At 51.9% G+C, this 101,574-nt stretch overlaps 1 protein-coding gene across 1 annotated transcript; it reads left to right on the forward strand.

Moving 5' to 3' along the window:
* The first annotated feature begins 12,062 nt into the window (after window positions 1-12,062).
* On the forward strand, window positions 12,063-81,568 carry LOC144737105 (ethanolamine kinase 1-like). Its single transcript, XM_078619780.1, has 9 exons — window positions 12,063-12,352; window positions 44,657-44,794; window positions 49,346-49,467; window positions 67,931-68,071; window positions 69,419-69,561; window positions 74,250-74,333; window positions 74,927-75,090; window positions 77,122-77,195; window positions 81,103-81,568. The coding sequence occupies exons 1-9, from the start codon at window positions 12,209-12,211 to the stop codon at window positions 81,173-81,175; spliced, it is 1,083 nt and encodes a 360-aa protein (XP_078475906.1). The 5' UTR covers window positions 12,063-12,208; the 3' UTR covers window positions 81,176-81,568.
* Window positions 81,569-101,574: the final 20,006 nt, after the last annotated feature.

Consider the following 101,574-nt stretch of genomic DNA (forward strand, 5'->3'; position numbering starts at 1 on the left):
GATCTCCATCTGACTCTCTCTGCTCTGATCTCCATCTGACTCTCACTGCTGTGATCTCCATCTGACTGTCTCTGCTCTGATCTCCATCTGTCTCTCACTGCTCTGATCTCCATCTGACTCTCTCTGCTCTGATCTCCATCTGACTCTCTCTGCTCTGATCTCCATCTGACTCTCTCTGCTCTGATCTCCATCTGACTCTCTCTGCTCTGATCTCCATCTGTCTCTCTCTGCTCTGATCTCCATCTGACTCTCTCTGCTCTGATCTCCATCTGTCTCTCTCTGCTCTGATCTCCATCTGACTCTCTCTGCTCTGATCTCCATCTGTCTCTCTCTGCTCTTATCTCCATCTGACTCTCTCTGCTCTGATCTCCATCTGACTCTCTCTGCTCTGATCTCCATCTGACTCTCTCTGCTCTGATCTCCATCTGTCTCTCCCTGCTCTGATCTCCATCTGACTCTCTCTGCTCTGATCTCCATCTGTCTCTCCCTGCTCTGATCTCCATCTGACTCTCTCTGCTCTGATCTCCATCTGTCTCTCCCTGCTCTGATCTCCATCTGACTCTCTCTGCTCTGATCTCCATCTGACTCTCACTGCTCTGATCTCCATCTGACGCTCTCTGCTCTGATCTCTGTCTGACTCTCTCTGCTCTGATCTCCATCTGACTCTCTCTGCTATGATCTCCATCTGACTCTCTCTGCTCTGATCTCCATCTGACTCTCTCTTCTCTGATCTCCATCTGACTCTCTCTGCTCTGATCTCCATCTGACTCTCTCTGCTCTGATCTCCATCTGACTCTCTCTGCTCTGATCTCCATCTGACTCTCTCTTCTCTGATCTCCATCTGACTCTCTCTTCTCTGATCTCCATCTGACTCTCTCTGCTCTGATCTCCATCTGACTCTCTCTGCTCTGATCTCCATCTGACTCTCTCTGCTCTGATCTCCATCTGACTCTCTCTTCTCTGATCTCCATCTGACTCTCTCTGCTCTGATCTCCACCTGTCTCTCTCTGCTCTGATCTCCATCTGACTCTCTCTGCTCTGATCTCCATCTGACTCTCTCTGCTGTGATCTCCATCTGACTCTCTCTGATCTAATCTCCATCTGTCTCTCTCTGCTCTGATCTCCATCTGACTCTCTCTGCTCTGATCTCCATCTGTCTCTCTCTGCTCTGATCTCCATCTGTCTCTCTCTGCTCTGATCTCCATCTGACTCTCTCTGCTCTGATCTCCATCTGACTCTCTCTGTTCTGATCTCCATCTGACTCTCACTGCTCTGATCTCCATCTGACTCTCACTGCTCTGATCTCCATCTGACTCTCTCTGCTCTGATCTCCATCTGACTCTCACTGCTCTGATCTCCATCTGACTCTCTCTGCTCTGATCTCCATCTGACTCTCACTGCTCTGATCTCCATCTGACTCTCTCTTCTCTGATCTCCATCTGACTCTCTCTGCTCTGATCTCCATGTGACTCTCTCTGCTCTGATCTCCATCTGACTCTCTCTGCTCTGATTTCCAGTTGCTCAATTGCTGTGCTTTTTCCATCTTCTTCTTCACGCTATTAACGTTGACGCTTGCAAACGACAACTACCAATGCCCTCTTCAGATCTCGCCTGGTTGGATTGGTTTCCACATCCAGTGTCTCGTCAGCAGTGCGTGGGCTGCTGCACGTCACGCTGAGGGGCTCCCGGGCCTGTAACCAGCTGGCAACCCTCCAGCCCTCGTCCCTCTCTTCACGATGTACTCGCATCATCCCTCCCCAGGGCAGGGCCCGTCCAGCAAACCCACCTGGGAGCAGAGGTCGCAAACGGGTTTTGATTCCTTACCCGTACCCGTACCCAGCCGCACCAGGGTCGCAAACGGGTACCCGTACCCTACCCGATACCCGGCTACCCATACCCGGCCGGATATCGGGTAGGGTACGGGTATCGGGTACCCGATTGCGACCTCTGGGATGAAGCCATGTTGCAGGCGCGGGTGGGTTGATTCTAGGAACTTGAATTGTGAGAAGAGACAAGACGTTGGGAAATGAGTGACAAACGGTGACTCACCAGTGACTCACGGCCTACCCGTACCCGGCCGCACCAGGGTCGCAAACGGGTACCCGTACCCGGCCGGGTACGGGTAGCTGGGTATCGGGTAGGGTACGGGTATCGGGTACCCGGTTGCGACCTCTGCCTGGGAGGCACGCCCAGCCTGGCAGCTCGCCTCATCCGGGACCCTCAAGGTCCCTCTCAATGCGTGGCCCCATCCACGGCTTTGGCGTTCAAATCGTGAAGTTAATTACCGGCGAAACGTCACGGTACTGGAATGCGTAAACACTGCTGTGGGGGTTAAATTTAGATTTAAAGTTTTCGTGACTGCAGGGATTCATCTTCTTGGTTCTTTCGGTAAAGTCACGTAGAAGGGAAATAGACAGACCTGGTCTTCACCTGAGGACGGCTGCTTGCGTTGTGGCCGAAACGTCGTGAGAATTATTTTATTATGTTTTATTTTTATTATTTTATTATTTCCATTCTACGTGACTTTACCGAAAGAACCAAGAAGACTGCAGTGGGGTTTGACTCTCCAACGCACATCGTCCGGTGTAGCGCTGAACGAGTCACGAATTGGTCTCGTTCTGTTTACGTGGCAAATTCTCACTGGTTTTGGCTGTGTCGGGTGGCGGCCGGCTTAACGACACACATTGTATATTAAACGCGACCTTATGCCCAACAACCTCTGTTATGGATACATTTGGTCGCGAAAGCCTCCTCCTACTACAAGTGTTGTTATTACTACGTATTATTACTGTTATTGTTTGACTTGCATCCCACTGGGATTTTTGCACAGTGTTGGTGTACGGTGATTTTTTTCTGGAAGACTTTGCAGTTTTTTCCTGGATTTTTCTGTTTGCGCATAGTCACTTCAAGATGTTTCGTTGTTCATGTTTTTGCTTTTTGTTTGTTGCGGTTGCACCCGATTCAAGAGCCGAATTGCTCACAGGGCTACACCTAATAAATGAAACTGAAACTGAACTAATTCTATAAAGTTAACGACGTCGTAACGCCACGGGGGTTCTTTTACTCCAAATATTATACGATTCGTAATGTGCCTTTCGGTTGGGGTCAGGGCTGGGGCCACGAAACGATTTGGATCAAAGTTGTGTCGTAAAACCCTCCACCACCCGGGGCGGTCGGCTGGTCGCGCGCCCGCCCACGTTTTGGTAGATCACGAGGGGGCGACACGGCGCTGTGCCAGAGGTCGCAACCGGGTACCCGATACCCGTACCCTACCCGATACCCGGCTACCCGTACCCGGCCGGGTACGGGTACGGGTACCCGTTACCTACCCGTACCCTACCCGAAATGAGTGACAAACGGTGACTCACCAGTGACTCACGGCCTACCCGTACCCGGCCGCACCAGGGTCGCAAACGGCTACCCGGCTACCCGTACCCGGCCGGGTACGGGTAGCCGGGTATCGGGTAGGGTACGGGTATCGGGTACCCGGTTGCGACCTCTGGTACGTGTGCGGGCGGGCGGGCGGGCGGGCGGGCTGCCCTCCGTCAGACGCCCCACCACGTGGGCTTGTTGAGCGTTCACGTGACCACACACAGACAGCGTCGTGAGAGAGCCCAGGGGATGATCCCCGGGGTTGTTGTTGTTGTTGTTTTATTATTATTTTATTACACAGCTTTTATTAACTCACTCTGTTGTATCCTCAAATCTTACAACTCAATTTTAACCCACTTCCCAATGTGGTATCGACTGCAAACTTGGTATGCTTATGTCATACACATGACAATACTATTTTCAATCATTACAAATAAAAAATTTTTTTAAAGATTATTTTTTATACGTTATGCTTAGGCTTGGGTCTAATTGTCCACGGTAAGCTGACGTTGGCTGTAATTGACCACGGTCCTTTACGTTATGGCAAGCTTCGGGCCACTTCCTGGAGTCGTGGAGTTCTTCCATTACTCGTACGGTACATTTCATTAAAGCGTGTTTTTAAAAAAGTTTTTAAAAATATTACTTATTTTTTTTTATCTCCCACGACGCCCTAAATCGCATCCACCACACCAGACCATGGCAAGCGGTAGCTGCGGGGCACCTGATGCACGAATGGAAGATACTTACTCTTAGTTTTTTCGGTAAAGTCACGTAGGTAAAAAAATGAAATAAAAATTATAAAAATAAAAATTTTAAATGAAATTAAAATTAATAAAAATAAAATTAAAATTAATAAAATTTAAATTAATACTAATACAATTAATAAAAATAAATTTTTAATTCTATTTTTTACCTACGTGACTTTACCGAAAAAACTATGAGTATGAATCCTTGCAGTCACGAAAGCTTCAAATCTAGAATGGAAGATGAATGCGTAAAAGCAAAACAACAACAACAACAACAGCAACTCTCCAGTAGTTGTGTGGCTACTGTGGTCATCCAGAACAGGACGCCCTAGCAACGTACATTGATGCAGTGCCCCCAAATACACAAACACGGAGAGGTAATTGATCACGACGACGATGATTCACTACTCCGCTGCTGCTCTTGACTCGATCGAGTGACTCACGGAGCCAGCTATGGCTGCAGAGTTTGGTAGTACATGTTGTTGACGTCGTTTATTGTGAAGATTCGGTCACAGTTCCTATCATCACTGTTGTTTCATTGCTTTTATGGCTTTATTTTGGTGATTTTCGAAAAGTTGTTTGGTTTGGCCATGTTTGTTTGTGGTAGTACAGAGTTAGACTGATGGCCTTAATCTAAGTTGTCTTGTGGTTGTTGTTGTTTGACTTGCATCCCACTGGGATATTTGCACAGGGTTGGTGTACGGTGATTTTTTCTGCAATATTTTGCTGTCTTTTCTTGGATTTTCTGTTTGCACATAGTCACTTTAAGATGTTTTTTGTTCATGTTATAGTTTTTTGTTTGTTGCGGTTGCACCCGATTCAAGAGCCGAATGGCTCACAGGGCTACACCTAATAAATGAACATTGAACTTTGAACTTTGTTATTCTGGGCTTGTCACTGCATCGACATCACGGCCAACACCAGTGACGACTATTTGAAACCGGTCTTGGGCTTCCCCGAGGTCGACATCGCCACTGGGGAGACAAAGGCGGCCGGGCGCGAGGCTGCCCCCCCCCCCCATCGGGTTGCCGTGCCGGCCTTCATAGGTGCTGCTCGCAAACACCACTTGCCCCAACAGTCTGTTCAAGGCTATACGGGGGACCTTTGTTTTTGTGCTGAACTATGGGGAGCGGGCGTGCAGCGGTTAGCGCCACGCTGCGCTACGAACCCGTCGACCCGAGTTCGATTCCCGCTCACGACCACCAACACCGGGTGACGATTATCTGCACCGGTTCCTGGGTCTCACCTAGGTCGACTCAGCCTCAAATGAGTACCTGGTGCGGTGTGTGGTAAACATCGCCACTGGGGAGACAAAGGCGGCCGGGCGTGGTGCTGGCCACACACCTCCAACAGTAGTGGTCTTCATCTTCGCTGCTGCTCGCTCACAGCACTTGCCCCTACAGTCTCAGGGGTGGGGAACGTCCGGCCCGCGGGCCGTACAAGGCCCTCGGGCCGTACGAGGCCCGCGGGCCGTACGAGGCCCTCGGGCCGTACGAGGCCCGCGGGCCGTACGAGGCCCGCGAAATCATCTGGGTCTGGCCCTGCCAAAGGTAACCGCAGGCGAGACTCCAAATTCAACAAATCTAGGAGCAAACGTGGAAGAGCAGTTGCGAGTAGCAGCAGCAACATCATCAATTACTCTTTGGTTATTTCGGTAAAGTCACGTATGAAGAGAAAGTAATACATTAAATACTAGCATACGACGTTTCGATTGCAACACAAGCAATCATCATCATCAGGTATAAATGAAATAGAAACACAAATCTAGTATACTTAGACATGTAATGTAATGCAACAGAGATTCGGATAACATAACAGTCAACACCCTACCTATACACCACTACACTACACTATACACTACGACACTACACCACTACACTACACACTACACTATACACTACTACACTACACTACACACTACAATACACTACTACACTATACACTACACTATACACTACTACACTACACTACAAACTACAATACACTACTACACTATACACTACTACACTACACTACACACTACAATACACTACTACACTACACTATACACTACTATACTACACTATACACTACTATACACTACACACTACTACAACAGAGAGTCGGATAACATAACAGTCAACAACCTACCTGGTTGATTACGTTCTTCCTGAGAATGCTAAATTTGAAAGAGAAATAAAACACAGAACCAGAGACATACAGACAGACATATAAGCAGACAGATATCACAGAGATACATAGAGAGAGACAAAGATAGGCACACAGAGAACAGCATCAACACCAGCTAACATCACCACACGCCTCGCCAGAGAGAAGCGGTTCCAGCTCATCGCATTAGGGGTGAGTTCATTAAATGTTTGACCAAATATAACAAGGCAAACTTTTAAGTTGATAACTTTGTATGGCGCGCAAATGATGTTGTAAATATCCAAATGGCCCTTGGCAGAAAAAAGGTTCCCCACCCCTGAAAGTTTAAAAGCTACATGGGGGACAACAATACATCTCAACACAATCGTAATAAACACCCGTGGGCTTTGGAAGGAGACAACATAAATGTGTGTGTGTGACGTTTCGGGCAACGACCCTACCACCGCGGCACATGGAACATTCATTCTAGAAGGGAAATAATAAAATAATAAAAATAACACATAATAAAATAATTCTCACGACGTTTCGACCTGTTCTTCACCTGAGGACGGCTGCTTGCGTTGTGGCCGAAACGTCGTGAGAATTATTAGATGATATTTAATTTTTTATTATTTTTTATTTCCCTTCTACGTGACTTTACCGAAAGAACCAAGAAGATGAATCATTGCAGTCACGAAAGCGTTAAATCGAAATTCATTCTAGATTTGAAGTTTTCGTGACGGCAAGGATTCGTACTCTTTGTTTTTTTCGGTAAAGTCACGTAGATGAAAAGTTAAAATAAATTAAATCACGACGTTTCGGAGGCAACACAAGCTTCCGTCTTCAGGTGGAACCGTCACAGCAAAATCACTGTATCATTCGTTGCACGGTCTGCTTTTTTTTGTTGTTGTGGTAACTAATCACCAAATCCTGCTCCAGTATTTTTTGTTAGTTTATTACCTTTGGAATTCTAAGAATGTCGCTCAAAGCTACGAGCGTTCCGCTTTCGTGTTAATCAAATCCCGAAAGCCCTTAGGAGGATTTTCTAATACAAACACGCTTCCATAATAGAGCTATCTTTAAGGGTTATAAATGTGTCGTTAAACCCGCCACCACCCGACGCAGCAAACGAACAAGAGGTTTGCCACGTAAACAAAACCGTGCCCATCGGTGACTCGTTCAGCACTACACCGAATGTTGTGCGTTGGAGAGTCAAACCCACAACAACATTTACACATTCCAGCACCGTGACGTTTCGCCGGTAATTAACTTCACGATTTGAACGCCAAAGCATCGAAAGAGGCCCTAGGGGGTCCCGGGATGAGGCCAGTTGCCAGGCCGGCGTGCCTCCCAGACGGAGGTCGCAACCGGGCACCCGATACCCGTACCCTACCCGATACCCCGCTACCCGTACCCGGCCGGGTACGGGTACCCGTTTGCGACCCTGGTGCGACCAGGTACGGGTACGGGTAGGCCGTGAGTCACTGGTGAGTCACCGTTTGTCACTCATTTCTCAACGTCTTGTCTCTTCTCACAATTCAAGCTCCTAGAATCAACCCACCCGCGCCTGCAACGTGGCTTCATCCCAGAGGTCGCAACCGGGTTTCCCGACACCCGTACCCTACCTGATACCCGGCTACCCGTACCCGGCCAGGATACGGGTACGGGTACCCGTTTGCGACCCTGGTGCGACCGGGTACGGATACGGGTAGGCCGTGAGTCACTGGCGAGTCACCGTTTGTCACTCATTTCCCAACGTCTTGTCTCTTCTCACATTTCAAGTTCCTAGAATCAACCCACCCGCGCCTGCAACGTGGCTTCATCCCAGAGGTCGCAATCGGGTACTCGTACCCTACCCGATACCCGGCCGGGTACGGCTAGCCGGGCATCGGGTTGGGTACGGGTACCCGTTTGCGACCCTGGTGCGGCCGGGTACGGGTACGGGTAAGGAATCAAAACCCATTTGCGACCTCTGCTCCCAGGTTGGTTTGCTGGACGGGCCCTGCCCTGGGGAGGGATTTTCAAGTTCAAGTTTAAGTTTATTTATTAGGTATAGCCCTGTGAGCCATTCGGCTCTTGAATCGGGTGCAACCGCAACAAACAAAAAACAAAAACAAGAACAAAAAAACATCTTAATGTGCTTTCATGGCTTTATTTTGGTGATTTCGAAAAGTGTATGGGTTTGGCCATGTTTGTTTGTTGTAGTACGGAGTTAAACTGATGGCCTTAATCTAAGTTGTCTTGTGGTTGTTGCTGTTGTTTGACTTTCGTGGCTTTATTTTGGCGATTTCGAAAAGTGTATGAGTTTAGCCATGTTTGTGTTGTTGTAGTACGGAGTTAGACTGATGGCCTTAATCTAAGTTGTCTTGTGGTTGTTGTTGTTGTTTGACTTGCATCCCACTGGGATTGTTGCACACAGCGTTGGTGTACACGGTGCTTTTTTCTGCAATATTTTGCCTCTTTTCTTGGATTTTCTGTTTGCACTCGGTCACATATTCACTTTAAGATGTGTTTTTGTTCATGTTTTAGTTTTTTGTTTGTTGCGGTTGCACCCGATTCAAGAGCCGAATGGCTCACAGGGCTATACCTAATAAATGAACTTGAACTTGACTAAGTGCAAACAGAAAATCCAAGAAAAGACAGCAAAATATTGCAGGAAAATCACCGGACACCAACGCTGTGTGCAAATTTCCCAGTGGGATGCAAGTCAAATAACAACAACAACAACAACCACAAGACAACTTAGATTCAAGCCATCAGTCTAACTCTGTACTACAACAAACAAACGTGGCCAAACCAATACACTTTTCGAGAATCACCAAAATAAAGCCATGAACGCGATCTAACCCGAACGAACACCTGTTTCATTTATAATATCGGGCGCGAAAGACTAACTCTGCCAGAGATGTGTTTTTTGACCGGTCCAAAGCCAGGATAAAGGTGGAGGGTTTGGCGTCTGTTGGCAACTGGACGTGAAACTCTGAAGCCCAGAACATGAAAAGTCCGATGCTCTTTGTGTCTTTCGGTAAAGTCACGTTGGTATCAAATAAAATCAATCACGACGTTTTATGGATGGCCCCATATGCCTACAAAAGGCATTTATTTTTGGAACCTGTTGGATCAACTTTATATAACTTGTTGATAAATGACGTCACGCGATTTTGGACGATTTTTGACCCCTCCCCCCACCCCCCCCCCCCCCCCCTGGTCACACGGCGTCACAAAAAGTCAGACCCCCCTCAAATATGACGTCACAAAGCTCTGCCCCACCCCCCCCAAAACAATAAAAAATGCTTCAAATCTCGATTTAAAGCTTTCGTGACTGCAGGGATTCATCTTCTTGGTTCTTTCGGTAAAGTCACGTAGAAGGGAAATAATAAAATAATAAAAATAAAACATAAAACAACTCAGACTCTGTCTTCTCGACAGACCTGTTCTTCACCTGAGGACGGCTGCTTGCGTTGTGGCCGAAACGTCGTGAGAATTATTTTATTATGTTTTATTTTTATTATTTTATTATTTCCCTTCTACGTGACTTTACCGAAAGAACCAAGAATATGCTTCAAATCGCTTTAAACTATTGTCATTGTAGTGCGTATTTAATGTGGCGCTGCACTCTGATGTTGTAGAAGAAAACATTTATTAAAAAGTCTATTTCATTAAGAAGAACTATATTTATTTAAAGTTGCGCATTTTGATGTGACGTCACATTTCTCACCCCCCCCCCCTCGTCACACATCGTCACAAATGTCAGAACCCCCCCCCCCCCCCTTTAGGTGCGTGACGTCATTTATGGACGGCCCCTAATGTAATTTAGTTGACGGGACCAACGGGACGCCGGGCTTTTATAATAGATTTTAAAAGTTCAGCCCCCCCCCCAACCCTCACGCTCATCAAATCTCACTCCTCCTGACGAAGGCCCATTGTCTGAAACGTCGGCAGACCTGTAATTCCTGCGAGAGAGTTGCAGCTGATGATTGTGACGTCACCGCGCAGCGCAAGCTCGGTGCAAAGTGGTGCGTGGTGACGTCACCACGCCTCACGGGACCCGATTTCAATGGTGCGCGATGACGTCACCACGTCGCACGGGACCTGATTTCAATGGTGCGCAATGACGTCACCACGTCGCACGGGATCCGGTGCAAGTGGTGCGCGCTGACGTCACCACGTCGCACGGGACCCGATTTAAATGGTGCGCGCTGACGTCACCACGTCGCACGGGATCCGATTTAAATGGTGCGCGCTGACGTCACCACGTCGCACGGGACCCGATTTCAATGATGCGCGCTGACGTCACCACGTCGCACGGATCCGATTTAAATGATGCGCGCTGACGTCACCACGTCGCACTGGATCCGATTTAAATCGTCCGCGGTGACGTCACCACGTCGCACGGGCGCGTTTGAAATTGTGCGCGATGACGTCACCACGTCGCACGGGACCGGTCAAATGGTGCGTGGTGACGTCACCACGCCGCACGGGACCCCGGTCGGGACGAAAACGTCACCCGACCTTTACACGGACCACTTTGAAACGTGTGTTGTGACGTCACCGCAAACGCACGACGACTAATTACGCTCCCGCGCGATGACGTCACCACGCTCAAGGTGAATCGGGCCACCGTGCGTGATGACGTCAGAACACCGCCCAAGGGGGTCACGTTGTGCGTGATATCACGAGACGCGCGCTAATGTGCGCGATGACGTCACGACGCACGGGGGGGGGGGGTTGAGCATCGTGACGTCACGACGCAACGACCCGAAGACGCGAACAGACAGAGCGCGATGACGTCCGAAGAAGGAAGTTGGGGTGGGGGCTTTGCGCGATGACGTCACGACGCACGGGAGGGGGGGGAGGGGTACGAGCCTCGTGACGTCACGACGCAACGATCCGAAGAGACAGCGCGCGATGACGTCCTGAGATTGAAGTGTGGGGGGGGGGTGTATGTATGCGGGGGGAGGAGCTGGCTATGCGTGATGACGTCACGACGCACAGAGTGTGTGTGTGGAGTGTGTGTGTATGCGGGGGGAGGAGCTGGCTATGCGTGATGACGTCACGACGCACAGAGTGTGTGTGTGTGGAGTGTGTGTGTATGCGGGGGGAGGGGATGGCTTTGCGTGATGACGTCACGACGCACAGAGTGTGTGTGTGGGGTGTGTGTGTGCGGAGGGAGGGGCTGGCTCTGCGTGATGACGTCACGACGCACAAAGTGTGTGTGTGGGGTGTGTGTGTGTATGAGGGGGGAGGGGCTGGCTCTGCGTGATGATGTCACGACGCACACAGTGTGTGTGTGTGTGCGGGGGGAGGGGCTGGCTCTGCGTGATGACGTCACGACGCACACAGTGTGTGTGTGCCGGGGGAGGGACTGGTTATGCGTGATGACGTCACGACGCACACAGTGTGCCGGGGGAGGGACTGGTTATGCGTGATGACGTCACGACGCACACAGTGTGTGGGGGGGAGGGGCTGGCTATGCGTGATGACGTCACGACGCACACATTGTGTGTGCCGGGGGAGGGACTGGTTATGCGTGATGACGTCACGACGCACACAGTGTGTGGGGGGGAGGGGCTGGCTATGCGTGATGACGTCACGACGCACACATTGTGTGTGCGGGGGGAGGGGCTGGCTATGCGTGATGACGTCACGACGCACACAGTGTGAGTGGGTGGGAGGGGCTGGCTCTGCGTGATGACGTCACGACGCACACAGTGTATGTGTGTGTGGGGTGTGTGGGGGGTGTGTGTGTGTCGTGGGTGTTCGAGCCGAGTGACGTACACCGCGATGACGTCACCGAGCCTCTATAAATATCGCGGCGCGCGCGTCTCGCGGCGGTAGTCGAGCGAGCGACGAGCGAGGAAGGAAAGAAAGGAAGGAAGGAAAGGAAGGAAGGAGGCGAGTAGGAGAGAGCGAGAGAGGGGAGGCGTCACCACCACCACCAGCAGCAGCACCACAAGGGCGGAATGGCGACTCGTATCCACGTACCCGGCTCGCCCACCGTGCCCAAGCTGCCCGTGTTCGTGCACGAGCACGACTTGGAGGCGGGAGCCCTGCAGCTGCTCAAACACGTGAGGCCCGAGTGGAAACCGGCGGACGTGAACATGAAGGTATTGTTTATATACATTATAGATACATTATATATATTATTATGTTTTATTTTTATTATTTTATTACTTCCCTTCTATGTGACTTTACCGAAATAACCAAGAAGATGAATCCCTGCAGTCACGAAAGCTTTAAATCGAAACATTATATATACATTATATATTATATATACATTATATAAAGATCCCCCGTATAGCCTTAACAGACTGTAGGGGCAAGTGCTGTTAGCGAGCACCTATGAAGGCCGGAACGGTACACGAGGGGGTGGGTGGCCAGCACCACGCCCGACCGCCTTTGTCTCCCCAGTGGCGATGTTTACTACACACCGCACCAGGTACTCATTTGAGGCTGAGTCGACCTAGGGGAGGCCCAGGACCGGTTCAGATAATCGTCACCGGTGTTGGCCGTGAGCGGGAATCGAACCCGGGTCGCCAGGTTCATAGCGCAGCGCGCTAACCGCTGCACCACCGCTCCCCACATACATTATATATACACTATATATACATTATATATACATTATATACACACACGCTTATCCTTCTCTTCACCTCGCCACCCGTCAACGGGTCGTCTCGTCGTCGTCCTTAAAACACATTTTTTATTTTTTCGCGTCTGTGATGTAGCTGTCACCACTACCGCCGATGTCGTTTCTACGTTTCTAGCCGCAGCCGCCACTCGCCGTTCCCAGCTACACTCGCGCCTCGGTTAGCCGGGGAAGGGAGCGAGTACCACCATCACCACCATCACCACCATCACCACCATCATCATCACCATCATCATCATCATCACCACCACCATCATCATCATCATCACCACCACCATCATCATCATCACCATCATCATCATCATCACCATCATCATCATCATCACCACCATCATCATCATCATCACCACCATCATCATCATCATCACCACCATCATCATCATCATCACCACCATCATCATCATCATCACCACCATCATCATCATCACCACCATCATCATCACCACCACCACCACCATCATCATCACCACCACTACCACCATCACCACCACCATCACCACCACCCCCCAGAGTCTCGGCCTCCTCCCCACGTCAACCACCCCACCCCTATGCGGGGGATGTTTTACAAACCCACGGTCCCCCCCCCAACCCACCGTCACCACTCTCCCTATCCGCGCTACGATATCTACCGGCTCTGTCGGTCACGTGGCGTCGGGGCAGACCACCCTCTCCCCCCCGCCCCCCGCGTGATCGCGGCTCAGCCAATGGGAGGTGAGCGGGGGCGGTGGTGGGGGGGGGGCTGTGACGTCACCCCATTCCCCCCCCCCTAAGGTCTCGTCCGTTGCCATGGGAACGGACTTGAACTTGAGGCCTATGCGAACCATTTTAACGTTTGTTGTGAACTAAAACCGAAACTAAATGTGTAAAACATTACATTTAATTACCAGGGTAAGGGTCTCGAACCCAGATGAACTACGCAGCTGTTTGACAGAGGCGATGGCGCGTCTTGTGGAACATTTCTAGCAGCCGAATGGCCCCCAAACAGATAAACTCATGAATTTAACACGTGTAAGGCTTTCGCGACCGATATTATTCATAATAAAGGTGTTTTGGGTCGGATCGCGTTATTTATAAATGTGTCGTAACCCTCCACCACCCGACACGGCCAAGCTGTTGTTGATTCTCTCTTCAGCACACCACCGGTGGGCTAAAGAAGTCCATTAATTTGTCCTTTGAAAAACGTGACACATTGTTTTACTGTTTGGCCGTTTCGGGTGGTGGAGGGTTACGACACATTTATAAATAACGCGATCTGACCCAAAACACCTTGATTATGATAGGAACCCATCATAACAATTGTGCACGGCCCACTGGTCTCGTACGTGCATAACAATATATGTATCTAAACGCACACACACTCGCAGACGACATCATTATACTAGCACCACACGCAAACAGGAAATCTCGTTGCTTTACGATGTTCTGTGCTCATATTTAGTTTGTTGCGGTTGCAACCTGAACCTTAAGAGCCGCATGGCTCACAGGGATATACCTCATGAATGAACTTGAACTTGACTCCACGAGCACAACCACTAGCAAGGCCACTGTGTCTCCACTAGCACAACCACTAGCAAGGCCACTGTCTCCACTTGCACAACCACTAGCAAGGCCACTGTGTCTCTACTAGCACAACCACTAGCAAGGCCACTGTCTCCACTAGCACAACCACTAGCAAGGCCACTGTGTCTCCACTAGCACAACCACTAGCAAGGCCACTGTCTCCACTAGCACAACCACTAGCAAGGCCACTGTGTCTCCACTAGCACAACCACTAGCAAGGCCACTGTCTCCACTAGCACAACCACTAGCAAGGCCACTGTGTCTCCACTAGCACAACCACAAGCAAGGCCACTGTGTCTCCACTAGCACAACCACTAGCAAGGCCACTGTGTCTCCACTAGCACAACCACTAGCAAGGCCACTGTGTCTCCACTAGCACAACCACTAGCAAGGCCACTGTGTCTCTACTAGCACAACCACTAGCAAGGCCACTGTCTCCACTAGCACAACCTCTAGCAAGGCCACTGTCTCCACTAGCACAACCACTAGCAAGGCCACTGTGTCTCCACTAGCACAACCACTAGCAAGGCCACTGTGTCTCCACTAGCACAACCACTAGCAAGGCCACTGTCTCCACGAGCACAACCACTAGCAAGGCCACTGTGTCTCCACTAGCACAACCACTAGCAAGGCCACTGTCTCCACTAGCACAACCACTAGCAAGGCCACTGTGTCTCTACTAGCACAACCACTAGCAAGGCTACTGTGTCTCCACTAGCACAACCACTAGCAAGGCCACTGTGTCTCCACTAGCACAACCACTAGCAAGGCCACTGTGTCTCCACTACCACAACCACTAGCAAGGCCTCTGTGTCTCCACTGTGTCTCTACTAGCACAACCACTAGCAAGGCCACTGTGTCTCTACTTGCACAACCACTAGCAAGGCCACTGTGTCTCCACTAGCACAACCACTAGCAAGGCCACTGTGTCTCCACTAGCACAACCACTACCAAGGCCACTGTGTCTCTACTAGCACAACCACTAGCAAGGCCACTGTCTCCACTAGCACAACCACTAGCAAGGCCACTGTGTCTCCACTAGCACAACCACTAGCAAGGCCACTGTCTCCACTAGCACAACCACTAGCAAGGCCACTGTGTCTCCACTAGCACAACCACTAGCAAGGCCACTGTGTCTCCACTAGCACAACCACTAGCAAGGCCACTGTGTCTCCACTAGCACAACCACAAGCAAGGCCACTGTGTCTCCACTAGCACAACCACTAGCAAGGCCACTGTGTCTCCACTAGCACAACCACTAGCAAGGCCACTGTGTCTCTACTAGCACAACCACTAGCAAGGCCACTGTCTCTACTAGCACAACCACTAGCAAGGCCACTGTGTCTCTACTAGCACAACCACTGGCAAGGCCACTGTGTCTCCACTAGCACAACCACTAACAAGGCGACTGTGTCTCCACTAGCACAACCACTAGCAAGGCCACTGTGTCTCCACTAGCACAACCACTAGCAAGGCCACTGTGTCTCCTAGCACAACCACTAGCAAGGCCACTGTGTCTCCACTAGCACAACCACTAGCAAGGCCTCTGTGTCTCCACTAGCACAACCACTAGCAAGGCCACTGTGTCTCTACTAGCACAACCTCTAGCAATGCCACTGTGTCTCTACTAGCACAACCACTAGCAAGGCCACTGTCTCCACTACCACAACCACTAGCAAGGCCACTGTGTCTCCACTAGCACAACCACTAGCAAGGCCACTGTGTCTCCACTACCACAACCACTAGCAAGGCCTCTGTGTCTCCACTAGAACAACCACTAGCAAGGCCACTGTGTCTCTACTAGCACAACCACTAGCAAGGCCACTGTGTCTCCACTAGCACAACCACTAACAAGGCCACTGTGTCTCCACTAGCACAACCACTAACAAGGCCACTGTGTCTCCACTAGCACAACCACTAGCAAGGCCACTATGTCTCCACCAGCACAACCACTAGCAAGGCCACTGTGTCTCCACCAGCACAACCACTAGCAAGGCCACTGTCTCTACTAGCACAACCACTAGCAAGGCCACTGTGTCTCCACTAGCACAACCACTAGCAAGGCCACTGTGTCTCCACTAGCACAACCACTAGCAAGGCCACTGTGTCTCCACTAGCACAACCACTAGCAAGGCCACTGTGTCTCCACTAGCACAACCACTAACAAGGCCACTGTGTCTCCACTAGCACAACCACTAGCAAGGCCACTGTGTCTCCACCAGCACAACCTCTAGCAAGGCCACTGTGTCTCCACTAGCACAACCACTAGCAAGGCCACTGTGTCTCCACCAGCACAACCACTAGCAAGGCCACTGTGTCTCCACCAGCACAACCACTAGCAAGGCCACTGTGTCTCCACCAGCACAACCACTAGCAAGGCCACTGTCTCTACTAGCACAACCACTAGCAAGGCCACTGTGTCTCCACTAGCACAACCACTAGCAAGGCCACTGTGTCTCCACTAGCACAACCACTAGCAAGGCCACTGTGTCTCTACTAGCACAACCACTAGCAAGGCCACTGTGTCTCCACTAGCACAACCACTAGCAAGGCCACTGTGTCTCTACTAACTAGCACAACCACTAGCAAGGCCACTGTGTCTCCACTAGCACAACCACTAGCAAGGCCACTGTGTCTCCACTAGCACAACCACTAGCAAGGCCACTGTGTCTCTACTAGCACAACCACTAGCAAGGCCACTGTGTCTCCACTAGCACAACCACTAGCAAGGCCACTGTGTCTCCACTACCACAACTACTAGCAAAGCCACTGTGTCTCTACTTGCACAACCACTAGCAAGGCCACTGTGTCTCCACTAGCACAACCACTAGCAAGGCCACTGTGTCTCTACTAGCACAACCACTAGCAAGGCCACTGTCTCCACTAGCACAACCACTAGTAAGGCCACTGTCTCCACTAGCACAACCACTAGCAAGGCCACTGTCTCCACTAGCACAACCACTAGCAAGGCCACTGTCTCTCCACTAGCACAACCACTAGCAAGGCCACTGTGTCTCCACTAGCACAACCACTAGCAAGGCCACTGTGTCTCCACTAGCACAACCACTAGCAAGGCCACTGTGTCTCCACTAGCACAACCACTAGCAAGGCCACTGTGTCTCCACTAGCCCAACCACTAGCAAGGCCACTGTGTCTCCACTAGCACAACCACTAGCAAGGCCACTGTGTCTCCACTTGCACAACCACTAGCAAGGCCACTGTGTCTCCACTAGCACAACCACTAGCAAGGCCACTGTCTCCACTAGCACAACCACTAGCAAGGCCACTGTGTCTCCACTAGCACAACCACTAGCAAGGCCACTGTCTCCACTAGCACAACCACTAGCAAGGCCACTGTGTCTCCACTAGCACAACCACTAGCAAGGCCACTGTGTCTCCACTAGCACAACCACTAGCAAGGCCACTGTGTCTCCACTAGCAAGGGCACTGTCTACACTGTGTCTCCACTGGCACGGCCACCGTGTCTACACGTGTCTACACTATCACGGCCACACTGGCACGGCCACCGTGTCTACACGTGTCTACACTATCACGGCCACACTGGCACGGCCACCATGTCTACACGTGTCTACACTATCACGGCCACACTGGCACGGCCACCGTGTCTACACGTGTCTACACTATCACGGCCACACTGGCACGGCCACCGTGTCTACACGTGTCTACACTATCACGGCCACACTGGCACGGCCACCGTGTCTACACGTGTCTACACTATCACGGCCACACTGGCACGGCCACCGTGTCTACACGTGTCTACACTATCACGGCCACACTGGCACGGCCACCGTGTCTACACGTGTCTACACTATCACGGCCACACTGGCACGGCCACCGTGTCTACACCGTATCTCCACTATCACGGCAACCGTGTCTCCACTATCACGGCCACTGTGTCTCCACTGGCACGGCCACCGTGTCTGTGTCGGTCTCCCTTAATCGACAAGTAATTTGACCTGAAGTTGCGGCTCTCGTAGATGTTGTTATGTTCGCGCAGAAACCCGTTTCCATCGCAGCTGCGTGCATGAATACGTAACGATGCACGTGGGACCGTGTTTGGACGTCCACGATCAATGTTTATGATCGTGCAAAGTAAAAAAAATTCGCACAGCGAACGCATGTCAATTAAGCCCCTTTCCATCACGCTTGTCTAACCCGGTTATCTGGGTTAACATTTCGTGCCATTCGGACGGAGGGCGCCACGCACGCACGCACGCGCAGGATGGAAATGGCACGCTGCCCCTAGTTCCAGTGCTTCGCAGTGTTCGCGTCACCACGGTGCAACCAGTCTGCTGCAGAAAACCGACTGGAAAGCGGTGGGACCCCTCTGCCGTTCGCCCTCTCCGTCTGTCGCGAAACGCTCGGTGCCGTGAGGTGCACGTCGCCCTCCACCCCCGGCCCTACTGGCACGGCCACTGCGTGCGCGCAGTCGGGTAAACGGTGCGCTGTGGCGAGCGAGACGCCGTGGAATGAGCACGATTGAGACGCACGGGTCTGGCCGAGGTTGTGCATGTACGTTGGAACTTCTTCCGCGCCACCGTACGGAGCTCATCCGGAGGTGCCGAGATGCTTTCGTCGATTGCGCGGCTCGCGAAACGGGGGAGATGCTGCCCACGATGGACTTCCCGCCCCCTCCCCTCCGCCGTGGGGAGAGTCGTGTCTGGGCCGTGCATTCCAGGCGATGAGTCTCGCAACGAGCTCGGAGCGACTTTGAAATCTCTCAAGCGATCAACCCTCGGGCGTGAGACACCACTACCCCCCCCCACCCGGCCATGTCAAATGAAACTGCGGTTTCGCTAACCTTAACCAATTCTGCCGAACGGCCTGGATGGGTTGATGTGCCCCCCCCTCCCCCTTATCGCCGCTTGCCGCAAAGGTTCAGGCCTCGGAATTTAGCTGCCCTCCCTGTTTAATACTGCGGTCTTAACCATAGAACAAGTAAACCCGTGAAAACAAAGTTTTTCACTCTAAATCCTTTATATGCGTGGCATCGGGGCGGCTAGAGTCCTCTCGTCCTCTGGCTTGAGATGGCTGCCACCTATGGGTCAGATGATTGTCTGGCACCATTAAGCAATTGGTAATTAAATAGAATTATTTTTTTCCTAACAAGTGGAAAATTTTGGAAAAAAATTTTCACGAAAATAATTTGTCACGCACAAAGAGTCTGTGTGCAAAATGTCAGCTCGATTGGATCACGGGAAGTGGGTTAAAAAACGACCGAAAGATTTGCACGGTCCTAAGCAAGCAAGCGAACTTAATATAAAGGATTTAAAAACTGTCGTGCGCCGCGCTCTTCGCTCGGAGGTAGAAGCTAAACATCCCGTGGACGTCGTTCAAGGAATGCTTAGGCCCCCCGTCAGGTGAGCCGGCTTTACGATCGCAATTTGAATGACAACAAAAATGTAACTCGAACTTATTCGACCGGGAGAAACGCCCCTGCCAACATTGCCCACCAAGGATTGAAAAAAAAAAGTAATCCCAAGACTCGGGCCGACCCCTGGACATGCTAATCGGTCGTAGCGATGGCGAGGAATTTCGCACGATCACGGCTTGAGCGTGGGATCACGGGCCCCGGGGTGCATAGCTCTTCCCCGGTGGAGGGGGGGGGGGTAGAATCATCGCTTAGCCTGCTTCGTCGTACTTTTCATTGGCACGTGGCTGACCTTGTGCTTGACCAACAGTGCCTGCCACACAGGTGACTAAACACCTTCTTAAATTTGTGGTTGTGGCCCAATTGACACCCCCTTCCCCACCACCCCCGCCGCGAACTGGCAACACGCACACACGCGGGGAGGTGAGGCTCCACTTTTCGATGTAGAGCACGAAATCGCTTCGAGCGGACGCCGGAGTTTGTGCACAGATGGGTTGAAAAAAAAAATGTCCACCCACTCTTGTGCATCCATCGGCCGAAATGAGCGGTGAGCGGACAATTTCCGCCGGCTCCCCCCACGCCCGATCCTCCGCGTTGAAGGAAAAAAAAAAGCGCTCCTACGCAACCCAATCGGCAGCGTGGCCTTCGGAGAGCGAGCGCGTGTGTGCATCTTGTTAGCAGGATTGGTTCTCAAAGCTGGACCGGTTTCGGCGTGCAGTTTCTCATCGGCGGAGTCGGGGGGGGGGGGTGCTCGCTTGAAACAATGTTGGTGAACTGTCCAGCGGTTTTATCGGCTGGGTTCGGTGTCGACATTTAGTGTCTCAGCAGCAGCAGTGGAGTCGGGCTCGCTTGAACCATTGCTTTGCGTGAACCACCCAGATGTTTTGAGGCAAAGGACCCGTTTCCAGAAGACTTGTTCAAGTTCATTTATTAGGTATAGCCCTGTGAGCCATTCGGCTCTTGAATCGGGTGCAACCGCAACAAACAAAAAACTAAAACATGAACAAAAAAACATCTTAAAGTGACTAAGTGACTGAGTGCAAACAGAAAATCTAAGAAAAGACAGTATAATATTGCAGAAAAAGCACCGTACACAAAAATGTGCAAAAATCCCAGTGGGATGCAAGTCAAACAACAACAACAACAACCACAAGACAACTTAGATTAAGGCCATCAGTCTAACTCTGTACTACAACAAACAAACATGGCCAAACCAAAAAACTTCTCGAAAATCGCCAAAATAAAGCCATAAAAGCAATGAAACAACAGTGGTCATAGGAACTGTGACCGAATTTTCACAATAAACTACGTAAACAACATGTACCACCAAACGCTGCAGCCATAGCTGGCTGCATGAGTCACACCACAACAGCAGGAACATCAGTCGGAGTATCAACATTTTTCAATGCACCTTTAAGATCAGCACACTAAATCAAAACACAGATCATACTTTGCAGCGATCATCCGGAGCGAAACATTGTATTTTAGGCCACTAAATTGCAGTGGCAGCTAGGGATGTACAACTCCTCTAGAGCAGTTTTGAGTGAAGATCTCATAGGTAGTGATTGTGTGTGTGGCTAGTGGATTGTGTAACAAAACAAAAAAAATGGTTCAATTCTAGATTTGAAGCTTTCGTGGCTGCAAGGATTCATATTCGTAGGTTTTTTCGGTAAAGTCACGTAGGTAAAAAAATGTAATTAATTAAAGTAAAATAAAATAAAAATAAAAATCACGACGTTTCGATTGTAACACAAGCAATCATCATCAGGTATAAATGGAATAGCAACACGATGATCTCCCTCTCTGTACCTGTGTTACACTCTCTCTATGTATCTTGGTGATATCTGTCTGCTTATATGTCTGTCTATAGTTTTTCTGGTTAGAATTTTTTGTTGCTATTTCATTCATACCTGATGACGATTGCTTGTGTTGCAATCGAAACGTCGTGATTTTTATTTTATTTTGGTTTTATTAATTTAAATTTTTTACCTACATGGTGACTTTACCGAAAAAAACCTAAGAATATATAAAAAAAATGGTGTTTATGTGGTGCCACTAATATGGGGAAGGATAACTTATTGATATTATCATTAAGCTTGTTCACGTTCGTCACGGTGCCGCTTAAATTCTCGTGCTTCGTTACGCGAGGGAGTTGCGCGTTTAGTTTTTTTTTGCCAGCGGCTCTGCTCCTTCTGCACATCCAGTCGACGAAGCAACGGAATTGGGAGTAAATCTCGTGGCGGGTTCGGGGGTTCGCCACGCTTTGACTCCGTGCGACTCGTCCGGCGTGGCCATTGGACGACTTTTTTAAATCCTTTATATTAAGTTCGCTTGCTTGCTTGCGTGCTTGCTTGCTTGCTTAGGACCGTGCAAATCTTTCGGTCGTTTTTTAACCCACTTCCCGTGATCCAATCGAGCTGACATTTTGCACACAGACTCGTTGTGCGTGACAATTAATGTTCGTGAAAATTTTTTTCCAAAATTTTACACTGTTTAGGGAATTTTTTTTAAATATTTAATTACCAATTGCTTAATGCTGGCAGACAATAATCTGACCCATAGGTGGCAGCCATCTCAAGCCAGAGGACGAGAGGACTCTAGCCGCCACGCATATAACGGATTTATAGTGAAAAACTTTGTTTTTACGGGTTAAATTTTTTCTTTTTGAGAGTGGGAGAGCGGGAGAGTGGGCGTCAAAAACGACAACGCGTTTTAAATTCTAGACAAGTCGCCCGGTCCCATGCTCGCTGTAATTGCCGGCAAAACATCGCGGTGCTCCAATTGTAGCGTGACGAGGAAAAAGATTCTCCCCGTACAGCCTCGGTGTAGTGTAGAGCGTATTATGTATGCACGTTGAACATATTTCACACCAGTTTAACACGTAGCAGGCTTTCGCGACCAATATTATTCATAATCAACGTTTTTGGGTTTAGATCGCCGCGTTATTTATAAATGTGTTGTAACCCTCCACCCCCCGACACGGCCAATCGGTAAAAAAGTGTCACGTTGACAAAAGACAAAATAGTTCACTGCTTTAGCCCACCGGTGTGTTGAAGCGTGAAACCACAACATTTACAATTTGAGTTGCACGACGTTTCGAATTGCCCGATGATGCTGGATGCAATTACCAGCGAAACGTCGTGCTACTCAAAACTTGTAAATGTTGTGGTTTCACGCTTCAACACACCGGTGGGCTAAAGCAGTGAACTATTTTGTCTTTTGTCAACGTGACACTTTTTTGCTGATTGGCCGTGTCGGGTGGTGGAGGGTTACGACACATTTATAAATAACGCGATATAACACTCAAAAACGTTGATTATGAACGTTTCACACCGTACGTAGGCGACCGAGCTCATCGGAGGTGCGGGAAATATAACTTAATATGCGCAATGTTTCCTTACGTAATACAGCGTGTGGTGGTTGTTGTTGTTAATTAATTATTCTCCTTTCATGTATTGTCAATAATCAAATCATTATTCCCTTATGTTAATTACATACTTTTTATACGATATATTGGCAATAATTAAACATGATGTTAAATGGTTATGTAATAATATATTACCCTCAAGACAAAGATCCCCCGTGTAGCCTTAACAGACTGGAGGGGCAAGTGCTGTTAGCGAGCACCTATGAAGGCCGGCACGGCACACGAGGGGGTGGGTGGCCAGCACCACGCCCGGCCGCCTTTGTCTCCCTAGCGGCGATGTTTACGCACCGCACCAGGTACTCATTTGAGGCTGAGTCGACCTAGGGGAGGCCCAGGGCCGGTTCGTGTCTTTCTGCACTGGGTGTTGGCCGTGAGCGGGAATCGAACTCGGGTCGCCGGGTTCGTAGCGCAGCGTAGCGCTCACCGCTACACCATCACTCCCCGTAGCTAAACACGCACACACACACAGGCACACACACACAGGCACACGCACACAGGCACACTATACACACACACACGCGCACACAGGCACACTATACACAGACACTACACGCACACACACAGGCACACTATACACACACACACTACACGCACACACACACAGGCACACTATACACACACACACACACACTACACGCACACACACACAGGCACACTATACACACAGGCACACTATACACACACACACACAGGCACACTATACACACACACACACTACATGCACGCACACACAGGCACACTATACGCACACACTACACGCACACACACACAGGCACACTATACACACAGGCACACTATACACACACACAGGCACACTATACAGCCGCAAACACACACAGGCACACACACACAGGCACACTATACACACACACTACACGCACACACACACAGGCACACTAAACACACACACACACTACACGCACACAGGCACACTATACACACACACACACACACTATACACACACGCGCAGTGTTAACTGGTACTCGTCAAACATCCCAATGCCGGAGAATTACCTGCAAACTACTCGATTGGAATGGCAATAGTTAATGGCATTTAAAAGCCCAAACTCCATCCATCTCAACACTGCGGCATTGCTGCATGGCTCTAGTGATGTCGCCCCATCCCTTCCCTACCTTATGGTATGACTCATATCCTCTGACGGTGTTAGGGCTTATCTGCCGTGCCTTTGCTGCCAGCCTTTTGAATTGCTTGAGTCCCTTCCCTCTGTCATTTTCAAGCAACCCCAAGGCTTGAAAAGGCGGTCACGGCCACCCTTTATTGCACGCGGGACGTTTTTGCTCGCAACTATCCGATTGGGTGACGTGTCAGCGACTGGGGCCGCGTGTAATAATTGTTGATGACGATGGTTTACATCCGTGCAAGGTGCAGTTTCGTCCGAGGGTCTCGGTGCGTTCCGTTGTGTGGAAAGCAGGCAAATGATTAGGGGCAGCCAGCTGTGAATAACCAAAAACTAAGGAGGTGAGTTGAGGGGCTGATTTAAATATCTCTAAAGGTCATGGTTCGTCTTATCTCGGAGGCCAAAACGCGTTCCATAGTCTTGGAGCTGCACTGGTAAAAGCCCGATGACCCCCAGCAACGGAGCCTTGACCTCGGGAGTACTTGGAAGAAAGAGATGAGAAAATCTCAATTTGGTTATTTTGGTGAAGTCGCCTGATGACGACCGCTTGTGTTGCGATCGAAACGTCGTGATTTGTTTTATTTTATTTCTAATCTACGTGACTTTACCGAAAGAACCAAAGAGTGTGGATTCCTGCAGTCACGAAAGCTTCAAATCGATATTAGATCTCTATTTCCTCAATAAGTAATGTGGGGCTAACCCGTTGATAAGCTTTATTAGATTTCGATTTAAAGCTTTCGATACTGCAGGGATTCATCTTCTTGGTTCTTTCGGTAAAGTCACGTAGAAGGGAAATAATAAAATTAAAAAAATAAAACATAATACAATAATTCTCACGACGTTTCATTCGGACGTCATTCATTCAGACGCTGTCTTCCCGACAGACCTGTTCCTCACCTGAGGACGGCTGCTTGCGTTGTGGCCGAAACGTCATGAGAATTATTTTATTAGGTTTTATTTTTATCATTTTATTATTTCCCTTCTACGTTACTTTACCGAGACCTGTTCTTCACATGAGGACGGCTGCTTGCGTTGTGGCCGAAACGTCGTGAGAATTATTTTATGATGTTTTATTTTTATTATTTTATTATTTCCCTTCTACGTGACTTTACCGAAAGAACCAAGAATATGCTTCAAATCGCTTTAAACTATTGTCATTGTAGTGCGTATTTAATGTGGCGATGCACTCTGATGTTGTAGGAGAAAACATTTATTAAAAAGTCTCTTTAATTAAGTAGAGCGTCTTCTTGGTTCTTTCGGTAAAGTCACGTAGAAGGGAAGTAATAAAATAATGAAAATAAAACATAATAAAATAGTTCTCACGACGTTTCGGCCACAACGCAAGCAGCTGAAACGTCGTGTGAAGTATTTTATAATGTTTTATTTTAATTATTTTATTATTTCCCTTCTACGTGACTTTACCGAAAGAACCAAGAAGAAGCTTTATTAGGTCAGTACGTATGTTGAATCGCTTTTGCACCGTACCTCGCTGACCGTGCTAATGAGCGCCACGGTGGCAAGATGTGAACTACCTCGCCCGGTACACAGGAGGTCGTGTGGGTTCGATCCCGACCCTGACGCCAGCTGCTGTATATTTGGAGTTTGCGTGTGTCTCTCTATCATCATCATCACGGTGGCTAGGAGATGTTAACTTCCTCGCCTGGTGTACAGGAGGTCGTGTGGATTAAATCCCGAGCCTGACGCCTGCTGCTGTATATTTGGAGTTTGCGTGTGTCTCTCTATCATCATCACGGTGGCTAGGAGATGTTAACTACCTCGCCTGGTGTGCAGGAGGTCGTGGGTTCGATCCCGACCCTGACACCTGCTGCTGTATATTTGGAGTTTGCGTGTGTCTCTCTATCATCATCATCACGGTGGCTAGGAGATGTTAACTACCTCGCCTGGTATACAGGCGGTCGTGTGGATTCAATCCCGAGCCTAACGCCTGCTGCTGTATATTTGGAGTTTGCTTGTTTGTGTGCTTTTTCCGGTGGTCGTGTGGATTTTTCTCTCGGGTTCTGCGGGTTTTTCCCTCCGCATTAGGGCGTCGTGCGTTTTAAAAAAAAGAGTATTTGGCTCGACAAAGTGGGCGTATCGTACTATACATTTCTATCAGAGTATTTTGGCTGCTATGAATTTCCACGTGATTTAAACCACTTTGTTGAGCGGTTATTTGTGGCCGGCTCGCTTCTGAAGAAGAGCCATACAGCTCCGTGCGGCCTATCCAGGTAGTAAAAAAACAAATACTTTAGTCTTAGTTGAAACAGTGGCATACCTTTTGATTTAAAGCTTTCGTGACTGCAGGGATTCATATTCTTGGTTCTTTTAGTAAAGTCACGTGGAAGGGAAACAATTAAATAATAATCTATATATATAAAATCGCAAATCTGTCTGTCTATCTGTGTGTGTTTCTGTCTGTCTGTCTGTGTGTCGCCGGACCATACGCAGTTTCATTGGACGAAATGTGAGGGATTTGCGAGACACGATTGGTCCGTTTGGTTTTCCACGGCGGTTGCCCCTGGCAACGGGTAGCGACGCGTTCGCTGCGGGGTGGACGCCATTTTTAATTCCCGTAAAAAATATGCGCACGCATTAACACGCGACTCTGAGGTAAATTCATCAAAGTTTCACGTCCTCTTCACTCCCCCCCCCCCCCACCCCAATGTGTGCAATTACTATTATAGGGTCGGTAGATAATAAAATTATAGCGATTAGACAGTATTATTGTAGCGCGGGGGGGGGGGGGTAACGGCCCCAGTACCCAGCCTCAGCCGGGTGGGCAATCTAGGCGAGGCCGGAGGCTCTGCATGGTACTAGGCCTCGAGACACCCCACCACACTATAGGCCGTACATATTACTGCACAGCGGCCGAGGAGATCGTGGCTGGGGGGGGGGGGCAGGGGTAGCAGCCCATCTGTGTATATATGTAAGGTTATTAAGAAACATATTTTTCACCCGGGCAACGCCGGGTACTTCTGCTAGTATGAATATAAAACACCACCTGTCAACGCATACGGTTTACCCTGTATTCTTGTACAGGGAGGTTGAGTTTTCAGGTCCACACGGCGTACAGCCGTTTCAATACGGGCACGTGTTTTTGTCTGTTTCTCCCTTGTGATGGGGCTTTGTAGTGTGCACGTTGAGATTGTGAAGTGCACGCGGTGACGAACAATGTATGAACTGGTCTGTAATAAGGTAGGCTCTTAAATTTCGATTTAAAGCTTCTTTCGTGACTGCAGGGATTCACCTTCTTGGTTTTTTCGGTAAAGTCATCACGTAGAAGGGAAATAATAAAATAATAAAAATAAAACATTATGAAATCATTCTCACGACGTTTCGGCCACAACGCAAGCAGCCGTCCTCAGGTGAAGACCAGGTCTGTCGGGGAGACAGACCTGGTCTTCACCTGAGGACGGCTGAGAATTATTTTATAATGTTTTATTTTATTATTTTATTATTTCCATTCTACGTGACTTTACCGAAAGAACCAAGAAGAAGAAGGCAGGCTCTGATAAGGGGGTTGACAGGTATGCGGTGACCACCTGTGACTAGCACTTCGCTGTGACAACCGGTGGGCATATATATACCCGTACCCTACCCGATACCCGGCCGGGTATCGGGTAGGGTACGGGTAGTGGTACCCGATTGCAACCTCTGGGATGAAGCCATGTTGCAGGCGCGGGTGGGTTGATTCTAGGAACTTGAATTGTGAGAAGAGACAAGACGTTGGGAAATGAGTGACAAACGGTGACTCACCAGTGACTCACGGCCTACCCGTACCCGGCCGCACCAGGGTCGCAAACGGGTACCCGTACCCGGCCGGGTGCGGGTAGCCGGGTATCGGGTAGGGTACGGGTATCGGGTACCCGGTTGCGACCTCTGGCTGATGGTGGTGGGGGGGACTGTTCCGGATCTTTCGACGATCTGCGAGCTCCGCGCACAATCCAGTCCGGTTCAACCCCAGGATGGGTCGTAGGCAGGCCAGCCTCAATGTTTTTCCCCCTCGTGCAGATGTTCCTTTTTTTCTTTGTTGAAGTGGTCCGTGTTAGTCGCACGCGGGGAGGGGTAAGAGAGGGCTGCAGATCTGCGGCCGAGGAAGACCCCCGGAGTTTCGTATTCGGAGAGAGGCCAGGCAGTTTCCACACCGCGTTACTTATAGACACAGGACAAAGATCCCCTGTGTAGCCTTAATATAAATTTCGATTTAAAGCTTTCGTGACTGCAGGGGATTCATCGTCTTGGTTCTTTCGGTAAAGTCGCGTAGAAGGGAAATAATAAAATAATAATAAAATAATAACTATCAAACATAATAAAATACAATTGGGGGTGCCCCATGTATTTTATGATGTTTTATTTTTATTATTTTATTATTTCCCTTCTACGTGACTTTACCGGGATTAACCAAGAAGATGAAGCCTTAATATACTTTATTCGTGGTAAGTGCTGTTGGCGAGCCCCGAAATGAAGGCCAGCACGTACACAAGTGGCGTTGTTTACACATCGCACCAGCTTGCTCATCTGAGGCTGAGTCGACGTCGGTGGAGGCTCGGGACCAGTTCAGATATTCGTCGGTGGTATTGGCCGTGGCCAGGAATTGAATTGGGGTTGCTGGGTTCGTAGCGCAGCGCGCTAACCGTCACGCCACCGCTCGCCGCACCACACCACGCACAAAGATCCCCCGCGTAGCCTTAACAGACTGTAGGGGCAAGTGCTGTTAGCGAGCACCTATGAAAGCCGGAACGGTACACGAACGAGGGGGTGGGTGGCCAGCACCACGCCCGACCGCCTTTGTCTCCCCAGTGGCGATGTTTACACACCGCACCAGGTACTCATTTCAGGCTGAGTCGACCTAGGGGAGGCCCAGGACCGGTTCAGATAATCGTCACCGGTGTTAGCCGTGAGCGGGAATCGAACCAGGGTCGCCAGGTTCATAGCGCAGCGCGCTAACCGCTGCACCACCGCTCCCCACGCACGCACACTGTCACACACGCGCACACACGCGCACACACACACGCACACTGTCGCGCACGCACACACGCACACACGCACACACGCACACACGCTGTCACACACGCACACACGCACACTGTCGCACACTGTCGCACACGCACACACACGCACACTGTCGCACACGCACGCACACGCACACTGTCGCACACGCACACACACGCACACTGTCACACACGCACACTGTCACACACGCACACACACACACAGAGCTTCCGTGCAGCGTTACGCGGCAGATGAAAGAGATGTGCGCCGTCTGTCCGATTCAAAAGTGCCAAACCAGAGCTGGTCCCCTTAAGCAGCGTTGCCCATGGGGTACCACCAAGAACTTGGCGCTGTAACCCATAGCAACGACTGTCACGTGCCCAATTTTGTATTCTGGCTGGGGTCTCACCGGAGACTCGTTCGGAATCTCGGGACTAGCTCGGACTCTCTCTGGACACGCTAGGGACTCGCTGGGACTCGCTAGGGAACTCCTCGCATAGCTATACAGATTGAAAAAAAATCGTACAGTCGTAACTGGTATCGAGCAAAAAGCATCGCAATTCGGGAAAAATTACCTTCAAATATTCTTAGGTTTTTCGGTAAAGTCACGTAGGTAAAACATTAAATTAATGAAAGTAAAATAAAATAAAAATCACGACGTTTCGGAGGCAACACAAGCTTCCGTCTTCAGGTGGAACCGTCACAGCCACGACAGCTGTATCAAGTAAATTATATCAAGTAAATGATACAGCTGTCGTGGCTGTGACGGTTCCACCTGAAGACGGAAGCTTGTGTTGCCTCCGAAACGTCGTGATTTTTATTTTTATTTTACTTTCATTAATTTTAATGTTTTACCTACACGGTGACTTTACCGAAAAAACCTACGAATATGAATCCTTGCAGTCACGAAAGCTTCAAATCTAGAATTACCTTCAAACGTATTCAATTGGAATTTATGCGGGCGCAGCTCCTGCGAAGGGCTTCTCGCCTATCAAAATAAAAAAATAAATAATTATTATTTTATTTTATTATTTTAGTATATTATATTATCATATTATTTTCTTTTAATATTTTATTTTATACTATTTTATTATATTATGTTATCATATTATTTAATACAATTATTGTATTTTATTATTTTATTATATTATGTTATTATATTAAGTTGTATTTTTATTATTCTATTACTTCCCTTCCACGCAAATACTACTGACTTTTATGTCGGGTGTGCAGGCATATATGCATAATGCTTAAACACCCTGACTATTATTCTTAGGTTTTTTCGGTAAAGTCACGTAGGTAAAAAAAAATTAAATTAATAAAATAAAAATAAAATAAAAATCACGACGTTTCGGAGGCAACACAAGCTTCCGTCTTCAGGTGGGACCGTCACAGCCACGACAGCTGTATCAAGTGATTTTTTTTTTACCTACGTGACTTTACCGAAAAAACCTAAGAATACGAATCCTTGCAGTCACGAAAGCTTCAAATCTAGAATTAAACCCTGACTATTGTACGTAGGGTGTGTATATGCCTACAACATATGTATATTTTTTAGGGGAAGGGGTTGGGGGGGGGTGAAAAGAAATGTTGGAGGGTGGGTTGACAATTTTTGTAAACCTGTAGGATCAACTTTTTTTACCCCCTATATAACTTTTTGATTCAGGCCTTCCCGAAAGGCTCTCCTCATCACTTAGGTGATGGACAAACGGACAATCGCAACTCCGGGATTTTCTAATAGATTGGGGAATCACGCAGCAGCAGCAGCAACATCGTGTCCACCCCCTACTACAAAAACACTTGGCAGGACCCCCCCAAAGAATCTTGAGACCCCCCCCCCTTAAGGCTTTACTGGGTAAACACACACAATTATAATACGAATATAAAATGACGGACAGCAGTAGTACTAATGATGATGATCGGGAAGGTACAATTATCGCTGGCAGGGTGAGACCACTGGCACAGGATGAGTCTGACGTTGGATTTTTTTGGTTTCAGACTTAAGCTGATTTTTTTACAAATCGTCCTCGGGCTGTGACGGGAGGCGCGACGTGTCTGTGGTGTCAGGCACACACAGACGACCGTTTTGTAACACAGAAAATCGGTGCGGCAGTTCATCATTTATAACGTCTGCCGGAAAATCTTGGCGGGTTTAGACCGTCTTTTTGGTTCTTTCGGTAAAGTCATGTAGAATGGAAGTAATAAAATAATACAAATATAACATGATAAAATAATTCTCACGACGTTTCGGCCACAACGCAAGCAGCCGTCCTCAGGTGAAGACCAGGTCTGTCGGAAAGACAGCGTCTGAATGGTCTTCTCGACAGACCTGTTCTTCACCTGAGGATGGCTGCTTGCGTTGTAGCCGAAACGTCGTGAGAATTGTAATTTACAATGTTTTATTTTTATTATTTTATTATTTCCATTCTACGTGACTTTACCGAAAGAACCAAGAAGATGAATCTCTGCAGTCACGAAAGCCTTACATCGAAATAAAATACAATTCTCACAATTGTATTTTATTATGTTTGAGAATTGTATTTTATTATGTTTTATTTTTGTATTTTATTATGATTTATTATTTTATTATTTCCCTTCTACGTGATGACTTTACCGAAAGAACCAAGAAGATGAATCCCTGCAGTCACGAAAGCTTTACATCGAAATAAAATACAATTCTCACAATTGTATTTTATTTTGTTTGAGAATTGTATTTTATTATGTTTTATTTTTGTATTTTATTATGATTAATCATTTTATTATTTCCCTTCTACGTGATGACTTTACCGAAAGAACCAAGAAGATGAATCCCTGCAGTCACGAAAGCTTTAAATCGGGGTTAGGCCGGTGCCTGTGTTTGGATCCGAGTCATCGCCGGTTCAGTCGCGGGACTGGGTTGGACTCCTCAACCCTGCCGCTTGGCAATTTCGAGGAGCCCTTGCGTCAGAGGTTGCAACCGGGTACCCGATACCCGTACCCTACCCGGCTACCCATGCCCGGCTGGGTACGGGTACGGGTAGGCCGTGAGTCACTGGTGAGTCACCGTTTGTCACTCATTTCGGGTAGGGTACGGGTAGTTCAAGTTCATGTATTGGGTATAGCCCTGTGAGCCATTCGGCTCTTGAATCGGGTGCAACCGCAACAAACAAAAAACAAAAACATGAACAAAAAACATCTTAAAGTGAATATGTGACTAAGTAAGTGCAAACAGAAAATCCAAGAAAAGACAGCAAAATATTGCAGAACGGGTACCCGTACCCGGCCGGGTACGGGTACGGCCGGGTACGGGTACCCATTTGCGACCCTGGTGCGGCCGGGTACGGGTACGGGTAAGGAATCAAAACCCGTTTGCGACCTCTGCTTTGCGTAAGGGCGACCTGCAGATTTCCGGATTGGGAACGATGGCGGTGACGCGGCACGGTTTGCCTCTCGCCGCAGATGGTCATCGTCGTCGTCGGGAATCTACAAGGGGCTGCCCTGGTTTTAACGCTTTACGGCGGCGTGTGTGACCGTACAGTGCTCGCCATTTTACCTCTCTCCTTCTCTCTCTCTGTCGGAGGGATTGATGATTAACGTCATCATCGTCACCACCACTTTCCGAAGCTCAAGTGTATGCTGCTTTTGTTGTCGGCCGCGTCCCAAATTTTGCGGGATAACTAGATACAAACGAAGCCCGCAAAATACTCGACCCAGCTTGCATTACTCATAGCAGCTTCCCCCCTCCCTCCCACCAGCTAACCTGTGTGACGCATCCCTTTTGTAAGAGCCTTGCACGATAAAGAGACGGGCGGGTGGGCGCGTGTGATCACCCTTTGCACCGCGAATTACGGCGATGCGTTCCTTGCCACCCCAAACGACCCCCCCGCACCGCCCTTGGTTGTGACCTGTGACGTTTCACAAGGCCATTGTTGTTACAACACCGCAGCCCCTCGATGGCACAGACGCGGGCATTGTTAACGGTGTGGTGGGGATTTTTTTTTTGCGGGCGCGCACGCGCACTGACGTCCTAGCAATTTTGGCCAGAAATGTGTGTGTGTGCGCACGTGCTGTTTTTTTTACTTCCCCAGATTTTATTCTGACTTCCTGAACACGCACTTGGCATAGTTTCAAGCGAGCAAAAAAGAAAAACTTGGGGCTTAATCCGACGCCTTATTATTCGGTCGTGAGAAATTACCGGAACTCCTCTACTTATGAACGACTCACGTCCCACAGGTCTCTCCCCCAAGTCTATTTTGTTCGCAAGTCGACCTTTACTCCTGTCAATTCCAAACATGTTGTACCACGTGTGTACACTAAACACGGGGAATGGCTTTAATAGTTGTATAATCTCCTGCAGATGTAGATGCCACTGGTTCTCTGTCTTCTACAGATGTAGATGCCACTGGTTCTTCACGTTCTACAGATGTAGATGCCACTGGTTCTTCACGTTCTACAGATGTAGATGCCACTGGTTCTGCACGTTCTGCAGATGTAGATGCCACTGGTTCTTCACGTTCTGCAGATGTAGATTCCACTGGTTCTCTGCGCCTTCTGCAGATGTAGATGCCACTGGTTCTTCACGTTCTGCAGATGTAGATGCCACTGGTTCCTCACGTTCTACAGATGTAGATGCCACTGGTTCTTCACGTTCTACAGATGTAGATGCCACTGGTTCTTCACGTTCTACAGATGTAGATGCCACTGGTTCTTCACGTTCTGCAGATGTAGATGCCACTGGTTCTTCACGTTCTGCAGATGTAGATGCCACTGGTTCTTCACGTTCTGCATATGTAGATGCCACTGGTTCTTCACGTTCTGCAGATGTAGATGCCACTGGTTCTTCACGTTCTGCAGATGTAGATGTCACTGGTTCTTCACGTTCTGCAGATGTAGATGCCACTGGTTCTTCATGTTCTGCAGATGTAGATGCCACTGGTTCTTCATGTTCTGCAGATGTAGATGCCACTGGTTCTTCACATACTGCAGATGTAGATGCCACTGGTTCTTCACGTTCTGCAGATGTAGATGCCACTGGTTCTTCACGTTCTGCAGATATAGATGTCACTGGTTCTTCACGTTCTGCAGATGTAGATGCCACTGGTTCTTCATGTTCTGCAGATGTAGATGCCACTGGTTCTTCACGTTCTGCAGATGTAGATGTCACTGGTTCTTCACGTTCTGCAGATGTAGATGCCACTGGTTCTTCACGTTCTGCAGATGTAGATGCCACTGGTTCTTCACATACTGCAGATGTAGATGCCACTGGTTCTTCACGTTCTGCAGATGTAGATGCCACTGGTTCTTCATGTTCTGCAGATGTAGGTGTCACTGGTTCTTCACGTTCTGCAGATGTAGATGCCACTGGTTCTTTGCGTCTGCTGCAGATGTAGATGCCACTGGTTCTTCACGTTCTGTAGATGTAGCTGCTACTGGTTCTTCACGTTCTGTAGATGTAGATCCCACTGGTTCTTCATGTTCTGCAGATGTAGATGCCACTGGTTCTCTGCGTCTTCTGGAGATGTAGATGCCACTGGTTCTTCACGGTCTGCAGATGTAGATGCCACTGGTTCTTCACGGTCTGCAGATGTAGATGCCACTGGTTCTTCACGTACTGCAGATGTAGATGCCACTGGTTCTTCATGTTCTGCAGATGTAGGTGTCACTGGTTCTTCACGTTCTGCAGATGTAGATGCCACTGGTTCTTTGCGTTCTGTAGATGTAGCTGCTACTGGTTCTTCACGTTCTGTAGATGTAGCTGCTACTGGTTCTTCACGTTCTATAGATGTAGATGCCACTGGTTCTTCACGTTCTGTAGATGTAGATGCCACTGGTTCTTCACGTTCTGCAGATGTAGATGCCACTGGTTCTTCACGTTCTGCAGATGTAGATGCCTCTGGTTCTTCACGTTCTACAGATGTAGATGCCACTGGTTCTCTGCGTCTTCTGCAGATGTAGATGCCACTGGTTCTTCACGTTCTGCAGATGTAGATGCCACTGGTTCTCTGCGTCTTCTGCAGATGTAGATGCCACTGGTTCTTCACGTTCTGCAGATGTATATGCCACTGGTTCTTCATGTTCTGCAGATGTAGATGCCACTGGTTCTCTGCGTCTTCTGCAGATGTAGATGCCACTGGTTCTTCATGTTCTTCAGATGTAGATGCCACTGGTTCTTCATGTTCTGCAGATGTAGATGCCACTGGTTCTTCACGTACTGCAGATGTAGATGCCACTGGTTCTTCACGTACTGCAGATGTAGATGCCACTGGTTCTTCATGTTCTTCAGATGTAGATGCCACTGGTTCTCTGCGTCTTCTGCAGATGTAGATGCCACTGGTTCTTCACGTTCTGCAGATTAGATGCCACTGGTTCTCTGCGTCTTCTGCAGATGTAGATGCCACTGGTTCTTCATGTTCTTCAGATATAGATGCCACTGGTTCTCTGCGTTTTCTGCAGATGTAGATGCCACTGGTTCTTCACGTACTGCAGATGTAGATGCCACTGGTTCTTCATGTTCTTCAGATGTAGATGCCACTGGTTCTCTGCGTCTTCTGCAGATGTAGATGACACTGGTTCTTCATGTTTTGCAGATGTAGATGCCACTGGTTCTTCACGTACTGCAGATGTAGATGCCACTGGTTCTTCATGTTCTTCAGATGTAGATGCCACTGGTTCTCTGCGTCTTCTGCAGATGTAGATGCCACTGGTTCTTCACGTTCTGCAGATTAGATGCCACTGGTTCTCTGCGTCTTCTGCAGATGTAGATGCCACTGGTTCTTCATGTTCTTCAGATATAGATGCCACTGGTTCTCTGCGTCTTCTGCAGATGTAGATGCTACTGATTCTTCACGTTCTGCAGATTAGATGCCACCGCCGCCATCTGTTGCACGGCGTTTGAACTTACGACTCTCGGTCCGAACATGCAACTGGACCACATGGCCCAGGTTTGTTCGTATCTCTGAAAGTCCGTAAGTCGAACATCCATAAGTGGAGAGGAGTCCCTGTATTGTTCTTCTAAACGTTAACGATGAACCGTCATCGCGACGATCGCATGCCGCGTAACGATTTAAATTAACACCATTGGAACCTCATTTGCCAGTAAAAAATATGATAATTGTTTTTTTACCCTTCTATCTGGCAACAAAACTAACACCTTTTTTACAAAGAGTCATGTTTGCATAGACCACAATACCTGCAGCCATAATGCAAACAAAAAACATAACTCTGATAATGTATGCACTGTCCTTGAAGTTGATTGGTCCACACCCGAGACAGCTTTCCTTAGAGCCTAGTCTCACATGGTGTTGGACCAGATGACGCCAAAAGGCGCACAACTCAAAGACAATGCACCATCAGAGTATGAGAGCTCGGGGTGTGGACCAATCAACTTCAAGGACAGTGCATATATTATCAGAGTTGTGTTTTTTGTTTGCATTATGACTGCAGGTATTGTGGTCTATGCAAACATGACTCCTTGTAAAAAAGTGTCAGTTTTGTTGCCAGATAGAAGGGTAAAAAACTATTATCCGATTTCAATTAATTCGGGTGGCGACACAGATGTTCGACCCCCGGATCGTTGCGTGGGCCACCAACCACCACCCCCTCAAAAGAGAGAGAGAGAGAGAGAAAAAAAATTAATCTGACGAATCCTGTTATTGACGGAGAAATCCCTACGTGTGTGGTGAGAGAGGGGTCTGTGGGGGGGGGGGGGAGGAGCGGGTAAGTTTCGCCGTCTGACGTGGTGGCCGAGTGTTATTTAAATTCTGCATTTCTCCTGTGTTAACGTCCACCCCGGTCCCCAAGTGCGTTTCCGGCTTTCGCTTGTTCGCTCGCTCGCGCGTGCAGTTAGTTTTTTTGTCGTCTTACAAATGTGTAATTTTTTTAAATGCCAGAGGAAGAAGGTGGCCATGTTTCCTGGTGCGTTCTTTTTTTCTTCTTGCACCACCCCCGAGTTTTGCCCGCGCACGCTCACGCGAATACGTCTACTGTACTCCCTCAACGCCTTGCGAACTCCTTCCCCGCTCCCCCCACCGTTCTTCCTCCTACTCCTCTGCTTTGCCAGGGGTCTGCGTTCCCACCGCTGGTGTCGTCATCTCCAACCTCGGTTTTGATTCGCAAGCAAGCGCCTCCTCCAAATTTCTCCCTCCCCACGTAAAAAAAAAAATCTTTAACATTTTTTTTTTTAAATATGCACATCTCATTGGGCCACGTGCCCTGAATATTCTCCGGTGGCAACGGTTCAATGCGAGCCCAACTCTGGGACTGGGTTTTGGTGTTTGTGGTCTCACCGGCAAGAGGCAGGTTCCCTTGATTCAATTTTGCTGATAATTGGTTTTTTACCCTTCTATCTGACAACAAAACTGACACCTTTTTACAAGGAGTCATGTTTGCATAGACCGCAATACCTGCAGTCATAATGCAAACAAAAAAACATTACTCTGATAATGTACGCACTGTCCTTGAAGTTGATTGGTCCACACCCGAGACAGCTTTCCTTAGAGCCTAGTCTCACATGGGTTGCACCAGATAGAAGGGTAAAAAAAACAATTATCATATTTTTACTGGCAAATGAGGTTCCCAATTTTGCTGGTGAACTCCTCTGCCCGTTTTAAACACGCAATGCTTTCGCGACCAATGTCATCAATAATACAGCTTGTTTTTGGGTTGGATGTCCGCACATTTGCACCTGTAATTTAAGGACCGAAACAGAGTGATTTCTCCACACCTGTCTGCCGCCCGATTTTGAAGCCAGTTGCAATTACGGGCGAAAACGTTGTACTTTGATTGCAAATGTTGTGGCTTTGCTCGCCAACGTGGCCAACGAATTGGCCACGTTCTGTTTCACACGACAGACCTTACTAAATTGGCTGTGTCGTATGCAGGTGGGTTTTGACGACACATTTATATATTTACGCGATCTGGCCCAAAAAACGTATTCTGGTTCAAAGCCACGGACCACAAGGAGAGCAGACCGCGCGCAAACATCGATTTGGGATCGGCGCGCGCGTAGAACAAGACCTCGCACACGCCCCCTGAGCGCGCGTGTGGCGTGTGGCGTGTGTGTGTGTACGCGCGGAGCATCCCTGAACGAGCGGTGTCTGCGAGCCACACGCGTGTCTCCCCTGCCGGCGTGGGAACTGGTATTGCACACGCATGTACGGTGAACTTCTTCCGTGCCGTACACGCCAATCGGAGGCGCGCTACAATTGCCCAGCCGCAGAGACGTTACCGTCAACTGAACCACATGAATCATTCTCTCTCTCTCTTTCTCTATCTCATTCTCTCTCTCATTCTCTCTCTCATTCTCTCTCTCATTCTCTCTCTCATTCTCTATCTCATTCTCTATCTTTCTCTCTCTTTCTCTCGGCCCGACGGTTGACGCGCTCGGAAAAATTCGTCGCGGAAACATTTCTGCCTGCACCCCCCGTGTGTGTTGCCTGTGTGTGTGTGTTGCCTGTGTGTGTGTGTGTTGCCTGTGTGTGCGTGTTGCCTGTGTGTGTGCGCATGTTGTGTTTTTGTGTGTGTGTGTGTGCGCGCGCGCGTGTAAAAAGGTAAAGGAGTCCGGGCGTGGTGTTGGTCACCCACCCCCTCCCCCTCGTGTGCCGCACAGACCCCGCTCAGGTGCTGCTCCACGCGAACGGCGCTCTGCCTGTTGACCTCCGGGGGAAACTGCAACGGCCGCGGCGTCGCACTTTTTGCTTGCGGAGCGAGCGTGTGTGTGCGTGCCTGTGTGTGTGTGTGTGCGTGCCTGTGTGTGTGTGCACGTGCCTGTGTGTGTGTGTGTGTGCGCGTGCGTGTACCTGTGCGCGTACCTGTGTGCGCGTGCCTGCGTGTGTGTGCGCCTGCCTGTGTGCGCCTGCCTGTGTGCGTGTGCGTCTGTGTGCATGCAGGGGTGTGCGTGTGGTGTCTGCGTGTCGTATGTGCGTGCATGTGCGGTGCAAGGAATGCGCAGTGCGTGTGAAAGGCGTGCGTGTGCGTCTGTGTGCATGCAGGGGTGTGCGTGTGGTGTCTGCGTGTTGTATGTGCGTGCGCGGTGCAAGCAGTGTGCGATGCTTGTGAAAGCGTGTGTATGTGTGTGTGGTGTGCGTGTATTAGATGTCTGTACGTCGTGTGTGCGGGAACTGCTGTGCGTGCGTGTGTGCGTGTGTGCGTGTGTGTGCGTGCGTGTGTGTGTGTGTGCGTGCGTGTATGTCTTTATCTTTGTAGTGGGGAGCGGTAGTGCAGCGGTTAGCGCGCTGCGCTATGAACCCGGCGACACGGGTTCGATTCCCGCTCACGGCCAACACCAGTGACGATTATCTGAACCGGTCCCGGGCCTCCCCTAGGTCGACTCGGCCTCAAATGAGTACCTGGTGAGGTGTGTAAACATCGCCGCTAGGGAGACAAAGGCGGTCGGGCGTGGTGCTGGCCACCCACCCCCTCGTGTGCCGTTCCGGCCTTCATAGGTGCTCGCTAACAGCACTTGCCCCTACAGTCTGTTAAGGCTACACGGGGGATCTTTGTCTTTATCTTTGTATGTGGGAAGTTCGCATTGCGAAGCTCCCCACTTCCCCGGGCTCCCCAATTGCCGCCCCCTGTAGCAGCGGCCAACTTTGCCCCCCGATGGTCGAGCGTGTCGGGGGGGTGGGTGGGAATCCACAACATTTTTCAGCGGATTATCGAGAAAAAATAACCAAGCACAGGAGACGGGGGGGGGGGGGGTGGACACGGACCCCCCCCCCCCCGCATCTCTTATTATAAATTCGATTACATTATTGCACCGGGTCGCTCGGAAAGAGAGCTGCCGCTCGCCGCTGCCGTGTGAACCGAGTAGAATAATTTGCAGGTAATATCGCGGCCTTGGGATGTTTGGCTCGGTTAAAATGGTGTGCGCGGTGTGTGTGTGTGCACTGTGTGTGTGTGGTGTGTGTGTGCACTGTGTGTGCACTGTGTGTGTGTGCACTGTGTGTGCACTGTGTGTGCGCGGTGTGTGTGTGTGCACTGTGTGTGTGTGGTGTGTGTGCACGGTGTGTGTGTGTGGTGTGTGTGTGCACGGTGTGTGTGTGTGCACTGTGTGCGTGGTGTGTGTGTGCACTGTGTGCGTGGTGTGTGTGTGCACTGTGTGCGTGGTGTGTGTGTGCACGGTGTGTGCGCACGGTGTGTGTGTGCACGGTGTGTGCGTGGTGTGTGTGTGTGGGGTGTGTGTGCACTGTGTGTGTGTGGTGTGTGTGCGCGGTGTGTGTGTGCGTGGTGTGTGTGCACTGTGTGCGTGGTGTGTGTGCACTGTGTGCGTGGTGTGTGTGTGCACTGTGTGTGTGGTGTGTGTGTGCACTGGGTGTGCGCGGTGTGTGTGTGCGCGGTGTGTGTGCACGGTGTGTGTGTATGGTGTGTGTGCACGGTGTGTGTGGTGTGTGTGTGCACGGTGTGTGCGCACGGTGTGTACGGTGTGTGTGGTGTGTCTGCGTAGTGTGTGTGTGCGTGGTGTGTGTGTGTGCGTGGTGTGTGGTGTGTGTGTGCACGGTGTGTGCGTTTCTAATCTGTGGGACGAAACCATAAAACCTAGCGGAGACCAATCGCAGAACAGGGTGAGAAAAATACAAATTCCACTCTCTCAAGCACACTACTGAACCAGGGGGAGATCATACAAACTCTACTCACTCTGTAGAACAGGGGGAGATCATACAAACGCCACTCGCTTTGTAGAACAGGTGGAGATCATACAAATTCCACTCGCTCTGTAGAACAGGGGGAGATCATACAAACTCCACTCACTCTGTAGAATAGGCGGAGATCACACAAACTCCACTCACTCACTCTGAAGAACAGGGGGGGATCATACAAACTCCACTCACTCTGTAGAACAGGGGGAGATCATACAAACTCCACTCTGTAGAACAGGGGGAGAACACACAAACTCTACTCTGTAGAACAGGGGGAGATCACACAAACTCCACTCACTCTGTGGAATGGGGAGATCACACAAACTCCACTCACTCTGTAGAACAGGGGGAGATCATACAAACTCCACTCTGTAGAACAGGGGGAGATCACACAAACTCCACTCACTCTGTGGAATGGGGAGATCATACAAACTCCACTCACTCTGTAGAACAGGGGGAGATCATACAAACTCCACTCTGTAGAACAGGGGGAGATCACACAAACCCCACTCACTCTGTAGAACAGGCGGAGATCACACAAACCCCACTCACTCTGTAGAACAGGGGGACATCACACAAACCCCACTCGCTCTGTAGAACAGGGGGAGATCACACAAACTCCACTCGCTCACACACACACTCTCCAGAACTAAACACAGAGAAGTTCCCTAGGATTGATAATCAAACCCAGGGCCCTAATTGCTGCTAGCCGCGTCGCCACCACCGCTGTGCTGCCATTCCACTGCCCATGTTATTGATTTACAATCACGAGGCGTTGGCTGCCCCCTTCTCTTCTTTCCATGACCACTTTTACGGCTCCGGCAAGGTGGGGGATTGGCGGGGGGGGGGGCGGGTGGCGCTGTCGCTGTCGCTGTGACGTGTCCGGACATCTTCTTGGTTCTTTCGGTAAAGTCGTCACGTAGAAGGGAAATAATAAAATGATAAAAATAAAACCTAATAAAATAATTCTCACGACGTTTCGGCCACAACGCAAGCAGCCGTCCTCAGGTGAAGAACAGGTCTGTCGGTAAAGTCACGTAGAAGGGAAATAATAAAATAATAAAAATAAAACATAAAATAATTCTCACGACGTTTCGGCCACAACACAAGCAGCCGTCCTCAGGTGAAGAACAGGTCTGTCGGTAAAGTCACGTGGAAGGGAAATAATAAAATTATAAAAATAAAACATTAAATAATTCTCACGACGTTTCGGCCACAACGCAAGCAGCCGTCCTCAGGTGAAGAACAGGTCTGTCGGTAAAGTCACGTAGAAGGGAAATAATAAAATGATTAAAATAAAACATAATAAAATAATTCTCACGACGTTTCGGCCACAACGCAAGCAGCCGTCCTCAGGTGAAGAACAGGTCTGTCGGTAAAGTCACGTAGAAGGGAAATAATAAAATGATAAAAATAAAACATAATAAAATAATTCTCACGACGTTTCGGCCACAACGCAAGCAGCCGTCCTCAGGTGAAGAACAGGTCTGTCGAGAAGACAGCGTCTGAATGAAACCACCACCAGGCTTGGCAGCGTATATTTAAGCTGGGTTGGAGGACATGCAGGGATCGCGTTTCCGCAAGCTGTCCCTCTCCCTCTGCGTTCTCTTTTTTCCGGATCGGCCTTTCCACACTCCGATCCATCTTCATCTCCCCCACACCCCACACCTCACACCTCCCCGGAGGTTACCAAGTGTCAATGTGACGATGGGGGGAGGGAATTCCCAACCCCACCCGGCCTCCTCATAGCAGAGGTCGCAACCGGGTACCCGATACCCGCACCCTACCCGATACCCGGCTACCCGTACCCGGCTGGGTACGGGTACAGGTAGCCGTTTGCAACCCTGGTGCGGCCGGGTACGGGTAAGGAATCAATGCTCTGTATGTGCGGTGTGTCTGTTTGCTCTGGGTGTGCGGTGTGTGTGCGTGCGGTGTGTATGCGTGTGGTGTGTGTGCGTGCGTGCGGTGCGTCGGTATGCTCTGTGTGTGTTGGTGTGTGTGTGTGTGCAGTGTGTGTGTGTGTGCGGTGTTTCGGTATGCTTAGGTGTGTGTGCGTGCGTGCGGTGTGTGTGTGCGGTGTGTCTGTTTGCTCTGGGTGTGCGGTGTGTTTGTTTGCTCTGGGTGTGCGGTGTGTGTGCATGCGGTGCGTCGGTATGCTCTGTGTTGGTGTGTGTGTGCGGTGTTTCGGTATGCTTAGGTGTGTGTGCGTGCGTGCTTGCGGTGTGTGTGTGTGCGGTGTGTCTGTTTGCTCTGTGTGTGTTGGTGTGTGTGTGTGCAGTGTGTGTGTGTGTGTGCGGTGTGTGTGTGTGCGGTGTTTCGGTGTGCGGTGTATGTGTGTGCGGTGTGTGTGTGTGTGTGTGCGGTGTGTCTGTTTGCTCTGTGTGTGCGTTGTCCGTGTGCCCGGTGCTCCTTCCGAAACCACACATCTACAGCATCTCACACGACCTCTCCCTCCGCATCTCACACCCCCAACGCTTCGACGCGGTTTACGCTAATCTGAAAGGGGGGCGGGCGGGCGAACCGTCGTCCTCTGGGTGCAAGGCATGAATATAAATAAACGACATGGGCGCTCCAGTACAAAATGAGACACCCCCCCACCCCACCACCGGTTATATTACTGCGGGGCATGCTAACCTGTAACATCCTACGCTTCTCCGTTGTTACCGGACGTTCTTCAAAATCTCGGGGGGGGCAGGGAGTATGGGGCCCCCCCTAATTGGGTATTGCGCGCACGCCCGCCCGCACGCGTAGCAAACGTCAACGATGCCACCGACCGCTGCTGCAGGTTTCGATTTAAAGCTTTCGTGACTGCAGGGATTCATCTTGTTGGTTCTTTCGGTAAAGTCACTTGGAAGGGAAATTATAAAATAATAAAAATAAAACATAATCAAATAATTTCGATTTAAAGCTTTTGTGACTGCAGGGATTCATCTTGTTGGTTCTTTCGGTAAAGTCACGTAGAAGGGAAGTAATAAAATAATAAAAATAAAACATAATCAAATACAATTCTCACGACGTTTCGGCCACAACGCAAGCAGCCGTCCTCAGGTGAAGAACAGGTCTTTCGGAAAGACTACGTCTGAATGGCCGAAACGTCGTGAGAATTATTCTATTATGTTTTATTTTTATTATTTTATTACTTCCCTTCTACGTGACGACTTTACCGAAAGAACCAAGAAGTCGCTGCTGCAGGCTCTGGTTCCGTTCCACGCGGACGGGGGCAACCCCCAGCCTCGCGGCGCGACCGCACAAATTATTCCCGTTAGAATTTCTTGTCGTTAAACAGTGGGGGGCTGGTTGTGGGGGGGGGGCGGGAACAAAAAAAATCACTTTCCTCGCGTAATTTCACGCACGCTTCAAACGCGCAAGCTTCTCGCCTTACCCCCCCCACCTCCCACATCTCTTAAGCCGTCGCTGTGGGGGGCTGCTCAGTGGGGGGGGGGGGCGGTTACGATGGCTCTCTTCGCCGGCGAAGAAGAAGGGGAGGAGGGGTGGGGAGCGACGTTGGCTGACGCGGGGGGGGTGGTGGCGTGTGCGTGCGTGTGCGTGTGTGCGTGTGTGCGTGTGTGCGCGTGTGCGTGTGTGCGTGTGTGCGTGTGTGCGTGTGTGCGTGTGTGCGTGCGGCGCGTGCCTGCAGCTGTTCACAGACGGCATCACGAACAAGCTGGTGGGCTGCTCGAGAGGGGACAGCCGGGAGGACGTGGTGCTCATCCGCGTGTACGGCAACATGACCGAGCTGTTCGTCGACAGGGACAACGAGCTGAAGAGCTTTCAAGTGAGAGGCGCCCCCCCCCGCTCGCCGCCGCCACCGCCACCGCCGCCACTGCCACCACCGCCACCACCGCCACCACTGCCACCACTGCCACCACCGCCACCATCGCCACCACTGCCACCACTGCCACCACTGCCACCACCACCGCCGCCACCATCGCCACCACTGCCACCACTGCCACCACCACCGCCGCCACCACCGCTGCCACCATCGCCACCACTGCCACCACTGCCACCGCCACCACCACCGCCACCACCACCGCCACCACCACTGCACCTCCACTCCAGAAATTCAAAATGGGAATGTTTCATCGTGGGACCTCCTTTGCCAGTACCAAAATATACTAATAGGGTTGAAGCTTTCGTGACTGCAAGGATTCATATTCTTAGGTGTTTTCGGTAAAGTCACCAGGTAGGTAAAAAAATTTAAATTAATAAAAGTAAAATAAAATAAAAAATCACGACGTTTCGGAGGCAACACAAGCTTCCGTCTTCAGGTGGAACCGTCACACCAGAGTAATGAGAGCTCGGGGTGAGTAGATACATCTTGGGACCTCCTTTGCCAGTACCAAAATATACTAATAGGGTTTTTCCCCTTTTTTCTGACAACAAAACTGACACCTTTTGCAAGGAATCATGTTTACATTAACACCACAATACTTGCAGTCAAATACAAACAAAAAACAATACTCTGATAATGTATGCATTGTCTTTGAAACTGATTGGTCCACACCAGAGACAGCTTTCTTTAGAGCCTAGTCTCATACGGTGTTCGACCAGATGACGCCAAAATGCGCACAGTTCGAAGACAACGCACTACCAGAGTAATGAGAGGCTCGGGGTGAGTAGATACATCATGGGACCTCCTTTGCCAGTACCAAAATATACTAATAGGGTTTTATCCCCTTTTTTCTGACAACAAAACTGACACCTTTTGCAAGGATTCATGCTTACATTAACACCACAATACTTGCAGTCAAATACAAACAAAAAACAATACTCTGATAATTTATGCATTGTCTTTGAAATGCCCCCCCACTTCCGCCGATAAGACGACATCGGTGTGCCATTGGGGGTTTGTGACCAGCAGCACCGATGATGATGATGGGGGGTGGTGTCTTTCACTCTTTGTTTACTGTCGGGGAGGGGCTGCACTAAAGGCCACTGGGGGGGACCTTGCAACGAAGAACACCGGGTTTTAGAATGTGCTCAAGCTGTGAGCGTGGCACGCGTGGTTTTAATAAAGTTTTCAAATAAGTTGAGAAGAATGCACAGCGCTAGCAAGCCCCCGCCGGTCATGCGTTCAATCCCCGGTTGGGAGATTGACTTCGGCCCATCATCACCGTCCACCTCGTGTGTGGATAAACTAAGTACTGGTTCTTTCGGTAAAGTCACGTAGAAGGGAAATAATATAAGAATAAAAATTCAACATAACGAAATAATTCTTCAGACGCTGTCTTTCCGACAGACCTGTTCTTCACCTGAGGACGGCTGCTTGCGTTGTGGCGGAAACGTCGTGAGAATTGTATTTTATTATGTTTTATTATTTCCCTTCTACGTGACTTTACCGAAAGAACCAAGAAGATGAATCCCTGCAGTCACGAAAGCTTTAAATCGAAATTTTATTATGTATTATTTTTATTATTTTATTATTTCCCTTTTACGTGACTTTTACCGAAAGAACCAAGAAGCTGCTTGGTTCTTCACTCCACTTTTTTATTTTTTAGTAACTCGAAGCAAACGGCTGAGCAGCCAATGGGAGAGGTTCCTGCGCGGACGCTGCGAAAAGGTGTCGTGCATCGGGTTTAGGGGCTGGGAGTTGCGTTATTTTTCTTGGATCGACATTCGAAAGAGCTGCAGCAGCTACAGCATCAGCAGCAGCAGGATCAGCAGCAGCTGCAGCAGCTACAGCAGCAGCAGGATCAGCAGCTGCAGCAGCAGCAGCTGCAGCAGCAGCTACAGCAGCAGCAGCAGCTGCAGCAGCAGCAGCTACAGCAGCAGCAGCAGCTACAGCAGCAGCTGCAGCAGCTACAGCAGCAGCTGTAGCTGCAGCAGCAGCTACAGCAGCAGCTACAGCAGCAACAGTTACAGCAGCAGCTACAGCAGCAGCAGCTGCAGCTGCAGCAGCAGCTACAGCAGCAGCTACAACAGCAGCAGCTACAGCAGCTACAGCAGCAGCTACAGCAGCAGCAGTAGCTACATCAGCAGCAGCTACAGCAGCTGCAGCAGCAGCTACATCAGCAGCAGCTGCAGCAGCTACAGCAGCAGCTACAGCAGCAGCAGCTACATCAGCAGCAGCAGCAGCTACAGCAGCAGCAGCTACATCAGCAGCAGCAGCAGCTACAGCAGCAGCAGCAGCAGCAGCTACAGCAGCAGCAGCAGCAGCTACAGCAGCAGCAGCTACAGCAGCTGCAGCTACAGCTGCAGCAGCAGCTACAGCTGCAGCAGCTGCAGCAGCAGCTACAGCTGCAGCAGCAGCAGCAGAAGCTGCAGCAGCTGCAGCAGCAGCAGCAGCAGCAGAAGCTGCAGCAGCTGCAGCAGCAGCTGCAGCAGCAGCTGCAGCAGAAGCTGCAGCAGCAGCAGCAGCAGAAGCTGCAGCAGCAGCAGCAGCAGAAGCTGCAGCAGCTGCAGCTGCAGCTGCAGCAGCAGCAGCAGCAGCTGCAGCAGTAGCTGCAGCAGCAGCAGCAGCTACATCAGCAGCAGCAGCAGCAAGCAAGCGGTCCTCGCCGTTCAAACTCTCGGCGATTGCGAGGAGAGGGGAGGGTTCCGTGCAAATTCTCCCGGTTTAATTCGAAAGGCCGTGGGGTCGGTTTGGCGGCAGAGGGACAATTGCCCGCACAAACTCGTCCGGATAATCTCGATTTGAAGCTTTCGTGACTGCAGGAATCCATACTTTTTGGTTCTTTCGGTAAAGTCACGTGGGTAGAAAATCAAATAAATCGTGACGTTTCGGGCGCGACATCAGGTGGATACTACACTATGAGATCTCTTTGCCACTGGTAACAGAGATCTCATAGTGTAAATGCTTACCCCGAGCTCTCAATACTCTGATATTGCACTGTGTTTGAGTTGTACGCCTTCTGGTGTCATCTGGTCCAACACCAATGGGGACTAGGCTCTAAAGAAAGCCGTCTCGGGTGTGGACCAATCGACTTCAAGGACAGTGCATATTATTATCATTATCAGAGTTGCTTCTTTTTGTTTGCTTTGTTGACTACTTGTGTTGTGGTCATTGCAAACATGATGCCTTGAATAAAGGTGTCAGTTTTGTACCAGTTTAAAAGGGTAAAAACCTACTATTATATCAGGTGGATAGTTTTGTGGCCTATAACCTGTCCCCCCTCCGCCCCTAGCGGTCGATTTTTGTTTTTCTTTCTTTAACGCCGTCCGTGAAAGCGTTTTGCGTGAACGGTGATAGTATAATTTTAGTCTGTTTAACACGTAAGGCTTTCGTGAACCAAATATCAGCCGCGACGTAGGCGTTTTTGGGTTGGATCGCGTGAATATAAATGTGACGAACCTTACTTAATCGGCCGTGTCGGGTGTTGGCCGGTTTTAACGACGAATTTATATTCACGCGATTCAACCCAAAAAAAAAACCTATGTGTTGGATTTTTTGTTTTGAGTCTGATGATTTTTGAAATGGAGAACCGAGAGAGAGAGACGTCAAACTCCGTTGTTTGGCTCTTGCGTCGCTGATTTCCGCACGCGGATGTCGCCGCCGTGAGTTGGCCGGGGCCCGCTGCTGCCGCCAGTCTCTTCTGACTGTGGGCCCTCCCTCCCGGCCACCCACCCCCCCGCCCACCTGCCTACCTGCCCACCTACCTGCCTGCCCACCCACCTGCCTGCCCACCTGCCCACCCACCTGCCCACCCACCCACCTGCCTGCCCACCCACCCACCTGCCTACCCGCCCACCCACCTGCCTACCTACCTGCCCACCCACCCACCTGCCCACCCACCCACCTGCCTGCCCACCCACCTGCCTACCTGCCCACCCACCCACCTGCCCACTCACCCACCTACCTGCCTACCTGCCCACCTACCTGCCTGCCCACCCACCCGCCTGCCCACCTGCCCACCCACCTGCCTACCTGCCCACCCACCCACCTACCTGCCTGCCCACCCGCCCACCCACCTGCCTACCTACCTGCCCACACACCCACCTGTCTACCTACCCACCCACCTACCTGCCCACCCACCCACCTACCTGCCCACCCGCCCACCCACCTGCCTACCTGCCCACCCACCTGCCTACCTACCTGCCCACACACCCACCTGTCTACCTACCCACCCACCTACCTGCCTGCCCACCCACCTGCCTGCCCACCCGCCCACCCACCTGCCTATCTGCCCACCCACCCACCTACCTGCCCACCCGCCCACCCACCCACCCACCTGCCCGCCCGCCCACCCACCCACCCACCCTGCTTGCCGGTGATTAGCTTTCCCCGCCTCGCGAAATGACACCCCGGGGAGTCGATCCGACCCTGTTTCTGCCGCTGACTCTGCTGCTGCTGCCGCTGCTGCTGCGGTGACGTGTCACCTTGCCGCAGGTGCTGCAGGCCTACGGCTGCGCGCCCAGCCTCTACTGCACCTTCCTCAACGGCCTCTGCTACGAGTTCATGCACGGCCACGTTCTCGACACGGCGCTGGTTCGACAGCCGGACATCTTCAGGTGACTTGCGCGCAGTAAACACTCGGCCGTCGCCGCTGCTCCTTCTATAGGAGGAATGGGCGAGATCCACTTCTGAACAGAGATAATTGAGTGGATTACGACATCTATTTTATTTCATTCCCCGCTGGACCGGCTGTCACATCTGTTTTACGCTTCGAATAGTTCAGCGTCGAACTCAGACCCATGTCTAGCAGGGAGCACGGGTCAAAGCGAAATCTGGACCGGGGCTTTGCCGATGCTGTGGGGGGGACGCCTGATGCCGCATTTGGCGGCGCGTCAAAAGATTCTGCGGCCTGGGAGTGACGCGCGGAGCCTCACGAATCCCACAAAACCCTCGACCGCATCGTCAACACGCCGCCGATGCTGATGCTGCGGTCCTTGACTCCTTTAAAGGAGGAAGGGACGAGATCCCCCACTCAGACAATTGAGCGGAGAACAACAACAACATCTAAAATCGCATCTCGAATCTGCCGCTATTCACCCATACGAAAGACGACGACAGGGAGAGAGCGGGAGGTTCTCTCTGCCTAATAAGCGTGGGCAGTTCGGACGATGATGAACGTGGTGTGTTGTAACCAGGCCACAAGTTGAGGCCTGTGAAACCATTGCTACTGAAGTGGTGGTGTGTCCTTCTCAGAATGAAGGGGGCCGTTTTTGGCTGATGGGGGGATGTGTCAAACAAAAAATGCATCTACTCTATGAGATCTCTTTTACCAGTGGCAAAATATAGTAGTAGGTTTTTACCCTTTTAAACTGGTACAAAAACATGATGCCTTGAATAAAGGTGTCAGTTTTGTACCAGTTTAAAAGGGTAAAAACCTACTACTAAAACATACATCGTTTCCCCCCCTCCCTCCCGTACCTTCTGAGTCGTTAATGATCTCATGTGCTATCTAGATTAGGATGTTTGCAATTTTTTTTGCAGTTGCTCGCTGTTTTCTGCACAAATGGATGAACGGGGGTTCTGGCTAGACCCTGATCCGGCGGGTCAAGTTTGAAGTGGAAAACCTTTGTTTGTCACTGTTAATGATTGTATTCTCTGATAGATGGCAATCGGACGAGCAGGCAATGTGCCTCTTTTCCCCCCCATATCACAGCTGTCCCCCTCCACGTGGAACACGGCAACGCCCATGTTGCCCATTGGCCGCGCACACCTCTTCTGGGAGGGCAAATAATCTTGGTCAGCAAAAAAGTCGCGACACAAGTCTGGAGCGGTTCGGACATTAGGTGACTCCTCAAAGTCCACGAGGGCTTTGCTTGAACCCAGTCCTGGTGAGGTGCCAGATGGTTACAGGCAAGGAGCGGTTTCCACATGCAGTGTCTCATCAGCAGCAGAGAGTCGAGCTTTGCTTGATCCCAGTGTTGATGAACTTCTGGGTGGTTACAGGCAAGGAGCGGTTTCCACATGCAGTGTCTCATCAGCAGCAGAGAGTCGAGCTTTGCTTGATCCCAGTGTTGATGAACTTCTGGGTGGTTACAGGCAAGGAGCGGTTTCCACATGCAGTGTCTCATCAGCAGCAGAGAGTCGAGCTTTGCTTGATCCCAGTGTTGATGAACTTCTGGGTGGTTACAGGCAAGGAGCGGTTTCCACATGCAGTGTCTCATCAGCAGCAGAGAGTCGAGCTTTGCTTGATCCCAGTGTTGATGAACTTCTGGGTGGTTACAGGCAAGGAGCGGTTTCCACATGCAGTGTCTCATCAGCAGCAGAGAGTCGAGCTTTGCTTGATCCCAGTGTTGATGAACTTCTGGGTGGTTACAGGCAAGGAGCGGTTTCCACATGCAGTGTCTCATCAGCAGCAGAGAGTCAAGCTTTGCTTGATCCCAGTGTTGATGAACTTCTGGATGGTTATCGGCAAGGAGCGGTTTCCACATGCAGTGTCTCATCAGCAGCAGCCAAGCTTTGCTTGAACCCAGTGTTGATGAACTTCTGGATGGCTATAGGCTGCCCAGATGGTTATCGGCACGGGCCTCTTTCGACATCCGTTGTCTCATCAGCACTAATGCTGGCACACCCGCCCTGCGCACCTCCCCGCTATCGGTGCTTGTCACCGGCCTGGGGGGTCAGGGGGTGGGCAGTGGCCCTGCTGACGCGGCGCCTGTCCACCTCGGTTACGTTTGCCCGGCGCGTGCGTGACGGTGGCCTGGCGGTGCACCCCGACCCCCTCCCAGTTTCGAACGGTTCAGCGCTTCTTCTGCGCTCGCCGCTGGACGTTGAGAGTCTGTGGCGGGCTGGGGCACGTGGGGGGTGGCGGGCTGGGGCACGTGGGGGTGGCGGGCTGGGGCACGTGGGGGTGGCGGGCTGGGCACGGGCAGGGGCTGGGGTCAAATTGCTCTAGCACGCGGACTTTGGAACTCGTCTTGAAAGGCCACAACGTTTGCCGAACGTTCCGTTCACGTTTGCGTGGCGGGGAGGGTGGGGGGGTGCGTTGGGGTTTGTTGTGAACCGGTGGCACGATTGATTTTTTTAAAAGAGCAGAAAGGGGAGAGTTTCTATTTGGTTTAGAAGGCTCGCCTCACCACCGCCGAGGGCGGAGGTGGGAGTGGCCGCATCTCAGCCAATGGCGTGGGGCACGGCACCGCCATGCAGCAGCAGCAGCTGCAGCAGATGCAGCAGATGCAGCAGCAGCAGCAGCAGATGCAGATGCAGCAGATGTAGCAGCAGCAGATTCAGCAGCAGCAGCAGCAGCAGATGTAGCAGCAGCAGATTCAGCAGCAGCAGCAGCAGCAGATGTAGCAGCAGCAGATTCAGCAGCAGCAGCAGCAGCAGATGCAGCAGATGTAGCAGCAGCAGCAGCTGCAGATGCAGCAGCAGCAGCAGCAGATGTAGCAGCAGCAGCAGCTGCAGATGCAGCAGCAGCAGCAGCAGCAGCAGATGTAGCAGCAGCAGCAGCAGCAGATGCAGCAGCAGCAGCAGCAGATGCAGCAGCAGCAGCAGCAGCAGATGCAGCAGCAGCAGCAGATGCAGCAGCAGCAGCAGATGCAGCAGCAGCAGATGCAGCAGCAGCAGCTGCAGCAGCAGCAGCAGCAGCAGCAGATGCAGCAGCAGCAGCTGCAGCAGCAGCAGATGCAGCAGCAGATGCAGCAGCAGCAGCAGCAGCATTTCTCACCTTCTCAAAGGGAAGCGTTCTGTGGCGTGGCTCTCAATGGGAGTTTGTTTAAGCGCGACGATCCCGTTAAACTTTTGGAACCGAATAGCTTTTATTTTGGGCAGGTAAGGGGCCATCCATTTGGTACGTGCGCAAAAACCTGTCAAAACTTGTGACCCCCTTCCCCTAATCCTACAGAACGGCCGATATTTAATCCACGCAGAAACGATCAAGGATTAATAATATTAACGTGTTTAAGCCAACGGTCCACCGCCTGACTATCTAACTCATTTTAAGGCCGATGTAGACAAATTATTATCGAGGCTTCACCCGCCCCCCCTCCGTTTACTATGCGTACATTGTCAGTAGACCCCCCCCCCCCCCATACGCAAGCGTACGGGTTTGGGTTAACCCCCCCCCCCCCCACTGACCTGCTACGTAGTTTTATTTTGTTTGTTCACAAGCGAACCTGTCCGTCGCAATCGGTAGCTCCGATGACCGCCGCTCACCATCGCGTGGAAATTCGGAGCAGCAGCCAAAATACTCTGAAGGCCGCGTGGCGTTGATTCTAAATGGAGAGACTTGCAAACTCCAAATATACAGGAGGCGTCGGGGTCGGGATTGAACCCACGCGACCTCCTGTACACCAGGCGAGGTCGTTAACATCTCATAGCTGCCGCGATGATGATGAGAGAGAGAGAGAGACTCCAAATATACAGGAGGCGTCGTGGTCGGGTTTGAAACCCACGCTACCTCCTGGAAATCCACATGAGCACAGGGCGAGCGACCATGCAACTCCGCCTGATGGAGACCGCTCGTGTTGCGATGGAAACGTCGTGTTTTTATTTTAATAAAACATTTTTTAAATGTTTTTATATTATTTACGTGACTTTACCTCATGCCAGCGGGCGTTCGACACTTCACGTGGCCTCAAGGTGCACTTGGCCTGGCACCAGCGTTGTGGTGACGTCACCGCCACTCAGTGGCGAATGGCGGTGTTTGTTGTGGTTGTGTGTGTGTCCAAATGGCCTTCAAAGGCGGCCGGGCGTGGTGTTGGACACCCACCCCCCCTCGTGTGCCGTGCCAGCCTAAATAGGTGCTCGCTAACAGCACTTGCCCCTACAGTCTGTTACAGGCTACATGGGGAGGGTCTTTGTCTTTGTATGTCGGTATGTGTAGGTAGGTGTGTGTGTGTAATGTGTCTCGGTCATCTCAGTCAGTCGACCCGTGGCACCTGCTGGGTCTGCCCCGTGACCTCCTGCCAGCGGGCGCTCGACACTTCACGTGGCAGCCTCAAGGTGCACTTGGCCTGGCACAAGCGTCGTGGCGACGTCACTGCCACTTAGTGGCGAATGGCGGTTGTTGTTGTTGTGTAGCGGTTTTCACGCGTTACGCTACGAACCCAGCAACACGCTCGCGGCCACCCACACCACCAGTGACGATTATCCAAACCGGTCCTGGGCCTCCCCTAGGTCGATTCGGCCTCGCACGAGTAGTACCTGGCGCGGTGTGTAGTAAACATCGCCGCTGGGGAGACAAAGGCAGCCGGGGTTTGGTTGCTTGCCGCCCCAAACGGTTAGCGCTACGCTGCGCTACGAACCCGGAGACCCGCGTTAGATTCCCGCTCACGGCCAACACCGGTGACGATTATTTGAACCGGTCCTGGGCCTCCCCTAGGTCGACTCGGTCTCAAATGAGTATCTGGTGCGGTGTGTAGTAAACATCGCCGCTGTGGAGACAAAGGCAGCCGGGGTTTGGTTGCTTGCCGCCCTAAACCTCTCGTGTGCCGTGCCGGCCTTCATATAGGTGCTGCTACTCGCTAACGGAACTTGCTTCGTCAGCCTGTTAAAGGCAAAACGGGGATGGGGGAGAAATGTTTTGGGTGTTTTTTTTTTGTTGTGTAGCAACCTTTTACGCACGAGGATTGGGAGGATTGGGAGGCGCGTCCATGGATGAGCGTCCACACGTGGTTTGAAATGAGCGAGAGGTTGTCTGTCGTCGTTACGAGAGTTTGGGGGGGGGGGGAGAGGCGATGGAGGTAGGGAGGGAAGTCCGATTGTGGGAGATCTTGCCAAGGGAAGAAGCAAGAGAGAGAGGAGTGTTGTGATCTGGTGTGTGTGTGTGTAGGTTGGTGTGTGTGTGTGTGTAGGTTGGTGGGTGGGTGTAGGTGTGTGTGTAGGTGCATGAGTGGATAGGTGGGTGGGTGAGGTGAGTAGGTGGATGAGTTGTTGTGACTGGTGGTGGTGGAACAGTGTGGTGGTGGTGGGACACAGTGTGGTGGCGGTGGTTGAACAGTGGTGGTGGTGGCGGTGGTTGAACAGTGGTGGTGGTGGCGGTGGTTGAACACTGGTGGTGGTGGCGGTGGTTGAACACTGGTGGTGGTGGTGGCGGCGGTGGTTGAACAGTGGTGGTGGTGGCGGTGGTTGAACACAGTGTAGTGGTGCCCTGTGGTGGTGCAGTGGTGGTGGTGGCGGCGGTTGAACACTGTGGTGGTGGTGGTTGAACACTGTGTAGTGGTGCAGTGTTGTGGTGGTGGCGGTTGAACACAGTGTAGTGGTGCACAGTGTGGTGCAGTGTGGTGGTGGCGGCGGTTGAACACAGTGTAGTGGTGCACAGTGTGGTGCAGTGTAGTGGTGGTGGTGGTAGTGTTGGCGCAACGGTGTACAGGATGAGAGGACACCGTGGCGGTGGGACCGAGTCCTCGACACGTGGGTGCGGAGGAGCGAACGAGTCAAGTTCACGGGGAGCGTAAACCGTGGTGGTGGTAGCAGCAGCGGCGATTTAGAAGAAGAGTGGTGACCCCGCGGGTGGGTGACCCCGCGGGTGGGTGACCCCGCGGGTGGGTGACCCCGCGGGTGGGTGACCCCGCGGGTGGGTGACCCCGCGGGTGGGTGACCCCGCGGGTGGGTGACCCCGCGGGTGGGTGACCCCGCGGGTGGGTGACCCCGCGGGTGGGTGACCCCGCGGGTGGGTGACCCCGCGGGTGGGTGACCCCGCGGGTGGGTGACCCCGCGGGTGGGTGACCCCGCGGGTGGGTGACCCCGCGGGTGGGTGACCCCGCGGGTGGGTGACCCCGCGGGTGGGTGACCCCGCGGGTGGGTGACCCCGCGGGTGGGTGACCCCGCGGGTGGGTGACCCCGCGGGTGGGTGACCCCGCGGGTGGGTGACCGCTGGATCATCAATCGACCGCACCGCACCGCCCCCCCCTGAATTATCTCCGCTACAGTGAGGCTCTCGCAGCGCTCGCTGTTGGCATTGGTAGCCGGGGGGGGAGGAGGTGGGGGAGTGCTTGAACGACTGCTGTTTGAACAATACTCAAGGCCACTTTTCAAAGTCGGCCGTGTGTTTGCGTTGTTCATAACGGACGGGCACACACGCGCTGACTTCTTAGCCCCCCCCCCCCCCCTTTGATGATCTCGTCCGATTTTGTTGTTTCTTTCTCGGCAAATGCGTGCAAGACTCTTCAAGGGCTTTGTCGGGGTCCCACCTTTTTAATCTTAACAACAACTGTCGAATAACAAGTCACAGCTAGTTAAAACCAATATTTATATGTAGAGAAGTGTTCCCACGGACGCACTCGGAGACGGAGGGTAGGTTAAGGGTTTTCGCCAGGGTTTATTAAAGCTCCTTCTTGGTTCTTTCGGTAAAGTCACGTAGAAGGGAAGTAATAAAATAATAAAAATAAAACATAATAAAACAATATAATAATATAATATTAATTTATTACTTCCCTTCTACGTGACTTTACCGAAAGAACCAAGAAGATGAATCCCTGCAGTCACGAAAGCTTTAAATCGAAATTTATTAAAGCTTATCATTAATACACAGCCAGGGTACACAACTCCCAGGGGTCTAGGGCTCCTACTCTGAGTCCCTGCCGGCTCGCTCCGGTCTCTCTCTCTTTCGTGTCGGATCGTGGACTCTGCCGACTCCACCGAGCGGAGAGAGAAGCACCTCGACGGCTGCTACCACCGGCTTCTCCCCAGCAGCATTAGCATCATCATTAGTAGCACTATCAGCAACAGCATCATCATCATCAGCTTCAGCATCATCAGCAGCAGAATCATTAGCAGCAGCAGCAGCAGCATCATCAGCAGCATCGGCAGCATCATCAGCTTCAGCATCATCAGCATCAGCAGCATCATCAGCAGCAGCATCAGCAGCATCAGCAGCATCATCATCAGCACCATTAGTAGCACCATCATCATCATCAGGGTCCTACTCTGAGTCTGGGTCCCTGCCGGCTGGCTCCGGTCTCTCTCTCTTTCGTGTCGGATCGTGGACTCTGCCGACTCCACCGAGCGGAGAGAGAAGCACCTATTCTTGGGTTTTTTTCGGTAAAGTCACGTAGGTAAGAAATTAAAATTAATTAAAGTAAAATAAAATAAAAATCATGACGTTTCGGAGGCAACACAAGCTTCTGTTTTCAGGTGGAACAGTCACAGCACGATAGCTGTATCAAGTGAGTGCTCTCACTTGATACAGCTATCGTGATTTTTATTTTATTTTACTTTAATTAATTTAAATTTTTTTACCTACGTGACTTTACCGAAAAAACCTTAGAATATGAATCCTTGCAGTCACGAAAGCTTCAAATCTAGAATCTTAGAATTTCTCTTTACTTGATACAGCAATGGTGCTGTGACGGTTCCACCTGAAGACGGAAGCTTGTGTTGCCTCCGAAACGTCGTGATTTTTATTTTATTTTAATTTTATTAATTTTAATTTTTTACCTACGTGACTTTACCGAAAAAACCCAACAATATGAATCCTTGCAAGTCACGAAAGCTTCAAATCTAGAGAAGCACCTCTACGGCTGCTACCACCGGCTTCTCCCCAGACTCACCTCTCTACCCCTCTCTCTACCCCTCTCTCTACCCCTCTCTCTACCCCTCTCTCTACCCCTCTCTCTACCCCTCTCTCTACCCCTCTCTCTACCCCTCTCTCTACCCCTCTCTCTACCCCTCTCTCTACCCCTGGTCTCCTCTTACTCTACCCGTTCCCACAGTGACCCCGCTTAGGTCACGGGGTCTCCCTTAAGTAGCCCAGGAGACGTGACGTCATCGCACTGAACGGGCACACCTGACGCCACGTCCCCATGTTACTCCTCTACATATACATACAGGTTGCTCACATTTTTTTTTTCTAACACTCGTATGGGACTATCGTTTTTAATGGGTAACGAACGGTTAATGCTGCACTGTAACACAATAACAAATCTTTATTAATAGCTTCGCAAAAGCCTCCAACTTGTTTCGCGCGCTCATCATTGTCAACGCGTCCCTGGAATCTTCTCCCAGGCGGTCTCCACAGCCCCGGAGGGCAGCACTTTTCTCGTGGAGAAGTTTCAAATTCTCTGAAGTGTTGACATTGTTTGAAGTTTTTCTCTGCTGGAACCTCCTAACAGTAAAAGGCTCTCAAGTCTCCAAAGTGGAAGCAATTTGTCTGCACTGTAACGCTGCTGCCGCCTTTCCACCCCCGTTTTCACAAGCCCTGCAGAGCCGGGTTTGTGGAAATTCCACATTCCTACGCTTGGTGCTTTCCCACAATTTGTATCTTGCCAGCTCGGGGTGGGGGGGGGGGGCCCGCTGAGCTTCTCCGTTACAGCTCCTTCGTCAGGAGCGCGGAGCTGGCGATGGCAAATGATAGTTTGCCGTCGCGTGGAACATTCTAGCAGCGGCCAATAAACTCTAAACGTGTGGCGACGTCCATTTCTAAAATGTGGTGGGGAGGGGTAAGCGGAGTATACGGAGGAAAAAATAACCACGCGACCACGGGGGCAGAGAGAGAGAGACACCGCAAACTCCAAATATACAGCAGGTGTCGGGGTCAAGATTGAACCCACGACCTTCTGTATACCAGGCGAGGTAGTTGACATCTCCTAGCCACCGTGATGATGATGATGATGATGAGAGAGACACCGCAAACCTCAAATATACAGCAGGTGTCAGGGTTAAGATTGAACCCACGACCTCCTGCGTACCAGGCGAGGTAGTTAACATCTCCTAGCCGCTGATGATGAGAGACACCGCAAACCTCAAATATACAGCAGGCGTCCAGGTCAAGATTGAACCCACGACCTTCTGTATACCAGGCGAGGTAGTTGACATCTCCTAGCCACCGTGATGATGATGATGAGAGAGACACCGCAAACCTGAAATATACAGCAGGTGTCAGGGTTAAGATTGAACCCACGACCTCCTGCGTACCAGGCGAGGTAGCGAACATCTAGCCACCGTGGCAGCGCACGCGCCCGGCATTATTGAGAGGTTCCTTCAAGTGCCCTCTCAATCCACACTGAGAGCGGACGGCACTTGGCCACCCCACTCTGCTGACCCGGGTGGACCGGGGGAGCGGGAGGGGGACATAGCTCCTAAATTTAAATTCCCGGAGCTGGAGATCAAATCAATACTTGGGTGTGGAACAAAAGTTGAATATGACACCGGCGGATGTTTTGGTTGAGCCGTGCGCGTTCGCTTTGGAGTGTGTGCCCTGGGTGATCGCAACTGAAGCTTTGTGCGAGTCTTCTAGTCACTGTGCGAGTCTTCTAGTCACTGTGCGAGTCTTCTAGTCACTGTGCGAGTCTTCTAGTCACTGTGCGAGTCTTCTAGTCACTGTGCGAGTCTTCTAGTCACTGTGCGAGTCTTCTAGTCACTGTGCGAGTCTTCTAGTCACTGTGCGAGTCTTCTAGTCACTGCGAGTCTTCTAGTCACTGTGCGAGTCTTCTAGCCACTGTGCGAGTCTTCTAGTCACTGTGCGAGTCTTCTAGCCACTGTGCGAGTCTTCTAGTCACTGTGCGAGTCTTCTAGTCACTGTGCGAGTCTTCTAGTGACTGTGCGAGTCTTCTAGTGACTGTGCGAGTCTTCTAGTCACTGTGCGAGTCTTCTAGTCACTGTGCGAGTCTTCTAGTCACTGTGCGAGTCTTCTAGTCACTGTGCGAGTCTTCTAGTCACTGTGCGAGTCTTCTAGTCACTGTGCGAGTCTTCTAGTCACTGTGCGAGTCTCGGTCGCTGTGACCCATCGCCTGAGCACACACGCACACACACTGGCGGAGCCAGTGGGGGGGGTGGGGTGGGGTGGCACGTACCCCCCCCCCACAATGAGGCGAACAAAATCCCTAATTTCGATGGGATCATTGGGGTTTATTAGTAATAAATCGGCATTTTGCGACCCCTACTGCCACTGTGTAGCATATTATGACGTGCCAGGGACTCTGTGAGATGATACGACCATAGTCTGAGTCCATAATGGGCAATAAGTAACGGCGAATCGGTTATAAGTGACTCACAGAATTGTGCGCAGTTGCGTATACAGTCCACGACTTCCCCGATAATCTTCTTGGTTCTTTCGGTAAAGTCACGTAGAATGGAAATATTATTATAATAATATAATATAATTTTTATATATATAATATAATATTATTTTATTGTTTTATTTTTATTTTATTATTTCCCTTCTACGTGACTTTACCGAAAGAACCAAGAAGAACAACTCTAGAATTTCTCATCGTTGGAGGGGTTGCCTCCCCCCCACCTGAAAATCCTGGCTCCGCCATTGCACAGGCACGTGATGTTTTGTGTTTGTTCGGTGTAAGCACGTGACTTGCAGATGAACATTTCCAAGAATAACAATGCACCACTTTTTAGACGGTCAGGCGCGCGGTTAATCCGCAAGTCGGACACACAACCCGCGCGCGGGTAAATCGAGGTCGTCTCGGCACGACGACGACGCGAGTTGACGGACTCGTCCCGTAGCCCGTACGGCAGAGGTCGCAACCGGGTACCCGATACCCGTACCCTACCCGATACCCGGCTACCCGTACCCGGGCGGGTACGGGTAGCCGTTTGCGACCCTGGTGCAGCCGGGTACGGGTAGACCGTGAGTCACTGATGAGTCACCGTTTGTCACTCATTTCCCAAAGTCTTGTCTCTTCTCACAATTCAAGTTCCTAGAATCAACCCACCCGCGCCTGCAACGTGGCTTCATCCCAGAGGTCGCAATCGGGTACCCGATACCCGGCCGGGTACGGGTAGGGTACGGGTACGGCTGGGTACGGGTACCCGTTTGCGACCCTGGTGCGGCCGGGTACGGGTAAGGAATCAAAACCCGTTAGCGACCTCTGCCACGCGGCGTCGTCCCTCTCCGTAGCCTCCTTAGCGGTGTCGTCGTCGTGGTAGTGCGGTGAGAGTGGGAGGCTCACGGGGGAAGCTGTGAAGCTGGGACGTGGACGAATGAGACTGCCCCCCCCCTCTCTCTGTTAGAAGTGGGGAGGTGGCCTTGTTGGCTGTGTGGTCGGTGACCTGAGGCCCCACTCCCCCCCCCGGCAACGATTGAGGACTCTGGGGTTTAAATCCCTGGGGTTTAAATCCCGGGGTTTGGACTCTGGGGTTTAAATCCCGGGGTTTGGACCCTGGGTTTAAATCCCGGGGTTTGGACCCTGGGTTTAAATCCTGGGGTTTGGACCCTGGGTTTAAATCCCGGGGTTTGGACCCTGGGTTTAAATCCCGGGGTTTGGACCCTGGGGTTTAAATCCCCTGGTTTGGACCCTGGGGTTTAAATCCCCTGGTTTGGACCCTGGGGTTTAAATCCCCTTGTTTGGACCCTGGGGTTTAAATCCCCTTGTTTGGACCCTGGGGTTTAAATCCCCTTGTTTGGACCCTGGGGTTTCAATCCCCCGGTTTGGACCCTGGGGTTTCAATCCCCCGGTTTGGACCCTGGGGTTTAAATCCCAGGGTTTGGACCCTGGGGTTTAAATCCCAGGGGTTTGGACCCTGGGGTTTAAATCCCAGGGGTTTGGACCCTGGGGTTTAAATCCCCCGGTTTGGACCCTGGGGTTTCAATCCCCCGGTTTGGACCCTGAGGTTTCAATCCCCTGGTTTGGACCCTGGGGTTTAAATCCCCTGGTTTGGACCCTGGGGTTTAAATCCCGGGGTTTGGACCCTGGGGTTTAAATCCCGGGGTTTGGACCCTGGGGTTTAAATCCCGGGGTTTGGACCCTGGGGTTTAAATCCCGGGGTTTGGACCCTGGGGTTTAAATCCCGGGGTTTGGACCCTGGGGTTTAAATCCCGGGGTTTGGACCCTGGGGTTTAAATCCCGGGGTTTGGACCCTGGGGTTTAAATCCCGGGGTTTGGACCCTGGGGTTTAAATCCCGGGGTTTGGACCCTGGGGTTTAAATCCCGGGGTTTGGACCCTGGGGTTTAAATCCCGGGGTTTGGACCCTGGGGTTTAAATCCCGGGGTTTGGACCCTGGGGTTTAAATCCCGGGGTTTGGACCCTGGGGTTTAAATCCCGGGGTTTGGACCCTGGGGTTTAAATCCCGGGGTTTGGACCCTGGGGTTTAAATCCCGGGGTTTGGACCCTGGGGTTTAAATCCCGGGGTTTGGACCCTGGGGTTTAAATCCCGGGGTTTGGACCCTGGGGTTTAAATCCCGGGGTTTGGACCCTGGGGTTTAAATCCCGGGGTTTGGACCCTGGGGTTTAAATCCCGGGGTTTGGACCCTGGGGTTTAAATCCCAGGGGTTTGGACCCTGGGGTTTCAATCCCCCGGTTTGGACCCTGGGGTTTCAATCCCCTGGTTTGGACCCTGGGGTTTAAATCCCGGGGTTTGGACCCTGGGGTTTAAATCCCGGGGTTTGGACCCTGGGGTTTAAATCCCGGGGTTTGGACCCTGGGGTTTAAATCCCGGGGTTTGGACCCTGGGGTTTAAATCCCGGGGTTTGGACCCTGGGGTTTAAATCCCGGGGTTTGGACCCTGGGGTTTAAATCCTGGGGTTCAAATCCCGGGGTTTAGACCCTGGTGTTTAAATCCCTGGGGTTTAAATCCCGGGGTTCAAATCCCGGGGTTTAGACCCTGGTGTTTAAATCCCTGGGTTTAAATCCCGTGGTTTGGACCCCGGGGTTTAAATCCCAGGTTTTAAAATATGACGAGTCAGCATTTTACTTTCGGTTCTGCGCGTTTTTTTTACGCGGCCAATAAATTCCCGGCTCCTTAGAATTTCCCTCCCCCCCACCCCTCCCGATTTTTTTTTAAATCACGGTTGGCTACGTACGGTGTGAAAGAAGTTTGACGTACAACATACATGCGTGTACAGTCAGCATACATGCAGTAGGTAATTGATTTTCCAGCGACTTCAGGGGGGAGGGGAAAGGATTTTCAACAACGCCGGATAATCGCTACATTATTAAAAAATAGCTTGTTTTTGCACATTCATGCACAACTTAATGTTTTAGTTGCCGTTAGTTTTCGAGTGTTTCGAATTTGTTTCACTCTGTGAAATTCGGCAGAAGTAATACAATCGCTCAAATGAGACAAATATCTCGATTTAAAGCTTCTTTCGTGACTGCAGGGATTCATCTTCTTGGTTCTTTCGGTAAAGTCACGTAGAAGGGAAATAATAAAATAATAAGACATAATAAAATAATTTCGATTTAAAGCTTCTTTCGTGACTGCAGGGATTCATCTTCTTCTGATGTTCGTAGCGATGCTACGAACATCAGAAAGAAGTGTACATCTGCTTCATAGATTACGAGAAAGCCTTTGACTCAGTCGACCACGACCGACTAGCTGCTCTATTAAAACAACTGGGACTAGATAAAAACGACATCAACTTCATCATTGCTCTTTATTGGAAGCAAACAGCCCAACTCCGATATGACAACGAATTGACAGATCCAACACCAATACAAAAAGGTGTACGACAAGGCTGCCCACTTTCACCCAGTCTTTTCAACATCTACTCGGAGCAGATTTTTGATCGAACACTAGCAGATAAAAACATTGGTATTAAAGTCAATGGACAATACATCAACAACATCAGGTATGCCGACGACACTGCACTGCTGGCCGATTCGGAACAAGACCTACAACAAATCTTGGACGAGGTTGCCACAGAGAGTCAAATATGGGGCTTACGAATTAATAAAAAGAAAACAAAGGTTATGAAGGTCAGCCGAACTACAAGCGAAATAACATTCAAGCTTGGCAGCGAAAAAATGGAACAAGTACACCGATTTAAATACCTTGTAATCATTGACGATCAGTTGAACCATGAAGTCGAAATCAAGAGCAGAATTGAACAAGCAAGGCAAGCATTTATTAAATGGAAAACACTCCTTGCAGACCGCAACTTGAGTACATCACTGAAACTGCGCACACTGAAATGCTACATCTGGTCAATTTTGCTGTACGGAGTAGAGACGTGGACATTGACAACAACAGCAACAAAAAGGCTCGAAGCTTTCGAGATGTGGCTGTATCGAAGAATGCTGAAAATCCCATGGACAGCCAAAACCACCAATACACAAGTTCTGCAAGATATGGGCACTGACAGGCAACTGCTGAAGACCATCATTAGCAGGAAGTGTTACTACCTAGGCCACATTGCCCGAAACGACCACAAATACCAGCTATTAAAGCAAATCCTGGAAGGAAAAATCGAAGGGAAAAAACGACGAGGACGGCCAAAAACGACATGGCTCAGTAACATCAAAACATGGCTACAATTAACAACAGCACAAACTCTACACGCCGTGCTAGACCGGGACCAATATCATCGTGAAGTCGCACACGCCGTTAGGCAGCACTAAAGAAGAAGGTTCTTTCGGTAAAGTCACGTAGAAGGGAAATAATAAAATAATAAAAATAAAACATAATAAAATTTCGATTTAAAGCTTCTTTCGTGACTGCAGGGATTCATCTTCTTGGTTCTTTCGGTAAAGTCACGTAGAATGGAAGTAATAAAATAATAAAAAATAAAATTAATATTTTATTATGTTTTCTTTTTATTATTTTATTATTTCCATTCCACGTGACTTTACCGAAAGAACCAAGAAAAGACAAATCCTTGGGTAGAAGGGTTACGGCATTTACCGTACCATACTTTTACCACTCCATCCTCTGACTCTGCAATGGGGTGATGTACACGGTACTATTACTACACTCTGGTTTCAACAACCATGATGTGTTGTCGTAGTAGGTTTTTACCCTTTAAACTGGTACCAGTTTAAAGGGTAAACACCTATTACTATATTTTGCCACTGGTAAAGGAGATGTCTCATAGTGTTAATGCTTAACCCGAGCTCTCAATACTCTGATAGTGCGCTGTTTTTTGAGTTGTACGCCTTTTGGCATCATCTGGTCCAACACCAATGGAGACTAGGCTCTAAGAAAAGCTGTCTCGGGTGTGGACAAATCAACTTCAAGGACAGTGCATATCATTATCATCATCAGAGTTGCTTCTTTTTGTTTGCATTTTGACTGCTTGTGTTGCGGTTATTGCAAACATGATGCCTTGTATAAAGGTGTCAGTTTTGTAGACAGTTTAAAGGGTAAAACCCTATTACTATATTTTGCCACTGGTAAAGGAGATGTCTCATAGTGTAAAAAAAACCATGATGTGTGTTTGACCATCGCCGCACTCGGTCGCAGCCTTTGGAGCGGTTTTGCCGGTTTTTGCCAATTCCGCTCTGAACCGCCGGACAATCGATGATAAAACTGTACGTGCGTTTCAGCATCTGCGCGTTCAGAGTGTCACGTGACCCAAGCCTCGTGCGGTTACGTCACGAGGCAGCGGTGAGATGCTGCCCCCTACTGCATTGTGGGACAGAGGGGCGAGTGACTGACTTGTAGAGATTTCGGCGGTAGCCCTGTGGGTCGTTCACTTCCAACAGAATTTGAGTTGTTCTTCTTGGTTCTTTCGGTAAAGTCACGTAGAAGGTGAAATAGTAAAATAATAAAAAATTAACATAATAAAATCAAACATAATAATAGAAGGGAAATAGTAAAATAATAAAAATAAAACATAATAAATTAAAACATAATAAAAAGTCACGTACAAGGGAAATAATAAAATAATACAAATTTAAAACATAATAAAGTCACGTAGAAGGGAAATAATAAAATAATAAAAATTTTACATAATAAATTAAAACATAATAAAATATTTTATTATGTTTTATTTTTATTATGTTGTTGGCGTTACACAACCTCACTAATTGGCCGTGTCGGGTGGTGGCGGGTTTCACGACACGTGTGTTTACGCGATCTCGCACAAGAGAGAATTATGCATTATGGCTGCAGGTATTGTGGTCTATGCAAACATGACTCCTTGTAAAAAAAGGTGTCAGTTTTGTTGCCAGATAGAAGGGTAAAAAAACAATCATCATATTTTTCACTGGCAAATGAGGTTCCAATGGTGTAAATGCTTGCCCCGAGCTCTCATACTCTGATGGTGCATTGTCTTTGAGTTGTGCGCCTTTTGGCGTCATCTGGTCCAACCCATGTGAGACTAGGCTCTAAGGAAAGCTGTCTCTGGTGTGGACCAATCAACTTCAAGGACAGTGCATACATTATCAGATTTGTGTTTTTTGCTTACATTACGACTGCAGGTATTGTGGTCTATGCAAACATGACTCCTTGTAAAAAAAGGTGTCCGTTTTGTTGCCAGATAGAAGGGTAAAACAACAATTATCACAAGAGAGAAACCTCTTGTGGATAGTATTGGTCGGGCGAAAGCTCACGGCTACGTGCTTTTAAAATGAATGAAGAGCGTTGTCTTCTTTGTTCTTTCGGTAAAGTCACGTAGAAGGGAAGTAATAAAATAATAAAAATAAAACATAATGAAATAATTTCGATGTAAAGCTTTCGTGACTGCAGGGATTCATCTTCTTGGTTCTTTCGGTAAAGTCACGTAGAAGGGAAAAAATAGAATAATAATAAAAAAACATAATAAAATATTACATTTCGATTGAAAGCTTTCGTGACTGCAGGGATTCATCTTCTTGGTTCTTTCGGTAAAGTCACGTAGAAGGGAAATAATAAAATGATAAAAATAAAACATAATAAATTAATTCTCACGACGTTTCGGCCACAACGCAAGCAGCCGTCCTCAGGTGAAGAATGTTCTTCAATTAGTGAGGTTGTGTAACGTCAACAACATAATAAAAATAAAACATAATAAAATATTTTATTATGTTTTAATTTATTATGTTTTATTTTCATTATTTTATTATTTCCCTTCTACGTGACTTTTATGTTTTTAATTTTTATTATTTTATTATGTTTTATTTTTATTATTTTATTATTTCCCTTCTACGTGACTTTACCGAAAGAACCAAGAGGATGAATCCCTGCAGTCACGAAAGCTTTAAATCGAAATGATATTGTTTTATTTGTATTATTTTATTACTTCCCTTCTACGTGACTTTACCGAAAGAACCAAGAAGATGAATCCCTGCAGTCACGAAAGCTTTAAATCGAAATTTTATTGTGTTTTATTTTTATTTTATTATTTCCCTTCTACGTGACTTTACCGAAAGAACCAAGAAGATGAATCCCTGCAGTCACGAAAGAAGCTTTAAAGCGAGAAGCGTTGTCATCGTCCACTTACACATTCTGCCGCTTGATAATTATTCTAATATTTTATCTCCGTCGCGATGGGGAGCTGGGGGAGCTGGTGGGGGGGGGAGTAGTTTGTGATATTTTCTTTGCGACATCAACGTTGACGAACGTTGAATCTGCCCGGCAACCCAATCTGGGGGGGGGAGGGGGGGGTAGCAGCTTGCCTTGTGTGCCAGGCTGCCTAGTAACGCCGTGTGTGTATGGTGTGTGTGTGTGGTGTGTGTGTGTGTGTATGGTGTGTGTGTGTGTGGCCGTGCCGTGTGTGTGTGTGTGCGTGTGTGTGGGGAGCGGTGGTGCAGCGGTTAGCGCGTTGCGCTACGAAACCGGCGACCCGGGTTCGATTCCCGCTCACGGCCAACACCGGTGACGATTGTCTGAACTGGTCCTGGGCCTCCCCTAGGTCGACTCAGCCTCAAATGAGTACCTGGTGCGGTGTGTAAACATCGCTACTGGGGAGACAAAGGCGGTCGGGCGTGGTGCTGGCCACCCACCCCCTCGTGTGCCGTTCCGGCCTTCATAGGTGCTCGCTAACAGCACTTGCCCCTACAGTCTGTTCAGGCTTTACAGGGGGTCTTTATCTGTGTGTGTGCGCGTGTGTGCGTGTGTGCGTGTGTGCGTGTGGCTGTGCCGTGTGTGCGCGTGCGTGTGTGTGTGTGTGTGGCCGTGTGTGTGCGTGCGTGTGTGTGTGTGTAAGTGCCGTGTGTGTGTGTGCGTGTGTGTGTGTGCGTGTGGCCGTGCCGTGTGTGCGTGTGCGCGTGCGTGTGTGCGTGCGTGTGTGTGGCCGTGTGTGTGCGTGCGTGCGTGTGCGTGCGTGCGTGTGTGCGCGTGCCGTGTGTGTGTGTGACTGTACCGTGCGTGTGTGACCGTGCCGTGTGCGTGCTTGCCGTGTGTGTGTGTGACTGTACCGTGTGTGTGTGACCGTACCGTGTGTGTGCGTGCGTCCGTGCGTCTCCAATCTCTGCCCTCCCGACCCCCAGGCTGACCGCGAGGGAGCTGGCTCGCATCCACGCGATCCACGCGCACAACGGATGCATCCCCAAGCCCAACTTGTGGGTGAAGCTGCACAAGTACTTCTCTCTCGCCGCAGACGGCTTCCCGGACCCGAAGGTCCATGCCAGGTAGAGGCTGGTGGGGGGGGGGGGCGGGCACATCATGGGGTGGGCGAGGGCCAATGCTCTGAACACACGGTGGTGGTGGTGGGGGGTCGGGGGTGGTGGTGGGGGGGGTGGGGGGTGGTGGTGGGGGGGGGTGGGGGGTGGTGGGGGGTGGTGGTGGTGGGGGGTGGTGGTGGTGGGGGGTGGTGGTGGTGGGGGGTGGTGGTGGTGGGGGGTGGTGGTGGTGGGGGGTGGTGGTGGTGGGTGGTGGTGGTGGTGGGTGGTGGTGGTGGGTGGTGGTGGTGGTGGAAGGGGGGGTGGGAATGGAGGGTGGGGACAGTAATTCGAGTGTGCTCATTTGCTACCCGGGTGTTGCCCCCTCGTGGTTCGAATCGGATTCGGGGAAGTCGCCCGGATTCGCCGCGTCCCCTAGGGGGAGGGACGGGGCATTGAGTTCGCTGCGTCGCTGTTCAGAACTGCAGCTATTCCCCCCCCACCACCACATCTCCAGCCCCCCACAACGCTCGTCCAAATTTAACAACAATCATATTTCTGTAATTTATCAAGCTCCCCTTAAGTAATCGTTCTCGGGGGCGCTGTGCATGCAAAGGGGCGAAAAATAGTTTAACGTCGACCAAGGAAAGGAAAGGATTGAGACGTTTGAAAGTAACTAAAGAGAGCGAGAGAGAGAGAGAGAGCCATTTTAAACGGGGACACGTTTCTAAGTCGAGATTTGTAGATGTGTAAAATGTTGTCTCCGGAGTTTAGCTGTCGCAATATCAAAGCCACCCCCCCCCCCCCCCCCGAGAGAGACCGTGAGGACAGTAAGCGATGCACACTTGGAGGACCAGGACACGCAACGGCGATTTTGTGCGAGGAGTGGAGAGCGATTTTTACTACATTTTTTAAATATTTTTTTACACGATTTTTATTAACTCGCTCTGGCTGTTGTTGTTGTATCCTCAAATCTTGATTTTAAGCCACTTCTTCCCAAAGTGGTATCGACTGCAAACTTGGTATGCTTATGTCATACTGATGACAATACTATATTCTATCATTAAAAATTAAAAAATCTCAATTTTTTTACATTCTTTTTGAAATGTTATGTTTCAGCTTGGGTCTAATTGTCCACGCTCAACTGACGTTGCCTGTAATTGGCCACGGTCCCTTACGCAATGGCAAGCTTCTGGGCCACTTCCTGGAGTCGTGAAGTTCTTCCATTACTCGTACATTTCATAAAAGCGTGTTTAAAAAAAACACATTTACACATTCCTTATTTTGATTTGCGAGGCTCTGTAATTCACGTCGCCTTCCACTGTCCCCTCGTCCCGTCCGTTTTTTCCCGCGCCGCTCCCGGCAATTTTTGTTTAGGTTTCTCGCGGAGGTGCCCAGCCGGGCGGAGCTAGAGAGAGAGATGCTGGGCCTGCAGGAGACGCTGGCCGACCTGGGCTCTCCCGTGGTGCTCTGCCACAACGACCTGCTCGTCAAGAACATCATCTACAACGCAGACAAAGGTGCGGGTCTACGCCGGCCACTGCCCTCCGCAGCACGCACGACGCCAAGATTACACACGCACACACACGCACCTAGCTTACTTACGCACACACACACACGCCTAGCTTACACACACACGCCTAGCTTACATACGCACACACGCACACACACGCCTAGCTTACACACACACGCCTAGCTTACATACGCACACACGCACACACACGCCTAGCTTACATACACACACACGCCTAGATTACATACGCACACACGCACACACACGCCTAGCTTACATACACACACACGCCTAGCTTACATACACACACACGCCTAGATTACATACGCACACACGCACACACGCCTAGATTTACACACACACACCTAGATTACACACACACACACACGCCTAGATTACATACACACACACGCCTAGATTACACACACACGCCTAGCTTACATACGCACACACGCACACACGCACACACACGCCTAGCTTACATACACACACACGCCTAGCTTACATACACACACACGCCTAGATTACATACGCACAGACGCACACACGCCTAGATTTACACACACACACGCCTAGATTTACACACACACACACACACGCCTAGATTACACACACACACACACACCTAGATTACATACACACACACGCCTAGATTACACACACGCACACACGCCTAGCTTACATACACACACACCCTTAGCTTACACACACACACTACACCTAGATGACACACACGCACACATGCCTAGCTTACCCATACGCGTGCACACACATCTAGCTTGTACACACACACACACACCCCTAGCTTATGCACACGCACCCACGCCTAGCTTACACACGCCTAGCTTGCACACACACACACACTACACCTAGATTACACACACGCACACACACCCCTCGCTTATTCATACTCATGCACACACCCCTAGCTTATACACACACACGCCTAGCCTCCACACGCAAACACCCCTAGCTTATACACACACACACACACCTAGCTTACACACACACGCCTAGCTGGCATACACACACACCCCTAACTTACACACACACTAAACCTAGATTACGCACACACGCCTAGTTTACACACACACACGCCTAGCTTACACACACACGCCTAGCTTGCATACACACACACACCCCTAGCTTACACACACACTAAACCTAGATTACGCACACACGCCAAGTTTACACACACACACGCCTAGCTTACACACACACGCCTAGCTTATACACACACACACACGCACACACCCCTAGCTTACACACACACCTATCCCCAACGTCACGCGTTCAAACTATTTGGCTGCCGCTGTGAATGTGCACGCGGCGGCGACGACGATGACGACGATGTCGGTGAAGCCCCACTTTGTTGAGCGAACGTTTAGTGGCCCGGTCGCTTCCCCAAAAGAACTGCCCAGCTCCAGTACGCCTTTGCCTGCTGGTAAAGTGGGCGAGGAAACAAAGATAATGTTTTATAATTTACATAAACACTGCTAGCTTAAATCCGGTGCGTTCAGGCAACTTCTGGGTTCTACTGACCAAGTCTGAACCGGCATCTTGCCGCCTGTATCCCCTCCCCGCCCCCCCCCCTTACGAGCCCACGTCTCAGACCGGTGGGGGCGGGGGGCGTGGGGGAACAGGGCAGCCGCGTGCGGCCCGGCATTCTATATTTGAAGCTTTCGTGACTGCAAGGATTCATGTTCTTAGGTTTTTTTCGGTAAAGTCACCGTGTAGGTAAAAACATTAAAATGAATAAAAGTAAAATAACAAAAAACGTCGTGATTTTTATGTTACTTTTATTAATTTTAATGTTTTTACCTACACGGTGACTTTACCGAAAAAACCTGAGAATGTGTGGCCCCGCAGATCACTTTGTGCGCCTCTTCTTCTTCCTGCTGCTCCTCCGGCAGCCGTTGTCGCCCTGCGAACGCCGTCGTACAGCGCGCACGTTGTCGATTGCGCGTTTTGGTTGTTGTTGTTGTTAAATGCCTGCGGGCAGCGACCGCCCCACGCGGCCTTGGTGAGTCCGCCGTGCCGTGCCGCGCCGTGCCGTGCCGTGCCGACGACCGTTGCAGAGCGACACGCGATCCCTTCTTCCGGCTGTTCTCGATTCTTTGTTTTGGTGTTTACCCCGAGGCAGAGGTCGCAAACGGGTTTTGCTTCCTTACCCGTACCCTACCCGAAATAAGTGACAAACGGTGACTCACCAGTGACTCACGGCCTACCCGTACCCGGCCGCACCAGGGTCGCAAACGGGTACCAGTACCTGGCCGGGTACGGGTAGCCGGGTATCGGGTAGGGTACGGGTATCGGGTACCCGGTTGCGACCTCTGCCCCGAGCGTGGAAATATTGGCAATGGATGAAATAAATAAACTGACACCACAGGGAGGAGGGAGGGGGGGGGGCTGGTGAAGCCGGCGTTGTCTATCGCGATGATGTCGTTTTTATTTTTAATTCCTTTCCTTTCCAACTTTCTCAATTTGTATTCGGTGTCGTTGATCGCCTCGCTTTCTTCTGCTTTGCCGTCACGTTTTCAAGGGCATCGCTCGAAGGCTTCTCCGACCTGCGGTTCGCCCCACGTAAAACCCTTCGCCACGAGGCTTTCTGAACATTTCGGTGGCTAGGAGATGTTGACTACCTCGCCCGGTCCGCAGGAGGTCGTGGGTTCAATCTAGACCCTGACGCCTGCTGTGTATATTTGGAGTTTGCGTGTCTCTCTCTCATCATCATCATCACAGTGGCTAGGAGATGTTGACTACCTCGCCCGGTCCGCAGGAGGTCGTGGGTTCAATCTAGACCCTGACGCCTGCTGTGTATATTTGGAGTTTGCGTGTCTCTCTCTCATCATCATCATCACAGTGGCTAGGAGATGTTGACTACCTCGCCCGGTACGCAGGAGGTCGTGGGTTCAATCTAGACCCTGACGCCTGCTGTGTATATTTGGAGTTTGCGTGTCTCTCTCTCATCATCATCATCACAGTGGCTAGGAGATGTTGACTACCTCGCCCGGTCCGCAGGAGGTCGTGGGTTCAATCTAGACCCTGACGCCTGCTGTGTATATTTGGAGTTTGCGTGTCTCTCTCTCATCATCATCATCACAGTGGCTAGGAGATGTTGACTACCTCGCCCGGTCCGCAGGAGGTCGTGGGTTCAATCTAGACCCTGACGCCTGCTGTGTATATTTGGAGTTTGCGTGTCTCTCTCTCATCATCATCATCACAGTGGCTAGGAGATGTTGACTACCTCGCCTGGTACGCAGGAGGTCGTGGGTTCAATCTTGACCCTGACGCCTGCTGTGTATTTGGAGTTTGCGTGTCTCTCTCTCATCATCATCATCATCACAGTGGCTAGGAGATGTTGACTACCTCGCCCGGTACGCAGGAGGTCGTGGGTTCAATCTAGACCCTGACGCCTGCTGTGTATATTTGGAGTTTGCGTGTCTCTCTCTCATCATCATCATCACAGTGGCTAGGAGATGTTGACTACCTCGCCCGGTCCGCAGGAGGTCGTGGGTTCAATCTAGACCCTGACGCCTGCTGTGTATATTTGGAGTTTGCGTGTCTCTCTCTCATCATCATCATCACAGTGGCTAGGAGATGTTGACTACCTCGCCCGGTACGCAGGAGGTCGTGGGTTCAATCTTGACCCTGACGCCTGCTGTGTATATTTGGAGTTTGCGTGTCTCTCTCTCATCATCATCATCATCACAGTGGCTAGGAGATGTTGACTACCTCGCCTGGTACGCAGGAGGTCGTGGGTTCAATCTTGACCCTGACGCCTGCTGTGTATTTGGAGTTTGCGTGTCTCTCTCTCATCATCATCATCATCACAGTGGCTAGGAGATGTTGACTACCTCGCCTGGTACGCAGGAGGTCGTGGGTTCAATCTTGACCCTGACGCCTGCTGTGTATTTGGAGTTTGCAGTGTCTCTCTCATAATCACCACTGGCTATGAGATTTCGATTTAAAGCTTTCGTGACTGCAGGGATTCATATTCTTGGTTCTTTCGGTAAATTCACGTAGAAGGGAAATGGTAAAATAATAAAAATAAAACAATAAAATTCTCACGACGTTTCGACTGCAACACACGCAATCATCATCAGGTGTTAAAACCACAGCAACGTTAAGAAAAAATCGCCACTTTTTTTCGAATGTTCTTGCTGTGGTTTTCACACCTGATGATGATTTGCGTGTGTTGCAATCGAAACGTCGTGAGAATTTTATTGTTTTATTTTTATTATTTTATTATTTCCCTTCTACGTGACTTTACCAAAAGAACCAAGAATATGGCTAGGAGATGTTAACTACCTCGCCTGGTACGCAGGAGGTCGTGGGTTCAATCTTGACCCTGACGCCTGCTGTATGTTTGAGGTTTGCGGTGTCTCTTTCATCATCATCATCATCACAATGGCTAGGAGACGTTAACTACCTCGCCTGCTATACAGGAGGTCGTGGGTTTAATCCCTACCTTAAGGGCACCAGCTGCTGTATATTTGTAGTTTGAGTGTCTCCCTCTCTCATCATCATCACGGTGGCTAGGAGACGTTAACTACCTCGCCTGGTACGCAGGAGATCCGTGGGTTCGATCCCGACCCCCTGACGCCCGCTGCTGTATATTTGGAGTTTGCGTGTCCGTCTCCCCGTGATCACGTGACTGTTTTTGGTTGTCGTTGTTGTCGTGGGTACGTGCAGGCACCGTGCGCTTCATTGATTACGAGTACGCAAGCTACAACTACCAGGCCTACGACATCGGAAACCACTTCAACGAGTTTGCAGGTGAGAGGGAGGTTGATGGTTGATCCGTCACGCGGTGAGCTGAACTTTTAAACTTGTTTTATTTTACCAAGTGGGGGGTGGGGGGGGGTAAGGCCCCGTGGGCAACGCTGCTTAAGGGGACCAGCTCTGGTTTGGCACTTTTGAATCTGTCAGACGGCGCCATCTTTTTCATCTGCCGCGTAACGCTGCGCGGAAGCTCTGTGTGTGTGCGTGTGTGCGTGTGTGTCAGTGTGCGTGTGTGACAGTGTGTGTGTGTGAGACAGTGTGCGTGCGTGGGGAGCGGTAGTGTAGCGGTTAGCGCGCTGCGCTATGAACCCGGCGACCCGGGTTCGGTTCCCGCTCACGACCAACACCAGTTTATCTGAACCGGTCCTGGGCCTCCCCTAGGTGGACTCAGCCTGAAATTAGTACCCGGTGCGGTGTGTAAACATCGCCACTGGGGAGACAAAGGCGGTCGGGCGTGGTGCTGGCCACCCGCCCCCTCGTGTGCCGTTCCGGCCTTCATAGGTGCTGCTCGCTCACAGCACTTGCCCCTACAGTCTGTTAAGGCTACGCGGGGGATCTTTGTGTGCGTGCGTGTGCGCTGTTCCCAGGGGTGAGCGACGTCGACTACAGCCTGTACCCCGACAAGGAGCTGCAGTTCCGTTGGCTGCGGGCCTACCTGGAGGCCTACAAGGAGTTCACCAAGAACCCCGTCCGCTCCGTGGCCGACGCGGACGTGCACAGGCTCTACGTCCACGTCAGCAAGTTCTCCCTGGCGAGTGGCGGTGCCCCCCCTCCTCTCCTCCCCCCCCCCCCTCTCCTCCCCCCCCCCCCCCTCCTCCCCCCCCCCCCCCTTTCCCTGGCCCCCCCCCCACGCTGCTCATTCATTCCTCCGGTCCGTCGTCCGGTCGCGGTTTGCAGAGGTCGTCGGTTTTTCTTCCGGTTCTGTGACGTGCGCACACACGCACACGTGCACACACGCGGGTTCACCCGGTTGGCATGGCAACACACGCAACCCGGCACACACGTGGGTACACCCTGTGGGCATGGCAACACACGCAACCCGGCACACACGTGGGTTCACCCGGTGGGCATGGCAACACACGCAACCCGGCGCACGCGCGGGTTCACCCGGTAGGCATGGCAACACACGCGCACGTGCACACACGCGGGTTCACCCGGTAGGCATGGCAACACACGCACACGTGCACACGCGTGGGTTCACCCGGTGGGCATGGCAACACACGCACACGTGCGCACTCGGTACACCCGGTAGGCATGGCAACACACGTACACGTGCACACACGTGGGTTCACCCGGTGGGCATGGCAACACACGTACACGTGCACACACGCGGGTTCACCCGGTGGCCATGGCAACACACGTACACGTGCACACACGCGGGTACACCCGGTGGGCATGGCAACACACGCACACGTGCACACGTGGGTACACCCGGTAGGCATGGCAACACACACACACGTGCACACACGCGGGTACACCCGGTGGGCATGGCAACACACGCACACGTGCACACGTGGGTACACCCGGTAGGCATGGCAACACACACACACGTGCACACGCGTGGGTTCACCCGGTGGGCATGGCAACACACGCACACGTGCACACACGCGGGTACACCCGGTAGGCATGGCAACACAGGCACACGTGCACACACGCGGGTACACCCAGTAGGCATGGCAACACACGCACATGTGCACACGCGTGGGTTCACCCGGTGGGCATGGCAACACACGCACACGTGCACACGCGGGTTCACCCAGTGAGCATGGCAACACACACACACGTGCACACGCGGGTACACCTGGTAGGCATGGCAACACACGCACACGTGCACACGTGGGTACACCCGGTAGGCATGGCAACACACGCACACGTGCACACGCGTGGGTTCACCCAGTGAGCATGGCAACACACACACACGTGCACACACGCGGGTACATCCGGTGGGCATGGCAACACACACGCACACGTGCACACACGCGGGTACACCCGGTAGGCATGGCAACACACGCACACGTGCACACGCGTGGGTACACCCGGTAGGCATGGCAACACACGCAACCCGGCACACACGCGCCTCTGACCCCAGCCTCTGCACACCGAGCGCGACCCTCAAACTTTTCACGTTACAAATCCCAAACCGATAATAGTTTTTTTACCCTTCTATCTGGCAACAAAACTGACACCTTTTTTACGAGGAGTCATGTTTGCATAGACCACAATACCTGCAGTCATAATGCAAACAAAAAACACAACTCTGATAATGTATGCAATGTCCTTGAAGTTGATTGGTCCACACACCCGAGACAGCTTTCCTTACAGCCTAGTCTCAGATGGGTTGAACCAGATGATGCCAAAAGGTGCGCACATTATCAGAGTTGTGTTTTTTGTTTGCATTATGACTGCAGGTATTGTGTTCTATGCAAACATGACTCCTCGTAAAAAAGGTGTTAGTTTTGTTGCCAGATAGAAGGGCAAAAAACAATTATATTTTTTACTGGCAAATGAGGTACCAATGGTGTAAATCCCAAACCGTTATTAAATAGGGGGGGCGGTCTTTTAACTTAACGGGGAAGTGGGGGGGGGGGCGCGGTGGACTGTCCTATGGATAGTTTTGCCTCCCCCCCCCATCCTCGCCATAGGAATGAGGAATTTCCACCACTGGCCCCCCAGCCAGAGCTTGCCGTGACGGCAGCATGAAAGAGTCGCTCTCTTGACCGGCCCTGACCGATCGACCACCGCCCCCCCCCCCCCCCGCGGGTTTCCGTTTGCCTCCTTGCAGGTGTCTCACTATTTCTGGGGCCTGTGGTCCTTGATCCAAGCAAAGTATTCCACCATCGACTTCGACTTCTTGGGGTGAGCTTCGCAAATCGGCGCGCGCTCAAGTTTGTCGGGAAGCGCCGACGGCCGTCTGTTGTGTCGGTGAAGAGAACCGGGGGGGCGGGGGGGGGCGTGCGGCGGTGGTGTGTGTGGGTGGTGGTGGTGTGTGTGGTGGTGGTGTGTGTGCCCGCGTGGTGGTGATGGTGGTAGTGGTGGTGTGTGTGTGTGTGCCCGCGTGGTGGTGATGGTGATGGTGGTGGTGTGTGTGTGTGCTGGTGATGGTGGTGGTGGTGGTGTGTGTGTGTGTGTGTGCTGGTGATGGTGATGGTGGTGGTGGTGTGTGTGTGTGTGCTGGTGATGGTGGTGGTGGTGGTGTGTGTGTGCTGGTGGTGGTGTGTGTGTGCTGGTGGTGGTGTGTGTGTGCTGGTGGTGGTGGTGTGTGTGTGCTGGTGATGGTGGTGTGTGTGTGGTGGTGGTGGTGGGGTATGTGTGGTGGTGGTGGGGGGTGTGTGTGTGTGTGTGCCCACGTGCTGGTGATGGTGATGGTGGTGGTGGGTGTGTGTGTGTGTGTGTGCCCACGTGGTGGTGGTGGTGGTGTGTGTGTGTGCTGGTGCTGGTGGTGGTGGGTGTGTGTGTGTGCCCGCGTGGTGTGTTGGTGTGTGTGTGTGCTGGTGATGGTGGTGTTTGTTGTGTGTGTGCCCGCGTGGTGTGTTGGTGTGTGTGTGCTGGTGCTGGTGGTGGTGGGTGTGTGTGTGTGCCCGTGTGGTGTGTTGGTGTGTGTGTGTGTGTGCTGGTGATGGTGGTGTGTTGTGTGTATGCCCGCGTGGTGTGTTGGTGTGTGTGTGTGTGTGTGCTGGTGGTGTGTGTGTGCCCGCGTGGTGGTGATGGTGGTGTGTGTGTGTGTGTGCTGGTGATGGTGGTGTGTGTGTGTGTGTGCTGGTGATGGTGGTGTGTGTGTGTGCTGGTGATGGTGGTGTGTGTGTGTGTGTGTGTGTGCTGGTGATGGTGGTGTGTGTGTGTGTGCTGGTGATGGTGGTGTGTGTGTGGTGCTGGTGTGTGTGTGTGTGTGTGTGGTGCTGGTGTGTGTGTGTGTGGTGCTGGTGTGTGTGTGTGTGCTGGTGATGGTGGTGTGTGTGTGTGCCCACGTGGTGGTGGTGGTGGTGTGTGTGGGTGTGGTGGTGGTGGTGGTGGTGGTGGTGTGTGTGTGCTGGTGGTGTGTGTGTGTGTGTGCTGGTGATGTGTGTGTGTGGTGATGGTGGTGTGTGTGTGTGTGCCCGCGTGGTGGTGATGGTGGTAGTGGTGGTGTGTGTGTGTGTGCCCGCGTGGTGGTGATGGTGATGGTGGTGGTGGTGGTGTGTGTGTGTGTGTGTGTGCTGGTGATGGTGGTGGTGGTGTGTGTGTGTGTGTGTGTGCTGGTGATGGTGATGGTGGTGGTGGTGTGTGTGTGTGCTGGTGATGGTGGTGGTGGTGGTGGTGTGTGTGTGCTGGTGATGGTGGTGTGTGTGTGCTGGTGATGGTGGTGGTGGTGGGGTATGTGTGGTGGTGGTGGGGGGTGTGTGTGTGTGTGTGCCCACGTGCTGGTGATGGTGATGGTGGTGGTGGGTGTGTGTGTGTGTGTGCCCACGTGGTGGTGGTGGTGTGTGTGTGCTGGTGCTGGTGGTGGTGGGTGTGTGTGTGTGCCCGCGTGGTGTGTTGGTGTGTGTGTGTGTGTGTGTGCTGGTGATGGTGGTGTTTGTTGTGTGTGTGCCCGCGTGGTGTGTTGGTGTGTGTGTGCTGGTGCTGGTGGTGGTGGGTGTGTGTGTGTGCCCGTGTGGTGTGTTGGTGTGTGTGTGTGTGTGCTGGTGATGGTGGTGTGTTGTGTGTATGCCCGCGTGGTGTGTTGGTGTGTGTGTGTGTGTGTGTGCTGGTGGTGTGTGTGTGCCCGCGTGGTGGTGATGGTGGTGTGTGTGTGTGCTGGTGATGGTGGTGTGTGTGTGTGTGTGCTGGTGATGGTGGTGTGTGTGCTGGTGATGGTGGTGTGTGTGTGTGTGTGCTGGTGATGGTGGTGTGTGTGTGTGTGTGGTGCTGGTGTGTGTGTGTGTGTGGTGCTGGTGTGTGTGTGTGTGTGGTGCTGGTGTGTGTGTGTGTGCTGGTGATGGTGGTGTGTGTGTGCCCACGTGGTGGTGGTGGTGTGTGTGGGTGTGGTGGTGGTGGTGGTGGTGGTGGTGGTGGTGTGTGTGTGCTGGTGGTGTGTGTGTGTGCTGGTGATGTGTGTGTGTGTGGTGATGGTGGTGTGTGTGTGTGTGTGTGTGCCCACGTGGTGGTGGTGTGTGTGTGTGTGTGTGTGCTGGTGATGGTGGTGTGGTGGTGTGTGTGTGCTGGTGGTGTGTGTGTGTGTGCTGGTGGTGTGTGTGTGTGTGTGGTGATGGTGGTGTGTGTGTGTGTGTGCCCACGTGGTGATGGTGGTGTGTGTGTGTGTGTGCCCACGTGGTGGTGGTGTGTGTGTGTGTGTGTGCTGGTGATGGTGGTGTGTGTGTGTGCTGGTGATGGTGGTGTGTGTGTGTGTGTGCTGGTGATGATGGTGTGTGTGTGTGTGTGTGCTGGTGATGATGGTGGTGTGTGTGTGTGTGGTGCTGGTGTGTGTGTGTGTGGTGCTGGTGTGTGCTGGTGATGGTGGTGTGTGTGTGCGCTGGTGATGGTGGTGTGTGTGCTGGTGATGGTGGTGTGTGTGTGCTGGTGATGGTAGTGTGTGTGTGCTGGTGATGGTAGTGTGTGTGTGATGGTGATGGTGGTGTGTGTGTGTGATGGTGATGGTGGTGTGTGTGTGTGCCCACGTGGTGGTGGTGGGTGTGTGCGTGTGTGTATGTGTGTGCTGGTGATGGTGGTGGTGGTGTGTGTGTGTGTGTGTGTGTGCTGCTGGTGATGGTGGTGTGTGTGTGGTGGTGGTGGTGGTGTGTGTGTGTGTGTGCTGGTGGTGTGTGTGTGCCCGCGTGGTGGTGATGGTGGTGTGTGTGTGTGCTGGTGATGGTGTGTGTGTGTGTTGGTGGTGGTGGTGGTGGTGGTGTGTGTGTGTGTGTGTGGTGGTGACGGTGGTGTGTGTGTGTGTGCCCGCATGCTGGTGGTGTGTGTGTGTGTGTGGTGGTGGTGGTGGTGGTGTGTGTGTGTGTGTGGTGGTGACGGTGGTGTGTGTGTGTGTGTGTGCCCGCATGCTGGTGATGGTGTGTGTGTGTGCTGGTGATGGTGGTGGTGTGTGTGTGTGCTGGTGATGGTGGTGTGTGTGTGTGCCCACGTGGTGGTGGTGGTGGGTGTGTGTGTGCTGGTGATGGTGTGTGGTGGTGTGTGTGTGTGTGTGCTGGTGATGGTGTGTGGTGGTGTGTGTGTGTGTGCTGGTGATGGTGGTGGTGTGTTTGTGTGTGCTGGTGATGGTGGTGGTGTGTGTGTGTGCTGGTGATGGTGGTGTGTGTGTGTGCCCACGTGGTGGTGGTGGTGGGTGTGTGTGTGATGGTGTGTGATGGTGTGTGGTGGTGTGTGTGTGTGCTGGTGATGGTGGTGGTGTGTTTGTGTGTGCTGGTGATGGTGGTGGTGGTGGTGTGTGTGTGTGTGTGTGTGATGGTGGTGGTGGTGGTGGTGGTGGTGTGTGTGTGTGTGTGGTGGTGTGTGTGTGTGTGCTGGTGATGGTGATGATGATGGTGGTGTGTGTGTGTGTGTGTGTGCTGGTGATGGTGGTGTGTGTGTGTGCCCACGTGCTGGTGATGGTGGTGTGTGTGTGTGTGTGCTGGTGATGATGGTGTGTGTGTGCTGGTGGTGTGTGTGTGTGCGTGTGTGTGCTGGTGGTGTGTGTGTGTGTGTGCGTGTGTGATGGTGGTGTGTGTGTGTGCGTGTGTGATGGTGGTGTGTGTGTGTGCGTGCTGGTGATGGTAATGGACCTGCGTGCCCGCGCGGTGTGGTTGTCGTGTGCCCACAGCTACGCCATCGTGCGCTTCACGCAGTACCGGGAGACGAAGCCTCACGTCATGGCTCTGGAAGCGCCGCTCTAGAAGATTGTGCCACGCTCTCCCAACCTTGTGACCGCACAACAACCACAGACACACGCACACACACACACGCACGCACGCACACACGCACGCTCACGCACGCGCGCGCACACACGCACACACGCACACACGCACGCTCACACACGCACGCGCGCGCACACACGCGAAAAACCGACCTCGGCACAAAACGCCCAATCACTTGTAGCGAAAAACACATTCCCAAATGGGTCGGGCCCCGTGGTTGCGAACGGAGCAAGGTGGATAATAATTGTCGTTTTAAAAGAACTGTGCTTTCACCGCTAAATCATCCTCGCCCGCTCCTTGGCTTCCCCCCCCCCCCTCTTTCGCCGTTGTCCCCCAGGCTACGTGTGGGTGGGTGTGTGTGGGTGTGTGGGGGTGTGTGTGGGTGTGTGGGGGTGTGTGTGTGTGTGGGGGTGTGGGTGTGTGTGTGTGTGGGGGTGTGTGTGTGTGGGGGTGTGTGTGTGTGGGGGTGTGTGAGTGTGTGTGTGTGGGTGTGTGTGTGGGGGTGTGTGTGGGGGTGTGTGTGGGTGTGTGTGTGGGGGTGTGTGTGGGGGTGTGTGTGGGTGTGTGTGTGGGTGTGTGTGTGGGTGTGTGTGTGGGTGTGTGTGTGGGTGTGTGTGTGGGTGTGTGTGTGGGTGTGTGTGTGGGTGTGTGTGTGGGTGTGTGTGTGGGTGTGTGTGTGGGTGTGTGTGTGTGAACCTACCCACCGATTCCCACGCCGCGCGCGAACACGATGTGACCAACGCCACGGGCGCCGGCCGCTACCTCCCTCGTGGCCTTGAACCTGGTCGGGTTCTCTGGTGGTGGTGGGGGGGGGGGGTGGGAGGTGGATGCCCCGGGTCGACCTCGATTGTTTTGCCCTCGCCGGCTCGCACAACGGTTCCCCGCGTCGTCGATGCCGTACGGCGTAGCGATGCCGTACGGCGTAGCGATGCCGCCCCCCCCCACACCACCACCACCACCAAACCCCCCCACCCTCTCCCAACCCGCCCCCCACCCCTTCTCCCTCTCTCTCCCCGAGCGCTTTCGGATTGAACCGTAGCGAAGTGGAGGGGGTGTACGCCACTTTGGGGACCAGCAGTCGACAACCCACGGCGGTGGTGATGGGGGGAGGGGGGAGATGCGTGGAGTTTGGAGTTTGAGACCAAACGGTGCCTCGGTAGCTTCCCCCCCACCCCCCGCCCCTCCCCCCCCGCCCCTCCCCCCCGCCCTTCCCCCCCCCGTGTCAATCTGAGCCTTGCTGCTGCCATGTCGGTGGTTATGGTTTCGTCCGCCCCTTTCACTACACCCTCCCCCCCTTTCACTACACCCTCCCCCCCCTTAACGAAACCAAATTTTGCTCGATGTAGTGACCCCGTGTGAGACGTCACGCCCCTAACCCCCCCCCTCCCCCCCCGCCATCATCATCACAGCTCACCAGCTGGGCGTCTCGGTCAGCCACCGCGTCTCGGTTACTACATCCTGGCGACTGAGTCTAAGTGACTCCCTCTACGTTACAACATTCCCCCCCCCCACCACCGCTGCCAACAGAGGGGGGGGGTGCCCTTTACCCCCCCTCGACACGCAAAAAAAAAACCAAACAAATTTGCCCGCCCCCGCGTGTCTATTTCCTTTCGTCTTTTTGTTCTCCAAGTACTTTAAACGCCTCGTTTTGAATGTCACGGCGCGCGGGCCACGCGGCGCGTGCGTCCACGCGGATTGGTTCGTCGAAGCGAAATAGGTCCGTCGGCAAACCCTCGTACACGCGACACGACCCTCCGCCCCCCCCCCCCCGCATCCCCACCACCATCCCCACCATCATCCCCACCACCACCCCCACCACCATCCCCACCACCATCCCCACCACCACCCCCACCACCACCCCCACCACCATCCCCACCATCATCCCCACCACCACCCCCACCACCACCCCCACCACCACCCCCACCACCATCCCCACCACCCTCACAACCATCCCCACCACCACCACCCCCACCATCCCCACCACCATCCCCACCATCCCCACCACCATCCCCACCATCCCCACCACCCCCACCATCCCCCACCACCCTCACCATCCCCACCACCCTCACCATCCCCACCACCATCCCACCTTTCCCACCATCCCCCCCACCATCCCCCCCCCACCATCCCCACCACCCCCACCACCCCCACCACCCTCACCATCCCCACCACGCCCACCACCCCCACCACCCCCCCCCACCACCACCCCCACCACCCCCACCATCCCCCCCCCCCACCACCACCCCCCACCATCCCCACCATCCCCACCACCCTCACCATCCCCACCATCCCCCCCCCCCCCACCACCACCCCCACCACCCCCACCATCCCCACCATCCCCCCGATGTTTCCCCACGTTGGGAATGAAGCACCTTAACGATGTTATTTATGCGTTGTGTGTGAAAAAAAAAACCCGGCCCTCGTTGACGCTCCAAACGGAATTCCGTTTAAAAAAAAATTTTCTGCTGCTGCTGCTGCTTCTTCGCGGGCGAAACCAAAACGGGGGGGGCGGCCGTTACGGAAAAGCGCGGAAAGCCGGAGATGGGAAAGGGGGGGGGCGGGGTAGCGTTGGTGGGTTGGGGGGGGGGAGAAATTATTTATCTGGGTGGTGAACAATAATGTGATTATCTGTCTCTCTTTCTCTCGAGCTCCTACACAAGTGTTGTAGAAGGCAGGTCACAAGACACTGTAATAGTATTGTGCTCTGGCCCCCACGTCACCTTTTTTGATCCGTTGGCGATGCTAACGAGCGTCACGGATTATTTTTTTTCTCTTCTGTGCCCCGACACTTGGCCTTGAAGTCTCACCCCCCCCCCTCTCTCGCCACTGGGTCCCCGCGACCTTCGTGAACTCTTTCTGTGGTGGTGCCCGTTTCGATGTCCGCAGCCCGACCAGCGGGCAGTGAAACGTGTGGGGGTTTGTGTTTTTATTTGTGTTTTTTTTGCGTTGGCAAAAATGTCTCCTTGATCTCTCGACCGCCCACCGCCCCACGCGACGCGACTTGTCGTGGCGACGTGATCGTCGTGGCGACGCGATGCGCCGGGTCGTAGTTCGTGCGAGTCTGCCCCCCCCCCCCCCTGCGGAAACTTCCGTAGCGTTGTGGGTGGGCGGGCGGGGGGGGGGCAGTTGTGAACAGCGACGCCCCCCGCTATGAGACTTGCCCTGGGTGTTTACTCTGGGAGGGTTTTGTGTTACGGGAAGTAAACCGGTACAGCGTACCGGCCACACTTCCACCGCCCCAGCGCTGTGCGTGTTGCGTGTGTGATGGAGCGCGCGGGGTACACGAAACAAAACGTGGAGCTGTCTTGTGAATTGGGATTGCCACCCTTGGGATGGAACTGCGCCAGGATTTCGACAGATGGCCAAAGCGGACACGGGGCCATCTGTGCCGGGCGCAAAGCGATTTTATTTCAGGGATGCTGGCTGTACTGAGGGTGTCGGTGGGTGGGTGGCTGAGTAGGTGAGTGGGTGGCTGAGTAGGTGAGTGGGGTGGGTGGCTATGTAGGTGAGTGAGTGGCTGAGTAGGTGAGTGGGTGGGTGGCTATGTAGGTGAGTGAGTGGCTGAGTAGGCGGGTGGCTGGGTGGGTGGCTGGGTGGGTGACTGAGTAGGCGAGTGGGTGGGTGGCTATGTAGGTGAGTAAGTGGCTGAGTGGGTGGCTGGGTGGGTGACTGAGTAGGCGAGTGGGTGGGTGGCTATGTAGGTGAGTAAGTGGCTGAGTGGGTGGCTGGGTGGGTGACTGAGTAGGCGAGTGGGTGGGTGGCTATGTAGGTGAGCGAGTGGCTGAGTAGGCGGGTGGCTGTGTGAGTGGCTGAGTGAATCTGTGAGGTTATTGGGCGGTGCAGCTGTTTGGAAGCCAGTGGCTATGTTGAGAATGAAACGTTAAGACGTTTTGGATGTGCTGAGTGGGGGTGGCGGTGGTGTTTTGAGGGGCAGCGGGGTCAGAGAGAGTTAACAGATGGCCTCGCGGTTATGCGGTTTATACGCAAAGAAATTTTTTTTTTGTGTAAAAAAAAAAAATGTCGAGGGGAGGGAGCGATTTTTTTGCCCCCCCCCCCTCCCCCCCTACCTTCTCGCGAGCATTCCAGTTGATGAAGGAAAAAAAAAACCACGCACGTATTGTAATTATTTAGTTGTAATTAATCTGTTCGCTTGCAACAACGAGAAATAACGAACGCATAGCGAGCGCATAGCGAGCGCATAGCGAGCGCATAGCGAGCGCATAGCGAGCGCATAGCGAGCGCATAGCGAGCGCATAGCGAGCGCATAGCGAGCGCATAGCGAGCGCATAGCGAGCGCATAGCGAGCGCGTGGCGTGCGTAACGCCGTCTTTTTAAACGTTTCTGAAACAGGGCCATCCTTTTTCGGCGCGGCGTTTTTGCCGGCTTTCCCAGCCTCCCTGAATATTAACATAATAATTATTATTATTTATTAAGTTTCGCTTGTTCGCCCAAAGTGTGTGTGGGGTGTGTGGGGTGTGTGGGGTGGATTGCTGGCAAGGCCTCCCAACTGGAGACTTTTCTGAGTTTTTTTTTTTGCCCCCTGATGGACCCACCTGTCAACCCCATCACGCTTTACACCCCCCCCCCCCCCCCCCCATACTTGTACAGGGGAATTTGAGTTTTTCAGGTCCATACGGCGTAACAGCCCCTTTCACTACGGGCAAAAAAAGAAAAAAACATTTTCGTGTATTTGTCGATTTGTGTGTGTGTGTGTTTCTCTCCTTGTGATTGGACGACGTTGATGTTTCTCTAAGGGGCACGGGGTGACCAATGAGGCCTGCGTTGGTCTGTAATAAGATTTGGCAACTGGTGAGGGTTGATAGGTTTGTGATGATGATGATGCTGCTGCTGCTTCTGAATCCCAAACGAGTGTGATTGTATGGAGCAGAGGTCGCAACCGGGTACCCGATACCCGATACCCGGCTACCCGTACCCGGGTACGGTACGGGTACCCGTTTGCGACCCTGGTGCGGCCGGGTACGGGTACGGGTAGGCCTTGAGTCACTGGTGAGTCACCGTTTGTCACTCATTTCCCAACGTCTTGTCTCTTCTCACATTTCAAGTTCCTAGAATCAACCCACCCGCGCCTGCAACATGGCTTCATCCCAGAGGTCGCAATCGTGTACCCGATACCCGTACCCTACCCGGCTACCCGTACCCGGGTACGGTACGGGTACCCGTGTGCGGCCGGGTATGGGTACGGGTAGGCCGTGAGTCACTGGTGAGTCACCGTTTGTCACTCATTTCGGGTAGGGTACGGGTAGGGAACGGGTACCCGTTTGCGACCCTGGTGCGGCCGGGTACGGGTAAGGAATCAAAACCCGTTTGCGACCTCTGGTATGGAGGTAATTTCGCAGCATTTTGGGAATATTGTGGCCAATATCCAGTTACCATTGGTTATGTCAGGGGGATGGGGGGATGGGGGGGTGGGGGGTAGAGTTTTTGTTGGCTATGGGGGGGGGGGGCAGAAAAAACCCGGGGGATCGTGGAGGGCAAACCCAAGCGGTGTTGACAAACGCACACACGCAACAACCACCCTCCCTCCCACGTGGTTTGTCATCTGAATGTCACATTGCGTCGGATGTTGAACCCCCGACCCCTATCCCCCACCGTATGTCCAAAGTGGTTTCGACCGTCACGCTCACCCCCCCCCTCCCTCCCTCCCCCCCCATGTTAAAAATGGTTTCAGCCATCAACCCCCCGACTGATTTAAAGCTTTCGTGACTGCAGGGATTCATCTTCTTGGTTCTTTCGGTAAAGTCACGTAGAAGGGAAGTGATAAAATAATAAAAATAAAACAGAAAGACAGCGTTTCTGACAGACCTGTTCTTCACCTGAGGACGGCTGCTTGCGTTGTGGCCGAAACATGGTGAGAATTATTTTATTGTGTTTTATTTTTATTATTTTATTACTTCCATTCTACGTGACTTTACCGAAAGAACCAAGAAGATGAACCCCCCCCCCCCCACTCTGTATCCAAAGTGGTTTCGACCGCCACGCTCCGTCCTACCGCCACTTCGCACTCCCCTGTGCCCGCGTGCGTTCAGTCTGTGAATATTGACGCTTTAAAAGTTGCTGCTACTGCGAGGGTGGATGGATGTATGAGACGTTAATCGTTTATTTTGGTGGGTGTGGGGAGGAGTGGGATGCATAGGTGGGACAAAGTCATTGTTATGCAAGTCCAAGTCGAGTCGCAAGTCATCAAATTCATGACTCGAGTCTGACTCGAGTCCAAGTCACATGACTCGAGTCCACACCTCTGGTGGGATGTTTGTGTATATAGAGAGTTGGTGGGGGGGGGGGTGGTGACCGGCTTGCATTGGTGTGCCCCACGCGCAGTGCGTGTGAGAGGGTGAGAGAAAAAAAAATTAACCCGTAAAAGCAAAGTTTTTCACTATAAATCCTTTATATGCGTGGCGGCTAGAGTCCTCTCGTCCTCTGGCTTGAGATGGCTGCCACCTATGGGTCAGATGATTGCCTGCCACCATTAAGCAATTGGTTATTAAATATAAAAAGTGTAACATTTTGGAAAAATGTTTTCACGAAAATAAATTGTCACGCACAACGAGTCTGCAAAATTTCAGCTCGATTGGATCACGGGAAGTGGGTTAAAAAACGACCGAAAGATTTGCACGGTCGTAAGCGCGCAAGCAAGCAAGTGAACTTAATATAAAGGATTTAAAAATGACAAGCGTCATCGAGCAAAAGGGATTAATTTCTCCGGCGATTGTAAGTTGGGTCCAAGGTTCCGTTTTTGTTTCAATGTAACGAGAGGGACAGATATTGGACCCAACACGAAAAAGAGAAAAAAAAAACTTGCACAACGACATTTGTTTCTTTGTTACATTTGTGAACGGCGGGGCGGGGTGGGTGTGTTTATCACAGCGATGTTACCTTGGTCTGTTGAGAATGTTCCTAAGAGGGCTCTCACTCCTATTCTAGATTTGAAGTCTTCGTGACTGCAAGGATCCATACTCTGTGGTTCTTTCGGTAAAGTCACGTAGGTAGAAAATAAAAATAAGAATTAAAAAAATTAAAATAAAAAATAAGAAAAAAATATTTTTATTCTTATTTTGTTTTCCCCATCTCCGACCCCATCCCTCGACCCCATCACCTCCATAATTAAGGTGCCCCCCCTCCTCCTCCCCCCCTGGATGTTGTTGTAAATGTTACTGTGCTGTAATGGGTTGGTTTGCCCCCCGTATCTCTCTCCATCGTGTTATTGGGCAGCCCCTCTCCCTGCCCCTCTGCACCAGAGGTCGCACACGGGTTTTGATTCCTTACCCGTACCCGGCCGCACCAGGGTCGCAAACGGGTACCCGTACCCTACCCGCTACCCGTACCCGGCCGGGTATCGGGTAGGGTATGGGTACCCGATTGCGACCTCTAGGATGAAGCCATGTTGCAGGTGCGGGTGGGCTGATTCTAGGAACTTGAATTGTGAGAAGAGACAAGACGTTGGGAAATGAGTGACAAACGGTGACTCACCAGTGACTCACGGCCTACCCGTACCCGTACCCGGCCGCACCAAGGTCGCAAACGGCTACCCGGGTACGGGTAGCCGGGTATCGGGTAGGGTACGGGTATCGGGTACCCGGTTGCGACCTCTGCTCTGCACCGTATTCAACAACTTTTGAATGGGATTGGCGTGTGGTACCCTTGGTGTACTTCGAGACTAACAGGTTCCAGCCACCACCAACCTCTGTGAATCGATAATCGCCGGTTTCATTGGAACATTACGTAAAGCGATTTTAGTTCCCAACCCTCCCCCACCCCCACCCCTACTGGTTTTTGTCGTCTTAAATCCCTGCCCCCCCCCCCAAGGTTCGGTTTAACATTTTAAGAGGATTGTGATGCATGCGTTTGGGGGCGGGGGATGGGTGAGATGTTTTGTCTTTAAAAAAAAAAATACCAAAAAAAAATTAAGTTTATTAATAATTCATTATTTTCTCCACCCCCAAAAATTAATAATCTGATGAGCGATGATTATTTTTTTTCGCTGCTGATGAAAATGGGGGGGGGGGGGGGGTGGGGGGGAGGTTGTGACACCTTTTATAGATAGGGTTTTGACCACTCTCTCGAAAGGGCGGACAGATTTGTGAATTACTTTTCGTTTGCTATTGACACTTAGCCGCATGGGGCAGTGCGTACGTGTACGTGTGCCTGTGTCTGTGCGTGTCTGTGCGTGTCTGTGTGTGTCTGTGTGTGTCTGTGTGTGTCTGTGCGTGTGTGTCTGTGCGTGTCTGTGCCTGTGTGTGTCTGTTTGTGTCTGTGTGGCGGGGAGCGGTGGTGCAGCGGTTAGCGCTACGCCGCGGTACGAACCCGGAGACCCGGGTTCGATTCCCGCTCACGGCCAACACCAGCGACGATTATTTGAAACGGTCCTGCGCCTCCCCTAGGTCGACTCGGTCTGAAATGAGTACCTGGTGTAGCGGTGTGTAGTAAACATCGCCACCGGGGAAACAAAGGCGGCCGGGCGTGGTGCTGGCCACCCACCCCCTCGTGTGCCGTGCCGGCCTTCATAGGTGCTGCTACTCGCTAACAGCACTTGCCCCGACAGTCTGTTCAGGCTACACGGGGGATCTTTGTCTTTGTGTGACGGAGTTGTCCGTGCGTGAGGCACGAGGAGTGTGGGTGGGGAGGGGATTCTCCCTGGCGGCCACGACACGAGCCATTCAGTCTCCAATGTGAAGTGTGAGCGCCTCTGTTCGTGCGTTCCAAATGTGCGTCCTCTGTTCGTGCGTTCCAAATGTGCGCCCTCTGTTCGTGCGTTCCAAATGTGCGTCCTCTGTTCGTGCGTTCCAAATGTGCGCCCTCTGTTCGTGCGTTACAAATGTGCGTCCTCTGTTCGTGCGTTCCAAATGTGCGTCCTCTGTTCGTGCGTTACAAATGTGCGTCCTCTGTTCCTGCGTTCCAAATGTGCGTCCTCTGTTCGTGCGTTCCAAATGTGCGCCCTCTGTTCGTGCGTTGCAAATGTGCGCCCTCTGTTCGTGCGTTCCAAATGTGCGCCCTCTGTTCGTGCGTTACAAATGTGCGTCCTCTGTTCGTGCGTTACAAATGTGCGTCCTCTGTTCGTGCGTTACAAGGCGTGTGCGTGATTTAGCTACAGCACTTGACTCGTTAAAGTGTTTTTGATTTCTCAATTAACTCATTTTTGACTCCTTCATAAGTTCGATTGTTGTTATGTTGGTGTCGGGCCAACGTGTGCACCGTTTAATGATCTTTCCAAATCTGTGTCCGTAACACCACACCCCCCCACCCTCGACCCACAGTAGCAGAAAACTTTATATTTGGGGGTGGTGGTGGTGGTGGGGTTACGTGTGTGCCGTTTGTTTAACTCTGCCAATGAAACATCATCATCATCATCGTCGACGTTCTGGGGCGAGATGATGATGATGCTGCTGCTGCCATCTTCCTGATCGCCGCCGATTTTGGTCGAGGGCGGGCGGCAGGGACCTGAGTTCCATCCCCCCAATCCCCTCCTCGGGCCCCCCCCCCTTCCTCAGCTCCCCCGCCCCCCCCAAACCCTCACAGTCACGAAAGAAGCTTTAAATCGAAATTGATCAAAGGTGTTTACCGCTCGCTTCAACAGTGGGGGGGGGGGGAGGACTTTTGCCTTTTTGACGTGATGTGTTGAGACCGTGCACTGAGTGAAGTGGGTGTGTGGGGGGTGGTCCTGTCACACGTTTTGACTTGAACGTTTTGCGCGGCACTAACTCGCGAACAGTTCAACGATGAGTCCACGCCTGTCAAGCCCTTGTTTAATCGGTGCCCTACCGTGTGACAGACCAATTCAGACCTGTGTGGTCACCCCGTGCCTCTTCTAGATCTCAACGTTCATCCTACAAAGTCCCATCGCAAGGAGAGAAACGCAAAACACAAATAGACCAAACGTAAATTGCCCGACTTGAAACGGCTGTTAGTCGTGTGGACCTGGGCTCAACTTCCCTGTACAAGAACACGTGGTAAACCGTGTGGGTTGACACGGTATGGTGTAGTAGTAGTAGTCGTGTATAGTGCAGTTTGGTAGTGTAGTAGTGTAACGGCAGACCTGTTAACCCATTATCAGTGCCTACATTATGACAGACCAATTCAGACCGTATTGGTCAACCCCGCTCCCCTTCTCAATCTCAACGTTCATCCTACAAAGACCCATCGCAAGGAGAGAAACACAATAATATAGACACAATATAAATTGCTTTGGCCGTGTTGAAACGGCTGTAATGCCGTATGGACCTGAAAACTGAATTTCCCTGTACAAGATTACAGGGTAAACCGTATGGGTTGACACGGTATGGTGTAGTGTATAGTGTAGTTTATAGTAGTGTATCGTGTCGTGTTCCGCATACCTGTGTGACCCCTTATCAGTGCCTACCGTATTACAGACCAATTCAGACCTGCTTGGTCATACGTGCCCCTTAAAATCTCCACGTTCATAGTCTCAACCACAAGGAGAGAGACACAGACAAAAAATAAGTATAACCCGTAAAAGCAAAGTTTTTCACTATAAATCCTTTATATGCGTGGCGGCTAGAGTCCTCTCGTCCTCTGGCTTGAGATGGCTGCCACCTATGGGTCAGATGATGGCATTGCACCATTAAGCAATTGGTAATTAAATATAATATTTTTGTCGTAAAATTTTGGAAAAACAATTTCACGAAAATTAATTGTCACGCACAACGAGTCTGTGTGGAAAATGTCAGCTCGATTGGATCACGGGAAGTGGGTTAAAAAAGGACCGAAAGATTTGCACGGTCCTAAGCAAGCAAGCGAACTTAATATAAAGGATTTAAAAATATTTTTTTTGGGGGGGCCCGTATTGAAACCGGACGTGAGAAACTCAAATTCCCCTGTACAAGAATACGGGGGGGGGGGGGGGTGAATCGTAATGGGGGTGAACCACGTTGTGTGTAGGGGGGGGGGGGGTTGTGGTTGAACAAACGCGTCTTTGCACAGGGGAAGGGGGACACCACTTTGTAAGCCAACCAAAAAATACAAACCACCGAACACCGCCACGTTCCACCACCACCACCACCACCACCCATGCCACAGTGACGCGTCTGCAGGACCGCGTGGTTCCACAAAAAATTGTATCGCGTGCCAAGTGGTCGTGAGTGACCTGGAGCCAGGGTGTGCGGCTGGGGCGGAGGGGGGTGGTGGTGGTGGTGGCACTTGAGCTGTCTTAAGGAGATGACACGTGTCTGTGTGTGTGTGTGTGTCGCTCACAACAACGAGCGGAGCGCTGGGTGGCTAGAGCACAGCAAGTTGGCACAGTGTAGGGGGCACAGGTGGTGCATCAGCCAGTCATCTCGGTCATCTCGGTAAGTCGACCCGTGGCACCTGCTGGGTCTGCCCCGTGACCTCCTGCCAGCGGGCGTTCGACACTTCACGTGGCCTCAACGTGCACCTAGCCTGGCACAAGCGTCGTGGTGACGTCACCGCCACTTAGTGGCGAATGGCGGTTGTGTGTGTCTGTCTGTCTGTGTGTGTGTCTGTGTGTGTGTGTCTGTCTGTGTGTGTCTGTGGGGGAGCCGGTGGTGTCTGCGGTTAGCGCCACGAACCCCCGAGATTCGATTCCCGCTCGCGGCCAATGGACGATTACTTTTTGAACCGGTCCTGGGCTCCCCCTAGGTCTGCTCGGCATCAAATGAGTACCTGTTGAGGTGTGTAGTCAACATCGTCACTGGGGAGACAAAGGCGGCTGGCCGGGCGTGGTGTCAGCCACCACCCCCAGAGGTCGCAAACGGGTTTTGATTTCTTACCCGTACCCGGCCGCACCAGGGTCGCAAACGGGTACCCGTACCCGGCCGTACCCGTACCCTACCCGGCCGGGTACGGGTAGGGTACGGGTATCGGGTACCCGATTGCGACCTCTGGGATGAAGCCACGTTGCAGGCGCGGGTGGGTTGATTCTAGGAACTTGACTTGTGAGAAGAGACAAGACGTTGGGAAACGAGTGACAATCACGGTGACTCACCAGTGACTCACGGCCTACCCGTACCCGGCCGCACCAGGGTATCGGGTAGGGTACGGGTATCGGGTACCCGGTTGTGACCTCTGCCCCCCCCCCTACCCCACCAATCTGTTGGGGCTCGTGGGTTACCCGCTCCACGACGGCTCCGCACAAGTGGCAGGCAGGCAGGCACGTGATGCTGTGTGTGGTGTCCTTGTAGATACTTGTCAACCTTCGTCTTGAACCTGATTGATGGCATTTAAAAAGTGAACTTTTCACCCCCCCCCCCACGCCCTCCTCGTGAAGGCGCCAATGACGACTTTACAGATGGGACCTATTTTTAGGGAGAGGGCGGCATGCGTGACATGGTGATCTTTGTCATGTCAAGTGCGCGTTCCTTCACAGATGGACGTAGCGAAACGTCGCTGGGTGTGTCTGTCTGTCTGTGTGTTTAAACACACACAGACACGTTCTGTGTTAGACGTGGTGGTGTGTGTGTGTGTGTACACACGTTCTGTGTTAGACGTGGTGGGGTGTGTGTGTGTACACTCACACACGTGGTGGTGTATGTGTACACACACACATGGTGGTGTGTGTGTACACACGCACACACACACTGGTTCCCTCGTGGGGTGTGAGACGTGGTGTGTGTGTATATATATATACACACACACACACGTGGTGGTGTGTGTGTGTGTATATATATATACACACACACGTGGTGGTGTGTGTGTACACACGTTCTGTGTGAGACGTGGTGTGTGTGGTGTGTGTGTACACGCACACACGTGGTGATGTGGGTGGTGTGTGTGTACACGCACACACGTGGTGATGTGGGTGGTGTGTATACACACACTCACACGTGGTGGTGTGAGTGTGTGTACACACTCTCACTGGTTCCCTGATGGGGTGTGAGACGTGGTGGTGTGTGTACACGCACACACACGTGGTGGTGGGTGGGTGTGTGTGTGGTGTGTGGACACAAACCACGCACACACACAGACTGCCTGTCTCTGCGAGACATTCGCTGTCACCAATCGGGGAGCGCGAGGATTTGTCTGCGTCGACAGCGGACGGTGGAAAACTGTGAAGCAGCAGACGGTGGTGGTGGTGGTGGTAGTGGTGGTGGTGGCGGTGGTGGTAGTGGTGGTAGTGGTGGTGGTGGTGTTGGTGGCGTTGGTGGTGGTGGCTGCCCCCCCCCACGTGGTTCAGACACCGTCGGACGCTCTTGCTGCCCTCCCGTGGGAGGCGACGATGCAGGCTCAACGTTGCCGCTCACGGAGACACTGCCCAGCGGACGTGCGAAACGCGTGTTGGTGCCGACGTTCAGCCGACGTTCAGCCGACGTTCGCCCAACGCGTTGGTGCGACGTTCACGTGTAACTTGGTGGTGTGGTGTGAGGTGTGAGGGTGATGGTCTCACCTCACGCTCGCCTTTCGTTTTTAAAAAAGAGAAAAAAAAATGATGGCATAAATGTAGACACGTTTATTTTTGTGTTTTGTTTCTTAAATTTGTTTGTTTGTTACGCGAACTGTTAGAAACCAAGTCAACTGGAAGTGAACGATTTAAACAAAAAAAAAGTTTGGCCAAGGTTGAATCCGTTTAAAAAAACAAGCCAATCGCTATGCTTTAATGTATAACCTGAAACAATGCGCATAGTGGCTATTTAGCAGCGAGATCGATGCGATTTTAGTGTAAGATACTGTAATGAGGCTTGCGAAGGAGACGGGGGGGGGAGACGCGTTGCTATTTATAACTGCAGAAAATCATCATTGTGTATATAGATCAATGCTTGTGCTTGAATCTGGCTTTTGTCATGGAGAAGTGATGGAACATTCTTCTATTTAGTTACGTAGAGAACATGGCAGATTAATAATAAATAAATTTCCCAAACTGTGAAAGAAGTGGTGGTGGGAGTCCCTTTTGCATTGTGAGATGCTGCACCACACAAAGACACACATCAACAACAACCACCATTCACCACTGAGAGGCTGGGATGTCACCACGACGCTGGTGCCAGGCTAGGTGCACCTTGAGGCCACGTGAAGTGTCGAACGCCCGCTGGCAGAAGGTCACGGGACAGACCCAGCAGGTGCCACGGGTCGACTGACCGAGATGACCGAGATGACTGGCTGATGCACCACCTGTGCCCCCTACTGTACCAATTTGCTGCGTTTTAGCCACCCGGCGCTCCGCTCGTTGTTGTGAGCGTCGCTCCTCCGCCCTCCGTTGTTGTTGGAGGGCGACTGCCTCCAACTGCCCAGTAGCGTCCTTCACGAGCCTCCTCCACAGAGGCCGATCTTGACACCGCTGGTACCAGTCATCGGCAAGTCCACTCAGCTCCACGTCCTCCTGCACCACATCACTCCATCTCTTCTCTAGCCCGTGCCGTGCCCGTTTATCCCACTCTGTCCGTCCAAACAAAAGCTGTTGAGGCATGCGGACTACACGAGCCAGCTGGGCTGGCTGGGTCGTACCAAGGCAGACACAGACATACAAACAAAGATCCCCCATATAGCCTGAAAAGGCTGTCGGGGCAAGTGCTGTTAGCGAGCACCAAATGAAGGCCGGCACGGCACACGAGGGGGTGGGTGGCCAGCAACACGCCCGGCCGCCTTTGTCTCCCCAGTGGCGATGTTTACACACCGCACCAGGTACTCATTTGAGGCTGAATCGACCTACGGGAGGCCCGGGACCGGTTCAGATAATCGTCACTGGTGTTTGCCGTGAGCGGGAATCGAACTCGGGTCGCCGGGTTCATAGCGCAGCGTAGCGCTCACCACCCCACCACCACCAGCCCTCCACCACACCACCACCAGCACCACCACCAGCACCCCACCACCACCAGCCCCACCACCACCACCCCACCACCACCACACCAGCACCCCACCAGCACCCCCCCACCACCACACCACCACCACCACCACCCCACCACCACACCACCACCACCACCCCACCACCACACCTCCACCCCACCACCAGCACCCCACCACCACCACCCCCACCACCACCCCACCACCACCCTACCACCACCACCACCCCACCACCAGCACCCCACCACCACCCCACCACCACCCTACCACCACCACCACCCCACCACCACCACCCCCACCACCACCCCACCACCACCCCACCACCAGCACCCCACCACCACCCCACCACCCTACCACCCTACCACCACCACCCCACCACCACCACCAGCACCCCACCACCACCACCCCACCACCACCACCCCACCACCACCACCACCACCCCACCACCACCACCCCACCACCACCACCAGCACCACACCACCACCACTACCTCCCCACCACCACCCCACCACCACCACCCCACCACCACCACCCCACCACCAGCACCCCACCACCACCACCCCACCACCACCACCCCACCACCACCCCCACCACACCACCACACCCCCACCCCACCACCACCACCACCCCCCCAAAAATATATATATAAAACATGCTTCAAATCGCTTTAAACTATTGTCATTGTAGTGCGTATTTAATGTGGCGCTGCACTCTGATGTTGTAGGAGAAAACATGTATTAAAAAGTATATTTAATTAAGTAGAACGTGTTGTCTATATTTATTTAAAGTTGCGCATTTTGATGTGACGTCACATTTCTCAACCCCCCCCCCCCACCCCCTCGTCACACATCGTCACAAATGTCTGACCCCCCCCCCCAGGTGCGTGACGTCATTTATGGACAGTCCCTTAAAGATGCATTCACGACACGGCTACACCATTGGAACCTCATTTGCCAGTAAAAAGTATGATAATTGGTTTTTTACCCTTCTATCTAGGCTCGAAGGAAAGCTGTCTCGGGTGTGGACCAATCAACTTCAAGGACGGTGCAAACATTATCAGAGTTGTGTTTTTTGTTTGCATTATGACTGCAGGTATTGTGGTCTATGCAAACATGACTCCTCGTAAAAAAACAATTATCATATTTTTTACTGGCAAATGAGGTTCCAATGGTGTAAATGCTTACCCCGAGCTCTCATACTCTGATGGTGCATTGTCTTTGAGTTGTGCGCCTTTTGGCGTCATCTGGTCCAACACCATGTGAGACTAGGCTCTAAGGAAAGCTGTCTCGGGTGTGTGGACCAATCAACTTCAAGGACAGTGCATACATTATCAGAGTTGTGTTTTTTGTTTGCATTATGGCTGCAGGTATTGTGGTCTATGCAAACATGACTCCTTGTAAAAAGGTCTCAGTTTTGTTGCCAGATAGAAGGGTAAAAAAACAATAACGACACCGCCACAGTCAGCGCGATTGTGGTCGTGCATCCCAAACTGGTCCCTGCTCTGGTTTAACAAAAAGTGTGGACCGGATTCATGTTCTTGTAGCTTTTAAGGCAATTGTGTGTCCAGGCAGTCCTCGACTTACGACGGAGATGCGTTACGACGACGACCCCATCATCGTAAGTCAAAAACATCGTAAATCGAAGATGGCCTATAGCCTGCCCAGGAGTCGTAAAGAATGGTGATAATTTATCAAAACAGAGCAATTTACAGTACCGTACTGTATAAACTATATACTGTATCTTCTTGGTTCTTTCGGTAAAGTCACGTAGAAGGGAAATAATAAAATAATAAAAATAAAACAAAATACAATTCTCACGACGTTTCGGCCACAACGCAAGCAGCCGTCCTAAGGTGAAGAACAGGGCTGTCGGAAAGACTGGGTGAGTGAGTGGGTGACTGGGTGAGTGAGTGAGTGAGTGGATGAGTGAGTGGGTGAATGAGTGGGTGAGTGAATGAGTTGGTGAGTGAGTGAGTGAGTGGCTGGGTGAGTGGGTGAGTGAGTGGGTGGGTGGCTGGGTGAGTGAGTGAGTGGGTGAGTGAGTGGGTGGCTGGGTGAGTGAGTGGGTGGCTGGGTGAGTGAGTGAGTGAGTGGGTGAGTGAGTGGGTGGGTGGCTGGGTGAGTGAGTGGGTGGTTGAGTGAGTGAGTGGGTGAGTGAGTGGGTGGCTGGATGAGTGAGTGAGTGGGTGAGTGAGTGGGTGGCTGGGTGAGTGGGTGAGTGAGTGGGTGGCTGGGTGAGTGAGTGGGTGGCTGGGTGAGTGAGTGGGTGGCTGGGTGAGTGGGTGGCTGGGTGAGTGAGTGGGTGGCTAGGTGAGTGAGTAGGTGGCTGGGTGAGTGGGTGGCTGGGTGAGTGGGTGGGTGGCTGGGTGAGTGAGTGGGTGGCTGGGTGAGTGAGTGGGTGGCTGGGTGAGTGAGTGAGTGGGTGGGTGAGTGGGTGAGTGGCTGGGTGGCTGGGTGAGTGAGTGGGTGGCTGAGTGAGTGAGTGGGTGGCTGAGTGAGTGAGTGGGTGAGTGGGTGAGTGAGTGACCTACTGGATCACACGGCCCTACACTAAGGGAAACTCTTTCTAGAAGCGACATTGAACATTTGTCTCGAGCCGGCTCCGCCTGCACGAGCTGCGTGTCGCCACGAGGGAGTGGGTGGCTGGGTGAGTGAGTGGGTGAGTGAGTGGGTGGGTGAGTGGGTGAGTGGGTGGGTGGGTGAGTGGGTGGGTGGGTGAGTGGGTGAGTGAGTGGGTGAGTGGGTGAGTGAGTGAGTGGGTGAGTGAGTGGGTGGCTGGGTGAGTGAGTGAGTGGGTGAGTGAATGGGTGGCTGAGTGAGTGGCTGGGTGAGTGAGTGAATGGGTGGCTGAGTGAGTGAGTGGGTGGCTGAGTGAGTGAGTGGCTGGGTGAGTGAGTGAGTGACTGAGTGAGTGGCTGGGTGAGTGAGTGGGTGAGTGAGTGAGTGGGTGAGTGGGTGGCTGGGTGAGTGAGTGAGTGACCTACTGGATCACACGGCCCTGCACTAAGGGAATCTTTGTCTCGAGCGGGCTCAGCCTGCTGCGTGTCGCCACGAGATGGCGCTGGCGGCTGGGTGAGTGGGTGGGTGAGTGAGTGGGTGGGTGAGAGGGTGAGTGGGTGAGTGGGTGGGTGAGTGGGTGAGTGGGTGGGTGAGTGGGTGAGTGGGTGGGTGAGTGAGTGAGTGGGTGAGTGGGTGAGTGAGTGGGTGAGTGGGTGAGTGAGTGAGTGAGTGAGTGGGTGAGTGAGTGGGTGAGTGGGTGGGTGAGAGGGTGAGTGGGTGAGTGGGTGAGTGAGTGGGTGAGTGGGCGAGTGGGTGAGTGAGTGGGTGAGTGGGTGAGTGGGTGGGTGAGTGGGTGAGTGGGTGAGTGGGTGGGTGAGAGGGTGAGTGGGTGAGTGGGTGAGTGGGTGGGTGAGTGGGTGAGTGAGTGGGTGAGTGGGTGAGTGGGTGGGTGAGTGAGTGAGTGGGTGAGTGTGTGAGTGGGTGAGTGTGTGAGTGAGTGGGTGAGTGGGTGAGTGAGTGAGTGAGTGGGTGAGTGAGTGGGTGAGTGGGTGAGTGAGTGAGTGGGTGGCTGAGTGAGTGAGTGGTTGAGTGAGTGGGTGGCTGAGTGAGTGAGTGGGTGGCTGAGTGAGTGGGTGAGTGAGTGAGTGGGTGGCTGAGTGAGTGAGTGGTTGAGTGAGTGGGTGGCTGAGTGAGTGAGTGGGTGGCTGAGTGAGTGGGTGAGTGAGTGAGTGGGTGGCTGAGTGAGTGAGTGGGTGAGTGAGTGGGTGAGTGGGTGAGTGAGTGAGTGACCTACTGGATCACACGGCCCTGCACTAAGGGAATCTTTGTCGAGCGGGCTCCGCCTGCACGAGCTCCGTGTAGCCACGCGATGGCGCTGGCGGCTGGGTGAGTGAGTGGGTGAGTGAGTGAGTGGGTGAGTGGGTGGGTGAGTGAGTGGGTGAGTGGGTGAGTGAGTGGGTGAGTAAGTGAGTGGGTGAGTGAGTGGGTGAGTGGGTGAGTGAGTGAGTGGGTGGCTGAGTGAGTGAGTGGGTGGCTGAGTGAGTGGCTGAGTGAGTGAGTGGGTGGCTGAGTGAGTGAGTGGGTGAGTGAGTGGGTGAGTGAGTGAGTGACCTACTGGATCACACGGCCTGCACTAAGGGAATCTTTGTCGAGCGGGCTCCGCCTGCACGAGCTCCGTGTAGCCACGCGATGGCGCTGGCGGCTGGGTGAGTGAGTGGGTGAGTGAGTGGGTGAGTGAGTGGGTGAGTGGGTGGGTGAGTGGGTGAGTGAGTGAGTGGGTGGGTGGGTGAGTGAGTGGGTGAGTGGGTGGGTGGGTGAGTGGGTGAGTGAATGGGTGGGTGAGTGAGTGAGTGGGTGGCTGGATGAGTGAGTGGGTGGCTGGGTGAGTGAGTGAGTGAGTGGGTGAGTGAGTGAGTGAGTGGGTGAGTGGGTGGGTGAGTGGGTGAGTGAGTGAGTGGGTGGGTGAGTGAGTGAGTGGGTGGCTGGATGAGTGAGTGGGTGGCTGGGTGAGTGAGTGAGTGGGTGAGTGAGTGAGTGAGTGGGTGAATGAGTGGGTGGCTGGGTGAGTGAGTGGGTGGCTGGGTGAGTGAGTGGGTGGCTGGGTGAGTGAGTGGGTGGCTGGATGAGTGAGTAGGTGGCTGGGTGAGTGGGTGGCTGGGTGAGTGGGTGGGTGAGTGAGTGAGTGGTTGAGTGAGTGGGTGGGTGGCTGAGTGAGTGAGTGTGTGGCTGGTTGAGTAGGTGAGTGAGTGTGTGGCTGGGTGAGTGGGTGAGTGAGTGAGTGACCTACTGGATCACACGGCCCTGCTCTAAGGGAATCTCTTTCTAGAAGTGACATTGAACATTTGCCTCGAGCGGGCTCCGCCTGCACGAGTTGCGTGTCGCCACGAGATGGCGGTGCGGCCTCTCTAGGCCATCCTCACGAATCTCTGGGCTCGCGACGTCGTAGCCTGAGCCACCACTACCACTACTCACCATCACTCACCATCACTCACCATCACTCACCATCACTCATCACTCACCATCACTCACCATCACTCATCACTCACCATCACTCATCACTCACCATCACTCACCATCACTCATCACTCACCATCACTCACCATCACTCACCACTACTCACCATCACTCACCATCACTCCTCATCACTCACCACTACTCACCATCACTCACCATCACTCACCATCACTCACCACTACTCACCATCACTCATCACTCACCATCACTCATCACTCACCATCACCATCACTCATCACTCACCATCACTCACCATCACTCATCACTCACCATCACTCACCATCACTCACCACTACTCACCATCACTCACCATCACTCACCATCACTCACCATCACTCATCACTCACCATCACTCATCACTCACCATCACTCACCATCACTCATCACTCACCATCACTCACCATCACTCACCATCACTCACCATCACTCACCACTACTCACCATCACTCATCACTCACCATCACTCATCACTCACCATCACCATCACTCATCACTCACCATCACTCACCACTACTCACCATCACTCATCACTCACCATCACTCATCACTCACCATCACTCACCATCACTCACCATCACTCACCATCACTCACCACTACTC

This window comes from Lampetra planeri, chromosome 64 (assembly GCF_965212315.1).
Source record: "Lampetra planeri chromosome 64, kcLamPlan1.2.h2, whole genome shotgun sequence".
In the NCBI taxonomy this organism is placed as follows: Eukaryota; Metazoa; Chordata; class Hyperoartia; order Petromyzontiformes; family Petromyzontidae; genus Lampetra; species Lampetra planeri.

Coding starts and splice junctions, on each gene's coding strand:
- LOC144737105 (XM_078619780.1), top strand. CDS start 12,209: ATGGCGACTCGTATCCACGTACCCGGCTCGCCCACCGTGCCCAAGCTG. Junction 12,353..44,656: donor CGGCGGACGTGAACATGAAG/GTATTGTTTATA, acceptor GCGTGCCTGCAG/CTGTTCACAGACGGCATCAC. Junction 75,091..77,121: donor ACGTCAGCAAGTTCTCCCTG/GCGAGTGGCGGT, acceptor GCCTCCTTGCAG/GTGTCTCACTATTTCTGGGG.